Consider the following 144,179-nt stretch of genomic DNA (forward strand, 5'->3'; position numbering starts at 1 on the left):
CGTTTGACGAAAATCTCGACACTTACCTTAGGTGAAGAGACCCGGTTACTAAGCGTTAGGTAAGTATCTTTGGCATTCCCTTTTCCGTTTGACGTGAATCTCGACACTTGACTTAGGTGAAGAGACCCGGTTACTAAGTCTAGGATATCCATTGACCTTTTATCCCCTTTTTCTTTTTTATTTTTGCAACACTTTTCAGGGTAGTCCATTGTTTCTTAACAATTTGAAGAATTTTGTCTAATTTCTCAATCTTTCTCTTCTTATCTTGACAGGGGCAAACTTGGGAGTATTTTTCAATTTCCAAACGGTTTTGATAAATTCAAACAAGACCAATTTTGACTCCTATCACATGCTACTAATTTCTATAGAATTCAATATTCTTTTATCAGTTTCCTTAACTTTCTCTATTTGGGAGTCTCTTTTAATGGAAAATTTTAAAAATTTCAGTGAAATTTTAATTCTCCATCTTTAAAGGCTTATCTTCACAAAATATTTTTTTTTCAATTTTTTTTCTCTCTCTTTTCTCACCCCCAACTTAAATGCCATTGTCCCTAATGGCATGACTAGAATGATGCAAAGAAGATTTGTGCCAAAGGGAACAGCAAGTAGGGTTTTCCTTAGGGGTTCAAGGTATGTCACCAGGTCTTGAATCACGAAACAAAAAACTCTAATCCTAAAAGTAACTAAAAGTTACGTTGGGTTGCCTCCCAACCAACGCTAAGTTTAACGTCTTCAGTCGGACATATTCAAGCACTTTTTCCATCAACACTCTCTGACTCACTTTCATCTTCCGACAGACAGGGCTCAAACTGGGCTAACCAAGGGGTAAACAGGTCATTTAAAAAGTTATCCACTATATCTACTTTGAACTCATCTTCCCCTAGGTTTGAATACTTAGGGGCACTACAAACGTTTAACTGGACTTTCTGCTTCCCTAATGAAATGTTCATTTCTCCTAATTTGCGGTTGATGTCTGTATTGGTCGTTGCTAGAAACGGACATCTTAAGATTATCAGGATATGGTTTAGCTCCTCGATTGGGGTCATGTCTAGGATAAAATCCAATGGGAAGTGTGTAGGTTTGACATGATTGAACTGGTTGAGTCCCATGGTACTCATTGTACTCCCAGTGAGTTTAGGCTCCAGAACACTGAGAGTTCACATTTGGCAGGGGATTTTCTTGGACTTCGGCCCTATAATTGAAGTTGGGCTGATTTTTCCACCCAAGGTTATATGGACTAGAGAATGGGTTAGCATTGGGTTGGAAAAATCTATGGGCCGCATGTACTTTGTTGAGATGATGGGTCGGGCTTGCATAGATGGAACCTGATGGATAGGATGACAAGGTTGGGTATGGGCCACTTTGTTGATGACGTGCAAGGACTTGGTCAAGTCTTTGGGCCATACCATTAATCTTGTCCAGTTGTTGAGACACATGGTTCCAATCTATTTGTGGCTTAGGTTGGAAGTAATTTCTCATTCCACAAACTCTGGCCGTTGAATTCATTTTATTTTAACCCCCTTTTTCTTCTTTTTTTTTGAAATTTGAAATTTAAATTTTGGAGGTGAGGGGCTGAATGGTGAGGATTAGCAGAATAGGTGGCGCCCTAGGGTTTAAAAGCTATAAAGGTGAGCCCTAAAATGAGTGGTTGAGATTAAAAGAGGTGGTGGGTGGAGATTGAACACCTAGGGGCGGCTAGGGTTTGCTAAGAGTGAAAATATTAGGTTAAAAAGGCTCCTTAGGGTTTGCTAAGGAGAGGGGAGCATGGTAATACAATAGGATGGGCGCCAACTGGGTTTAGCAGATAGGAGGCGCCCTCATGTCCTCAATTCTTTACAAAAACACCCCCTCTCTCAATTGGTCTTCACACCAACTTCCCAAAAACTGCACTTCAGCCTAGAAAACTCCCCAGTTTTCTACATAATTTGCACAGAGACCCTCAAAGGTCACATAATTGATTTTAACTGGGAAAATGGTACACTTTGACTACTCTAAGGCCGAAAATACCCCTGAATTAATGCCCTTAAGGCATCAAAATGCAGGGTTATCAAGGTGCGGCATGTGCGGCAATGACATCGCTTCTTTGCTGCTTCACTACTCATGTTGTTCACCTCGATTTGGGCCTGAGTCTCAACCCTAGTGTTTTCCTGATCCCGGACGCTGCCACGAGGAGAAGGAGGAGGAGGCTGATTTCGTGTTACTGACACTCTCATGAACACAGGCTAGATCTTGTTGGCTAGGGTGATAGAATGGGTTTCAAACTGGATCCTCACCCCTCACGTTGAGTTGTCGGTTGCTGACTTACTGGTTGTCTTGACGATGGTGCTGCTAATCATTGCACAATCATTGTTGCACATTGCTTTGGTGGCTGCATTGTAGTTGGTTTCTCTGGTCGATTACCTGTTACAGTGGTGACGAACGCTGACCTGCTGCTACGTCCTGAGGTGGGGTCGGGCCCCAAGAAGGAGTTGGAACTCGAAACAGCTCTGAACCCCAAGGAGGTGACCGACATACACACTGCTGGTTCTGGTTCTAGTTCTGTTGAAATGGAGGAAATTGTTATCGGTACTAGTATTGCTAAATTTGTTGGATCTACTGCATGTGGAGTTGCATTATCCACACTCTGCATAAGCTCATGGAACTACTGCGTTCCGACCCCAGGAGGAACCACGGAGGGCTTTACTACTAGGACAGCAGCGCTCACATGAGGCAGAGGTACACTAGGTAGAGGTACATTGACTGACTGAGTAGGGAATACCGAGTTCTAGGCTATTGTAACACCTGGAAGAGTAAGGGAGATGGTGAACTGACTGATGGTTATTGATGGGGTGTCAGGGTTAAGTGCTGGTTGGGCTTGTCCCCCAGTGACAATCATCTCAACGCTCTTGTCGGTGCTTGATGAGGCCCTTAGTGAAATTTTCCAAAAAAAGTAGGTAATTAAAAGTAAGAACTTAGCTTTTTATCGCATTTCCCACAGACGATGCCAATTGATGGAGCGCGATCTAGAAGCTCCTAGTTGGAGGGCATCTTGGACGTCGGTCTACTTTGCTGGCCGGTTGAACTACAAGAGAAGGAATGCTCAGAGTACCTGAGGTGGGTTACCTGATGTGGTCGCTCTAATGCTTAAGTTAGTATATCGTAGTGCGAGCTAAATGTTTGTATGCTAGTGAGCTAGAGAGCAAATAATCGCATGTACCTTGTGTCATTGGGGTAGATGCCCTTATATAGGTGAGCTGTCGTAGGTCTCACGAAACACCTCCGAGATCCTCGGCGCGTGTTGTTAGGAGCCCATTCCATACCAAGAGGTGGACTTCGTAATAGCTGATAGGGCTTATCGAGTCCGTCCAATCCGGGCGGGATATGTATAAGTCCTACAGACGTGCAGCATGATCCCAAAGAGCTTGGAGACAGCTGGACAGCTTCTAGAAGTAGGCTACGTGTCACTTTGTAAGGTTGGGCCATCACAAGCTACATGGACCTCAGTCTTGGCCGAGGTGCCCAAAATACCCGAGGTGACTTGGACTGCTGAGGTGGTAGGAAGCGTCAAGTCAATGTCCAGTCAGCTGGTCGCATCCACATGTCTTCTCATTAGTAGGTCGGGCCAAATCACCCCTCATCAGAAGGGATTTGCCCAAATATTATATTTCCTTCTAAACATGGAAGGTGTGAAGATAATGAGTTTCATTTTTTTGTCTTGCTTGAGATATTCTAAGGAACTGCAGATTCAGTATGGTTCCATGCCTAACTAGATAAAAGCAATGTACTGATTAAAAAATAGATAGAAGAAGTGCAAGTATGCCTAATCTGGTAGCAACAGAAGATATTTTTATTCTTAGAATCAGTGGTTGTAAAAGGTATAGTTCACTCATTTGTGAATTGTTATTGCAACGAGGATTCTAAGACAATGCCATGGACAACCCAAGTGTTGAGGCGAATGTTACCATCCCACTTGTGAGCTATCCATAGTCGGGAATTTTCATTCATCTATTTATGATGATTAATTGGGAGTTTGTATTATTATCTGATTTATGCTTTATGTGAAGGGCATAACTGGAGGTTGGCAGGCACAATGTAACTTAAAAAGGTTGGTGCAGAGAAACCTACACTCTGGTTTAAAAAGTTGAGATGGATGGATCTATATTTTTGAACCAAAAAGATACAGCTTGTTAACATGTATACCAACAAATTTTGGCACAGTTATTAGTAAACTCAAGGTTGTGTCAAAAACCTTTTAATGGTGGAACCAAAACCCTGAGTTTCCACCCTTCTAGTCAAGTTCATATTACCTTACTTATTACAGCTTACAGGTATTAAATCTGAAAATTGTTGGAAAATAACACACTTTTATGGGTAAACAAGCATTAAAGTTTGTTTAGGTTTCACAATATGGAAGGCAAGTTTATATTGCATACTTGATTAAATTTTCATACATGATTTTATATCTCCAAAAATGAGATTTCTAACTTAATTTCTATTAGTTTTTTATAGGTTGAACATGGTAAAGATACTTCGCACGTGTGGATGGAGACATTTGATCAAATTTTACATGCCAAATTTTTTTTTTTAGGATTGAGTTTCATGTATTCAAGAACCATGAATGTGTAGCATGGATGCTAAAGCTCCTTGATATATTCAGTTTTTTATTGTATAATCTTTTAATGGAATTTTAAATTCAAGTTCCATGTTATATTATGAATTAGTTGGGTTTGTATTCAATACAGGAAAGAAGGCTTTAAAAAATAATAAAAAAAAATTAGGATCTAGGCATTAACAAAAGCATAGTTACAGGTTTATGTTTTTGGTTACAATCAATGTAAACCGTAGCTATAGGTTTATTTTTTCTTATGGGTTGTTCTTCTACTGACAACTTGAATTATAGCTATAGGTTATTTTTTCTAGCTACGACCAATTAATATCCATAGCTATAAATTGATGTTCTTTTGCTACTGGCTTTTAAACCATAGCTATACATTTTTCTTTTCTTATTACAGATAACTTAGATTCATAGCCAGTTCATGTTTTAAGCTACGGATATTTCAACACCGTAGCTATAAATCCAAATTTTGTAGTTACAGACATCGCAAAACCGTAGCTTTAAAGTCAAATTTATAGTTACGAATAACTAAGGTTAGTTTTAGCTACGAATGCATTCAGTCATAGCTATTGCTTATAGCCACTATGACTGTAGCTATTGTTTCTTGTCCACTACAATTTTTTGCATTTATAGCTACGGATAGGTTTATTTTCTTGTAGTGAGGTATGGGTAAAGCTTGGGTATCTTTCCAGGACGCCAATGATTGCCAATCGTTCTACTGAAGGACGTAATAACTCTCATATAGCTCAGATTATAAAAGTTGTTTTAGCTATGGATACGTTCAGCCGTAGCTATTGCGTATAGCCACTGTGATTGTAGCTATTGTTTCTTGACCGTAGTCAGTCCGTAGCTATATACCTATAACTACAATTTTTTACTTTTATCGCTACAGATAGGTCTATCTTCTTATAGTGAGATATGGGTAAAGCTTAAAGCTTAGGCATCTTTCTAGGACGCCAATGATTGCCACTCATCATTCTACAGAAGGACGTAATAACTCTCATATAGCTCAGATTATAAAATCTGTTCCTATCTTTACAATTTGGGAGCATTGGAAGGAATAGTGCCATCCAAAAAATGGACTCATATAGGCCAACAGACTATGTTTTCTCCAGACTTAGAGAAACCAAATGGTCAGTTGGTCACCACCCTCCACAACTTATTCTGTTGAGGAACTACGTATGCTCTCGAGCTGCCAAATGTTCATATCGTTAAGGTATTCATGGCACTACAGGAGGTAACCCAAGATTAAGTGCTGGTGGTGGAGTCCTTTGAAAGTCTAGTGGTAAATTTATTTTGGATTTTGCTCACTTTTATGGAAACAACTCCAATTTCATTTCTAAAGCAAGAGCTATGATGTACTATACTTTGCTAGAGCCTTGGGGCTCAACATCCTAACTGTTGAGAGTGGTTCACTTTTACTTCTTAATATCCTTAATGGTGGTATATACCCCAGTCCCTCTAGAATATTTTTCATCTTCTATACCATGTCTGTAGCTACATTGCAAATTGTCTATTGCGTGTGTATATCTGACAATATTGGTGTTTGATAGTTTGACACATGGTTTTTAAAAATGAACCGGTGATCGAACCGGTCAGGGGTCCAGTTACTGGTTTGAACGGTTCAATAGTTTGACTCAGACGGCCGGTTTGTTCTAACAAAAAAAATAAAAAAATTTAAAAATTTGAAAAACAGTCAAAACCGTTCAAACGATTTGAACAGTTAACCAGCCGGTTCAGCGGTTTACTGACCAAAATCAATGGTTTTAGGGAAAAAGCAGTTTTGGAGAAAAACGGAACCGATTAGATAACCGTTTCTCGGTTTTTTCAGTCTAACCGTCCGGTCCAGTCCGGTTTTGAAAACAATGGTTTGACAAACTTTTCTTGTGATGATCTATGCTACTACACAATTTGATAGGGTTGATTCACTTTCATCTTCTATTAGAAGTTGTCTATTTGATGATTTTATGTATATCCCAAAATTAAGAATTCAATATTGTCATAGTTGGGCTGAGAGTCTTAGCATGTGTTCTTGTATTGGGTTTGAGGCAAAGTGGGATATATCCTCCCATATGTTCCTTATTTTTTTATATTTAATTTGAAATAAAATTTTAAGGTGGCCAGCCACCCCTCACTATAAAAAAGGTACATAGACTGAGAGAAACCTTATTGATGGTCACAATCCATTGGTATATATGATTTGTACTGATGGATGTATATATATATATATGCATTTGTCACTATATGTCTTATCAAATACCGATGGAATGATCAGTTTGTCGCCAAAATCCAATATATACCAACGACAACTTTTAGGGAAAATGACCGATACCCCCAATGTCAGAATTTATAGGTTCAATATACGGTCGGGATAGATGCCAGCTTGGAATAATGTCAATTCATGGGCAGACATGAGTGCAGAGAATGTGAGTATCGATCCATTTAAATATTTATAACCCTGCAGTGTAAATCAGAAATCTGCATTGGACAAATCCATACTTTTCCACAACTTTTACTAATAATCAAAATCCGTTGGTACAGGTGATGTTTACTTATGGATGTTTGCATGCACCATTAATATATTGTAAAGTATTGACGAAAGCATTAGACCGTCACTAAAACCAGTAAATGTAAACGGTTGCTATATGTCTTATATAATACCAACGAATCTTAGTATACTGCTATTGGTTCACACTCTACTGACAAAATATATAATTCATTTCTATAATATATCGACAGTGAAATAATTTGCTGTCAAGTCCTATTTATACCATCAGTATATGTCTTATAAAATACCAATTGTTATTAATTAGCCACTATAGTTCAACAAATTTTTATGGAGCAATTAGTATGTCACTGTATAACTTTAATATATTCTATCAAAATTTTATTTTAGATATATACTATATATTTTTATTATTATTATTATTATTATTATTATTATTATTATTATTATTATTAGATATATATATTATAGGTTTACTTTCTTATTGAGGTGAAAAAGGATGTTTTTGACAAAAATTAAAAAGATCATAAAAACCTTGATTTTATGCATTATATTATATAATGCATAAACAAATTTTATATGCATATTGTATGAGATATAATTAATTAAATATTATATATATATATGTATGTATGTATGTAACTATTTATATATAAAATATATAAGTCCAGAATGCAGCTTGGCTCGATCCATGATCACCCCTAGTCTTTTTTTCTTTCTTTCTTTCTTTCTTTTTTTGAGAAATGGGTGGCTTCAAACCAATGTTTTTAACTTGTTGGCTCAACTAGGGGTGATCATGGGCTGACCTGGGGCGAGCCTAGGTCGGGCTTTGCACTTATATTTAAATATATGTGGTCAGGCTTAAAGTATTAGACCTAGGCCCAACCCTAAAATTTGCAAGCCTGATGCAGGCCTAGGCCCACATCCTAATGTTCTTACCAAAAATTGCATCCTAATGGGAAATGAATTTGGTTGCATTATGACGATCTAAACAAACCCTTAGGTTCTTGATAATCTTGATCTTAGTCCCTGGTTCAGAACTAACGAGTCCAAAAGAGTAGCCAATTTCTCTCTATGAACCTTCACCATCTACTCCAAAAGCAATAGCCAATTTCTCTTTATGAACCTTCACCATCAGATCCTTTTCTTCCTCCTTCACTCACCAATCCAGCATGACTGGAAGCTTGCAAAACTAAAAGCAATGTAACTCCAATAGGGGATATCCCAACATTGAAATTCTTAGAGAAGAGCCTTAGTGCTTCGTTTCCTTGTCCAAGGAATCCAAATGCAGCAATTGTGGTGTTCCAAGTAACAACATTTTTTTTCCTACGTATTATTGAATTTACATTATGCCTCTGATCCCACATTTAGCATACATATCAATCAGAGCTGTTGATACATAAACATTAAATTCAAAATTTCCTAATTATTAACTCATGGACCCATTTCCTTGGGAGAGCTCCAAATTGAGCACAAGCTAAAAGAATGCTTGTAATAGTGATTGAATTTGGGTGGACATTCAACATCTGCATTTGTTGGAAAAGAGAAATTGTCATCTCTGTCAGCATGTTTTGATTTCTACTCTCTAGAGTCTCATCAATTTCCTTTTAGATTCAATTTCATTCATTCTGTTATAAATAGTTGTGAGGGCAATAGAAATAGAAGCATTTAAATTGACACCAGATTTTATAGCAAGTCCATGAATGGAGAGAGTAAGATCAAGATGACCAATGTGAGAGAACACAGGGATCAAACAAAAAAGCGTGAACCAAAGAGTGTCATAATGAGATAATGAGATAAGAACTCCTTGTATTGTTACAATTTAGATCTCCTACCCACACCTACCAATGCCTCGCTACAGCTGTACATTGAGAACATCTTCCGTATTTTCATGTTATCATTCATGGGAAGATGTTCCCAATGTACAACTGTAGTGTCATGTGGATAGATATGGGTAGGATTCGTGTGGGTGTAGGAGATTTGAATTGGTTTTGTTAACACTTCTATCACTAAGCTGATCAATCCCAACTAACATACAACATGAGCCTTTTGGATTGTTTAATATATTTGTGTTTGATTCTAATCTTTTAATAAAAAGTGAAGGCTGCACTTGAAAACGATGCAAATATGTAGAGTGTAAAATGATCCATATAAATTGCAAAGTTGGGTTAGTTTGCACTGACAAATTTACCTTTTTACCAAACAGACTTTTAGCCGTAATGGATGCAAACACAAATTCCAATAAAGCATATGCCTTTTTTTTATCAAAAGCCCACTTGAATGCAAATTTACTTCTTTTTTATTAATTTACTTTTACATCTTATTATCAATGTAAATATGCAATGGAAAATGTGTTTTCTGTCATTTGTCACTGCATAAATGTAATGTTGCCAAACACAAGCAAAAGTGAACCAGAATGCAAATTTACCTTGAACTGGGATTTACACTCCATTTGCATTGTTTCCAAACGCAGACGAAAGTAATACTTTTGCAATTTTCAGGAAACGATGAGGAAAGTCCTTAATGAGTCTATTAGTATAGACAATTCACATTGACATCTTTCTTGGGAAAAAGGATGTGTGCGATGTATGGGAAAGGTCGTCATTTCTACTAAAGAATATGGTGCTACATCATCTCATCTTAATTGATGCAATGTGATGTAGAAGTTGAATTTTTTAAGGACAAAATTCAAGGATAGGAGGAAAATACTTGTTACTACAAAAGTGGTTTCCTGAAGATAATGTTATTGATTTGATAAGTACAACACAACGCATGATCAATGGGGAGGTACATATACTTGTGTAATTTAAAATTCATAATTGTAATCAACAATATGGCAGATGTATCTCTTATAAAATTTCATATTTTTAATAGACTCCTAATTCTAGTAGTACTATACATAACTCTCCAAATGGATGATCACGCTCCTCATATTCAAGTCATTATGTTACCACATAGCAAGATGGTAAGTGATTAAAGCGATTTCTCTAGTTTTTTCATCTTTTCCTTTGTGTCTATATACAAAATTAATTTTAATTTAAACTAACTACTTAAATCTATTAATTTGTATGCAGGTGTGATTTAGGAAGTTGGAAGTTTGAACAACTAAGAGCAAAACCCATCTTTTAAACTTCTTTTTCTCTTATTAGAATACATTGCAACTTAAACTATTTAAACTAGATAATTAAACATGCATTTTTTTTATATTTAGGGTTATGTGTACTTTTGCTTTAATGAAATGAATTTTGCATATATGATTAACAAGATGATGTTTTGCTTAAAATACTTGTTTCTAAAAGAAGAAATAGGGAGAAAAAACCACTAATTAATGGTTTCTAAAAGAAGAAACCATCACTATTGCAATATGTACCAACACTTGCCTCTATTGGTAAAAGCTATACCAATGGTTCTTCTTCTTTCTACTTTTTTTTTTATTTTTTATTTCTTTCTCATTAATTATGTTACTCCCCACAATGGAAAAAAAAAAAAAAAGTATCTTTAATTACTCTTTTCTCTTTATTTTTTCTAAGCACGTAGTGTCTTTCATATTAGGAACCCCAAATGATAAAAAGGAGTTTGCTGGATCTGTTCACCACAAAACATTGCTGGTCACACTCATTTAACCGCATGATGAGAATATCCGTGACCACAACACAACTGATGTTTCATATCATATGTGCGGCTGAGGCTGAGTAAACGTGGCCAATAATGTGTTGTGATTAGTAAATCTGGACTCTATAAAAGTGATACCTTTGCCTTGGACATTGTAAAGCTACTATACTATTAAGTTACAGCAAAAGAGAAAAAGAAAAGTAGGTTTTATAAGGACTTATGCTTAATTTCTTTATATCAAAACTGTGCATTCTCTCTTAAAAGCTAAAAGCACATGCAGTAATTTCAGATTGTTTACTTTTAGGACTGTTGCTTTAGACCCTACCATACGAAGGTTTAAATGATCAACTTTGCCTTATGCCAACTACTTTTCATTTTTCTTTTATTGATAATCACAACCTTTCAATTTCTTTTTTCGGAACTCTCACTTTTCTTAAGAGTCTGTTTGGTTTGTGGGAATAGAAGTCTAGACTCCATTCTGATTCTAGCTGTTTGGTTGGTTAAAATTGGAATCCTATTCTCATTCGTGGTAGAATGGCATTTCTCTATTTGAGTAAATAGCCATTCCCTCCCCTCTCCTAGGAATAACAATCTATTCCAACTAATTCTGATTCTGATTTCAATTCGAGTCTAAAAACTAAATAGATGAGGGAAATAGATCATATCAAGGGATTCTGATTCCGGTTCCAACTCCGATTCTGATTTCAACCAAGAACCAAATGGACCCTTAATATATTATATTAGGTTATGAATAAGTGCCTTTCTAAAACCCTAGTTACATCACTTTTCCCTGCTTTCAAGTCATCAACTAATATCTTTTTTGCAGCAAAAAAAAAAAAAAAGTCATCAATATCTTTTTTTTCTCTATTTTGTTTGTTTTTTTTTTTTTTCTGAAAACCCTAACGCTGATACCATTGCATGAAACTCCAATATTACATAACATCCTCCCTTAGAAGATTACAAATAAATTCTGGAGATCTCGAGCGCATAAAAAAAATCAGTAATCGGCAAAGCATACTTTCAAGTTTCAATATCAAAATCAAGCATAAGACAAATCAAAATAAAACTCTGCCTTTGTGGAAGCGCATTATCAGGTGCGTTGTACATTAAAAAACCGCCAAAAAAAAGCATTAAAAAACCAAAGCACTAAGTCAAATGATATTAGAATAAAACTCTGCCTTCTCATTTTCCTTTCAATGGTTCACAAATCACCCTAAACACTACTTTTCTCTTTGTATATAACTCCAGTGGAATTCTAGCATGGAAAGCTTTACAAAAATATTCACACAACACAAGTGGGCAGTAAGCAGCTTGAGAAGAACTCAAACATCCTTTTCTGCAAAAAAAAAAAAAAGGGACAAATAAATAATGACAAAATATATAAATCACATGGAAACCTGAAAAATAAGAAATAAAACTCAAACCCAATATATTGAACAACAACAACAACAACAAAATTAAAACTAATAATTATAATATATAATAGCAGGAGGAGGAGGAGAGGAGGAAGAAGAAGAATAATGAAAGGGTGGGGGCCGGCAACTTACCCTCTTAGGCTTGCTGTAGAGGAGATCAGGTGATATTCTGTATAAATCTTCGTCAACAGGTTTAGGAGCCCTGGGTGGTGGTGGTAGTGATGATAGCGAGTGAAGATAAGGTGGTTGTTGTTTCAATGGCGTTTCTGTCATGTCATAGACACTACCTTGTTTTTTCTGTTGGTTAACATGCTGTGTATAACGTTCTTCAGTTCCCTTTGTCTGCATTTTACATTAATTCCTCTCAGTCAGTATGATTCCCACCATGATCAGTTGCTTTTTCTTCCATTAACCATACATATATACACAGAAGAGATCTGAGCATTCGTTTATGCTAATTTAAGAATAAGAAATCAAAAACAGCACCCATTTGGAAAGAAATTAAAAAGAAAGTCTATGTTTGAATTTAGCTACCGACCTTGAGAGGAACAACAAGAGATCTGGGTGGCTTCTCTAGATCATCGTGGCCATACAAATCGCCAATAACGTATAGATCTCGTTCATACGAGGCGCTATAGCAAAGCAACCCAGCTTGCCTAGCTGACTGAAAACACTGAGTAACTGGGAGATCATCTGTGTAGTCCCAGTTCCCAAATGCTGGAATGTGGCTTCTTCTGTGTTCCTAAACAAACAAAGAACAATCAAGAAAATAAGAAGATATTGAATAAGAATCAAGAAAATGGAAGAAAACGGGTGGTGGGTAATTCATGGGATTGTTGCTTCTACTTACAAAATCCATTGTTTGTGATGGTGGTTGCAAGAGGAAGTGCAGACGATATTGGCCTGAGTGAAAGTAGTCAAAAGATGGAGGTAGACTTATAGAGCTCAACTCAACACAAAAAGAGAGTGTCTTTTGTTATTTATGGTGGGACGCGGACGTGGGGGAATTTATACAAAAGCGAAGACTTTAAAAGGAGAGATTCTGGGAACCCAAAGAAAATGTAAACTGTACCCAATGAAATACAACAGTAGAGGGGAGTTTAGAATTCTTAGACTCTGCCGAAAGTGAAAGAGGGAAGCGGGGTTGGAGGTCCGTCCTTCCAATCTTCAACAGTTCAACTTTTCACTTTTGCTTTTGATAGTTGCTTTTGCTTTTTGTCTGTCGCCGTGTTGCTGATATGTCTCTCATCTCGATGGTCTCTTGCCGGTAAATAAAGTTTTCTCGCATCTCAAGACTGGAAATAGCCTTTTCTTTTCTTTTTTTTTTCTTTTATCTCTCGTGTATGCTCGTAAGACAAGGTAAAGGTGGGAGTAGAGAGGGGCAAACTGGAATGTCTTTTTTGGTAAGACCGGTTGAACCAGTGAATCTGATTAAAACAAGGTTCAAGGTGTCATTATAGCCAGTTTTCTTTTATTTTTTTTGGCTACACATCTGACATCCCCCAAACCCTCACTCCCCAAGACTGGAAATAGCCTTTTTTTATCTCTCGTGTATGCTCGTAAGATAAAGTAAAGATGGGCAAACTCGAGTGTGTTCGGTTGAACTAGTGTATCTGGTCAACACAAGGTTCATCGTATCATTATAGCCAGTTATTTTTTGACTTGTAATTTGGGCCTAGTGCCATTTTGATCCTAAATGCTTCAGTACTTAACTTTCAAAACATGCCAATCTATTAACAGTCCATTAACGGAAGGTAGGGATGGATTCAAGTTAAGCTAAGCCAGATATTTGATTATTTGAGCTCGGGTTGCTGAAATAGTGTTAGGCTCGAGCTCGACCTCAGTTCGGTTCAAAAGCTTGAAAGGTCGATCTCAGCTTGGTTCAAAATCTTGGAAGTTTGATCTCGGCTTGGCTCGAGCTCGATTGCAAGTCAAGCTTTTTCTAAAAAATAAAAATTATATATGTATATATATATATATTTTACATACAAAAAATAAGAATTATAAAAATGATTTATTATTGTACATAAAAACTAAATATTATTATATATATGCATGTATGTGTATAAGTTATTATTATACATATATAATAAAAATATTATGTATGTATGTATGTACGTATGTATGAAAAATATGATTCAACCTCACACCCATTTGAATGTAGTGGACAAAAGTGGGGCTCGAGAATTGATGTGTACTCGAATCATAGGAGCTAGTAATCGCCGATATGCTCATATTGGTGACGTTATTGTTGTTGTAACCAAAGAAGCAGTGCCTAATATGCCTCTAGAAAAATCTGAAGTGATTAGAGTTGTAATCGTACGTACATGTAAAGAACTCAAACGTGACAATGGTATGATAATACGATATGATGACAATGCAACAATTGTCATTGATCAAGAAGGAAATCTAAAAGGAACTCGAGTTTTTATGCGATCGCTCGGTAATTGAGACAGTTGAATTTTATTAAAATAGTTTCATTAGCCCCTGAGTTGTATGTATGTATGTATGTATGTATGTATGTATGTATGTATGTATGTATGTAATAAAAAAAATTATTTATTTATTATACTAGGCTCAATTAGGTTTGTGAGCCCTTAGAAGCCGAGCTTCACTAGGCTCGAACTCAACTCAGTTAGCAAATAAACCTATATATTGGGCTCAAGGTTGGTCCGAAGCTCGGTTTAAACCGACCTGAGCCAAGCTTTTCACAAGCTGAGCTCAAATAGCTCGTGAGAAGTGCAACTCGTGGCCACCCCAAGGGAAGGTACTACATTGACACGTTTTTAAAACCTGAACTTTCAAGAGTAATTTTGACATTTTCAAAAGTCTTAAATCGCACAACACATAACTGATGGACCATTAACAAAAGGTACTAGATTGACACGTTTTAAAAGTTTGGATACTGAATTGTCGCGTTTTAATGGGGACCAAAGTAGAACTAGGTTCAAAGTACAAGATACTAATCAAGTTTTTTCCTTTTTTTTTTTCATGGGGCTATACATCCCCCAAACCCTAAGGCTATGTTTGTAAAGGTTTCCCTTTCTTTCCCTACATTTTCCTTTAAACCAAACATAGCCTAACTCCCCAACCTCAGATCTGGGATTCAATCTGAAGTCTTCACTACAACCAGTTGAAGACCTTACCAACCAACCGGTTGCAACCTTGCATTATATCTAGAGTATGGCAAAGACAGTTTTACAAGTTGTGCTTGGAAAATGTATTTTTAGGACAGGTAGGACTGATTAGGATTTATATGGACAAACCAGGAAAATTCATATAATTACTCTCATCAATGATACTTCGGATGAAGCCATAAAAACGATATTACTATAAATTGTTATAGAATACGATCATCTCCATGTGAATTTAGCATATATGTACAAGAGATATTCCAGGACGAATTCAAGTCCATGATTGCAATCACTTGTTTGGAAGCACTCAAGATCCAAATTGAAGAATTGGCAAGATTTAGAATTTATCATGAAACAACTTGAAGGAGGATATGTGGTGAGAAGTGTCAATCTTGTACCCTACCATAAAGGGCAAATTACTTAATGTCCCAATTTAGGAGGGTAAATATATATATCTTCCCTGTCTAGGGAGGGGTAATTGCTAAAGTAGACTCACTTACAAGCTTGGCAGTTTCTTTGATTCTCTAATTTGAAAAGATTGTGATTATCATAGTGGGGAATGAATGGTTTATAGCTATTGATTCTACGTATTTTGATGATAACAAATTCATTGAGAGTACTAATGAGTAATGTTAAGTGTGTAGATGTATCAAATTAATCCTATTGAGGTAAAATGTTCGATAAACCACTTTAAGGAATTAAAGATTGGAATGAGATCCGTTGGGCATTTATCAATCATCAAGTGAGTCTCCAAAGAATAAGATTGCTATGAAGAGTTAAAAAGGGAAAGATCATCAAGTCCTAGTGTTCTATGTGTCATAATTTTACCTTTTTAGGACTTAATATAAGGCTGCGTTTGGTTGGAGTGCAAATCTGAATCGTTGCAAATTTGCACTCCGGTTCAGATTTGCATCCGTTTGGTTAGGTTTCAAAAATGCATCGATTTTCGATGCAAATTTGTATATTTTTTTATATTTGCATCGAAAGTAGGACAAAATATTGCTTTTAAAAAGAAAAGAAAATTTTGTTCTTATCGTCGATTCGTCGGTCGAAGTAAATAGGTATTGTGGTTGCATCGGTTTTGATTTTTTTTCTCCAAAACCCTCGAAGAAAAATAGAGACAGAAGAGAACGGCGAGCGACTCTGAACTGCGAGCCAAAGGTAGCTGCGAGCGACTGTGTAGAAACGGTGTAGATAGAGGAGAAACGGAGTAAAAACGGAGTAGAACGACTCTGAACTGCCTTCGTTTTCATAGAGGTAATCCGTTCTACCTTCATTTTCCGATTTCCTTCACTCTACTTTGTTGTTTGTTCAGTTTTCCTCTGAGAGAATCCTAACCTCTTCGTTTTTAGGTCGTGTTCCATCCATTTTTCCATTTGTTGGATTTTCTGTTTTAAGAGAGAGTCCTAACCTCTTTATTTCTGGGTAATGTTCCATCTACCTTGCTATCTACTTCCATTTTTCCATTGACTGCATTCTGCCTTCTACCTCATCTCCTTCTAATTACTAATTAGGATGCCTAGCTTTATGTTTTGACATATTTCAGTCTGTTTTGGATGCAATTGGTTCTATGTTGGTACTGTTTCTTTCAATACGATGGTGTTATCCCTTGCAAATTGAAATTAATCCGACCAATTACAGGCTGAAAAGAATGCTAGAGAGTGAAGAATAAATTCTTGCTTGTCTGTTTTTTTTTTTTTTTTTGGAAGAATGCTAGAGTTATTGCTTGTCTGTTGATTTATTCTTGTTTAGTTTGACTGATAAGTGTGAGGATCATTTTCGTATTCTTTTTGATTGATTAAGTGCATTGGAACGTTGGGTGTTGGAGGGTTTTTCTCACTTTCGAAGGGGCTGGGCTGCTCCTGGGAATTACATTTCCCAAGTCTGGAGCTTTTACTGTCTAGTCTTCCTACAATTACATTTCCAGAACAGAGGATCAGGCCATTCCGGTAAATATCGTTTGGTGTAATAATGCCCCTTCAAAGGTAGCTTCCTTCGTTTGAACTACCTATCTAAACATAATTTTAACCAGGGACAACTTGATCAGGAAGAGTATGTATCTGGAGTCCCCTAATTGCGTTTTATGTGAGTGGTAGGTTGAGTCAGTTAGCCATCTAATGTTACATTGCAGATTTTCCCATGGGACTTGATCAAAGATATGGAAATTATTTGAGGTGAAAACTTGTATTCCAGAATTGGTGGTGGATTTTATACAAAGCTGGAGAGGTCTAACTAAGAGGGGAAAGGTGGTGTGGAAAATTGCTCTTGCAGCAGTTTCTTGGTGTATGGAAGGAGAAATGCAAGGATTTTCAAAAACAAGAGCAGCTCAGTAGACACAGCATACCAGAAAATCTTGGGGAAATTGTTTTCTTGGCTTACTACGAACAAACTATTCAGGGAGAGAAATTTTAATTCCTTTTTTGTATATGATAATCTTTTTGTAAAGCAGGATGTGGGGTTTTAGGATTATATGTATATTGATTGTTTATACCCCTGTATACAGCAACTTGTTGTACATGTTTTTTGTCTGGGAAAATCTATGATGCGGAAAAGATACGGTATAGGAAGAGTTTTGACCAATCAAAACCCACCCATGAGTTTTGATAAGTAACACCTAATTGGCTACCATGTTTATGATTCCGGTTGACTGGTCAGAAGTTTTTCAGATATCATATTTTTCCCATATCATAGTGGAACCCTGATATGGTTGTAATAAGGCTTGGATGATGATGGTGATGAATTATGGATTTCATTAATTAGAGAAGAAATACAATACACATCCAGTTGTCAAGCCATTTTCAATAACGTTTCAGGGAAGTTTGTTATAGGTCTGGATTTTATATTATTCTTATTTACTTCTTTTATTATTTTAACCCACACAATTCATTTGCATTGGATTTCTTATTTTTTAAGCTTTCATGTTCATTTATATTACTGACATTCTCATAGCTTATTCTCTAGTGCTGTTTAGCAATGTTCTTTTGCATAACATTGTTCATTTTGTGAAATTTGGTCCAGTGGGAGGTACTTGTCATAGAAGTTCGGCCAAGCTTGCTGTCTGGGAAAACAGAAAGGTTTCCTCTGGATGATGTCTTCCGGGTATGTCTAACTTCCTCTATTATATATGTGTATATAACCAATAAAAGTATGTTATATGGGAGAAAGATTGGATGTATGTATGAGAAAATGTATTTCTTTGAAGAACCATGTATAATCTGAAGAACAACTAATCTCTTTTTAGGGCATCCATTGCACAGGCATGGAGGTGGCAAAAAAAATTTAGTTTTGAATTCTAGTAATCATTTGTATTCAGAAATGGAATTTTTGTTTGACTTGTTTATACATGCATTGTAATTGGGACCTACTAATTTTGTAGTGGTTCTTACCTGGGGAATTTCCTGCATCAAAATCATAGAGGCTGTTTTGCAATTCTTTTTTAGTAGTTCTTTCGATAGCCCAGCAGGCCAAAAGACATGATGAGCTTTTTGGAGCTTGTCTTTAAAGACTAAGACTGTTTGGTAAGTATCTTGGTCTATTGGGCTGTTAAAAATGAAGTAGAAGAGTATTTTAGGCATGGAAATGTGAAATGGGTCCTATTTTTCATTTTACACTTTGTCAATAAATTTATGCCGATACATATAGATTGACAAATACTTGTAATTGAGTTCCTACTTCAGTATGATGTCTTTGTTTAGATTTTTATGGTTTCAATATGAAGAAGCTAGTTGTGGAAGGCAACCCATCAACCTTGATTGTTGGGTAAGAAGAGTGAAAAACATATTCATATTACCGATTATCCTTGTGGAAGTTCAAATGTTAGTTATCTCCTAGAACACTTGTTGCCTGCATTCTTATGCCCACAGCTAATCTGGTAGAAAATGGTGTTCATATTTATATCATGTCTAGTGTGAAATCATCTTAGAAGCAATGATACATGGTAACTGAAGTTTTTATAACATATTAATGCTTTTGCAGATTGATTTACCGAAGGAAATTGGCTGCATAGATGCTGATCTTGTAATTCAGATCAAGGAACGTGTTGCATGTGAAATGAATTCTGGGGAAGAGTTGATATGCACAAATGTTTGTTTGAGAACCAACTGGATGATCTGGAACCAGATCAAGCTATAGCTCTTATGTCTGCCCTTGTATTTCAACAGAAGAACCAGAAGAAGTTGAGCCTACTCTTACTTTCAAAACTGCACTCAGCAAGAGATTTGCTAGATTCTGTAATTTCAAAAAGAAGTCTCTAACAAAAGGATTTTTGTTATTTTTTATATTTATTTAATGGTCTTATTTTTTATATTTGTTTAATGGTGGGAGTAGCTGGAACACCATTTGGTAGCAAGGAACAATTATATTTGCATTGATGAAAATGCCAAACATCCACAAAAATTGTATTCTTATTTGCATCTCTCAAAACAAATGAACTGAGTGCAAAGTGGATGTGTAAATCTTGAACCACTTTGCATTCACATGAACCAACCATTTTTGTTTTGCATTCTACAAATTTGTATTCGTACTCCAACCAAACACAGCCAAAAGAACATATCTTCCAGACTCTATTCGAATCATTCCAATAATATTTACAAGAAAAACTCCCTAACATGATGATACAACAACTCTCTGAAATGATTCTTCAACTAGGCAAAAGAATAAATGACGGGCGTAAAGAATCTGGTAGAAAATCTAACACGGATGCAATATAGAAATAGAGCCACTATGACCGAAAAAAAGTAAAGTTACCAACAAATAAGAAAAAAAAGGATTCCCTCTTATCATCAACAATAACATCTTGTAAGAGTCTAATAGATATAATCCTGAATAGTATGATTAGATAAGACATCTCAAAACAAGGCATTGGATAAGGAGGAATCTCTCTAAAAGCTTATAACATTAGGGGTCATTAGGGGATGGTGGGGGTCATAGAAAAATTCCTTATAACATTTCCTCTTTGTAAAAACCTATGATTGTCTTCTCCCTCTTGTGGTATCCCTTAACGTTGTAGCTTGTAAGATATCTAAGGCCCCATTCACTTTACGGTAAGTTACTTACCCAGGTAAATACAATTATCTGGATAAGATTTTCTTGTGAAACACTTACACAGGTAAGTGTATTTACCCATGTTATTTTATTACTCAGGTAAATAAGGCAATGACCAGTTTAGCTATAAAAATCCATTATTAAAATAACATTTTTTGTCCCATTCAAGTATTGACAATTTTCCCCCTATGTGGAGAAGTTATTTACCCACCTAGGAGATGGGTATCACTTTCTTGGGTAAGTGATACCCAAGAAAAAAGCTTTCCCTGATCCCCACATAAAGTTGAAAAAAGAACATGGGATTCTTGGTCAATGGGAACCAAAATCCCATTGACCAACTTGCCCCCTCCCCCCCTCTCCAAATCCAGAAAAAAAAACCCCCTAAATGTTAAGTTAAGAAAGTTTGAGTGTAAGTGTCTGAGTTTGAGTTATCCCTATGATTCTAAGTGTTTACAATAGTACTACACTAAAACTCTACAAGTCTCTCAATTAGATCAAATGATATTATAGCCATTTAAAATAATAATAATAATAATAATTATTATTATTATTATTATTATTATTGGTATATGAATTTTTATTTTCAATTTTATTATACTATTTTGTTCCAAGTTTAATGTGATTTTTTCAATTCTATTTTATTTTTTCATATATAAACAATTGTGCACATTAATTCATATGGAATAAAATTTTAAGATTTTTTTTTTAATTTTTTGTCTGTCTTGTTAATTTATTTTAATTTTTCATTATGTTCTTATTTCAATTTTTCTTATAAGTCATGTTGGCCTATGGCTCAACCCAACATGGCATGGATCCACTAAGGCTTGGGCCTTGGGTTGTACCGATCTCCCCTCTTGGGGGATTCATGTTGAGCTTGCTGAGGCTTGCGTGTCAACATGGCATGGCTCGCTACCATGCAAGTAGCCCGCAAAAGTGCACAATGCCAGCCTAGAACGGTGCACACTTCCAAATCTCAGATTCCATCCATTTTCACTTGGCACATCCAAATAATGGATTCATTGTGTTTATATATACTAATTTGTTTTTATTATTTTCATATTTATTAGAGTTTAATCAACACTAGAACCTAAAGCCAAAAAAAAAAATCAACACTTGAACCAATATTTTTTAAACCCTCAAAGACATTAAAACCTGAACCAATAAAAGAACTTGAAATTGTCTAATCGATACAATCTTCTTTCACCATTTCTTTTATTCTTTTCCTATAAGGCTATAACAAACATAGGGCTGAGTTTGAAAGGACTACAAATGCAAATATGTAGAGTGCAAAACCTTATATTTTGTATTATTTTGTATGTATTTATGCTGTACATATTTGCATATATACTCTTTCCAAACTGAGCCTAAGGGTTCTGCCCCTACATTTTTTAAGTTTTTCTTTCTTTTTCTTCTCTTGATTTTCCATACTTCAACACGAGCTTATACTTTTCTTATGAAAAGTATCATCACCTAGGCAACTACACGAAATTGCATCCTCCTGCTGCCTAGCCTCGCCCAGGTGCTTTGAAAACTATAATACTTGGTTGACAAAAGCCTACGGAAGTTAAATGGGGTTCACAAGGAATCCTAAATTATAGTTCATATGTAGGTGAAATGATTCATAAATTACAGGCGACTTAAGGTGTGGCTTTTGGTAAGGTTTCAATAGAAATTACCGGCTGCAGTGTCTTATGAGTACGAGTAGACTCCGGTGGGCAGGAAATCCGATGTGTGGAATTTGCCATTCTAAGAACCAAAAGGCAACTATTTTTTGTATATTTTTCATTTTTATATATTTTTAAATATTAAAAAATCAATTATTTTTGTTTCACAAAACAAAATCCAATGAAAATTCACCATCTTCACCTTAACATTGGCTCAAGTTACTAAATTGTAACACTAATAATCTAAAGCTAGAAAGCTATAATATTCAATTGAATTATGTGCTTCACATGAAACAATTCTCAGAGCTGGACCGGCATACAAAATAACCAATCGTAAAGCAAAAAGCTATACGTATACTTTCTCTTCTTTCTTTTCTTTATTCTCTTTTCCAGGGAAAGGAAGGGGGAAGGACAGCTCACTTGACAAAGAATCAAGAAGCAATTCTCTGTCTCATCCATTTTGTAGCAGACCACTTCTCTCCTGACAACACTTCACATCCTCCATGTATACTATTTGGATCTGACTGTCCATCTAGCCCCTGAAGAAAACAAAAGAGTTCAATAAAATCATATTTTGGAATCAGGGATGCAAGGTGTTCTTGATCCAAATTCGATAAATAGCCATTAGTTTACAGCATAGACTCAACTGAAATGTAGAGATAATTTATCAAAGGGAAAATAACGAAGTTTTATCCTAAAGCTAATAAAAGTTTGATCATGCTAATCTAACAGTTACCTTGAATGCATTGCAAAAGATTCTGAAGAATTTATTTTTATGCAAATAAAAAGAGAATAATTTGCTTTTCTTGTGATTTGGATAACATTGTATATTTAGTGAAAATCATCAGAACGTATCTTCATGTTATTAATAGATATATGCCTCTAGCTTTCCTCCAAAAGGGAAAATCTGATGGTTTGGTAGAAAAATGGTGTTTTCCAGGCAACCAACGGGCTCCTAGACCTTTGTTCATTAAGGCTGTAATTGGGTGTGTGTGTGTGTGTGTATATATATATATATATATATATATATATATATATATATATATATATATATATATATATATATATTCTCTCATATTACATATACTCGGACTCAGATTTTGTCAGATCGATATGGTCAAATCCACATCCAATCAGATTATTAAATAGATGCAGGTTTTAACATCCAGATCCGATCAGATTATTAAAATCATTGACAAGAATTTGATTGCCAATGAGAGTGTTGAAGAGATGAAAAGGATTTGGAAGAAAGGTTTAGTATGTAAACTGGATCTAGAGAAAGCCTATGACATTTTCCAGCCCTCAAAGGATTAAGGCAAGGAGACCCTCTTCTGCCTTTTCTTTTTACTCTAATTGTTGATGTTCTTGGGAGACTAATCATGAAGACTGACTATGGTAGGTTGTGGAAGATACAATTCTCTTCTATGGAGGAGGTGTTCTGAGTTGGGTTAGGAATTTAAAACTGATAATACAAGTCTTTGAGAAGATGTTTAATATGAAAATCAATTTTGAAAAGAGTTGCATTGTGGGATTGAATATGGATGAGAGAGAAATAATAGAAGGGACAGAAGTTTTAGGATGTGTGATTTCTCAGTGGCCCATGAATTACTTATTACTTAGGCTTACCTTTGGGGGATAGTCGAAGAAATAGCAACTTTTTGAATCCATGGTAGAAAGGTTTACTAAGAAATTGGCTTCTTGGAAAAGCAATTATTTATCTTTGGGTGGAAGGATTGCATTGATTAAGTCCACTTTGCCTAATCTTCCCATCTACTTTATGTTAGTGTTTTGAATTCCACAAGGGATCGGAAGATTGGAAAAGTTGATGAGGGACTTTCATGGGAACCAGGGGAGAAGAAAAAGGATCACGGGGTTACTTGGGAGATAGTCAGAAGTAAAGAATATGGTGACCTAGTTGGGAATATTCAAGAAAAGAACATGGCCTTGTTGAAAAATGGTTGTGGAGATTGCCAATTCATAGGTACAAAGTGTGGGCAAAAGTAACCATTAGCGTTCATGGACTTACGGCTGGAGGTTGGGACTCTAGAGTGTAGAATAAGCAACAAGAGCTTCTCCTTGGAAATCCATTCATGACATCCTTCCATCATTTCTACCTTTTATCAGGTATAGTCCTAGCATTGGGAACTATATTAAATTTTAGGAACATGTTTGGTTGGGTAATTCAACCTTGAAGGAACAATTCCATCCTTATTTGCCTTGTCAAACCGTAGGGATGAACAGATATCCTCTTTCTTAACTCATTCCAACTCTAGGTCTAGAATTGATTAGGACTTGGTTTTTAGAAGGGTTCTTCATGAATCGGAAATAAATACTGTTTTGACTCTTCTCCAATGTCCTTAGAAATAAGTCTTAAATCCTCTAAAAAGGGATAGTTGAGTTTGGACACCTTCTGGATCCCTCACAACATGTGTCTCTTTTTTTAGGTCCTTAATACATCCAAGTGATAGCATAGATTACCTTTTCCGGTTATAGATGTTTGGAGTAGACCTATTCCACCTAGAGTTGCTGTTTTTGCTGGAAAGTGTACATAGAAAGAATTAATATCTGTGATTTGCTCCAGCGAAAAAGACCTCATTAGTCATTATCCCCCCACCCCACCCCACTGGTGTTCTCTCTGTAAAGCTGAGGGTGAGACTTCGCTTTCACTTATTAATCTCCTACCCTTTTTGCTCTTTCTCGGAATGGTTTTCTTCTTTGTTTAGACCAAGGTCGAACCCCCCACCTATACAAATCCTATTTCCCCCCAACATGATTAGCTGGCCAAAGAAGAGGGGGAGAACCACTTGGAGGTGTACAAGGGCTGTTCTGTGCTGGATGATTTGCAAAGAAAGGAACAAAAGAATTCTCTCAGGAGTGGAGAGAAGCAGGAGTTCTTTAATTGAAATAATTACTATTAGGGTGGTTCATTGGGTGAAGCCTCTGAATCTCTCAAGGATTTTTCTATTGAGAATTTGATGAGGAAGTGGTTTGAGATTGATTGCTCTTCCTCCTTTAAGGCTTGGGTTAGGTCTTTGTGGTCACCACCTAATGGAGGCTTCATAAAGTTGAACTTTGACGGAAGCAGTGAAGGAAATCCAGGTCCTCCAGGTATAGGTGGAGTATTTAGGGATGAGGGCAGTAGAGTCCTTGCTCTTTTTCTGGGCTCAACTGGGGAGGGTGACTGTTTCAGGGCTGAAATAATGGCTGTGATGGAAGGAGTAAAAAAGGCTAAGGAATTACTTATCAAGAAGCTGGTGATTGAATGAGATTCCAAGTTTGTTATTAATTGGCTGCAAAAAGAGGAGGATATTGGTTAGTGGGGCTACATCTTTGAGAAGTCTAATAGAAAACATGGAGGTAGTAGAAATCACTTATTGCAGTTTTAGATGAATTCCTTGTGAAGAGAAAGAAGAAGAAGATGAAGAGTTTCAACAGTACAGAGAAGAGAGGAGAAGGAAATGAGTGGGATGTCAACCAGAATTAAATTAGTTCTGGCCGCCAACCCCTCTTTGTATTACATACTCAAATCAAAAGAATAAGAGATTACAAGAATGCCCTCAGTAGAGCGGTTACTTAAGCAGCTGAACAATCACAACTTAAAAAACATAAACTAATGGGTCTAAAGCCCAATAACTTCCTAACTTAACAACTTAAAAATAAAAGATAAATAACTGTGCCCAATAACTAGAAATCGGCCCAACTCAACACTCCCCCTCAAGTTGGGAGTAAATGTCACACATTCCCAACTTGCGTAGGTCATGCTCCAGCTTGCTCCTTGCAACACCTTTTGTGAGAACATCAACAAACTACAAATCAGAAGCAATGTATGGGAGACAAACTTCCCCAGAAGCACCCTTTCTCTGAGGAAATGTCTATCCACTTCAATGTGCTTTGTTCGGTCATGCTGAACTGGGTTATGGGCAATGTTAATTGCTGCCTGATTATCACAGTACAACATCATAGGTTTGGCCTTTACACCAATCTCTCCTAACAAGGAACGAATCCAGAGAAGTTCTGAAACTCCATGTGCCATGGCCTTGTATTCAGCTTCTGCACTTGATCTGACCACCATTGTCTGTTTCTTACTTTTCCACGAGACTAGGTTACCCCCAACAAGGGTGCAGACTCCTGAAGTAGACTCCAGAGTAGCTATAGTAGGAGGGGCCGGTATGTCACCAGTGACTGCCATGTGAGCATTTCCCTTCTTTTTTTTGAGTCTATTCGACACAAGATGAGGATGAAGCTTACAACAGGTATCTCTTGTGTGTTTAGGCTTCTTATAGTAGTCACAAATCAAATCCTTTTTGTCTTCCTTCCTGATTTCACTGACACCCCGGTTCTCCACCTTGTTTAGGTTTCACGGTGCTAACCATGGCTGATTGATCAAAACCAGAATTTTTCATCGTCACATTTCTCCTGCTCTCTTCCCCTGATACAAAGGCATATGCCTGGGAGAGAGTAACACTGTCCCTAGAAAGAATATGCTGTCTTGCAATATCATACTCATGATTAAGGCCAACAAGAAATTCAAAAACCCTATACTTCTCTAGGAGTTTCTGATAGGTAGCTGCATCCTTAGTGGTTTCCCAAACAACTGTCTCCAGATGGTCGATCTCCTACCACAAGTTTCAAGGGCTGAAAAGTAAACAACAATAGGTCTATCTCCCTGCCTTGTAGCAATAATTTGATTCCTCAACTGATAGGTCCTAGCAACATTCTCACTCTGTGAGTAGGTTTCTACAACCCCATCCCATATTTCCTTAGCTGTATTTGACTACAAAAAATTCTTACTTATATGGGGCAGCATCGAATTACACAACCAAGTCATCACCATATAATTTTCCTGTACCCACCGGGAGCTGTTAGTTTCGGGTTTCATTTCCTCACTAGTGGTGTACCCTAACTTCCCGCGAGCACTAGTGGCCATCTTTGCAGATTGTTGACCATTCTAAGTAATTTGAACCATCCAACTTAACTATAGTAATGGTCCCAACCTCGGAAAGGTCTCCAACACCTCCTTCCACTAGTCTCTAACTTCCCGCGAGCACTAGTGGCCATCTTTGCAGATTGTTGACCATTCTAAGTAATTTGAACCATCCAACTTAACTATAGTAATGGTCCCAACCTCGGAAAGGTCTCCAACACCTCCTTCCACTGGTCTCATTTCACTCCCGGGTTTGTTTTCAACTCCGTTACCCTCCATAATTCTCAAAAGGGATTAGAAGGTTACTATAAGATGAAAGAATATCAAATAAATCACTTCTAGTACCACCAACACCCTTCTGGTGCCCTAAATGATCCTCTCACAAAAGATTCCTTTTCTGTAGGATGGGAGAAAAAAGATAAGAGGCAGCCTTTCTCTTCAGAGACCTCCAAAACAAGCAGGACTTGAACCGCCCCCTTCAGAAAACTCCAAGGAACCCTAAAAAATTAGGGCACCACTTCCTAGGTCAAAATTGAAGAGTCAAACAGAAACATGACTCTCCCCCTTTCTCTAGTTTTTCCTGAATTTGATGGGAAACCCTAGACCAGCTACAGGGCAAAACAGATCCACCAAAAAATCCAAAAACTAAGCTTACCTAAGATCTTCGATCAGCCTCTCAAATCACCATGCAGTCGGCCGATCTAGGGCTGCATTATAGAACAGCTCAAGGAACCTTCGGCCTGCTCTGATACCAAGTAGAAATCACTGATTACAGTTTTAGATGAATTCCCTGTGAAGAGAAAGAAGAAGAAGATGAAGAGTTTCAGCAATAGAGAGAAGAGAGAAGAGAGAAGAAAAGGAGTGGGATGTCAACCAGAATTGAATTAGTTCTGGCCGCCAACCTCTCTTTGTATTATATACTCAAATCAAAAGAATAAGAGAATACAAGAATGCCTTCAGTAGGGCGGCTACTTGAGTAGCTTAACAGTCACAACTTAAAAAACATAAACTAATGGGCCTAAAGCCCAATAACTTCCTAACTTAACAACTTAAAAATAAAAGATAAATAATTGGGCCCAATAACTAGAAATCGGCCCAACTCAACAAAGGTCATCATATAATGGGTGAAAAGATATGCTAATTCTTTTGTTGACTGTTTGGCTAAACAAGGGGTGGGAAGAAATTAGTTTTTTTTGGGCAACATGGTAATTTTTTTTTTCTGTTTTGGAAGAGTTAAGAGAGTTTATCTCTCCCTTTTCTTCTTCTAGTAAGAGAGTTTATCTCCATTATTTTAATGAAATGCTTCTGTTATTTATCAAAAAATTAATTCTATTGAGTACATTGCCACAACGGCATAATCCAACTATGTCCAAAACCAAAGTCATGTGTCACTCAGTTGTCCCTATAAGAGTGTAAGACAAAAGGACCTAAGAGACTTGGTGTTAACCCAAGCTAATCTTTAAAAAGACCCCAAGGATATTTAGGTACAAGAGAACCAAGTAAACATAGAATGATACTTGGGAATAAAGGCTTCTATATTACTTAAGGAGAGATATACTGAGCTGAGCATGACAACATACTCTATGAGATCATTTCAACCAATGGAACAATTCCTGAATAAGCAACTAGTAAATTAATACAGTGAAAAATCCAAGCTACTAGATCAATTGTTTTCCTCATTAAAGATACTTATTGTCATCTTAGATTAACTTGCAGCATATGCTTAAATTAACTAGTCTACTGGGATACAAAGAAACAGACCATGCTCCAGAATAGCACTGCATTTCCTTTGACTGGTTTTACAGACATCCCTTTTAGAATCTTCCCGCCACATGTGCATTCCCCTGATCCAGCCTGAAACCATTTTAAATTTAAAGCAAATCATATGGTCCATTTATATCAAGCAATACAAAAATACTAATAGAGGGAAGATATAAAGATATCTAGAGAGCATGAAGGGTAGATGAAATGGTTAAATTGTTACTAAGTTGAAAGTTTCACATTATTAGGGGACTCTTTAGGGTCAAAACAGGTTTTCTGGGCAGCACTAAGAGGGGACCATGGAATCATAGATATGAAAATCAGAGAAGCTAAAGAAATAATAAAGAATTTGGGAGGAAGAATACAGTGGTCATCTTGGTCAGCTAATGGGCTAAACGGATGGATTGGAAAGATAGGGGTTAACAGCAAAAAGTGATTGCACAAAGGCGGGGGGGGGGGGGAGGGGGAGATTGAAATTGACTCAAAAAACTTATCACTCTGCTATACACTATATTTCTATTTAAATCAATAAAATATTTTCACTGTTACTGATAAACGAAAAAGGCTTACCATATTAGAAATGGCATTAGTGAGTAATAAGCAATTATTTCCTTCTTTCTTTCTTTTTTTTTTTTTTGAGAAAGATAAGTTATGATATCATTAATATAAGGAAACTGTATAGGGTATGGTCCTCATATTTAGAATTTAGTGAGTGCCTATACATGATCATTACAAATTAATCCCCAAAATATTAAGAAAACCAAACCTCGGATTTTAATATTGAACAGATAGGTGCACCCCTGAAAAGACACCTCACTAAGAGCTAGGAAGCAATACGCCATGCTACCCTCCTTATCAACTCCTCCTGGCTACCAGAGTTATCAAAGATTCCAGAGCTCCTTTTCCCACTAGATGGTCCAAAACATAGCAGCAGTGATGACCTTCCATAATCATCTAAGCCTTATCCCAACTATATGGGGTCAGCTACATGAATCCTGTTTTGCCATTCTGTTCTATTTAATGTCATATCAATTGATAAATTATGAGCACTTAAATCATTTCATACTAGAGGAGGCCACTAACCAGCCACTTGTAATAACCGCCATCCACTTGTAACAACTGCCACCCAATTGGACTGTCAAGACTATTGGAACAGACCAACAAAAGGCAGTTAGTCAGTTACAAGAAGAGGCCACATCAGCAGCCACTTGTCACAACTGCCATCCACTTGTAACAGCTGTAACACTACAAGTAGTAGAGCCAAAAAGGAATAAGGGAGGACTCTTTCAGCATTAAACTCTCTCTCTCTCTCTCTCCTTCCAAGAATTCAGGAGGTTGGCCCCTCGAAGAGCCCTGAGTTGGGCAGGTTCCTAACATAGTACTTCAACTCTACGTGTTGTTCATTTAATAATTTTTTGAAAATAGTTTTTCCATATTTCCTTGATTTCTTCATCTTTTACCAAGTCTGTCTTGATCTTCCTTTATAATGCACCAATCATGGTTTAAATCTCTTCTTTTCCTTTATTTTGTTTATGCTAGTTTATAAATTCATTTTCTCTTTTTAGTGTCTAGTTCACAAAGTTTCTTTAGCACTTCACCATTTCCCTTTTAATTCTCTAAAATGCCCTTTGCTACTTCCATTATATAATTATCCATTTCAAGCTACATATTATTAGTCTTTTCATTCAAATTCCATTTTTCCCTTAATACTAGTCTGTCTCTAAATTGTAGTAGTTTTTCTCATCTAGATTTTCCCACCTAATTCTTGGGCGCATTTTCTTCTCTATTTCTAATGTGCACATTTACCACCACTAATCTATGTTGTTTACTTAAGTTTTTCTTGGAATAACTTTGTAATCCTTAAAGATCATTTATTTTGTTCTCCAAGGAAAAAATCCACTTGACTTATGTTTGGTCCACTTTTAAATGTTATTAAGTGTTCACCATTCCTTTTGAAAAATGTGTTTACTATTGACATATTGAAAGCTATTGCAAATTTTAAAATTGTTACTTCCTACTTCATTCCTCTCCCCAAACCCAATCCTCCATGCATGACACACCATATAATACCCTGTACTTTTTTCCCTGCATGGCCATTTAGGTCTCCTGCTATAAATATCTTCTCTTCATTTGGAAATTCTTGGGTCAATCCTTCTATGTTTCCCAAAATTGTGTTTTATTTCTCTCTTATAAATCTACTTGGATGCATAAACACTAATTATGTTGATGATTTTCTCACCTAAAACAAGTCTATTAAAATTATTCTATCATTAAGTCCTCTAACAATTTTTTATCAGCACCAAGAAAGCAATTTATTAAGTTAAAAGGAAAAAAAGAAGATACAACCTTTTGGATAGCCTCAGCTACCCCATTAAGCTTAACTAAAAACTAACAAAAACAGAAATACCAAGAACTTAGAACCTACTGGATGGACAGCTGTTAACCCCTTGCTTTGCTAGCTGATCTGCCAAGCTATTAGCCGACCTTGGAACCAGCTGCATATTTCTTGACAGTCTTCTAAACTTTTTGATCTCATTCTTGAAGTAGCATGGAGCCTTTTCAATCTGTTTCAGCCAACTTAAGACTACTTTTGAATCTCCTTCAGTTGTTAACTTTCTCACTCCTAGTTCTGAAGCTTTTGCACCCCAAACATTACTGTAGTTCAGCTGTTGTGGAATCCCCAAAGCCAAGAGGACCTGAATATAATTCCAATATTATTCCATTTTCATTCTTATCACCCCTCCTATACCAGAGGAACCCAGATTGCCAAAGCTGTTTCCATCAAAGTTTAATTTAAGGAAGCCATTCTAAGGTGTATCCCAAGATTTTAATAGTTTCTTCTTTGAAGAAGATGAAGCTTCAATTATCCCCCATTTTCAGACAACATCAAAGGTAAAGTCTGACAATAGACTCAAAGCCTTAACCCAATGTGCCATCCTTACCATAATCCCTTCTATCAAAGCTTCCCTGGCTTCTTTTCTTCTCCTCATAAATTCTAAGATTTCTTTTTGGCCATCCAAAAGTGGAAGGATCAAACAACCTGTCCAAACCATCTGGGGTGTTCCACCTGCTACAACCAAAGAGAGAAACCAATCCCAAATACAAGAAGTAAATGAGCAGGAGACAAGAATATGATAAGCTGTTTCAACATTAGAGTCACACAAATAAATACCAGTTTGGGGACGGGTATATTAATAGCACCATGGAACACTCTGCAACACCCTGGAACACCTTCCAACAAAAAAACGCCCACCTTTGGAGGGATCAGGCTACACCAAATTTCTTTAACTGGGAAAGGTGAAGGAGAACGAACAGAAGAGGACAAGGACTGAAAAAAGAAGCACAACTGAAACTGCTCGATCCCTTATGCACCATATGAATGCACCCAAACATTTTTGGAGTGATACTGTGCTTACATCTTGCTTCCTGATTAACTGGATGCCCACGCCCATCCTTGAAGGTCATTCCCCTTTTACCATTTCGTTTCCTACCTTGTCTCCATTCCCACTTACTCCTAGGATTTTCGGGTGTGTACAGTGATTTAAAAGGTGCGCCTGAGGCGTGCCTAGGTGCACAGGCAAGGCACAATTCAGGGTATGCGCCTCGCCTAGGTCCTAGGCGCAGCCCTTTCAAAAGGTGCATGCCTGGTGTGCCTAGGCATGCACCTGATGCGCCTTACGCCTCAGCCCAGGCGTGCGCCTTTTGAAAATTTGGCACTTTTTTGCTGTTTTTTGAACATAACAGCTGGGCTGGGGGCTCCGTCCCCAAACCCCCATGCCACACCCCTCAAGTGAAAAAAGAGATTAGTGGTTTTACATGCTTGAAAATGTTTTATATGTTTGATTTTATTTTTAAATTCTCATTTGAATATGCTTTACATCTCATGTTTATATATTTTAATTTTAGATAACAGGTTTTTTAAAACATTATTTTAAAATTTAACTTTATATTTTTTAGTAGTATTATGTTTAATATTTTTATTTTTTGGGGCATTTGTTTTGAATTTTCTGACATTTTTTTTTTTATTTTTTAGCCCTTTTTTGTATTTTTGCACCTTGCTTCAAAAAGGCGCGCGCGCCTTGCACCTCAGGTGCAAATTGACCCCCGCGCCTTGCGCTTTTAAAACACTGGGTGTGTATGCTTTGTAGTGATACAGTGGACCAGACCTGATATTTTTTATGTGTGGTCCCATAAGTTCAGCCTTTTATTTCTTATTTTTGGCTTTATGCTTGTTTTCTTGTACTGTTATAGGTAGCAGGGCATTTTTGTCCTTTTACCTAATGTTATGTTAAACATATAAATAATACTGCCTTGGGCAGTAGTAAGTGATTTTTGCCCATTCCTCTCTTGTTCGTCTTCTATTCTCTTTTCTCTTCTTCTCCCTTCTTTTCTCTTCTCTTCTTCTCCCTTCTCTTCTTCCTATTGATTTATGTTTTTCTCTTCTACCCAGAAATTCTGCTAACAACAGTAACTTCATGTTGGCATTAGAGCAGGTTTAGTTCTGCTCGAGAATCTCATGTAGGCTCTTCCCAACCGGCTACATGAGATTTTAATAGGGCTGGAGTTTTAGTTCTGTTTGTGGCCTAATTCTTGGAGATTAGTGGAGTTCGAAACCTTGCCCAGGACGTTTCTGTTCTTGGAGTTTCCCAGCAGTCAGGAAGAATCAGAGAAAACTCTTTTTGAGGTGAGATTTAGGGTTTAAATCTCGGATTAAAGGTTTCGCCCAAAAGTTTTTGGGTTGTTTTTTTTCAACTCTCCAGAAGTTTATAACTGAAAGTAGGTTTTTCTAAAACCTGAGAGGTGCGGCTACTTTTTGGAATTTACTGGACCGAGTAGGGTTTTTGAAATCTCTGAGGGTTGCGGCTATTTTTTTCCTGAAATTTTTTGGACTGGGTAGTTGCTTCTCCTCTGTTCTCTCATCGTTTTTTATTCAAAAAGGGAGCCGAGTGTGTTCTTGTACTTCTTTGTGTTGGACTCAGCATGGAGTTCTTTGGGAGTGAACAAAAACCTGCAGGAGAGGGTGCTGCTAAGGGGGCTGTTAGTATGACTGATAACAACCCTTTTCAGGTTACCATAATCAAGTTTGATGGTTCTAACTATTTGGAGTGGGCTCAATCTGCTATGATGGCAATTGGAGGAAGGGGAAAGTTAGGCTATGTGATTGAAGACACTAAGGAACCAGCTAAGGATGACTCTTTCTATGCCAAATGGGTTCAAGAAAATTATCTTATGATGACATGGTTGTGCAACTCGATGCAGCACCATATTAGCAGAAATTACCTTTGGGCAAAAACAACCAAGGATATTTGGGACAATATGAAAGAGACTTATTCACAGCCACTTGATGTGGCTAGAGGGCTTCTGAGTTGAAAATTTAAGTAAATAATCTGAAGCAGGGGGAGAAACCCGTATCAATTTATTACTCTACTCTGAAATCCTTATGGCACGAGATAGATCATCTTGAAACAATTGAGTGGGAGAGTAATAAGGATGCAGCAACCTATAACAAGTTGGTTGAGAGAAATAGAGTTTTTGAATTTCTTGTGGGTCTGAATTCTGATTTTGACATTGTTAGACAACAACTTCTCACTAGGGAAAATGTTACCTTGTCTCAAGCCTACTCCCTAGTACATAGTGAAGAGAGTAGGAGGAAGGTTATGCTACAAAATTCTCAAATGGAAGTGGCATTAGCAGATGCAAGACAAAAGACACCTATTGAGATGAAGAATGAAGGAAAGAAAGGTGTGTTTTGTGAATATTGCAAAAGACCTAGGCACACAAAAGACACCTGTTGGAAGCTTCACCCAAATCTTGTACCAGAAAGACTCAGGAATAAGAAGGGAAATGCAAATGCAACTATTACATCAGATAGTTCTTCCCTTCAGGGGCCTCGATCTACTTCTTTGGAGGCCATAGCTGCAGTCAAAGCAACATTGACTTAGTTGGAGAATGAAGCTGGGCTTGTAGGATCATCTCAGTCTGTCTCTACTACTACTGCACCACCATCCTCCACATCAACCTTTGCCCACTCAAGTACAAGAGCCACTGCATTTCATGCCTCTACTCTAGGTAACACTAACCCTACTTGGATCATAGACTCTGGTGCATCAGATCACATGACAAGCTTGTCTTCATTATTTACTTCATACAACTTGTCTTTAGGCAGAGATAAAGTATCCATAGTTGATGGCTCCCTTGTTCCCATTTCTAAAAGGGAAACATCAAAATCTCTGATGCCATTACCTTGTTCCCATTTCAGTCAGTAGCCTTACAAAAAGCCAAAATTGCTCAATAACCTTCTTTCATGACCATTGTATTTTCCAGGATCTGGTGACAAGGAAGGTGATTGGGACTGGCCATGAGATGAATGGAATCTACTTGTTTGAGCACCCACCTAGAAGTGATAAAGGAGTTGCGAAGTCTTTTGTTTCTCAGTCTGTGAATCAGATTATGCTTTGGCATAATCGTTTAGATCATTTGTCTTTTGGGTCTTTAAGAAACTTGTTTCCTACTTTGTTTAAGTCAATTCAAATGTCTTTTTTAAAGTGTGAGAGTTGTGAACTTGCAAAACATTGTAGAACCTCCTATTTTTTTAGTAATAAAAGAAGCAACACTCCTTTTGAAATTGTGTATACTGATGTATGGGGGGCCATATCATATTCCTGCTATGGGGGGGGGGGGGGGGGGTACAAGTACTTCCTATTGTTTGTTGATAATTACTCTCATTTCTCATGGGTTTATCTTATGCGTTCTCGAGATGAGGTTCCCACCTTAACCTGTGCTTTTCATCAAATGGTTCTCACTCAATTTGATGTTAGAATCAAAATTTTCAAATCTGATAATGCCAAAAAATATTTCACTAAACATCTGAATTCATATTTTCTTGAGTATGGGATTGTTCATCAGAGTACTTGTCCCCATACACCTTAGCAAAATGGGGTAGCCAAGAGAAAAAAATAGGCATATCCTGGAAGTTGCAAGAAGTATTATGTTGAATTCTCATGTTCCCATTCATTTTTGGGGGGATGCTATTAATACAGCTGTGTACCTCATCAACCGAATCCCTATCCGTGTTCTAGATATGAAAACTCCTTTTTTGTTATTGCATCCTAAGAAAGATTTGTACATCATCCCTCTTAAAGTTTTTGGGTGCACTTGTTTTGTTCAAATCCTAGAACCCCATCATTCTAAGTTTGATCCTAAAGCTGCTAAATGTATATTCCTTGGTTATGCACAAAATCAATAGGGATATTGCTGCTATGATCTTAGTTCTGGCTCTCGTTTTGTGTTCATGGATGTTACCTTTTTTGAGGATGCCCCTTATAACCTAGGTGTTTCTTCTTAGGGGGAGAATAATGAGAAGAATAGTCCTTGTCCTGAATTTCCTCTACCTATTCCTATTCTTGAAGGAGAGTTGTGTAATGAGGGTTCTTGTCAAAGGTGTAGGGAGTTGAGAGTTTACCGCAGGATGTGGAGGCAGGTTGATTTTGGTGCTCATAACCAGTCCAAGCCAGTTCCTCTCTCCTCTGTAGTTCCATATTCAGGTACTTTCTCCCTCCTTGCTTGTTGATACATCACCCTCATCATTGATCCTCTACCCCCTCCGAATGATCTTGCTCTTCCCATTGCAATCTGCAAAGGAAAGATCAAGATCATCTGGAGGGGACTATTATGTCCCTACTTAAGTATGGGACACATCACTAAACATAAATAGAAAGACTAAATTACCCCTATACAGTCAACACTAACACTCCCCCTCAAGCTGGTGAGTATATATCATATAGTCCCAGCTTGTTACATATGTAGTCCACTCCTCCCCAACTAAACCCTTGGGTGAACCGGTCTGCCCATTGACTCCCTGTGTTAACATATGCAGTATCTATCACTCCATAAGCACCTTCTCTCTCACAAAGTAATTGTCAACTTCTATATGCTTTGTTCTCTCATGAAACACTGGATTAGAAGAGAATGTAGACTGCAGCTTGCTTGTCACAATAAAGCTTCATTGGAGTGTCAATCGAATATCCCATCTCCTGTAGAAGATTTCTCAGCCACACTAACTCACAAGTGGTATGTGCCATGGCTCTATATTCAACTTCTACACTGCTTCTTGCCACAACTGTCTGCTTCTTACTTTTCCATGTCACCAGATTACCCAGATACAGAACCAGCCCAATCAACATCGGTGTATCCCTCTATTTCAAGATTTACTCCACTCTTATATATCAAGCCACGACCAAAAGCTCCCTTTAAATACCTTACAATCCTTAGAACTGCATCCCAATGTGGAACCCAAGGTTTCTGCATAAACTTTAACTGACTCACCACACTAACTACAAATGAAATGTCTGGCCGAGTAATGGTTAGGTAGTTTAGCTTACCCACCAACTGCTTGTACCTTCCAGGATCTTCAAACTCCTCACCCATATCACTGCTCAACTTGGTATTTGGTTCCATAGGTGTTTCAATTGGTTTGGCGCTTAGCAATCCTGTTTCTTCCAACAAATCAAGAACATACTTCCTCTGGCTCAAATTAATACCATGCTTAGGCCTTTCTACTTCTATCCTCAAGAAGTATTTTAATTTACCAAAGTCCTTTGTTTGAAACTTGAAAGTGCTCTCACAGGAAGGTCTTCATCCTATCAATCCCCAATCTATCACTGCCAGTAATGACAATATCATCTACATATACCACCAGTAAGATCTTCCCAGCATGCAAATCATGACCAAATACTGAGTGATCAACCTGACACTGTTTCATACCAAACTTCTTTTATCACTTCACTGAATCTAACAAACCACGCATGGGGAGACTATTTAAGTTCATAAATGGCCTTCTTTAGTCTGCACACCTTACCATCCTCCCCCTAAGCAACAAACCCCGATGGTTTCTCCATATAGACCTCCTCAAGGATAGCAACTTGATGTCAAGCTGAAATAGAGGCCAGTCATACATAGCAGCTAGAGATATCACACCACGGGCTGAACCAATTTTAGCAACAGGAGAGAAGGTCTCCGTGTAGTCAATACCATATGTTTGGGAATACCCTTTGGCAACCAGTCTAGCTTTCAACCGCTCTACACTACCATCTGGTAAATACTTAACAGACACCCACTTACAACCAATAGCCTACTTACCAGGAGGGAGTGTGGTGAGATCCCACGTATGATTATGAGCTAAGGCAGAGAGTTCTTCTTCCATTGCATGGTGCCACCCTAGAGAGGCAAGGGCTTCCTTGGACATCCATAGGAACAAAAATAGAAGACAATAGAGAAATAAACTGGCGATGGGAAGTAGAAAGGTGAGTGACGGAAACATAATTAGAAAATGGGTGAAGTGTGCAACTACGTTTACCTTTCTGCAAGGCAATAGGAAGATAAAGGTCAGAAACCGGGGTTGTGGCTGGTGTGGGAACAGCTGTCGGATCTGTTGACGGTGACGAAGCTAGTACATGTTGTCGATGCGTATACACTTGACAGATGGGTGGCCGTTCAACAGTAAGTTGCACCAAAGGCAAAGACTTAGTCACAACTGGAAGAAGAGGAGGTGAGAAAGAAGAGACATCACCTGACCTCGAAAAAAATGGAATAGACTCAAAGAAAGTAACACTGCACACACAAAGGAACGTCGAGAACTAGGGTTATAACACTTATACCCTTTCTAGGTCTGGGAATAGCCAAGGAAGATACACTTAGTGGATCGTGCATCCAATTTGTCCTTTCCTGGTCCAAGATTATGAACAAAGCAACTTGAAATTACTGTTGTTAGCAGAACTTCTGGGTATAAGAGAAAAACAGAAATCAATAGGAAGAAGAAGAGAGAAGAGAAGAGAGAATAGAAGAAGAACAAGAGAGGAATGGGCAAAAATCACTTACTACCACCCAAGGCAATACTATTTATATGTTTAACATAACATTAGGTAAAAGGACAAAATTGCCCTACAACCTATAGCAGTACAAGAAAACAAGCATAAAGCCAAGTATTATGCTGAGTTCTCATGTTCTTATGTCAGGTTTGAGAGGATCCAGACAAGAAGACTCAAGTGATAACAACAGTTCTGATACACAACCAAAATCCCAATTTAAGTCCAAAGGAGAAGCTGGGAAGGAAATAAAATTTTAAACCGACTCTTTCTTATATAGGGAAAGAGAGTAGAGAGAGGGAAACAAGTCTTTAAGAGGTTGGTTGCCCACCCAAATGTTTTCCCAAAAAAGAACATGAGCAATGTTGATGGCCGTGTTGTTGTCACAATACAAAGACATTGGATCTGAGTGTTATTCCCAACTCTGTAAGGAGATTCATTAATCACAAAAGTTCAACTACTCCTTAAGACATGGCTATATACTCTGCATTTGTGCTTGAATTTCCTACAACAATTTGTTTTTTACTCTTCCACGAAAACAAATTGCTCCCCACAAAATTACAATAACCATTGATGGACCTTTTATCATCAAAAGAACTAGCCCAGTCAGCATCAATGTAAACCTCCACTTTATATGACTTTATTTGGTGAAGAGAAGACCCCCCTACCAGGGTGTCTCTTTAAATAAGCAAGAACTCTCTTTGCAGCCTTAAAATGAGAGATTTTGGGTGAATGCATATTTTGACTTAAAACACTAACTGCAAATGCCATATCTGATCAAGTCATAGAGAGGTACAGAAGCCTCCCAAAGAACCTTTGATACTACTGAATATCTGAAGGAGTCCCTCTCACAACTTCCAAGCTTATGATTAAGGTCCACTTTGAAATTCCTTTTGTAGTGGTGTTAAATCATAGTTTTTGTCTTTGTCATAGATTATTTCGAAAATCTATCAGAATTAATTGTGCTTTCTATCAGTATAAGTTTTACTCGAGCTTACTTTGTTATAGTTTTAATTCTTAAAGTCTACAAGACCACTTTATAGAGTATTATTTTGTCTATTAACCCTAGTTTCATGATTTAGTTATGGCATTTTAAACCTTGAGAAAAGAAGTATAGTGCAATGTTGGGAGTCATTCCTAGTCAAGCTAGTGATTTTCATAAGACCCATTAATATAATGCAAATACGATCAAGTTGATGATTTTGTCACTGCATCAATTGTTAAGCATGGAATTTGAAAATATAATCACCATGGGAAAATATGTCTCTCCACCCTCAACATTATCACTCAAATACATGAGCATCGTTGCTACTCGTTGGCCTCCACGCTTCACATTAAACTGTATTAGAAAGAATGTGTATACTTTTAGATGCATGTTATTAAAGGACTTAAGCAGGTTCAACTGGAACAGATACAAACGATGAAACTTAAATGTTGCACATCTTTAAGCAGATACTAGAACCTGACTTACAGTATCAGAGAAGTAGTCATGATGTGGCTTGTAAAACTGATTCTTTTCATACCTGTGCTTCTGCAGACGTTAGACTTGATAATTGAAAAAATTAGTCATCATGTTCATATGAAGTAATTCACAATAAAAGATGATCAAAAATCCACCTCAAAACTTGAATGAGTTCTCCATTTTCAATTGGTACTTGTGAATAGACAGAAATTCGTTTTTCGATGGCCTAAGCATATGGAAAGCAAAAAAGAAGACATTCAGAGTACTGTTAATTAAATAATGTCATCTATTAAATAGCTTAACAGAACCTCAAAAAACAATGCCATGCTCCCCAACAACTTAAAATCAAGACTGAATAAAATGGAGAATGTTGGAAAGTTGAAATTTTAATTAACATGCCATTTTTGTTTACAAATATAAAGCATTCACGCATGACACACCTCAAATTCAATAGCCAATCATAGAAAAGATGTATATAGACCTATGGTTAAATCCTTAACATGGATTTAAAAGGAAAGTATGCTTGATATGCAGATGAATAGGTAATAAAAAGGTAGGAAGTAAAAATACAGCCCAAGACATCCAGAGTACACAATTTTGACTGCATGCATGCCTCTATATGTTAATTTCAATTGAAATATCAACTAGGCTAGTAGTAAAATAAAACAGCAATAAACATTGCTATTTAATCAAGATCTTAAGCTGGAAGTAGAAGAAAAGAGATTGTAGCTGTCTCCAATCCCTCTCTCAAGATAATATTCAATCTTGAGACTTTAGAATAGTTTCCCAATTTCCTGCACATCATCCATGTTAACAACTATATCCTCAACATAAATGATAAGAGTAGTCACAAAAGTATCTCTCCTATTCATAAAAAGAGTGTAATTTGACTGGGTTTTACATAACCAACTCCAACCAAACATTATAGAATCTCTCAAACCAAATTCTTGGAGATTGATAGAGCTCCTACAACGATTTCTGTAGCCTACATACCTTGCCCTATATCTCCTTACCATACATACTGGAAGGATGAGATACATAAACTTTTTCATGAAGGTCCCCATTAAAAAGGCATTATTCACATCAAACAGATGTAAGGAACTTGAAAACGTGGCAACTAAGGATAAGAGAATATGCACTGAATTCATCTTGGCTATTGGTGCGAAGGTCTCCAAGTAATCAATACATAAGTCTAGCCTTATATTGTTTAATAGTCCTGTCTAAATGATACTTTATTTACACACCCACCTACAACCAATTAGTTCCTTACCATCAGGTAAATCAATAGTCTCCAACCTATTTAAGGGAAAATTACAAGGAACTACCTATTCTTTGGGTGTCTTGACACTTAAGGGCCTGAACTTTCTCAATAATTGTTAGAGCTGTGAAGGATTCTTTGGGGCAACATGGGGCCTTAGGTAAGGTGATCTGCACACTCAATAGTTGTCAAGACATCACTTAGGCAACTAGTCACCCTTGACTGGGCACCTCGCCCAAACACCTTGACTTATAGCAACTACGCACCCTTCTAGATGACTAGGCGCCCACCAAGGCAACTAGGTGCCCACCTAGGCGACTAAGCGTCCACCTAGGTGACAAAAATGACAAGGTGGGGTGCCTTATATAATATCATTTATATTGTTGTATCTTATTAATGTGTGTTAATACATTTACTCTCTCTAATTAAACAAAACAAAAACGCCATCCTTGTTATTTCTATTTTACTTCCCATCTTGAATATTTATGATATAAAGTTAATAACCTTCTTTACCTGCTAATTGATATGAAAATTGCTCTATTAAATACTTATTATAGTAGTATTACTTTTGAAAATAATGAAATTAGTATATGTAAAAGATTTTTATCATTTACATTTTATGATTTGCCACACTTTTAGAGGAAATTTAATGTTCATAATAAAGATTGCTATTTTTCAATTAATATACACGCTAAATGGTATATAAAATTAGGGATCTAGCCAAAAGTTGGTTATTTATATTATAAAATTTGTATCACCTAGGTGATTAAGCGACTAGGTGCCCCAATGTCGCCCAGAATTGCCTAGACACCTTGAAAACTATGGCTCTCTCCTTTTCTCTTTACCTTGGATATGGATGTAATGAGTAGACTGATATCAAGAGCTAAAAGATTATTTGTTCAAGGGTTGGACTGTAGGTAGGGGTGCTCATCAAAAACTAAAAACCGAAACCAAACCAAACCAAAAATTCTGATCAGTCAAACCAGTCGATTCAGTTTTAGTCAACCAATATGAAAACCCAACGGTGAACCAAAATATATATATATATATATATATTATAAATAAATATATATGCATTATATATACAAATATATTTATAATATATAATTTATAATAATATTATCTTATATGTATTTTTAGTATTTATAATATATATTATAAATATCAAAAACATCGAAAAACTGAAGAACTGAAGAACTGAACTGATCAAAAACCAAATTGATCAACTAGCTAAGCAATTGTTTTTATTCAGTTTCAGTTCACAGTTATCCAAAATCTAGTGGTACTGATTTGGTTTGGAAAATAGGCCCACGGTTCAGTTAACCGAACCGTGTGCACCCATAACTGTAGGGAGAAATAGGGTTTTGGTAATTCATTTACAAAGAAATGACATTATGAATTTTTTTTTTTTTTTGTGAAGAGAAGCAAAGTCAATGGTTTGACAACTTGAAGCTATTAGTGAGATTGTTTGAAAGACTGTCTAATTTAAAGGTTAATTTGGTGAATAATCTAGTAGTAGGAATAAATCTAGATCAAGAAGTTTTGAGCTCTTTTTGGAGACTTAGGTTGTGAGTGTGGGGATTGGCCTTTAAAGTATCTAGGTTTACCATTATGTGCTAATCCTAGATCAACTAGCTTTTGGACTACAGTGGTAGAAAAGATAGAGAGGAGTTTAGCTATTTAGAAGAGAAACTACATTTCTTTGGGAGGCAAGTTAACCCTAATTATGTCCACTTTAGCAAATCTTCCAATTTATTACATGTCGGTGTTTAGGATGCCTCAATTGATTGTGATAAGATAATGTGGGATTTTTTGTGGAAGGAGGGTAGAAGAAGAAGTTTCATTTGGTGAAAGGGGAAAAGGTGAGGAGAAGGTAGGAGAGTGATTTGGGAACAAAAGCTTCAACATAAGGTTGTAAGTAGCATTCATGGGCTCTTACAAAATGATTGGGATGTTGGTCTGTTGCATATAGCAAAACATGGTCCTTTCGGTTTTTCTCTATCATATAAGGTATGACTTGTCCTCTAGTAATAAGGTTAAATTTTGGGAAGATATTTGGCTCGGGGAGTCTCCTTAGAAAAGACTTGTTTCCTACACCATATGCTCTTTCCAACTTCAAAAGAAGACATGTCTTTGATTTTATCAACTCTTCTGCTTCTTCATCTGGGCTGACTTGGAACCTAGGATTAAGGAGGAATCTTAGAGATTCTGATATTTTCCTTGTGTCTAACCTTCTAAAACTTTTGGACGGGGTGGTACTCGATAAATCAATTGAGATGGCCAGGAGTGGCCTCCTAATCTTATTGGTAGTTTTTCTTCTAAGTCCTTTAATTCTCATGGCTCTTTCTTCTTAGTCATTTCCTGTTAAGGAAGTTTAGTGTTCTCTATTCCCCAAAAAATTAGTGCTTTTTGTTGGGAAGTTTTCCATGGAAGCATCAATAGTTGCGACTTGTTACAAAGAAAAAGACCCTATTGGCTTTTGTCCCCTAGCTGGCATATCATGTGCAGGTTGATCTACTCAAGGTACAAAGAAAAAAATCTTCAGAATCCTTCAAAGCAGCTCCAAATAGGTGTAAAATGTAAGACTAAAATCATCTTAAATGATTGATCTACTCAAGGTACAAAACCTTCAATTAGAAACAGGCCAAGAGTGTCTGCTTTGATACCATGATAACAGTAACAGAGCAAGGAAATCACATTTTGATTAAAGTGTATTAGGTTTACATGCCCAAAAGAATAGCTTATATATTAGTGATGTAAAAAATGTGAGAAAGGACCATTGAACCCTAGCAAAGAAAGAGGATATACAATACAATCTGTGAAAAAAGAAAACTATAAAAGCTGTGATATAGTACATCTGATATGCAATACAATGGTACTACAAATGGAGAAATAAAGAGAAAATAAGAATCAACCCATGGTTTTACAGGGGATGTTTGATTTGTCAAAGACCTTTTCCAGCAGCATGGATTTTCCCAATATAGATAGATAGGTAATCGCATAATTGAAATATTCAAGATGAATAGTATGATAGTTGAATATATGTAATCAATGATAAATAGCCAAACCTAGAAAGCTTTCTTAATGTGAAATAAATTTCTTCCCTAGCAAAGAAAGAGGAGAAACAAGTAAGTTAACAATAAAATAAACCTGTATGATTGGATACTTCTTCTCCTCAGGACTCAAAAACATACCAGAACTTGTTCTAACATCACTCTTAATTCCCTGAAAGTTTATATGCAGCAATCAGTAACAAAAAAAAACATGAAGCATATATGAGGATATGGATTAATGTGCAACATGAAAGACATATTTTGCCACCAAAAATATTATTCAACAGTACAATACTAGAGTATTAAAGATTAAATGATAGTATGCAAGGTGCAAGCAAATGTTTTTGCGATAAACCTGTCCCATTCTTTGTAATCTGAACCCATAGTTACATGGTCATAACTAGTAGATCAGCTGGGCAAGTTTTATGAATGACAATGTTTTGTTGGAATCCATTCAATAGTGGGTCATGACACCTGAAATGTGGGACAGGTACCAGGTTAAAGGGTCCCCATAACCATCTATGGTCCTGTGTCCCCAGACCAGGGACTAGAATGTTTGGTCATTCCTAGAGGTTAACACAATAGATGTATGAAAACAAGGTGCTTGTTCATTAAGCTCTAGGACCTAAAGCAACCTAATTCTAGAGATAATAGCAAAGAAAGGAAAAATAGATAGAAAAGGAAAATAAAATGACCAACTGGAAGCAAATAATTGGCATCTAGACATCACACATCATGCTAACGGATCCAACAATTACCCTAATTAGATGACTATTTCGCTAGGGGAGCAGGAAGGGGAGAAATGTATTATGCATTTGCACTTCTGGGCTAGCTTCTAGGTGCATTTCTTAAGGCTGTTAGGATCAGCCTGTGATGACCATGGTTCGCAATCTCGACATCAATGGACATTTCACCATGCAGAGATTGGGAAATTTTGGGGATATTTTGCTAATTTCACTAAGATATTTGGAAAATCTAAAAAGTCAAGGAAATTTTTTATTTGCTGGAACACAGCAGCCGAAGAAGAAGAAGAAGAAGAAGAAGAAGAAGAAGAAGAAGAGAAGAAGTTTTGAGAAAGGCAGCATACTCACTTCAGCCGGCCCTACAATCTTATATAGATGATTATAAAATAATGTTACATGAATGGACTAGAATGCCCCTGATTAGTGATGGGACACCTAGACAAATAAAACAAATAAAACATTAAACAAGTTTAGGCCCAATAACTAAGAACTTAAGACACAAATATGACTAACATAAACACTAAAAACAGCCGAACCGACACTCCCCCTCAAGCTAAGCATGGATGTCAGTCATGTTTAGCTTGCCAAGTAAGTCTAAGAACTTCGTTGAAGCTAGTCCTTTAGTTAACACATCTGCAATCTGCATCTCGGAAGGAGTATAAGTAATGTAGAGTTCTCCTGAAACGATTCTTTCTCTAACGAAGTGTCGGTCAATCTCAATGTGCTTCGTCCTATCATGTTGCACTGGGTTATTTGCAATGTTGATGGCAGCCTTGTTGTCACAGTACAGCCGGAGTGGACACTCAACCTTTACCCCGAGCTCAACAAGAAGGGTCCTAAGCCACAGTAGTTCAGCAACACCATGAGCCATAGCTCGATATTCAGCCTCTGCACTTGATCTAGCAACCACATTCTGCTTTTTACTTCGCCATGTAACCAGATTTCCTCCAACATATGTGCAATACCCAGAAGTAGACTTCCTATCGCCAACAGAGCCAGCCCAATTTGCATCAGTATATGCTTCAATTTCAATTTTATTGTGTTTTTTGAACAGAATTCCTTTTCCTGGGCAAGTCTTCAAGTACCTAAGAATTCTTTCCACTGCTCTCATATGAGGAATCTTTGGAGAGTGCATGAACTGGCTGACAACATGTACAGCATAAGCAATATATGGTCGAGTGAGAGACAGATATATCAACTTCCCTACCAGTTTTTGGTATCTTTCTTTATCAAGGTAGTCCTCTCCAACTGATTCCTGTAGACCATGGTTCTGTTCTATTGGAGTATCTGTTGGTCTACACCCCATCATACCTGTCTCCCCTAGAAGGTTAAGGACATACTTCCGCTGACATATATAGATGCCCTCTTGTGACCTAGCAACTTCAATTCCAAGGAAGTATCTCAGATGGCCCAAGTCTTTGATTTCAAACTCAGAAGCCAAGAACTCCTTTAATCTTTTTATCTCTTCCAGATCATTCCCTGTAATCACCATATCATCCACATAGACGATGAGTACCGTAAGTCGGTTATTCTGTTTCCTTATGAACAAAGTATGATCTGCACCACTTTGAGTGTATCCCACACTCTTCATGGCCCCACAAAGTCTCTCAAACCAAGCCCGAGGAGACTACTTTAGGCCATATAATGCTTCCTTAGTTTACATACTTTCCCATCAAAGCCATAACCTAGTGGAGGATCCATGAATACCTCTTCACGTAGATCACCATTTAGAAAGGCGTTCTTCACATCCAACTGATGTAGCTCCCATGAGAAATTTGTAGCTAATGACAATAAGACCTGGATTGTGTTGAGATTTGCGACTGGAGCAAAGGTCTCTTTGTAGTCAATCCCTTCCTTTTGAGTAAACCCCTTTGCCACAAGTCTGGCCTTGTATCTTTCAATGGACCCGTCCTCCCTATGCTTTACAGTGAACACCCACTTGCATCCCACAGTGCTCTTCCCTTCTGGTAGATCCACTAATTCCCAAGCCCTTGCTTTCATTAAGGCTTTCATTTCTTCATTCATAGCCTCTTTCCATCTTAGATCAGATACTGCCTCTGAGTACCTAGTAGGAACATGCACAGAGGAGAGAGCAGACACAAGGAATAATAACGAGGAGATAAATGTGAGTAAGAAACAAATTCAGCAATGGGGTGTCGGACAGTACAAGAATGGGTAGACTTACGAAGAGCAATAGGGAGATCCAAATCAGAAGTATGAGTGATAGGATTACCTGGAGCTGCTGAGGCAGATTGATCCAAGTCCGATTGATTGCTGCCATGAGTTAGAGGGTCTTTTTTCCTTCTGTTGTAGGTGATTCTTATATCTTTTTGTTGCTTACTGGTGTCCTCAGTTACATTTGTAGCATCAAGAGTGGTAATAGGTGCAATGGGAGCCTCACTAGGTTCACCCGGGATGCTACAACTAGGAGGGGATCAGGAGGAGAAGATGGAAGGCCTGAGGCAGAAAGAGGCACAAAACGGGAGAGGAAAGAAGAATCTTCTTCCATCCCACTAGTCTCCCCCTAAAGAGGATTCTGGGAAGAATGAAAATAGGAGTGAGACTCAAAAAGTACCACATCTTTTGTGACGTATTTCTTCTTGGTGACGGGATCATAATACTTGTAACCTTTCTGTGTAGGAGAGTACCCAAGAAAGATTCCTTTCGTAGCCCTAGGGTCCAACTTGGTCTTCTTTGGATTCTTTACATGTATAAAACATACACAACCAAAAGACTCTAGGTGGAAGAGGCAAGTCAGGAAGATTAGGGCAAAGGACAGAGAAAGGAGTTTTCATACCCAACACCTTGGATGGCATCCGATTTATCAGATATGATGCGGTAAGGACTGCTTGAGTCCAGTAGTGCTTGGGAACCTTGTGCTGAAATAATAAAGCTCGAGCGGTCTCCAATAAGTGTCTATTTTTGCACTCAGCAACCCCATTCTGTTGAGGGTACTAGCACAAGATGACTGATGTAGCATGCCAACATCTTCCATGAACAGGTTCAAGGATCTTTCAAAATATTCAGCAGCATTGTCTGAACGGAATTGCTTAATCTTCTTGTCAAATTGAGTTTCAATCATTTTACAAAATGCCATGGTTATCCGTGGCACTTCATCACATCCTTTTAACAAGTAGACCCATGTGCATTGTGAGTAGTGATCAATAAAACTGATAAAGTAACGAAAGCCATCCACAGAAACAAGGGGTGAAGGGCCCCAAGCATCATAATGGACCAAATCAAAAGGAGCATTATTAGAAATTGGATAAAGAGTTCTACATTGTTTTGACAACTAACACTTCACAAACTAAACTTTGACTCGAAATACCCTTGAATAATTCAGAAAACAGCCCTTGCAATGATGAAAAAGGTAAATGACCTAGCCTAGCATGCCACAAGTGTAACCTAGCTATTGACTCCTCATTATTCTGACTACCGGTAGCAGATGATTATAAAGCCGAACTTATGTCTGCATCAAAATAGTAGAGACCTCCATACTCATGACCGCTCCCAATCGTTCTCTTCGTCAATCTGTCCTGAAAGACACAATGAGTAGGAAAGAAAGTTACGCTACAGTTTAAATTCTTGGTAAGCTTCGAAACAGATAAGAGATTGGAAGTAAGGTTTGGAACATGTAGAAAAAATTTAAGAGAGGTTCTTGCTTAGGTCAACCCCCCCCCCCCCCCCCCTTCCCAGAGATGGTGGAGGGAACCATCAACAACTCTCATCTTATCTTGGCCAGACATCAATTGGTAAGAAGAAAATAAAAGGACGTGTGTCATGTGGTCAGTTGCACCGGAATCAATAATCCAAGAAGGAGAGTCTATAGAACTAGTTGTGCTATAAGCAGAGACAATACCTGACTTGGCAAGAGAGGTGGAAGCAAGGGAATTAGTCCTTAGACGGGTTAGGGCCCGGCTAAGGACCTCTACCTCATTAGCAGTGAAACCCAAGGACCCAGATGTGGAGGAATTAGCAGTCTGTCCCATGGGAGAAGATGCAACTGCAGATGTGTTCTTCGAGTTATCACCACTGTGACTAGTAACATGGTTTCCAATTGTTGTTTGATTCTTCTGGGGCTTCTTGTCTTTCCTTAACGCAGCTGGTTTCAGATGAGGATAAAGAACCCAACAAGTCTCTTTTACATGCCTTTCACCACCACAATGAGAGCACTTAAGATGCCTCTTGTCTGAATGCTTGCTCCCCTTTTGGTTTGAAGAAATCAGGGCTGAATGTTCAACAGACTATTCAGCTAGTTGTATTTGAGTGTCAACTTGCATCTCTTTTCAGAATTTGAGACCTTATGCTCTCATACATTGGGTCTAAACCAGCCAAGAACTTAAAGGCTCTACGCTCTTCAATTTGTTTGTCATGCCTCTCCTTGTCTTTTGCATTCTCCCAATCAAGAATAAGATGATGATCAAGTTCTTCCCATAGTCCTTCTAGGGTTGCAAAAAACGTTGCAACTGTCATAACTCCTTGTCTCAATGCAGCAATGTCTTGGTTCAGCCTATAAATTCTAACATTGTTCTTTCTCTGTCCATAAGTTTTAGAGACTTTCTCCCAAATCTTGGCAGCAGTAGGAAAGTGTTGAACAGTCCTGGCCACTCTTGGAGTCATCGAAGCAAGCAGCCAGGACAAAACAGTAGCATTTTCCTTACGCCATACTGCATACTCCGCACTACCCACTACAAGTTCATTCTTCTGTCCATCTAAATAACCCGTAAGTTCCCGAGAAGTAATGAAGAGCATGGCTGAAACAGACCATTCTCTGAAGTTATATTCATCCAACAATACACTGGTGATCTACAAGCTGTGCAGATTTGGATTTTCTAGATTAGGAGACCTCCCACCAGTTCTATTATCCCTAAAAGACACTTCTCCCGATATTGAAGACATCTCCTTCCTCTTACAGTGATCACAATTGAAAACTCAGTACAAAGAACACTATTTCAGACTTACCAAAGCTGTTGCAGGTCTAAGAACCCCATGTAACAGGTCTGAAACCAAGAACAATCCGCCTCTGTACTGTGCTGAACTCTTCTGGACTAGACTGGGCTTTGATTTCTGCTGTCGTAGACTGGGATCACCCTTACGATCTGTACTAGGACTGTCGAAGTCAGTCCTTCCACCTAGATCTGTTCCACACAGATCTCTCTTAGCGGCCGAATGGCTACCACCTGCTGCAAGGTGTCTAATAGGGCATCGGTTTCTGGAACAAACTCCCCTTGGACCCTACAACCAAGGGAAACCCTAGATACAGACCTTGCTGTGTTCTACGGTCAGCCCTAGGGTTTCTTCACAGCGACCAAGATAAGAGAGAGAAAGGAAAAAAGGAATAGAGAAGAGCAGAGAAAGGTGGTGGCTGTAACCAGACAGACGTATTAGTGCTCTGATACCATGTTTGCTGGAACATAGCAGCCGAAGAAGATGAAGAAGAAAAAGAAGAGAAGAAGTTTTGAGAAAGGCGGCATACTCACTTCAGCCGGCCCTACAATCTTATATAGATGATTATAAAATAATGTTACATGAATGAACTAGAATGCCCCTGATTAGTGATGGGACACCTAGACAAATAAAACAAATAAAACATTAAACAAGTTTAGGCCCAATAACTAAGAACTTAAGACACAAATATGATTAACATAAACACTAAAAACAGTCGAACCAACATTTTTAAAATCATGGAATTAGTTAATTAAACCTTAAAGGAATCATTAGAAGAAGTATAATTGCACTTTAAGGCTAAAAAATCATAGCAAACAGTTGTATGAACAAAATAGAGAAGATCAAAAGACTTAAATAACTATCACTTTCTGTCTTCCCTTTAATCTTTTATCTATCTTATCTTTATTATGTATGTTATAATTTCCATCAACTTTTGTGGGTGTTTTTTTTCCTTCTTTTGTTACTATATGTTTTGATTTGTTTGAGAATCTTCTTTTGTAGTTGTGTGATTTTTTTTCGAATTATACTCAGTAAGGAGGTCCATCAAAATAGTAAACCAATCATTCAATCACCCAATCCCATTTGTTCTTTTAACAACAAAGTTAAAAAATCATAATGATTTTAAGGAAATATTGGAAAGTTTATGATAATATTCTAAAAGTCTAAACCTTAAATATACAGTATTAATAAAACCTCAAATATTGTTGACATATCAACAATACATCAATGATATTTAGGAAAAGAAATTCTTGGATAATTTTATATTGTCCCCTTGCAAAAAATGGGAAATTTCAGATAATTTTCACCAAATATCATCGATTTTGCAAACCACAAGAACACCCACTCTGTTACCATACTTACATAGGACTTGAATGATAAAGGACAAGTTTAAGAAGTTATGATGGATTTAGAGGAAAAGTATTGGTTATAAAAGGTCCAAGGATTTAATTGAAGAGATTGTAAGTCCATCCCAAAATGATGAAAAACTCCAAAATAGGGAAAATAGGTCTACAAAAAAAATTCTTTATTGAAATTTCATAGGTAGGATTAGAATGGATAATTTTAGAGAGTGAAAAGATTAGTCAGGTACAACGTATGTTTTGCACAAAAAGACAAATTCTAGGATAGGGGGAAAACTTGACAACTAAGGAATCTAGGTTCTAGGTGGAAATTAGGGATTATAATTGGAGTGATGAAAAGATGTAAGTAGAGCTGTCAATGGGATTATATTGGTTCTGGTTCTAAGTTTTGTGCCCCAATTATAATTGGGTTAGGTCTGGTTTTTCTCTTCTGAACTGATTAAGACTTGAACCAATTATGTAATTAATAATATATTAAGATCTCCTGGCTTTGTAAATTTTGTAATATGTAATATCTATAAGGGTAAATTTCATAAACTATATATACGATAATTTAGTTAGAAAAAAAAAACTTGTTTTATCAACATATAATGATATAAACAGTTTACTCTTTACTTTCATTTTTATTAAGGTTATATTATCAAAAAATGTTGTTCCAAATTGTTATATCATAGGTAATTATAGATGAGTATAATTGAGTGTAATCGGGTAAGACCTGAATACCCCAAATAAATTGGTTCAGTTCTGGGTCAAATTTACAAAATTGATTAATAATTGGTTTGAGACTGGTCCACCCTATCACAAACTAGATCAATTCTAGTCCTTTGAGAATGTTTAATGAACATCTTTGATGAATTTGTGGTCATTGATGGCTGTAATCACCTCTTGAAAGATTGAAAAAGATAAGCATTCTAGGGCATGGGAAACAATCACAACAAATAGCATACATTGTAAGATCTAGAATAAACTCTAGGGTATGGGATGCACACACCTAGAGGAATGCCTCTGAGCAAGATGATCCAAAAATGCATGCAGGCATACTAGGGAAGTATGGAAAAATGAGGCATATGCCTCTTGTATAAAGGCATGAACAGAGACATATGCCTCGTAGGAGGTGCAAACCTCTATAACATTTTACATAGGAGTCATATGTGTCACATGCCTCTTACATTGAAATAAGTTCTTTGGAAACTCTTCTTGCTTTTAAGTTGTAATTGGTGTGAACCAATTATATTGTGGTCCTTCCTATATGTTATCATATTTTTTAAGTTGTAGAGGAAAAAATAATCCATTCAATTTCATGCAAGCCTCAAACTTCAAAGTTCATCTTGCAACCTGTTATTCTCTTGATCAAGCTGGCTATACAAGCCTCTAACTTTTTTTGTATGATCAGTAATAGAATGCAATAAATTCATTGATTAATCAAAATAAGTAGAACAAGAGGTCGTGGAGTTACAATTGAAAGTATTTTGTAATAATTGCCCCTCTCATCCCATACCAATACAACTGTTGCCCTCTAGCCCATCAGCCAAGCTATTCTCTGATCTATGTATGCATTAAACTTTTAATTGCATATCTCTAGAAAAACATTTAAAACGTCTGATTTCATTTTTGTAGCTCTATTCAGTATGTTGCTTGATGATAGCCAGCTAATAATACTTTAGAGTCACCCACAATAATCGATCTCTCAATACCCATTTCCCTAGCCTTTTGATTGATAACGATAGCTCTGCCCTAATGGAATCTCCTTCCCTATTGGACCTGTGTATATTGCAAGTAAATTCCAATTCCCATCCCTTATTACCGACACCCCCCCAAATTCCAAATGATCCTGATTTCCCCACACTACTTCCACCAAAATTCAGCTTCAACCATCCCCTGGTTGGTGCTGTCCACTCCTTAACTTTTGGTTTTCCTGATGAATAAACCAGCAATTGCACCCCAATTTTTAAGTCATCCATTGAAATATGAAACAGAGCCAAAATCTTCAACGAATGTGCTACCCTTATAGTGAAGCTTTAAACAATTGCCTCCTTGCTTCTTTCTTCCCCCTCAAACATCCCTTTGTTCCTTTCCTCCCTCAGTCCATAACACCAATACTCTCGTGCACCTCCACATGATTCTACCTCTTCTTTGTGGGCCTCTTGACTGTTGTCGTGAGAAACATGTCCAAGCTAGCAGGGTGCTCCAAATGCACCCAAAACAATCACAAAACCATTCCCAAATACAACAAACAAAAGGATAAGAAATTAGCAAGTGATAAGCAGTCTCAGCATTGGATTTGCACAAGAAGCACCAGATAGGAAAAAACATCAGTTGGGTCTCTTCCCTTGCAAAAGATCATAGGTATTAATACTTCCATGGAAAACTTCCCAAGAGAATACAGCTTAGGAAGAATAGGAGCACATCACTTCACAAGGAAAGACAAGGGAGGAGGATTAGGCGACACTAAAGATTTTATTACCCGAAAGAGAGAAGGAAAAAATCTAAAAGGAGATTCACCAACCCAAAGATCCTCCCAAGATTTAATTTTATTACCCAAGAAAAGATCATACCTGATATGAGATAGAAACGAAGGAAGGATATCGTGGATGGCTTTCCAAGGTGAAGAAAGGGTAGTGCATCAGCCCAACATCCCACCCATTGTCCTTAATCCCATGAATACTTGTCACAACCCTTTGCCACAATGTCTCATTTTCCATCGAGAAATTCCATAACCATTTACCAAGGAGTGCCTTCTAACTCTGATTGCCTATTCCCAAGCCACCTTCTACCTCCCACACACTACCTCCCAATTAACTAAATGATATTTCTTCCCCAACCCAGGTTCCCAAAGGAAGTCTCCCACTATCTTCTCAATCCTAATTATAATTGCTTGAAACATCCTAAAAATTGAGAGATAGTACATACAAAGATTGGCTAAAGTGGTCTTAATCAAAGTAATTCTTCCCCCAAGGGAGATGTAGTTCTTTTTCCAAACTGCCAACTTCTCAAATTTCTCTACCAATGGATTCCAAAAGTTGCTCACTCTAGGGTTGGCACCCAATGGAAGACCTAGATAATTCATTGGCCATTCATAAATTTGACCCTGCTACCATACTCTTAACCTATTTAACCTTCAAATTTGGCATTCTCTCAAATAGCCTCAACACTAGTTTCAAACATTCAAACTAATAATTATTCTACCCATCACAAGAAATGATAATATCATTAGCAAATTGTAAATTACTCATCACAACCCCTCCTCTCCACACATTCCAACCTGTAATCAACTGCATCCTATCAATTCGTGAAATAAGTTAAATAAAAACATCAACAATGAGGGAAAAGGGAAAAGTGGATCACCTTGCCTCAATCCCCTATTACCCCTAAAGAACTCCACAAAACCATTCACAATGATTGAAAAATGACAAGTTTGCAAGCATCCCCTTACCCATTTACACCTTCTCTCCCCAAATCTATACTCCCTCATGACATCTATAGAAAGTCCCAATCTACAAGATCATAAGCTTTCTCTAGGTCCAGCTTGATTATTGCTCCCTTCCTTCCCAATCTTCTTAATTCCTCTAAAAATTCATTTTCAATAAAAATCTGATCAGTAATTGTCTCTCTTGAACAAAAATCCCTTGATAATGAGTGATAATATAAGGTAGGACTTTCTTGATTCTCAAGGAGAGCACTTTAAGAATGATTTTGTACAAGCTAGTAATCAAACTAATAGGCTCTCTCTCTCTCCACACCATAAGTATCTCAATCTCTTCCTGGAAACCCTAGCCCTAGATCCATGGACTCTTCCATTGTCGGCTCAAGGTGTCTTTGTCGCTTCATGAGTTCATCTCTTCCCCCAACCTCACTGTCTCCTTCGCCTTTTTCCCAACCAGATGCTGAAAGCTTGAAGGGGACTCTTGAGGCAAGTTGGAGGAAGAGAGGGGATTGGAAAGAAGAAGAGTGGAGGAGACTGGTAGAATCTGGAATCTGATTTGGGGTGAATTCGAGAGTTCAATGAAGAAGGATATGGAAAAAGAAGAAAGGGGTAAGCCGAGTCTATCAGGACAGAAGAAAGAAAAGGAGATAGGGATCCAGGGTAGTGAAGTTTTAGAGCCAGGGATCATCCAGGAAGAAGATGGGCCAGATAAGGTAAGGGTTTATCACACTCTATTGCAGGAAAAATGAAGAGAGAAGGAAAAAAGAAGGAAGTCAGAATGGAAAGATTGAGGTCGGATGTTGAAGGTGATATTGAGTTTAGTGGAAGGGGTGAAAGAAGGAGAAAGCCAAACTGGTGGAAGGGGTGTAAAAGGGCTTGAGACTGATCTATAAAAAAAAAAGGGCTTGAGACTGCGAGGAAAGGGAGAGCTATCAAAGATTTACTTAGAAAGGAAAAGCCAGACATTGCGATGATTCAAGAAAAAAAAATTGATGGAGAATGATGGGAAATGGATAAGAAGCATTTGAAGTTCAATAGGTATTAGGAGGTCTTTCGGTCCTTCTTGCGGGGCCTCGGTAGGAATGGTGACAATGTGGAAGGACGATGTGGTTGAGTCAACAAAGGAATTAATAGGGAGATTCTCGATATCAATGAAATTCAAAAATATCAAGGATGGTTTTATATGGGTACTCACCAATGTTTATGGTCCAAATAGATACCGGGAAAGAAATGAAATGTAGGAGGAATTTTATGCTATTAGGGGTTTATGGGATGAGTCGTGGTGTGTGGCAGGTGATTTTAATGTTGTGAGATTCTCGAAAGAAACAAAGAACAACCAACAAGTCACCACTACTATGAGGAGATTCAATGATTTTATAGACTTGTAAGCTGATAGAAATCCCCCCTATCGCAAGCCCGATTCACTTGGTTGAATTTTCAAGAATTACCCCATTGCTCAAAATTAGACAAATTCCTCTTTAATGAACTTTGGGAATCCCATGTAGGAAACCTGAAACCTGGTGTCAAGAGCTCTACCTAGAGTCACCTCAGATCACTGACCTATTAAGTTAGGTTGAGAAAACTTTGCAAAAGGCCCTACCCCATTGATGGGGATCAGTCCATGCATTATAAGACCTATTCTCGTAAGAAGAAGTCCAACAAACAGGTTCTGATTTGGCATGGAGAAGACTCTTGGGACTTGGACTGATCTGGTCAGGGGTATTTTCGTCATTTTGACCAGCCCAAATGTGGACTTGGGCTATAGCATCTTGTTCCTATAGCTTAGTAGTGCTTGTCTTCAATTTTCAGATTATTTGCATTAGTAGATAGAAAGTTATTGTTTTTCTTGATGCACAAGACAAAGAGTGGCACTTTTTGTAATTATGGTGAACAGTGTTCCGGGCCACACAAGTCACTCTATAAATAGATGTATTCTCTTCTTTTTGAGGCTAATGAATGAATGAAGATTTCTTAAGAGGTCTCTTGCTGTATGGAGTGATTCCTACAAACCCTAGAGTGATTCTAGGACCCCTTGGAGTGATTCCTTGGGATTTCTCTCTCTTTTCTCTTTCTCTACCCTTTCTCCTCTCTCTTTCTGTCTTGTGTTAGTTTTTTCCAGCCCTACTGCATCAGTTTGGTATCAGAGCGTCAAGTTTCAAATGGCTCATTACCATGGTAGAAACATGAGAGGAAGATTAAGTGAACAAACTAAAGAAGAGTTGTTGCTTGCACTTATTAATCGAGTGGACATCCTAGAAGCTCAAGTCAAAGTGTTGATGGAAGAACAAGAAGAGAAAAACAGCACTGGTGTTCCACATGGAGGAGATGAAGCAGAGGGTTCTAACACCAATAACCCTACTGGTCCACATGCGAACCACCCTAAGGTCTCGAACTCTACAAACTCAAGGTACTTTAAATGATTTATATGATGAGTTGGTGGAGCATTCTAAGACTAATATAGATGACTATCAGGATGACATTACTAGTAAAGTGAAGATAGAAGTTCCTAGTTTTAGAGGTGATATCAATCCACGAGTTTTCTCCAATTGATTGGCAGAACTAGAAGAATACTTTGATTGGTTTGATATGTCAGATGAAAGACGGGTTAGATTTGCTAAACTTAAACTTGCAGACCATGCAAAAGTATGGTGGAGTGTGGAGCATAGATTACAGAATATGGGTAAGCGTCCTATCACCCGTTTTGGAAGATATGAAGCATTACTTGGAGGAGAAATATTTGCCTAATGACTTCCAAGATGCTCTTCAAGATAAGATGATGACATTGAGACAAGGCAGCTTATCTGTGTCTGAGTACATGAAGAAGTTTGATGAAGTACATGCAGAAGTTTGATGAGTTTACTATTAGATGTCAGTCTACAGAAAGTGAGAAGCAAAAATTAGCCCGATTTCGGAATGGTTTAAGGGCTGATATTCGAAGAAATGATGGCTGCACGAGTTTATGATGTAGATGATGCTTTTCAGATGGCTCTTAAAATAGAGAAGAGCTTGAAGCAAGTGAATAGTAGGAGGTTTGGTATTCAAGTAATGTGGTTTCAATAAGGTCTAATGGTTCCAAGTATCAGGAAGCAGATAACAAGGGGAAGAACATCATGATTGATGCTAATAAAAGGGGAACAACAGAAAATACTTGTTTCAAGTGTGGTCGAAAGGGCCACTATGCATTTCAATGCCCTAATAAAAATCTACACATATGGTGTGAGAAGGAAGGACAAGTGAAAGATGATGAAGGAGGCCTTGGTGAAGAGGAGTACACTGGGTCTGAACATGAAGAAGAAGATGACAGCAATCTTGTTGGAGTTGTTAGACGCATTTTAGCATCCTCTAAAGAAGAAAAGAAAGAAGATTGGCTTCGTACAGCGATCTTCCTCACCTTTGTCAAGAGCGGAAACAAACTTTGCAAGCTAATAATTGATGGTGGTAGCAGCATGAATGTGGTTTCTGCAGCAACTATTGAAAGGCTCAATCTAGTTGCACAACCTCATCATCAACCATACAAGATTGCTTGGTTAAACAAGATGACACTTCAGGTAGAACAAGGAACTCTAGTTTCTATTTCCTATGGGTCTTATGTTGATGATATATGGTGTGATGTTATTCCTATGAATGTTACACATATTCTATAGGTCGACCATGGCTTTACGATAGGGATGTATACTATTGTGGGAAAGAGAATACATATTACTTTCTATTTAATGGAAAGAGAATTGTTATGAAACCTATGTCACCTGATGAGATCAAGAAGCGAACTAAGGCCCCTCAAAAGGCAGCTCCAGCCCAGAAACAAGTAGTTGAACAAAAGAAGCAACCTCTCTTGCTGTCCAATAAGCAATTTGGGGAGGAAAGCAAAGAATCAGACCTTATTTATGCCCTAATAGTGAAAGAAGTGAATAAACCAGCACATGCCCCTATTTCAAAGGTGCCGAAAGAGGTTAAAGACTCGTTGGCTGATTTTTCAGATTTGATCCCAGAAGAGTTGCCTGATGAATTACCACCTCTACGTGATGTCCAACATACAATAGACTTGATTCCCGAGTCTCAACTACCTAATTTGCCTACACACCGGATGAATCCCATAGAATATGCTGAGTTGAAGAGGCAAGTGGATGATCTACTGAAGAAGGGCTTCATTAGAGAGAGTCTCAACGCATGTGTTGTACCGACTCGACTCACTCCCAAGAAGGATGGCTCATGGAGGATGTGCGTTGATAGCAGAGAAATCAACAAGATTACAATCAAGTACCGGTTCCCTATTCCACGCTTAGATGACATCCTCGATATGATGAGCGGAGCTACAATTTTCTCCAAAATTGATCTTAGAAGCGGATATCACCAAATTAGGATTCGACTTGGAGATGAAGGCCAACAAACAAGTTCTGATTTGGCATGGAGAAGACTCTTGGGACTTGGACTGATCTGGTCAGGGGTATTTTCGTCATTTTGACCAACCCAAATGTGGACTTTGGACTATAGCATCTTGTTCCTATAGCTTAGTAGTGCTTGTCGTTCAATTTTTAGATTAATTGCATTAGTAGATAGAAAGTTATCGTGTTTCTTGATGCACAAGACAAAGAGTGGCACTTTTTGTAATTATGGTGAACAGTATTCCGGGCCACACAAGTCACTCTATAAATAGATGTATTCTCTTCCTTTTGAGGCTAATGAATGAATGAGGATTTCTTAAGAGCACTCTTGCTGTATGGAGTGATTCCTACAAACCCTAGAGTGATTCTAGGACCCCTTGGATTTCTACCCTTTCTCCTCTCTTTCTATCTTGTGTTAGTTTGTTCCAGCCCTACTGCATCACCCATTTAGGTTTGAAAACATGTGGCTTACACATCCAAACTTTGTGAGAAATGTGGAGACGTGATGGAAGGAGGAGTTAAGATGAGTGGAATGAAAGGAATGTGATGTATTTAGCAAAATGATCTTAAAGGTTAGAAAGTTGGAAGAGAGAGGGTCCCAATCACCCATCTACAGTTTGTTGATGATATTACACTTTCTGTGAGGGTGGAAAGCAAATTTTGGTAAGGAATTTGAAGAATTTGGTGAAGAAGTTTGAGCTTACCTCTAGTCTGAAAATCAACCTTGAAAAGAGTTGCATAACAAGAATTAACATAGAGGAAGAGGAACTGAACTTTGTTGCAGATATTATAGAGTGTCCTATTGCTAGTTGGCCTCTGACCTACCTAAGACTTCCTCTAGGTGCAAACCCTAAGGAGAGCAAATTCTGGAACTCCATAGTGGAGAGATGTGCAAAGAAACTAGCAACTTGGAAGAGGAATTATGCATCTTTGGGAGGAAGGATTACTCTGATTAAATCCATGCTTGCTAAACTTCCAATCTATTTCCTATCAGTTTTTAGAATCCCCCAGAAAGAAGCAAAACAAAAAAATTGAGAAGATTATAAGGGATTTTTTGGGGGAGCCAAGCGATGGAAAGAAGGATCATCTGGTTAAGTGGGAGGTTGTGTGTTGGAAAGGGACAAATTGTGGCATGAACTAATAGCTAGCATAAATGGAAGGTTGGAAAATGGTTAGGATGCAGGTGTATCTACTAGAGCTACTCTAGCCTCGCCTTGTAAAGCGGTTCACAGCATTCTACCTCACTTTCTTCATTTCGTCAGGTATGATGTTTGCTTTGGGGCTTCTATTACATTCTGGGGTGATACTTGGGTTGGTTCTTGTCCGTTAATGAAGCTCTTCCCCTCCTTATACTCGGTTTCTTTGTACAAAAATGAGTGTGTCAAGATTTTTTGCTCCTCCAATACATCCTATGGGACTTAATTGGGGCTTTGATTTCCATAGATGGCTTAGGGATAACAAACTTTATGATTGTACCAATCTTCTACAACTCCTTCAGGATGTTTGCTTGGATCCTGGTAAACCTTGCTAAACAGTGTATGCCTTAGCTCCAATCAGATTGATGTACATTATAACATTTATTGTAAATGAATAAAGTACATATTTGATTCATGTTATTGTGGTGTGTTTCTGTGTAATACCCTTAAACTGAACACTTATGAGACTCGTGCTAGTTTAGAATGTTCACAGCCGTTGAATAAGTCCGGGGAGATTTATCCTGCTAAGGCTGACACTGATGTGCCGCCAAATGTTGGGGTGGCCTGTCTCAACTGCTAGGGTGAGACGAGGTACATGCAGTGTAGGTTTACTTGAAACCCTGAACCGGACCAGATTTCTAGTATTGCCCTAGACCTTGGAGATTGATGGGTAAAACTGAAAAGTTACACCTGACCCTTAGACTCGATTATGATACTACACTAGGTGTCGGATTGGGATATACCAATCAGTGAGATCCTTAGAGGGGGTCAAAATCTGAGTATGTTGGGACAGTCTGAAAATTCATCTGAGTGGGTGATCATAGTGACAGGATCAGCCCCTTTGTCGGACAAAGGTAATGATCGGGGATGCACTCTCTCTGATGGAAACCAAGACTGCCGGCAACCAATTTCAATCGTTGAAATTTGTTTTGCAAAATATATTTATATACGGATATACATATATATATTATGGTTTCAAAATGTTTGCAAAAGGTTTTAATTCCCAGAATCCATGTGAGTAGAGAGTGCAGCACTGTTCCTTGCAGCCGAGGGAGAGGTCCTCTCTTGTCGAGCAGTGTTTGATCATTATGGGCTGAGAGGTTAAGTGTAAGACCATTGAAGGTAATACCTGATGGGCTAATCTTGCATTTGCCGACAGTCCCTGGGTTTTTATAAGGTGGCTTGCCCAGGGACCACTTAGTGTAAGTGTTGGGCCCATTAAGAGCCCGTGAGATGGGCTCAGGGGGTTAACTATCCATAACAGTGTATTCGGCCAAGCCTTGTAACAGAGGCTGGGCTGAACCCATGTGGCTGATGTGTAGATCAATGTTTGGTTCCCACGCCATACAAAGAAGCCCAGCTGGGCAGCAGTTTGGAAAGCCACTGAGCACATAAGACTTACTGGGCCTAAAGCCCATTTCAAACTAGTTTAGTGAGACTAATTAAAGAGGAGCGGATCTGGGATTTGGATTAACAGATAGGATAGGGTCTTACCCTATCCACTCAGAGAGTCTAGATCCAAATAGAGATTTGGATCTGGAAACCTCCTAATTAGATTAGGAGAGACTTGATCTAATCTGTAGATAACATAAGGATTCATCCTTGTCACTTAAAGAGAGTCTAGATTCAAATAAGGATTTGAATTAGGAAACTCCTAATAGGATTAGGAGCTGATCTTTTTAAATCTATAAAAGGAGGAGGGGGCGAACCATTCAGTTCATTCAAAAACATCTCATCCCAGAGATCAGATCTCAGATCACACAGAGAGAAGACAGCAACAGTGTGACTGCGCCATCTTCTCCCTGTGTTCTCCTCCAGTTGCCGCCACCTGCCAGTTCGATCTCCTGTTTTGTAGGAGCGATCAAGAATAGTTCTTGATATCAGCCTTTGGAGAAAGGTTGATCTGAAGTCGTGCTCACAGCCTCCATCGAATCCTTACTGAAAGGTTCGGTTCTTGGGAAGAACACTGTTGATTCTGCTCCACCCTACACTGTGTCATCTTCAGTGGGAGCAGTCTTTGGAGATTTTCTTTGGGCGTGAACACCTTCATTAGAGGATATTGTTTCTTCGTATCAGGTATCACCCTCTCCTACCTTTTGGTTTCAGATCTGGTTCGGTTCTTGGTTCAAGATTGATCCTTAAAAATGCAGATTTTCTAAAACAGGGAATGTGATTCCCAAATGGAGAGAAATTTTTGAAATTTTGCCCAACCTACCTGCAGGGTTCGGCCATCCATATGATGGATCTCTCATCCCTTCAGTGGTATCAGAGCCATGGTTCAAATCTTGAACCGAAATAGACTAGATCTGAACCTTCACAAATGGGCAGAAGGCATTCTACCCGATTTGCACAGATTATGGTTTTTCTGGGAAATCGGTTCCCAGTTAAAGGGCGAATGATCTGAAATTAATTTTTTATAAATCTAGAATTTATTTAGAATTGTTCTTTATGATTTCCTTGATTTATGGGCTGTTCATACAAAGGAAATCGAAATCTTTAATGGCGTAGGAAATCTGCGATTTCGCAACTCTATTCATTCTGACCTGTAATTAATTTTTTTTTTATTTTTTATACTGAATGTACAAGTATTCGATCTGATGTAATATTAATAAAAAATTAGGGTTTTTCTATTTTATTTAATTCAAGATCGAAGCTACATGCGCTGGAGAAGGAAAATTCACAGATGGGAAAATCGCTATCTGCGGTTTGCAGTTTATGAAACTGCAAACTGTGATCTGACATTTGTTTTGCAGGTTTGAGATGTGCGAACAACCCTATTACTGATTTCTGATTGTCTTTTATCAGTAATTAATTTCAGATCGTTTTCTTGAATTAATTCTTGAATTGAAAATCAAACCCTAGACCCATTTGAACCAAATTGGACCAAACTGGTCGGACCGAATCTGTGGTTCGATGGGGGCTGTTCTCAGCCCTAATTTCCCACTTTTGGGTCAAGGGTTTGATATTTAATTGAGGGATTTAATTCGGCCCACACCTATAAGGCCCAATTTTAAGAGTTAAAACTGATAAAAGCCCACTAATTGCAGATGAGTTATATGGGCCAAATTGCTTAACCCTATTCGGCCCATATACCTAGATAATTTTAATTAATAATACTATGGATTAAAATAGGGCTTTAATAATGGGCTTTACAGATATTAATTGATTGGATCAATTTTATCCCTGCATGTGATGTATGGACGTGTGATGTGTGACGTTCATGGGCCATAAGTACTTGGCCCATGCAGATACGATAGTGGCTCTTGCACACACCATGGCTGAATGCACATCATTGCCATGGTGTCTGTAAAGATCATTCGATGATCTCCCTCAGTGGTGGGCCCCACACCCCTGAAAAAGGATACGTGCAGAACCCTAAACGTTTAGGGCCCACCAAAAATCTGGCTTTATAAAAGTCAGTGAGAACCACTTTGGTTTGACCTAAATTAAACTAGGGCGTAACTTTTGTTCCCTCCTACAATATGAGTGCATGTGATAGGGAGATTCATATGATGAACTCTCTAAAGGCATTCCATCATTAGCATGAAGATGGGTCCTTCAGTAATGAGGAAACGCACCATAAAATTGGGCTATCCATTTGTTGCTGGATTTGTCGGAATGTTTCATAAGATGATAGGGGCGTCATAGACCGATGTGGGAGGGGCCTTACCAGAAAATGGATGACTCTCTCACGGTACCTTGGCGTTCACGAATATGATGGGTGAGCACTCACTGGACAGAAAGGTTTAACCTAAAATGGCAATGAACCTTGTCTGACAGAGGCCAAAGGGAAAGCTCATATGATGAGTGGATATGATCCTTCATAGAAAGGTGGTGTGGTTATGCAGCTGAAACAGTTGGCTCCATGCACCCTATGTGATTTCCCACATTTTCAGAGACAATTCGCAGTCTCCGTCACTGAGATGGGAGGAAAATCTCAAAGATGAACAAATGGAAATGGAACATAGATTAAAAGCCATATCTATGTAGATAACATGAATCAAGTTAGGTTGTGGACTAATGTTTGCTCTTTTATCAGAAAATGGCAAACGAACAATTTGCAAAGCTTTTGGACGACAATAAGCTTAAGGGCCCAAACTATGCCAACTGGTATCGTAACCTAATGCTGATCTTGACCTCTGAAAAATTGGATAAGGTGGCTAAGAATCCTGCCCCGGAGCGTCCGGGAGATAGGGCTTCTGAGGCCTCGAGAAAGGACTATAAAGAATGGGAGGAGAAAAACTCCCTCGCCCGGTGCTATATCATTGCCTCCTTGGACAATCCGATACAGAAGCAGTTTGATCAGATCGAACTTGCCAAGGACATATTGGATAGTTTAAGGACAATGTACGAAGAGCATAATCGTTCTACTCGGCAAAAGGTCTTGAAACAGTTCATGACCGCACAGATGTCCAAGGGCCAGCAAGTTCATGACCATTGTCTTCGTATGATGGGTTATATCAGTGAGCTTGAGGCTCTTGGGTCCGGGCTGGATCATGTGACCCAGATAGACGTCATTCTCAACTCTTTGCCTCCGTCCTTCAATCCGTTCATCATGAACTATAACATGAATAAGCTGAATGTCAGCATTCAAGAACTCAGCAATATGTTGCAGAGGGCCGAAAAACTGATCAAGAAGGATGAGCCCCTACCCATGCTTGTTGAAGCTGGAAAGCAGGGCAAGAAAAGGAGGGCAAAGAGAAAGCCCCAGAAAAAGGCCACCAAACCCAAAAAACAGAGGAAAGACAAGGCATCAGATGCCTGTCATTTTTGTAACCAGACCGACCACTGGAAGAGGAACTGTCCTCAACACCTGGAATCCAAGAAAGGTAATTTCGAATCCTGTGTCATAGAAACCAATCTGTTGGTTACTTCTGCGTCCTGGTGTATTGACTCTGGGGCTTCAACTCATGCGTGTAACTCACTGCAGGGGTTCAAGGTAAGCAGAAGGCTGAGTGACGGAGAAATAACTCTTTACTTGGGACTTCTACAAGTGTTGCAGTTGTGGCCATAGGAACCGTAGAGCTATTTTTCAGAGAAGGAATAATTGTACTTAAACATTGTCTTTATGTACAGAATTTGAGAAGAAATTTGATTTCTGTTTCAAAATTGTGTGCGGATGGACATTCTATTCTTTTTGATAATACGATTACTGTTGATAAATAACAAATTCATCGCATACGGAGAACTTGAGAATGGTCTCTATGTTTTCCATCCTTCTCTAGAAACTAACATAGCTGAAACTACATCGGTTGATATCCCCAAGAAAAGAAACCATGATACAATTAATCCCACGTGCCTGTGGCATTACCGACTTGGTCATATCAACATTGGTCGTATCACAAGGTTGGTAAAGGATGGTCCTTTGGATTTTCTAACTGTAGAAGATCTTTCCACTTGTGAGCCTTGCCTTCAGGGTAAGATGACGAAACGGCCATTTAACGGTAAGCCTAAAAGATGTATAGGCATGATTTAACTTATACATACTGATGTATGTGGTCCCCTGAGTGTTAGGACCCGTAACCAGCACGTGTGTTTCATTACATTCAACGATGACAATTCTCAGTACGGTTACGTGTACCTAATGAGACACAAGTCCAAATCCTTTGAAAAGTTCAAGGAGTTCAGACAAGAGGTCGAGAAACAATTAGGGAGAGAAATTAAGACCCTTCGATCGGATCGAGGTGGCAAGTATCTCTCTGACAAATTCAGGGACTACTTGAAGGTCAACGGGATAGTAACACAGTTAGCTCCTCCTGCTACACCACAGCTTAACGGTGTTTCAGAGAGGAGGAATAGGACCTTATTGGATATGGTCCAGTCACTTCTCGTGCACTCAGAGTTACCCACATCCTTTTGGGGTTTCGCATTAGAGACTGCGATATACGTGCTGAATCGGGTTCCAACCAAATCGGTTCCGAATACTCCATATGAACTTTGGGTCGGAAATAAACCAAGTGTCAGACACTTGAAGATTTGGGGTTGTCCAGCGCACGTCAAAAGAACGAGTGCGAACAAATTGGAATCCAAGACCAGTCGTTGCCTATTCGTAGGCTACCCCAAGGGCTCTGTGGGTTACCTATTCTATGACATAGGAGAACAGAAGGTGTTCTGTAGTCGGAATGCCCATTTCTTGGGGGATAATTACATCCTGAGCAATCATCGTCAGGAAGTTGTTCTTGATGAGGAAAAGTCAGGGTCAGTGGGAGATGTCCCACAAGTTCCAGGTAGTGACCAACCTAGAAGATCTACCCGGGGGTATCCAGGCCTCCGGTCCGTTTTGGCTATGACCAGGATAGTTACCTGGTGGAAGCTATGACTTGTGAGGAGGATCCTGTGATTTATGCGGAAGCTATGTTGGACATAGATTCCTTGAAGTGGGTAGATGCCATGAGGGCTGAGATGGACTCAATGGAGACAAATGGAGTCTGGACTCTAGTAGATCCGCCCCCCGGGGTAAAAGCAATTGGTTGCAAATGGATCTATAAGAAGAAGAAGGGCCCCGATGGTAAGGTTGAGACCTACAAAGCTCGTCTGGGGGCGAAAGGGTATACTCAGAAAGAGTGCATCGATTATGAGGAAACCTTTTCGCCTGTGGCCATGCTTAAATCCATAAGGATCCTGCTAGCTGTAGCAGCATACCATTACTACGAGATTTGGAAAATGGATGTCAAAACTGCGTTCCTGAATGGAGATCTTACTGAAGATATCTATATGCAGCAACCGCAAGGTTTCATACCTGCGGGTCAAGAACACATGGTATGTAAATTAAATAGATCTATATATGGACTTATGCAAACTTCTAGGAGTTGGAACATTCGGTTTGACTCTACTGTCAAAAAGTTTGACTTTGAGCAGAATCCGAAAGAGCCCTGTGTTTACAGGAAGTCCAGTGGAGATAAGGTTACGTTTCTGGTTCTATATGTAAACGACATTCTAATCATTGGGAATGATGTAGGAATGTTGACTAGGGTGAAAGTATGGCTTTCACAACAATTTTCCATGAAAGATCTTGGAGAAGCCTCCTATATACTTGGTATTCGACTCTATAGAGATAGATCGAAGCGGATAATAAGATTATCCCAATCTGCTTACATTGACAAAATAGTCAAGAGATACAGCATGGAGAACTCCAAGAAAGGAAATGTTCCTTTCAGGCACGGTGTCACTCTCTCCAAGAAGATGTCTCCCAAGACTTCTGAGGAGATTGAGGGCATGAAAAACGTTCCCTATGCCTCAGCCGTAGGGAGCATCATGTATGCCATGTTGTGCACTCGTCCTGACATTGCTCAGGCAGTGAGTGTGGTAAGCAGATTCCAGGCCAACCTAGGGCAGGAGCATTGGACTGCTGAGAAAAATATACTTAAGTACCTTCGAAGGACAAAAGAGTTTTGTCTGGTATTCGATGGTAGCTCACTACAGATCCAGGGGTATACTGATGCCGATTTCCAGTCGGATCCAGATGATAGAAGGTCTACATCTGGGTACGTTTTCACGATAGGATCGTGTGCTGTTTGCGGGAAAAGCAGCAAACAGGGGTCCACGGCAGATTCCACAACCGAAACCGAATACATTGCCGCAAGTGAAGCTGCCAAAGAAGCTATGTATGAAAAAGTTCATTCACGAATTGGGAGTAGTTCTGTCCAGTACATCACCCATCCCGTTGTGTGACAACAATGGAGCTATCACTCAGGCAAAGGAGCCATGAGCCCACTCGAAGTCGAAGCACATCGAGAGGAAGTACCACGTAATGCGGAAGATTACTAGTAGAGGGGACGTCCTGATTAAGAAGGTAGCATCAGCAGAGAATGTAGCAGACCCAATTATCCTGCTTAGGCTGACACTGGATGTGCCGCCAAATGTTGGGGTGGCCTGTCTCAACTGCCAAGGTGAGACCCGAGGTACATGCAGTGTAGGTTTACTTGAAACCCTGAACCGGACCAGATTTCCAGTATTGCCCTGGACCTTGGAGATTGATGGGCAAAACTGAAAAGTTACACCTGACCCCTAGACTCGATTATGATATTGCACTAGGTGTCGGATTGGGTTTTCTTTGATATGCTAATCAGTGAGATCCTTAGAAAGGGTCAAAACCTGAGTATGTTGGGACAATCTGAGAATTCATCTGAGTGGGTGATCATAGCGACAGGATCAGCCCCTTTGTCGGACAAAGGTAATGATCGGGGATGCACTCTCTAATGGAAACCAAGACTGCCGGCAGCCAATTTCAATCGTTGAAATTTGTTTTGCAAAATATATTTATATACGGATATACATATATATATTATGGTTTCGAAATGCTTGCAAAAGGTTTTAATTCCCAGAATCCATGTGAGTAGAGAGTGCAGCACTGTTCCTTGCAGCCGAGGGAGAGGTCCTCTCTTGTCGAGCAGTGTTTGATCATTATGGGCTGAGAGGTTAAGTGTAAGACCATTGAAGGTAATACCTGATGGGCTAATCTTGCATCTGCCGACAGTCCCTGGGTTTTTATAAGGTGGCTTGGCTCAGGGACCACTTAGTGTAAGTGTTGGGCCCATTAAGAGCCCATGAGATGGGCTCAGAGGGTTAACTATCCATAACAATGTATTCGGCCAAACCTTGTAACAGAGGCTGGGCTGAACCCATGTGGCTGATGTGTAGATCAAGGTTTGGTTCCCACGCCATACAAAGAAGCCCAGCTGGGCAGCAGTTTGGAAAGCCACTGAGCACATAAGACTTATTGGGCCTAAAGCCCATTTCGAACTGGTTTAGTGAGACTAATTAAAGAGGGGCGGATCTGGGATTTGGATTAACAGATAGGATAGGGTCTTACCCTATCCACTCAGAGAGTCTAGATCCAAATAGAGATTTGGATCTGGAAACCTCCAAATAAGATTAGGAGAGAGTTGATCTAATCTGCAGATAACATAAGGATTCATCCTTATCACTTAAAGAGAGTCTAGATTCAAATAAGGGTTTGAATCAGGAAACCCCTAATAGGATTAGGAGCTGATCTCTTTAAATCTATAAAAGGAGGAGGGGGCGAACCCTTCAGTTCATTCAAAAACATCTCATCCCAGAGATCAGATCTCAGATCACACAGAGAGAAGACAGCAACAGTGTGACTGCGCCATCTTCTCCCTGCGTTCTCCTCCAGTTTCCGCCACCTGCTAGTTCGATCTCCTGTTTTGTAGAAGCGATCAAGAATAGTTCTTGATATCAACCTTTGGAGAAAGGCTAATCTGAAGTCGTGCTCACAGCCTCCATCGAATCCTTGCTGAAGGGTTCGGTTCTTGGGAAGAACACTGTTGATTCTGCTCCACCCTACACTGTGTCATCTTCAATGGGAGCAGTCTTTGGAGATTTTCTTTGGGCGTGAATACCTTCATTGGAGGATATTGTTTCTTCATATCAGGTATCACCCTCTCCTACCTTTTGGTTTCAGATCTGGTTCGGTTCTTAGTTCAAGATTGATCCTTGAAAATGCAGATTTTCTAAAACAGGGAAAGTGATTCCCAGATGGGAGAGAGAAATTTTTGAAATTTCGCCCAACCTACCTGCAGGGTTCGGCCATCCATATGATGGATCTCTCATTCCATCACCTAACAAGCATATTTGGGCCCCCAACCCTAAGGATTTGTTTACTTGTGCTTCTTTGTCCAAGACCTTTTGTGACTCCTTAGTTTCTTCCTTTCCCTTAAAAGAGTTTTGATGTAGACCCATCCCACCTAGAGTAAGAGCCTTTTGTTGGGAAGTAATTCACGGGAAGAAAAATACTATGGACTTGCTAAAAAATAGAAGACCTAAGTCCTATCTTTTTCTTAATTGGTGTCTTGTGCAAATCTAGTAATGAGAGTTGATATTTGGCTTTGGTTTATTTCTTTGATTGGATGCAGGTGAACTTTACCAACAGAGGTTAATATGTTATTTGATCACGCCTTGCTTACTTGGCCAAAGAAGAGGAGGATAATGTGGAGATGTGTTAAAGCAGCCTTGATTTGGACCATCTAGGAAGAGAGGAATGCAAGATTTCTAAGAGAAGGAGAGAAGCAAGGAAGAAATCAGGACTTGTGTGATGGTTAGGGTGATCCATTGGATCAAGACTCTGGAGGTGTTTTCCCCGTTTTCTTTTGATGATATTTGGAGGAATTGGGAAGTAGTTGCTAAAATCTCTAAGAGAAAGGACAGAGTGGAAATGGAGGTTGTCTGGGTACCACCATTTGAAGGATTTGTTAAACTGAACTTTGATGGGAAAAACCAAGGTAAGCCAGGCACTTCCAGAATAGGAAGGGTATTGTGAGATGGAGAAGGTAAACTTATAGCACTATTTTTTGGCCCTGCAGGTATGGGTGACTCGCTCAAAGCGGAACTGCTTGTTGCAATTCAAGGGGTGCAGATAGTTAGTGAGCTAAACTTGGCAAATGTGGTGATTTAAGGGGATTCAAAAATGGTGGTAGAAAGGCTAAAGAATCCAAAGTCTATAATCTGGTGCTATCGGAATGAAGTGAAAAAATTTACATGGCTAACCAGGAATATTAACATCAGGATGGGTGAGGAGGATCAGAAAATGGGATGGCAGATGCCAGATGCTTTGGCTAAGCAAGGGGTGAACAGGTCTATTCTATTCAGGGCACACTTGTATGTCTTTCTTTTTGTATGAGAGGTAGCAACTCGTGCCTCTCTATGGGATGCTTGCTTGTAAAGATATGACATAAAGTTTAATAATAAAATTCAAGTTATTTATAAAAAAAAAAATGATGATTCAATAACTGGCTTACTATTTTTATACTATTCACTAAGTTACTATAATTCAAAAGAAAAACTAAAATGCATATAACTACAAAAGAATATTCTCAAATTAATCAAAACATATAGAAACAAAAAACAAAAGTCAAAATGACAAGTAATTGACATATTTAATGAAGAGAAGATGGCCAAAAGACTAAAATAGAGAGAAAGAGAAAGAAACCAGTATAGTCTCTCAATTTTCTACTATTTGATTTATGCAGTTCTTTGATATGGTCTTTCAAGTCTTAAATGCGCAGTTATTTTTATTCTAATGATTCCTTGAAGGTTTAATAATTAATTCCATATTTCTAGAAAGTTTTCCTGATTTTTTAGATTTTCTAAATATCTAGTGATATTAGCAAAATATCTCTAAAACTTCGCCATCTCTACATGCGGGAATATCCATCAATATCAAAATTGCGAACCATGGTTGGTGGAACTTGTGTTGTATCAGCTTGCAATTCTTGAATCAACTCATAAAATTAAAAGAGAAAAAGAATCTCGAATTGAACTTGTAAAGTTATGGTTTATTTCTTTTTTTTTTTCATTGAAAAATAGTTATGGTTTATTTCCTTGCTAAGATTTTCTGCTATACCAACACATTTGTACCTTACACCTGAATTTCTTCAATTTGTTACACCACTATATCTTCTTGATCATTGACCCAACCTCAAATTGATTATTAATCCTGGAACCTTCTTCAACAATTTCCATCTGTTCTAGGTAGTAGCCAATTCTTTCTTGATTGCAGCCCTTAGCCCATTCTTGAGAGGAGTTAAATTTCTTCTATCACTCTCTTTAGTGTTGCATCTAATAGTTACTTCATCAAACTATATATTGAACTATAGATCATGCTTCTTGCTTGAGATTAGTTAACTCATATTGATCATCCTGAATGTCCAGTTGAATGTACTTTTCTTGCAAATGCCTCTTCCTCTCTTCCCATGTAGTAATAGGATCATCACCTCTATTCTCCAGACATTGCTCAAGTGTTCTGCACCATTCTTTAAGCATGTCCTGTGAGCCTTGCACTTGCAAATCTAAAACTCTTTTTATCAAATATATTGTCAATCAAAATATTCCTCCAATTCTGAAACCCAATCAAAGAATACCCGTGAGTCATTATCTCCCTCGAAATCTGGTATGCCCCTTTCTCTTTAAACATTCTTGAAAACTTTACCCCTGTAGTCAACATTATTAGATCTATTTTCTTCCACCACCTTCTCAAACTCAACTAGAGAGCTTAGATATACAGTTCAATAAACTGATTATTATTGATTAGAGACATAACATTGTTTAGAAGACACCCTAAAACTATAGACTCAGTCACTCTGAAAACATAGTGAATAACTATTAGTTCTCATACCAAAATGATGTAGGACCAATAGCTCTGACACTAACTAATAGGACCATCCACTCTAACACCAAATTGATATACGACTTAAATGGTCAAAGGATGAGTTTAGGTGGTTAGGATGGGTTTAGGGGTGTGATTTAGGAAAGAAAACACATAAAACTTATGTTAGAAAAGGTCTAGGGGTTTAATCACAAGGGTTAAAAACTTCAAAATAGGGAAAATAGGTCTAAGATAGGAATTTTTTAATGAAATTCCATTGGTAGGCTCAGAATTGATAGCTTTAGCAGGTAACAAGCTGCCAGATTCAGAGTACATTAGCCACAAAAGGATGAAAATTTGAAAACTAATATAGGGTTCTAGGAGGTTTTTTTTTTTTTTTTCGAAACATTAACATCAAAACTTCTTCAAAAATGTTTCTTTAATTAGTTCTTTCTACAGATCCAACAACCTTGAAACTGTAGCCCGTTTTAATACAAACAGTTGTAACAAGGACTAAACAGAGATTTTCGTAACTACAAACTATGAGGAGCATATCACCGCACATGGGTTCTAGGAGGAATTTTGGGATGATATTTGGAGGAAAAAAAAAAGGATGTAAGGGGGGGATCAGAGATCGTTTGGCACAAAAAAAGGCTAGACTGGGAATTTTTAGGTTTTTGATGAAAATAGTAGAAAAACTCGCTTAGCTCAATTTTAATATTCTAAGAATGTTCAATGAATGCCCTTGATGAAGAATTTGTGGCTGTTGGCAGATGTAATGGCTTCTTAAAATAAAGGAGAGAAACCCCATATCCACTAAACATGGTACCTAGAATCAATTTAGGTCATGGAAATCAATAATCATAAATAGCATAAGCTTTAACTCATTTAAGATCTCAAATGAACTTCACCTATTCAACATACCCACGTTTTTGCACATTACATGTATATATAGACACCATTGGGGTGACAAATCCTATAAGAACTAGAAGAAAAAAAAAACAAAAACTTACAGAATTGCCAGTATCATAACAAAACAAAATTAATAAACCAAAGACTGAAATTTTAAACACAAGTAGAATATAACTAAACAAATCAAACTACTAGGCCAGACCTCATAGATAAAATGCAAAATGACCAACCCTCAATGTCTAAAATATAAAAATAGACACAAATTTCAAAAAACTCCAGTTTTGTTTCTTTCATTCATGGATCGTTTTTATACTGCTGTTTCTGCTGATTTTCCCAATTATTTAATCCCTTTTAACCTCATTAGCTATGAAGATAACAGGATACATGCCTTCCCAGTTTTTGTGTCCACCACAGTTGAAATATGAAGGCGGGGAAGGGCAATTCCTCTGAGATAATCACATTCCTGCAAGGATCATAACATTATTCTGTGAGACTACGCCTTTTGAAGAAGAGAACAGCACCTGAGAAGCATGTCTTTGCATTTTGAACAGCAAAATAATATCTGAAATGTATTATCCATTTCAAGGATACAGTAAAAGGAACCCATAAATCTAGCACTCCTTAATTGTTTTATATTTTGTAACAAAAGTAAAAGAGAGAATTCATGAAAAGAAAAGGCTTTACAAATAGTAAAAGAGGACACCCTTAGAAAAAATTTAAAATTTCTACAAAAAGAGAACATACAAAAAAAAACACAAAAAGAAACTAAACAACCTCTACATCTGAACCAAGTTTAGTTTGAAAATTCAATCAATACTTTTGTTTTTTATCAAAGGTAAAGTAAGAGATTTTATTGATAATAGAGGAAAATATTACAACAGCTTCCCGGTGCACCAGGAAAAAGGACAGCTTACAAATCCCATATAGATTGAGAGCAAAGCAGCAATACATTCTGATGCTTAAACTCTGGGTTTACAGATAGCCAAGAAACAAGTTTATTCACTATAAGCTGTATTAGGTCCTCTGGATTTCTCACTTCGTTACAGAAAATTTGATTATTTCTCTCTGACCAAAAAGACACTAATACAGCTGCAGGAATTGTTTTCCAGATCAGTTTCCCCTTTTTCTTCAGTCCAGGCAGTTTCCAGCAGCAAAAAAAATCCTTCATCAGGCGGAACCCAGTTTATACCAGCAGCCTTGAGGAAAAGTTCCCAAATTCTAGCAGAGATAGAACAGTGAATACTAACTAAGATGGTCCACTGTCTCAGGCAGGAGCCCACACAAGCCACAGTTCATACCTGAACTCTGTATTCCATCACTATCCAAGTTGATTCTTTTAACATCCTCAAATTCTTGGCATAGTTGTCAAGGCGATGCCTAGGTGACAAGGTGCCCTTTGAGGCTCGCCAAGCAGTTTTGTACTATGTATTATAAAATACTTTTTTATTCTTTATTTTTTGACATTATTATAATTCGGCCTGCCCTTGAGTTCTGTTAGTCTGATAACAGCCAAGAAGAGAGGAGAAGAAAGAAGAAAGAAAGAGAGAGAGAGAGAGAAAAGGAGAAGAAAAGTCTGGTTCGAATGAGAGAAAAAATTACCTCTCCCATTCGGCCAGATATGTTTTATATTACTAACACAATGGAAAAGACACATGTGCCCCTACTTAAGTGAAGAACACTAGTTCTAACATAATATTGCACATCAGCAACCTCAACATTAAGTATAAAGACAGAAATACTCCTACATACTCAACACTAACAATAATTATAAAATAGGCACTATTAAACTAAAATATTCATTTTGTGTGTTTATATACTAATTTTTTTTATTATTTTCTTATTTCTTAGGGTTTAATCAATACATACATTGCTAAATGCGGTATTGAACCATCAAAGACTTTAAAACCTGAACCAAGGAAGAACTTAAAATTTTGTCTAATCAACACATTTTCTACTACTACTTTTTTTTCTTCTATTCCTATAACAAAAATAAGGGTTCAGCCCTTATATTTTTTTAATGTTCTTTTCCTTCTTTTTCTTCTTCTCATTAATATGTTGATTTTCTTTACTTTAACATCAACTCTATACTTTTCTTATGAAAATTATGAATAAATATTAAGGAAATATGATTATGGTACCTAGAGAACTACCCTAGGATCTATGTCTTCTACATAAAAAAATTCATCGACGCCTAGGCGACTAGGCTACTAGGTGCCCCCCTATCGCCTAGCCTCGCCTTGGTACCTTGAAAACTATGATTCTTGGTAAGCCATCACCCAATCCAACAAGCAAGAAAATAAGTGGATATCTAAAGTCCATCAAATATGTGGATACCTCTTCCACATTTTAGTAGAACATGTGTTTGAAAAACACAAGAAACCCATCAAATATGACTAAACACATCAAGAATAACTAAAAGCACAGAAATTGCTCATACCTCCATACTCAAAAAATTGTGAAGAACAATTATTCGTGGTGACCAACTGATTACTTCAGGTTTGACCTACAACAACAAAAAAAGGTACAAACAAGATAAGTGGATATCTAAAGTCAAAAAAGGAATCATATAAAGAAGTGCATATGCCAAATTCATAGCATCTTGATGATCACCAAAGCCGAAATCTACAGATGATTCAGCATCTACCACTCTTAAATAATACAATAGAAGAAAGGAAATATTCCCTTGCACATAGCTCTAAAAGCATCCTATTCATCTCTTCTGAACCCCTGCATATAGGATCATTTCATTGCCTTCTTTGCAGGTGGACGATTCCTTCTAGTGTGTCAAATCATTTTGCACCTTCAGTTTTCAGCTGGCTAAAGAAGAGGGGGAGGATTATGTGGAAAAGTACTAGCATTGCAACAATTTGGATAATATGGGAGGAAAGAAATGCTCGAATCATCAACAAGGAAGAAAGAATCTTAGAAGCAATAATTGAATGCATCCCCATTACAGTGTCTCATTGGACTAAATCTTTGGAAAGCTTCTCAACCATTTTGGTAGATGGCATCATAACAAAATGGAGAGAAGTGGTGGGGACTATAAAAAAAATACATTGATTTGCAAAAGCTACACTCCCCCAATTGAAAGGTTTATCAAGCTCAACTTTGATGGCAGAAATAGGGGAAATCCAGGCCCTTCAGGGATTGGAGGCATCTTTAGGTATGAAAGAGGGACTTATGGTGGCACTATTTTCAGGACCGATTGGAGTGGGGTATTCTCTAAGGGCAGAGTTCATGGATGTTATGGAAGGGGTACAAAGGGCAAGAAGGATGAATGTCAACAAACTAATTATTGAGGGGGATTCAAAGCTAGTGATGGAGTGGCTACAAAATGAGGAAGCATCTCTTTGGCAGTATAGAAACAAGGTAAAAAAGTCTTTATGACTAAAGAAATGGAAGTCAGATTCCAATGGGTTCAGAGGACAGCTAACAGTATGTGTTAGGAACCTACCTAACTTAGGGCACTTCGAGGGAGCCAACCTCCTGAATTCATTGGAAGGAGAGAGAGAGAGAGAGAGAGAGAGAGAGAGAGAGAGAGAGAGATTATGCCGAAAGAATTATTGTCTTATTTCTCTTTGTGCTTCACTACTTATACTGTTAACAATCTTTGATTTCTTTCTGTTACAGCTGTTGCAAGTGGACAATTAGTTGTGCTGATGTGGCCTCCTCTTGTAAAACTAATTAACTGCTTTCTGTTGGTCTGTTTCAGTAGTCTTTACAATCCCCCCCTCCTTTAGAGCAACCTTGCCCTCAAGGTCTAATGTGGGAAAATTTGATTGCAGATCTAAGTAGGATTCCCAGGTTGCATCCTCTTCTGGGAGTTTAAACCAAACAACTAATGCTTCTGGTATGACTCTTCCACCCCGGCGCACCCATCTGAAATCAATGATGCGGGCTGGCTCAGTCTGCACTTGTCCTTCTGAAAATGTGGGAAGGGTCGCACTTGTAATGACTCCTGGCTTCGGCCCTTTCTTCAGTAAGGAGATATGGAATACAGGGTGCAGTTTTGATGTTGTCGGAAGGTCCACCTTGTAGGCCGCTGACCCTATTCTCTCAAGGATTTTAAATGGTCCAAAATAGCGCGGGCTGAGTTTGTTCCACTGTCGGCTTGCAACTAAAATCTGTCTGAAAGGTTGTAATTTGAGAAACACCCAATCACCGACTTCATATTGGACATTCTTGTGATGTTTATCATAGGTGTGCTTCATCCATTGTTGTGCCGGTAAGAGATGATGTCTCAGTTCCTTTAACACCTCATCTAGTTGCGTCAGCTGTTCTTCTAAGGCCGCTACTATGGTGGTCCCTTTTTCATAAGGAAGTAGAGGGGGAGGCTCCCGACCATATAGAGCTCTAAAGGGTGTCATCCCAGCGGCGCTATGGAAAGTGGTGTTGTACCACCATTCAGCCCAGTGGATCCACTTCACCCATTGTCTTGGTCGGTCTCCCGCGAAGCACCTCAGATATGTTTCGAGACTCTTGTTAACCGCCTCTGTCTATCCATCAGATTGGGGGTGGTAGATAGTTGACTTGAAGAGTTTAACCTCGTGGAGGCAAAAAAGCTCAGCCCAGAAACGACTCATAAAAATAGGGTCCCTGTCTGATACAATTGAGCTGGGGAGCCCGTGTAGGCGCACAATTTCCCGGAGTTCATCAAGCAACTCATCAATGACCGGTATTGGAAATCGGTCTTTAATGGTGATATTGTTAAGGGCTCTGTAATCAATACAAAATCACCACGTCCCATCCTTCTTTTTGACTAATAATACTGGTGAAGAGAATGGGCTATGATTGGGCTGTATTATCCCTTGCTTAAGCATATCTTGAACTTGCTTCTCAATTTCAAATTTTTGAAAGTAAGGGTATTGGTAGGGTCTTACATTGGTTGGGGCAGCTCCCGGCATGAGGGGGATGCGGTGGTCATGCTCCCGACGTGGTGGAAGTTCTTGGGGTTCTTCAAACATGCTGCCATATTGCTGAAGAAGTTGTTGCAGGCGGCTTTGGAAGTCTCTAGGCCCATTTGGGCTGCTGTTAGCTAAAGATGGGCTGGTCCAATTTGAGTCCATGTGCATGAATATGGGCTGATCCGGATCTTCTATTTGCTTTGTTAATGTTGCAAGACTGATGGGCCTTGGACCCTTGCATGTTTGCCCTTGTAGATGGACTGTAGAGTTCCCTGATGTGAAGTCCATGGTGAGACAGGCCCAATCATAGATCACGGGCCCTAGCTATCTTAACCATTGAATGCCTAGCACCACGTCCGCTCCACTGAGATGAAGAGGATATAGGTCCACCGCAAATTGGTGATCCTGAACCTTTAGTGGTAAGCCCATGCAAATGCTATTGCAAGATAGGCTATTATCGTTGGCCACATGAACTGTAAAATCCGTTGTTGGTTGAACTGGGAGTCCCATTTTATCCACCAAGACTTGAGTTATGAAGTTAAGGGAACTACCATTGTCTATGAGGATTGACACTTGTCGTCCCTGGATTAGCCCTGCAACTCTCATTGTTTGAGGGGACGCAAGTCCTATAAGGGCTTGTAGAGATATTTCAGGTGTGCCATTGGGTTGTATTTCCCACCCTAGGTTAGATTCCCTGCAACCGGTGAGGTCGTCTTCCTCTTCGGATTCTGTTTGGAGGAGAAATGCTTGTTGTTTCTTGCATCGATGGCCCGGCCCGAATTTCTCTTCGCAATTGTAATAGAGTCCTTTATCTCTGTGAGCTTGCATCTTTGCCCAGGTCAGCCGTTTGAAAGGAACCAATGGGCCTGGGCCCAGTATTCCTTCCTCCTTGTCTGGTGTTGTCGTCCTAGTTCCTGGACCCCATGGCCGTTGCACCTTTCTTGCTCAAGCGAACTTATCCTCGTACAATCTTGCTAGTGTTGCTGCATTTATGACCGAAGTGGGCGGCATCGCCTTCACTTCCAGTCGCAGATCTTCTTTTAGGCCGCCAACGAAGATTCCCACCAACGCCTTCTCCGTCCACCCTTGGACTCTCACGGCCAGCTTTTCGAACTCCATCTGGTAATCTTTAACTGATCCCACCTGTCGTAGCTTTGCCAAACTCTCATCATGATCTTCGAACCCAAACGATCCAAAACGGATAGTCATGGCATCAGTGAAGTCAGCCCAAGTTTGACGAGGGTGCCCCCGTCGATACCATTGAAACCAGAGGATAGCTTCCCCTTCAAGATGCGCAGAAGCCAGAGCTACTCTGTCTTGCCCAAGTGTCTCATGGTAATCGAAGTACCATTCGGCTCTGAGAATCCAGGGAGTTGGGTCGCCGCCTGAGAAGATGGGGAAATCGATTTTGGCTGCTCTCGTTTCCGTCGGCCCTGTTCTGCGGTTGTTTTCATTGTTGCGCTCTTCTTGGCTTCCTCTGTCGTTGTTCGTTGCCACCTACTCCAGCCGATTGAGGAGAGTAGTGAAACCTTCCTTCATTTCTTTGAGATCTGAAGACATTCGATGGATCTCTACCTCCATCTGATCCACTCGGGTGTCTACTGACGTGTTTCTTGTGTTGGTCATGCTAGCTCTGATACCAACTTGTTAGGAACCTGCCTAACTCAGGGCTCTTCGAGGGAGCCAACCTCCTGAATTCGTTGGAAGGAGAGAGAGAGAGAGAGAGAAAGAGAGTAATGCCAAAAGAATTACTGTCTTATTTCTCTTTGTGCTTCACTACTTATACTGTTTACAGTCTTTGAATTCTTTTTGTTACAGCTGTTGCAAGTGGACGATTAGTTGTGCTAATGTGGCCTCCTCTTGTAAAACTGATTAACTGCTTTCTGTTGGTCTGTTCTAATAGTCTTTACAGTATGGTAGATGTATTAGCCATGCAAGAGGTGGGGAGGGATGTAACTTATACATTTTCATTTGCTTTAATAAAATCATTGGTTATTAAAAAAAAAGTGATAGTGACTTTTCCTTATTCCTTTGTCATTGTAACAGTGGCCTCACCTTATTCCTTATTCTGATCACTGAAAGAGCCAACAAACTACCAAAATGAAGCACCTAAGTCTTCAAAAAACAATCTTCCAAATAACAAACTTCACAAAAACCAACCCCACTTCAAGAAAAAACAAAGAGAGAAATTCTCAACTTATGCCAAATACCCAGCAACCTGAGGGGGAAACAGCCAAGAACAAAAAGAAAAGAAAAAAAAAACAAAAACACTACTTCCTTTATCACTTTGGAACATGCTGAACCTGGGACCTCTCCTCTACCATTATTGTCCTTACTTCCACCCTTTTCCCTGTTTCAGGATCTTTATGACCATTCCTCCTGCCTTCCTTATCTTCCAGAACATCCTAATCTAGCTTCTTCTTCATTAACTTGAACCACACCGAATTCAGTTTCAAACCCACTACTACTGTTTGTTAATCTAATTCCAATTTCTTCAATTGTAAACAAATCAATTTCCTTCAATTTTTCTCACTCACTTTTTCTTTTTTTTTTATAACAGAAATTCATTAGCTTCATAAAAAATTAGATACAGCAATCCAGAGAGAGCTAAAATGGCTTAACTCTTTGATCCCTTCCTATCCCCTACTTTGCCAAAGCATCTGCAAACACATTTTCTGTTCTTTTCCCCCACTGAAATTGGATGTCCAGCCCCCTAGTTAGCCATTTGATTTCCCTTCTTTCATTAGCAAAATTCCAAAGTCTGCTTTCCTTCTCTAACCAGCTTAACACCAACTTTGAGTCCCCTTGAAACAATTAACTCCGGTATATTCAGTTCCTAACTCTTTCTAATACCCTCCAGTACAGCATAGATCTCAGCTTTAAGAGAGTCCCCAACCCCAATGGAACCTGAATACATTGCAATCACCTTCCCGTCCTCATCTCTGAAGACACCTCCTACACCTGAAGGACCTAGACTGCCCTCACTACTTCCATCAAAATTTAGCTTTATAAATCCACTGCCAAGTGGTGACCACACGGGAGAAACAGAAAATCGAGCATGAGCAAAATTAGCCACCTCCGCCCAGCTGTTCAGCAACTTATCCGTAGAAACATCACCAAACAGCTCCAACTGCTCCGCAAATTTTAGCTAGTGCACCAATCTAACTTTTTTTACTTCAATAATACATTATTCACTTCTTTCCTTTTCAGAATTCCTTTCCTCCCATAGAGTCCAGCAAATAGCAGCCCTTACACATCTCCGCGTAATCCTTCCCCTTTTCTTTGGCCATCTAAGGAACGAAGAGCTAAACAAGCTTTGAATGTTTGACGGAGGAGTCCACCTGCAACCAAATAGAGAAAGAAACCTGTCCCAAATTACAGAAGCAAAAGGGCAAGAAATTAATAAATGGTAGGAGCTTCCACCATTAGACATGCAAAGAATGCACCAACTCAGAGACAAGCACCAAAAAAGACCTTTTTCTTTGGAGTAAGTCACTGGTGTTGCATCTTTCAAAGGTTTCCCAACAGAAAGCTCCAATCCTCAGAGGAATCAGCTCACCCAAAACTTTACTAGAAAATTTTGTGCAAGGTTACTAATTGCATGCAAGAGGGACTTAAAGAAGGAAGCACAAGAGAATGTCCAGGAGGGAGCTAGAGTCCATAGTCTCTTATCCCTCTCAGAGTGATCCAACACCACCCCATTTAAGATCTGAATCAGATTCATTACATTTTCAGCTTCCAAATCCCTTAGGCCTCTCCTAAGCCCCAGATCCCAATCAAACCCAAAGTTAGACTGAGAAGGAACCAGAAAACTAGACACAACCTTGCCTTTATACCGGGAAAGTGAAAATAGGGAAGGAAATTGGTTTGTTGAAGGTAAATCACCCACCTAAATGTGCTCCCAAAATTTTACATGATTCCCAGAGCAAAGGTCATATACCTGATGTGTTGCACAAAAGAAGGTAGAATGGCATGTATGGATTTCCAAGAAGATGCTCCAATTGACCTTAACAAAGACCTGGTGTCCCAGCCATCCTCTGCCCAACCATGAATACTCAAAATTACCCTAGTCCACAACTTCCCCCTCACCTTCCAACCTCCATAGTCATTTTCCTAACAAAGCTTCATCTTTCTTTCGAATGTTACCTAATCCTAACCCTCCACCAGCCCTACTTTTAGAAACCAATTCCCAGTTAACCCTATGATCCTTCCTCTCCTCCCCTGGTTCCCACAAGAAGTGCTTCATCAACTTTTCCAAAATTCTACTTTTCACAGAATTCTAAAAACTGATAAGTAATACACAGGCAAACTAGCCAATGTGGACTTAACCAATGTGATTCTACCACCCAGAGATAAGTAATTCTTCTTCCAAGAGGCTAACTTCTTTTGAAATCTATCAATTACAAGGCACCAAAAACTCTCTTTCCTCGGGCTATCCCCTAGGGGCATCCCCAAATAATTCATAGACCATTGAAACACCACATACCCCAAACCATCAGCCCTTTCCCTTATAGTTCTCTCTTCCATATTAATCCCCACCACACAACTCTTATCAAAATTCACCTTCATATTTGACATTTGCTCAAACACTTGGATCACCAATTTCAAATTTCTAGCCCATCTCACATCCTCCCCCTCACAAAACAAAATTGTATCATCAGCAAACTGTAAGTGGGTAACAGGTATACTATCTTTTCCAACCCTCCACCCCCTCACAAGACTTCTAGATTTTGCTCTCTCAATTAACCTCTCCAACACTTCTGCAATCAAGGTAAAAAGAAAAGGAGAGAGGGGGTCCCCTTGTCTAATTCTCCTAATAGTTGAAAAATGATCCACTATAGTTCCACTCACTAGGATGGAATAATGACAAGTCTCAATACAACCTAGTATCCATTTGCACCATTTCTCCTAGAGCCAAAGCAATCCAACACTTACATCAGAAAAGACCAATCAACCATGTCATAGGCCGTCTCTAGGTCCAACTTGCACACAATCCCTTTCTTCCTTGTTCTCCTCAAATCCTCCACACATTCATTGGTAATTAAAATTTGATCCACAACCAAAATCTATCTATTTCCCACAAAAGCTCCTTGATTCTATGAAATTAGATCCAGAAGCACCTCTCTGATTCTTCTTGACAGGACCTTAGCAATTATCTTATACAAGCTATTAACCAAACTGATGGGCCTAAAGTCTCTTGGTTAACTTGCTCCCACATTCTTTGGGACCAAAGCAATAAAGGTTGAGTTCATCCCCAAATTTATCACCCCCTATGGAAAAATTCATTGAAGACTTTAATCATATCTTGCTTTAGTATCTCCTAGCAATCCTAGTAAAAAGCCATGGTGAATCCATCAAGTCTTGGTGCTTTAGATCTATCCATTGAAAAGATTGCTACCCTAATTTCCTCCATCTCAAACTTTCTTTCAAGCCACCTCTTATTCTCCTCAGACAATTTCGGCCAATCCAAACCTCTCCAGATTCTCACCCACTTTTTCAACTTCACTTTCTGTTAATGTTCTTTCTAACTTTACATCATTTTATCTAAGCCCCTCAATCTAAGTTTAGTAGTTAGTACTTACGAGTTCCTAGACTATCATTTCTCCTAGCACCAAACTCAAAAAGTTATTCTTTTGAAGTAAACAAACTCACCTCTATGGTTGGTAATAGAAATTATCGATCAAGAGTTATAATTTTCTAAAATGTCTTCAAGTAGTTCCATCTCCACTCCAATGTCTTTAAGCCCAACCCTGTTTAGTGTCACTTCTCAATTAACTCCATCCAAAGCACCTATGGTATCTCCAACTCTATTAGACATGATCGTTTTTCTTGCCTCTTTTCTTTGGTTGATAACTTTATTCACCTTCTTGTTTCTTGCTTCCTTGTTCAATTCATGATCTTTGTAGTTGCATTTTGTGATGTACAAATGAAATTCCCCCTACCTCTCACTTCTATGCTTTTGCTTTCCAAAACCCCAACAGTAGATTTTTCCAATTGTTTCCTTGCATTCAATGTGTCCTTCTAATCTTTAGTTCCTACCTTTTTCTTGGTGGTTCCAGACATCGCCACCAATACCAGCTTATCATTTTCGATCACCTCTCAATATCATCTTCTTACAACTTCTCAGCTGACCCCTTTTCTAACCCATAAATCTTACCTGTTTCAAATTTAGTTGAAGTCAAAATAGGTTAACCCAAGCCCAACTTCAAAACCAAGAACCGGCTCAGCCCCATATAAATTAAAGACCCGGGGTCCAGAAACTCGGATCTTTTTGATTCCTAGGAGATAAAACCAGTCCCCACACGTTCATCAATTCAGCCACTGTTCTCATCCTTAAAATAATGTTTATCTCCCAAAATACCCTTGTCTTCAACCTCTGAAACTCCACCCCCTGACCTTTCAACTTCCTCCCTAACACCTCTTGATTGTTCATTTACCACCGATTTCCAACCTCTACAGCTGCAAAATTTGTGAGCCACTACAAAGGGAAGCAACCCTCAACCGCTATTCTTAGATCGAAACATTCTCCCACGACATCATGATTGAGTGAATCTCATCGACTTCAACCAGTATCCATGCCATTATCAGATTTTTCCACCTGTTTGTGCAAGGGTCAGTTTTTCTAAATCTCCCACACGCATGCCCCACATCATGGAATGTCTACAAATACCATATATGAAGAGGGATACAAAAAACATTAATCCATACAAGACCTCTAGCCCTAAACTCCCAAATCACACCAACTAGTACACCTGCCCAACCTCAACTTTGGTGATCTCACTTGATTGATTTCCCAGTTCAAAACTTCATTGGCCTTCTCCAAGCTGCTCAAAATAAAGAGTAAGAAACCTGTATTGAGTTTCCTAACCTTAATTTTTTTCCCTTTGTTTGCCACCCAGAAGCAACCCACTTCAACACCTCCTCCTCCTTCTCTAGGTCAGAATTAACAAAATAGCCTACCAAACTTGTTTCTAAAAGCCTTAAATAATAAGACATATTGCCCACTGTCTTCATGAAAGCTTCCTTCATTTCAGAGATAAGAGATGTGAACTAGTATTGCAGAAAAATCTGGAAAGACATTCTGTCTCACTCTTCCCATGAACACTTTGTGAATGAACGAAAATATACATTGGATCTGATTTGACTTGCTCATGTTAATGGCACCAAACAAGTCAATACTCCTATGGACTTAAATATTAATATCCCCCTTATGATAATGAACCACTGCAGGATCCCTCTCTATATTGCCAACTTGTTGGCTGTTTTATTTACCTTAGGATGACTCATGCTGTCCAAGTCAATCAGTCTGTGTCTGCTGTGTCCAATGTTTTTTTTTTTTTTTGACAATTGAAAAATAATTCATTAATCAAAGGATTGATCTATTACAAATAAACCCAGAGAGAGGCTCAAGGTACAGCATCACTCTTAAGAAAATAACAGAACTACATGAAAATACAAGTAACCCACTAGAAGAGAGATTATACACAATTACAAAGCTGCCCAGAACAGAGAATGCCTGTTAACCCCTTATTTTGCAAGAGAATCAGCCATCTCATTTGACAATCTTCTTACCCATTGGATCTTCACTATCACATTCCTTGTTAACCAAACCACCTTCTTAAGATCTCTTAAACCCCAGACAGTTGAATCCAGATCCACCAACCATCCCATAACAACCTGGGAATCTCCTCCAATTATTAGCCTTTCTATACCAAGTTGACTGGCTAGCTGAATCCCTTGTACAGCAGCTAGTTGCTCTGCTTTGGTAAAGTCTCCTAAACCAACTGGGCCTGAGAATAATGCTAAAACATTTTTTTTTGGATCAATAACAAAAACTTTATTAATTATGTAAAGATTTGTGAAGCTTTAGATACAAAAGGGGGAGATAAAATGTCTTAGCTCCCCATCAACAAAATACAATGAAAGGAAATTAAAAATTAGCCCAAAAGATAGACTCCCTATTCACCCCTTGCTTGGCCAACCCATCTGCAAATGAATTAGTGGTCCTCTTCACCCAGCTGTATTGTATCTCAATGTCCCTACACAGCCATAAGAATTTTTTTCTTTTCATTGTTATAGCTCCACAAACCACTATCCTCTTTCTTCAACCAACTAATCACCACCTTTGAATCACCTTCCAGGATCAAACAACTGATATTTAGTTCCGTTGCTCTTTGAATTCCTTCCAGAGCTGCAAGGATCTCAGCCCTAAGTGAGTCTCCTTCTCCAACAGGGCCTGAGAACAAAGCAATAACAATCCCTTCCTCATTCCTGAATACTCCCCCAATCCCAGAGGGACCTGGATTCCTTAAACTACTACCATCAAAATTCAATTTTATAAATCCAGAGGGAGGAGGGGACCACGAGGAACTAAGAGTCTTCTTACACAGAGTAGAGGTAGCTATCTCTTTCCAGTTTCTTAACAGGTCAGCCATAGGAAAGTCTGTAAACAATTCCATAGATTTTAGCCAGTGGGCAGCCCTTAAAAGTATTAGGTCTAATAAGTCTTCCAGAGTTCTTTCCTTATCTAAAAAAAAATCGTGAATTTCTTTCTTCCCACAGTGATGCTAAAACATTGCGGTCCTTATCTCTCAAGACTCCTATACCAAAGGGGCCAAGGTTACCTTGGCTGCTCCCATCAAAGTTTAGTTTAATAAAATCCTCAGGAGGGACCTAAACTGCAACATAACTCTGTTTTGAGGATGAAGTGCTGGCCACTGTTGACCAGTTCCTCCAGAAGTCATCAAAGGAAAAAAGTTGGGATAAGTTTGTTGTTCTCAACCAGTGTATTGCCCTTATCAATATGCAGTCCTTCAACTCAGAAAGGCTTCTCTCCTTATTGTGGAAGATTCTAGTGTTCTTTTCCTCCAAAATAGTCCATAAAGAAGCTGCCCTAATGCACCTCCACATTAATCTTCCTCTTTAATTGCCGACCAAGGATTGAGGGTTCAAACAACTGAGAGACTTCTGCTGGCAGCAACCACCTGCAACTAAAAAGGGCAAATATCCAAAACCAAATAGTTGTAGCAACAAAGCAAGATAAAAACAGGTGGAAGCAATCCTCACCATTGGATTTGCAGAAGGAACAACAGTCTGCTTTGTGCAATTTTCATCTATCTACGGTCCATGGGATCACTCATTACCTTCATGGCACTGTTGAGAGAGCTTTGTTCTTTCCCCTTTTCTCCCTAGTTCATCTTTAAACCTATTTTGATTCTAAATGAACCGGGTGTCTTAACACCCATCAATCTACAATTGGATATTTTTCTTGGGGATTCCCTCATCTAATGTAAATGCAAGAAACAATCCATTGTAACCAAATCCTCCACAAAAGTCAAGTTTTGTCCTACCTTCTTTATGCAGAATTGCAGATAAGAGACAATATTTCCAGAAAAAAAATAGAGATAATGGATTGGAAAAAGGATTTAGGCAAGAAAACCAATAAAGGAAATAGAGGCCAAAATCAATAGTCAAACATGGTGGATTATGGTTGACCTCATTCAAAGTGCCAAAGGTAAAAGCAATCAAACAATATCATCAATCTTCAGACCTAGGAGGGGCAAAATCAGGTTAAGGTTTGAATAGAATATTAGATACTTCAGCCTCAATGAAATCATCACCCAAAAAATCAGACCACAAACTAAATGAATACCCATTACCAAGACATGTCTAACAAGGGAGAAAATGAAAAGGATGGGATACATGTTTCTAAGGATCAACAATGAAGACCTATAGATTTGTTTGTAATTTCTATCAAAAATTAATCCACAAAACTTCTTCTATAAGCAAATAGATTATATCCAATTACTTGTGAAAAAACCAATACTTATTCAGAGCTAATAGATTTTATCATTAAATACATAATAGAAGAAACAAATATCGAATTAGCTATTTTAGTCAAGCAGAAAATTGGAAACTTTTTACCACATTTACAGTGCAATATAATAGTTTCTCAATCAGGAGATGCTCAATGACAGACAGGAATGAATGGTAGGTAGATAAAAACCATAGGAACCAAGGGCTATTGGTAGATAAGAACCATAGGAACCAACAGCTATGTATACACGCAGAACACGAGTTCTGGATAAGAACTAGAACATACAAATCCAAGACGTAAAACTTCTGCATCTTTGTCATCCACCCAATGTGATATGCCTGAAACTGAAAGTCAATGAGGATTCAGAGTTCAAACAAATAAAAGTCAATCAAATTCCAAATTAACTGAATATATTGGATGTTAACCTCCAATTCTTCAGAAATAGCTTTTGGAATAATACTGTTGCATGTTTATGTAAATATTTAAGCATCCATAGACATCTATGAATAGAAAAGGATTGTTCTGATCATGGATCACTTAAAACAAAGTACACAGTAAAGCAAATAAAACAAAATCAAAATTGCTTTTTAGAAATAATTTTTCAAAGTTTTAGACTGCTATACAAAATTATGATGTCAAAATATGTTAAACAAACAAAAAAGAAAAAAGTAGTAATAATAATAATAATAAAAAAATAATAAATAGATAGAAGAATGTATTTACATACTTCAAGATAGAACAAATGAAAAACAACAAGAGCCCTCCATAAAGGCTATATAGATTCCACCAGTGAAACTTGGGTCTCTCAAATAATACCTACATTATAGAGTGCACTGTAAAAACATGTCTACATTTAAGCTAACAAGGTGAAGAATTTTCCATATAAAATTCAATTTTGTCCACATGAATAATAGTTCAAAATACTTAAAATCTAAGCAATAATAAGAATCAGACCAACCTCTAGACAATCGAAGATAGCCATTAATTTGACTCACATGCACTCTACCAGACAAAGGAAACTTGATTCCTAGACATAAAGGATGGGTTCTTATGAATATAATTTAGCCTAAGTAACTAGGCGTCTGTTTGGCATCGATGCCGTTGCTCCAGAAAACGGTGGCACATCAGTGCCATGTTGGAAAAAACGGTGCTCCAAAAAGCGTCAATATGTTTGGAACCGTTTTTCCATAAAAAACGGTGCTCCAAGCCATGCCTTGGAAATCGAGAAGGCATGGTTCAGAGCAACGCCGAATTCGACATTTTCTTAGATTGGAGCTCGTTGCTGCCAACGAGGACATGATGTGTCAGTGACGTAGACTTCCTATAATGGGTACTAGTGCTGAAAACAGATATGGAGCACTGGTACCAGACAGGTGTTGCTGTTGCTCCAGGAAACGTCCTACCTGGCAGCAACGTTTCCAAACAAAAAAAAAACACTGTTTTCTCAGAAAACGGTGCTTCCAACCCATACATCAGCAGTATCTGCAGCATCGATGCCAAACATATACTAGATGAATGTAATAAATATGAAACATGTTAGTATGCCAAAGGGAGACAAATAATTATATTGTAAATGACACTGATGTATTCATATTAACAGAATGTTACCTGAACCAGCAATCTCAGACAGGGAAGGTTGCTGGTTCGACCATTAAAACAGGGGGGCGTGACTCTTTAAGTGGTCACGTGGGACGAAAAGAAGGGCCCAATCGAGTGGACCCCTATTATGGTGGGCCGGAGAAGGCTTTTCAAATAAAGGACTTAAAGTTGGGCTCCTATAGTCTTGAGCCCAAGGCCCATTATAAGACAGATGGGCCGAGGGACTTGTTAAGTAAGCACGTGACTGGGAGGAGGGATGAGTTGATAGACGAGATAAAGCGTCTATCTTCTTCAACCCCGAACCCTTCCTCTCGACCGAACAGTTCAGGCGCAAAAAAGTCTCAAGACTCGCAGTCTCGAGGCTCTCTACAGTGGGTCCCATCCAACCTGGCGAACCGTCTCTCACCAGATAGGCGCAACCCGAGATACATGAAGCCTAGGATGAGAACAGAACAGGGCTTGAAGATTGGTTGAGTGAACAAAACAGTAACGACGATTCTGATAGAGACGAAACGCTAAGTCTGGGAAGTTTGTCTCCGAAAAGCAACAATGATCTTCTTGAAACAGAAAGTTTGCATACAGAGTTGTTCTTAGAGGAAGAGACTGAAGAGGCAGGTGGCGGGAAGACTAGGAAAAGTTTGTCTCCGAAAAGCAACAATGATCTTCTTGAAACAGAAAGTTTGCATACAGAGTTGTTCTTAGAGGAAGAGACTGAAGAGGCAGGTGGCGGGAAGACTAGGAATGGTGAAGAAATTGGTTCTAAAGCTGTGAAAACTCCTCCTCCCTTCGTCGAGGGAGCTGACCCTGAGTCTAATGAATTATAGGATGTTGGTGGAGAGGGACAAGAATCGGCCGTGAGGATGGACGCGGGTATTCCAGTGTCGGAAACACAGAGAAAGGTTTTCCAAGTGGGTAGGTCGTCAAGAAGTGATTCTTTCACCATGTCTACTTCCCAACCTTGTCCAAAAAGGGGAAAGGCCTTAAAACCATGTGCCGCCTATCAGCAAGTCATTTTCAGTGATTCTAGTCCTACCCTCGTTCTATCAGGTATGGGTGTCAATTTTGTTTTAGGTAATGACTTGTTTGCTATGCCTGTAACAGATATCCCAGCTTCCCATCCAGGAGTTTTTGATGCAAGAGAGAGGGTGATAGTGGAAGGAGGAGAGAGGGTGTTGGAAGAAAGTAGTAAGGGGGAGGCGGATAGAATTTGGGAGTTGATCTGTACAATGATGGAGGAACAAAATAAAAAGGAAGGACTCGTAGAAAGATGTTGTAGCAAAAATAAGTGTGAGAAGGGTAAAATTCTTTCTCAAACATTGGCTGGAAAGGATGGAGAAATTGGGAAGGGGGGGAAAGAGGAACAAATAAGAAAAAAAGATCTGAAGTGGAAAGGCTAATCTCAGACATTGAGGGGGATTTAGAATTCAGTGGTAGAGGGGATAGGAGGAAGGGCCTAAAATGACGAGAATATGGCCTCTTACTGGGTCCTTTGCTATTTTCTATCGATGAAAATTATTAGCTGGAATGTAAGAGGGTTAGGGAGTGCAAGGAAGAGAAGGGCGATCAAAGACCTACTCCGAAGGGAAAAACCTGATATTGTGTTGTTACAAGAATCCAAACTGATGGAATTAGATGGGAGATGGGTGAGGAGTTTTTGGAGGTCTAGAGGTTTAGGTTGGAGCTCGTCTCCTTCTTGGGGAGCCTCGGGGGGGATTGTAACACTATGGAGGGAGGATGTGGTGGAAGTAGTGGAAGAATTGATAGGCAGATTCTCAGTTTCCATTAAGTGCAAGAATGTAGAAAATGGGTGTGTATGGGTCTTAACCAATGTTTATGGCCCTAATTCCTATAGAGAGAGGAATGAGATGTGGGAGGAACTATATGCAATTAAGGGGCTATGGGATGATCCTTGGTGCCTGGGCGGGGATTTTAACGTCATTAGATTCTCTGATGAAACCAGTAATCCCCAACAGGTAATCTCAACAAGCATGAGGAAATTTAATGGTTTTATTGAAGATTGTGAACTGAAGGAAATACCTCTGCTGCAAGCCAGTTACACTTGGTTCAACCTTCAGGAAACCCCTTTGTGCTCGAAGTTGGATAGATTCCTTTTTAACCTTGCCTGGGAAAATAGTTTGGAAAACTTGGTTGCTAGGGCATTACCCAGGGTCACCTCCGATCACTGTCCTATCCAAATAGGAACTGAGTCTTTTCCTATAGGACCCAAACCTTTTAGATTCAAAAATATGTGGCTTACCCATCCAAATTTTGTGAAAAAAGTGAAGGAGTGGTGGGGTGAGGAGGAGAGGGGGGTAAGATGGAAGGAGATCAAGTTCCACAAGAAATTAAAAAGGTTGAGAGCCAAAATAAAAGAGTGGAATAGAGATCAGTTTGGTAGAATTGAGGAGCAAAAATTGGGCCTAATCTCTCGAATAGAGAATTTGGATGTAAAGGAATCTCACAATGGGCTGACCGAGGAGGACAGAGTGTTAAGGAGACAATTAAAAAAGGAGTTGGAAGAAGTGTTATTGAGGGAAGAAATCAGTTGGAGACAAAAATCTAGACACAAGTGGATTAAGGAAGGCGATGGGAACACTAGATTCTTCCATGATTTGGCCAATGGGAGACGAAGAAAGAATTTTGTGACCAAGCTATAGATAGGAGAGGAGGTGATTACCAACCAGGATGACATAGAATTTGTGGACCACTTCAAATCGATTTAAAGAAGGCCTTTGAGTGAGAGAACAGTTATGGAAAGGGTGGATTGGCCAATGATTGATGAAGGAGTGGCAAGGTGAAGGGATTTCGAGGAAGAAGAGATTAAGAAAGTTGTCTTTCTAATGGATAGATCCAAGGCTCCGGGTCCAGATGGCTTTACAATGGGTTTTTATCAAGACTGTTGGGAGGTGTTGAAAGAGGATCTAGCTGAAGTCTTTAAGGAATTTGCAGACAATCACACTATAAGCCCTGGAATTAATGCCACATTTTTTGCCTTGATACCTAAGAAGAATGATGCCAACCACCCAAAAGATTATAGGCCTATTAGTCTGGTGACAAGCATCTATAAAATTCTGGCTAAAGTGCTCTCATTGAGAATCAAAACAGTCCTCCCTACCATCATTAGTGAAACTTAGGGGGCTTTCATTCAAGGGCGACAAATAACAGATCAGATCTTAATTGCGAATGAGTGTGTGGAGGAAATGAAAAGGTCTAGTAGGAAAGGATTCATTTGTAAATTGAATCTTGAAAAGGCCTATGATTTGGTGGACTGGGAGTTTCTTTTAGAGGTTATGCGGAATGGTGGTTTTGGGGACAAGTGATGTAGTTGGATCTTTGGGTGTATCAGTACTTGTCACTACATGCATGAGACCAATGTATGTGTTAAGTTTTTATTCTTGTGATTGACCCAACTTAGTACATGCATGAGAAAAAGGGGAGCTGAATATGTCTTTCAGCATGACTAGCCCTAACTACTTCCATGTGTATGAAAGCTCTTGATTGTATCATTAATGGTCAGTCGAGCTAGGTCACATCTGAATTGCTGATGCATGAGATTCAACAAATGCAAAAGGGACAAAGCCCAAATTGACTCCGCTATTCTAAGGTAAATAGTAAAACTAGCAGCTTAAAACATGAGTCTTGCTATCTGCCTCAAGCTTGTGACCAGTGTGAGATGGAGCATAAAATGCACTCACACCAAATTCAAAAAAAAAAAAGAGAGAGAGGAGAGAAGTGTGAGATGGAACATAAAATGCACTCACACTAAAAGCGGGAGAAAAGGGTGAGATGGAGCATAAAATGCACTCACTCCTAGAAAAAATGACAAAGAAAATGTAGTGACAGCTGAGGTTCAAAAGGGCAAAATGAAGTTGAACTCTCAATGAGGTGTAGTTACAGATTTGAAATGTAGTTTAAAGTGATTATTAATTTTGACAATCAAGGAGTTGATCAATATATTGAATAGGAATGAAAGCTGGAACTTGGAGAAACTCATATTCTTCTTTTCCTTGGCTCTTATGCATGTGTTAAATGGTAGTTTATAAGAATAGGAGCTGAACACTTACAAAAGTTTCCAAACCACTCAATGCATTTTCCTCCTAAAAATTCACCCGGTAAATAGTGAAAAGGGGGAATGTTCAGTTTATTACTGATGTCTTTGCTTGAGGACAAGCAAAAGCTTAAGTGTGGGGGTATTTGATGAGCACGTAATTTACCTATAATTTATGAGGTTTTTGCATGGAGTTTTATGTTGGTTTAATTGAATTTCACCCTATTTTAGCTTGATTACAAGAAAGATTTCAGGGACAACCAACTCAAGAAAAAGAAGGCAAAAAGCAAGAAAAGAAAGCCCAATTTTAATCAAATTCAGCCCGGCCCATCCATAAGAGCAAAGGAGTATCATTCGGCCCAAGTAGTGCAAGGTACACTCTTTGGGAAAAACCCAAAGAAAGAGCCTAACAAGAAGGAAAATTCGGCCCAGCAAAGAAGAGGCCCATTTCAGCCCAAGAACAGCCTAGAGTGCAGCCAAAATATGCTCAAAACTAAGCTAAGTTGCAGCCCAAAGGGAGCTAGGGGCGGTAACTTCTTGAGGATTCTTGAAGAGAATGAGGGAGCACTGTAGAAGGCTCAAGAGGGGTGTAATGCACCCAATTCTAAGGGCTTCAAGAAGAGGCTAGAGCTTCCTTGAAAGCCTATATAAGGAGGTCTCTAGAGGGGGGAGAGGTGTTCATTTTGCCCAAGTTCAAGGCTCTCCATTCCTTTGGGGTTCGAATTCCTTGAAGGGAAGAAGAGAGAAGAAGGAGCTAGGCGCAAGAAGAAGAAGGGCTGAAGAGATTCAAGCAAGGAAGAAGAGAAGAAGGTGAGTTCGAATTTGGGGAAATTTTGATTGAGAGATCATTTGTTCTATTTCTACAGTCTTTATTTTCTTGAGTTCGAATTCTGCTTCTATTTATTTAATTTTCTCTTCCTCTCTTTCATTCTTTGTTGTTGTAATCAATGCTGTAAAATTTCAGATTGTGTAATCAAATTTCTTTATCATTCGAATAGACCATATCTCTTCTTATTGTTTCTTGAATAGGGTGTGAATTCTAGATCAGATTGGCCGATTTTATCTCTCACAAACTTAGATCTGAAATCTCAATTCTGAGATTTGTAAGATCTGAATTGCTTGAGAAAGAATTCAGACCTTCAATTTTCAGGTTGGCCGATTTGATCTAATGCTTGGAATTTCTAGAGTGTTTGAGAGACTCTAGGAATTCAGATCTACTATTCGAGAACTGAATTGCATGCAAGGTTAGAGATAACTTGCACAATTCAGTTGGTGATCAATTCAGATTTGAATTGATGCCCTTGATGTGTTTGAATTAATGCATGCATGAATGATTAGATCCTTGATAGAGATATAAGGATCACCATTCATGCATAAGATGAACATGCTCTTGAAAAAGGTTGTTCATGACCTTGGGGTTTCACCAAATCAAGGTTGAATCATGGCCTATTCGAAAGAGTTGAGTAGTTTGTTTGCTGAATCATGAAATTAGATTTTCTTGTTTACTCTTTTAACTTGAATAGAAGGTATTTGAGCCAATGCTTTTTAGTTAGATTTTAGCTTAGGATTTTAATTTTTGAATAGAGTTATGATGTGTTGTTAATCAGATAAGAATTGGCCAATTTAGTATTAGTAGTTGTTTCCTAAATCCTCGTGGGAATGATACTCTATTCACCTCTTTACTACTTGAACGGCTAGTGCACTTGCTAGTGTCACAATGAGCCACATCACTCCTCTTCTAACCAGGTTCTGTTTTGAGAGGCTTTTATCCAGCACTATAGCCTAAACCAAGGCATTTACTTTTGAGGGGGAAACGGATTCCAGATCTTATCAGCGGGAACCTCAGCTCTGTCTCCTACTATTAAGCTTCTAGCAAAAGAGCTAACTGAGAACCCATCTACAAACCAGTTCCAGGTCCAAGTATCTTCTTTCCACTGGTTAGATAGCAGCTAAAACAGCTCAACCACTTGGTCTATTTCCCAATCTTGGAATTGTCTTCTGAAGTAGGGGGTCCAAGCAAGGATGTTATTTCTCAGTTCATAGCATTCAGCCACCAATACATCCTGATTTTCTGCAAGCTGGTACAACTAAGGAAAACACTCAGCTAAAGGCCTGCTACTACACCAACTATCCTTCCAGAATTTCAGCCTGATGAATAACACCAAAGGCATCAAAGTAGAATGATGAAAGATTCTTCTCAAAATATTCCTTAGCATTATCAAATCAAAATATTTTGATCTGAATGTTAAATTGGGTAAAAATAAGTTCATGAAACTTTTGCACAATAGTTGGTACTTCATCCTGAGATCTCATAAGGTAAATCCATGTATAGCGAGAGAAATCATCAATAAAAAAAAATAAAATACTTGTGACCCCCCATAGTAGATAAATGAATGGCCCCTACACATCAAAGTGCACAATATGGAAAAGAGAAACAGATATTTTATTATTCACTGAATAAGGATGTCTACAATGTTTCGCAAGTTCACATGACTCACAATGAAGACACGATTGAGATATTCCCTTAAACATGTCGGGAAACAAATGACTCAAAGCAAAAAAAGGTAAATGACCAAAACGTAAACGGCATAACATGACTCTATCAATAGACTCTGATAAAACAAATTCCAAAGCTACTCCATTAGGTGGTCCAAGACTTCTATCAGGTGTATCCAGCGAGTATATTCGATTCACCTCACGGCCACTCCCAATCATCCTCTAAGATTTCAAGTCCTAAAAAATACAATGAGTAGGAAAGAAAGTTATGCTACAAATCATGGATTTAGTCAAGATACGAACAAATAAAACATTGGTATCAAGGTTGGGGACATAAAAAGCAGAGGATAAAACAAGGGTGTCAAAGGCTTTGAAATCTCCTTTTCCAGAGATGGGAGCAAGAGACCCATCAAAAAGGGATATCTTCTCTCTACCAGAGAGGAGCTAATATGAACAAAAGAGGTTAGATATGTTGGTCATATGTTCGATGCACCAGAATCAATAGTCCAAGGGATGTTATGATTACCTGAAACAATATCATGATTTGCATAAGCACGAATACCCGAGTGAGCAAATGTAGATGACGAGGTGTTGCCTAAAGGGTTGGATATTGTAACAGTGAGCCTAACAAGGTCAATCCAATACCTCAATGTTCAAAATCTAGGGTTTCACTACACCCAACTGCCTAGGAGAAAGAAGTAGCCACTCCTACCAGAGCTTTCCAAACTTCTTCAAACCTCAACTGCCCACTTTCGGAGATCAAAAGGAACCCCCCCAAGCACTGAGCGCCACACCCAACCCTTCTCCTTAACCTATAACTTGAAATCTCTCTAGTCGGCTAGGGTTTTGGGCAGAAAAACAACAGCTTCACTTCTTGGCAATTTACAACCAGATACTAACTCTCCAAACCCACTACCAACTAGGAAAACAGTCATCTAATTAATCAGAAACTTATGTCTCCATACACTCTTCCAATCGAAGGGAGTATGGGAAAAGAAAGAAAAACAAAAAAAGGAGGAAGAACTGCTTTGATGCCAAGTAAATCTGTCCTTCAAGTCTAATGATTAAATTCTGATTACAGCAATAAAAAAGGAAGAAAAGGATGATTACAGCAGAAAAGAAGAAGATGGATAAGAAGAGAAAGGAGAAGAGAGTTCGATAATCTTCTCCCCTCTCTCAATAAACTTTATTTAATCTAACTTAACTAAGATCAATTACAACTTTGCCCTTAAGTGGGCGGCCAGCTCATCAATCACTTAAAAGATACAAAAAAGAAGTTAACAGGCCCATTAACAAATAAAACATAAAGAAAACATTACTTAATAAAAGAAAAGTGCTAGGGCCAATTCGGCCTAGTCTCTCTACACATTATAATCTCTTGACACACCTCCAATACCTGAGGCCCTGGGATTACCCAAACTGCAACAAAGCTTAGTTTGTACCTTTGTGTTGAGGCATCCAAGGAAAAAAATGTCCCTTGGTTTCTAAGACTAAGTTCTTCCTAAGTTCCTCTCCTATTATTATTAAATTTCATTGAATATATTCTTAGTCCTTATTTTAAAACCTCTTGTTTTTAAAGTATTTGTCCGTATATCTAATTTTGCATTTAATCCTTCTTTGGTTTCACCACTTAACATTACATCATTAGTCAATTCATATATAACGGGTGCAAACAATCATGCGTGGGATAAATTATGTGCTCAAAAACACCAAATTATGTGAATTAAATTGTGCTTAAGATGAATCTTTTAAACACCATAAAAGTTATAGTTACCAAGATATCAAACTAACAAGATTTTCCCTATGGTTTTACATGTATTGGTTCATGATTAAAAAGAAAGGAAGATTTACCAGATGCCTCTTCCAACCGTCGTATAAAAGCCAATTGAAACAAAGCACCTACAAATTCAAAACCCAATTTATTGAGTCATAATAATACTTCAGTGTGTATGTTAAAAGATAATTAGATGTAAAAAAAAAAAAGATATCAAATCAATAGATTCAACACAAATATGGATTTACTAGAAAGATGTTGATATTCTTTTCTTCTTTTTGGTGATTAATTAAATAAAATTACATTAGTAAGGTTAAAGAGAAATATGAGATATCTACAAGGGCAATGTAGGGGAAAAAGAATCTTTTTTTTTAATCTTTTCTTTATTTTTCTAATATTAGAAAATAGTAAGAGAACTTTGGTCATTTTAGATGTTTGTGGAATCATTGCTTGGTCTAATAGTAAAGCTTCAAGCTGACAAGCATGACAATGCCAAAGGTAAGGTCAGTCAAAATTTGGTAGCAACAAGGCACCTGTCTAGATGATCCAAGGTTTTAAACCTAAGCTATTTAATCCATGACTGATATTTCAATTAATACATTCTATATTATATATATATATATATATATATATATATATATATATATTTGTTTTAAAGCTTTACTATTGAAATTATTAAAAAGAGGCAAGGGTTTCGAGATGAGAAAAAGAGAGAAAGAATAGAAGTATACAGAAGCTTCCTTTTTTTTTGTTTTCTTATTTTCTCTTATAACAAACAAAATAACAGCTTCATGCTTGTTCTTTTTCACTTTTATCTACTCTCCATCTTAAATTTTTATCACATAAAACTATAGCCTTCTTTAGTGGCGAATTCAATATAAAATTGCTCTATTAAATACTTGTTATATTTGAAAATATTGAAATTAATATATTTAAAATGATATTGTCGTAGATACGATGATTTTCCATATCTTGAGAGGAAATTTGTTAAGAATACTGCTATTTTTTCAATTAATATGCATCCTGAATGGTATATAAAACAAGAGAACTAACCAAATTTTAGTTTTTTATTTTGTAAAATTCTTGTCACCTAGGTGACTAGGCACCCTATTTTCAACCAAAATCACCTAGATGCCTTGACTACAATGGTCTTAGCTTCAAGTTTTAAAACATTGTTAGAACTTATGAGTTACTTTTTTAGTTTTCTGTTGGAATGAATGGGAATATCATAATTTTGAGTTTTCTTGGTGTAGGAAGGAGTTTGACAGACCCTAAAGAGCCTATATTATGCCTATGGTTCTAGATGCCCTTTTTTTGGATGTTATTCTAGGTGTCTGTTGAGTGATTATGGGTTTCTCCTGTTTATCTTCTTTCTAATTTTGCAAACAGCATGTATGGCCATCAAAAACCATCAAATTCTTAATCAAAGAAGTTCATCCAACATGGCAACATCCCTAAAGGACTGAAATTGATCCAGGTCATTTCAGTTTACCTTTTTTTCTTTTGAGAAAAAGTAAAGTACTGTATTGATTGTATAATTTGGGATGTTGTTCATGGGATGAAGCTTCCCCAAAAAAATCTGTAAAAACTGAAAAGATAATTACAAAAAAAGGGCATCAGTTGAAACATTTGATGTTTTTGCCCAAGAGAAATTTGCTAGCATGGTGTTTATTACTTCATCTATTTGAGAGGATTTGCAATCAAAAATTTCCATAATTTGCTTTTTCTTAAAAAAAATGTAAACCCATAATACATCAGACAGGAGGCCCCATAGAAATTAGGACCATTTTCAGTTAATACTAAACCTAATAATTTCCTATTCCAACAATTTTCATCCTTTTTTTTGATAAATGAATAGATTTTACTGACCAGAGATTAAAGAAGTTACAAGTTCCCCTTGGGGGGCACGAGATGCAGCCACACCCTTGAGCCCAAAAAACTGAAAGTTGAAACTGAAAAATTAAGTATCACAACTCAGCCACAAACAGAAACTCCCTAACAGCCACTTGTTTAGCCAAGACATCAGCCATAGCATTGGCTAACCTACTCACCCATTGCATTCTGATTGTCATATCCCTTTTGGTTTTGTTGCCAGGAAAATAATATCAATATTGGAATCTTTCCTTTCATCAAGAGTGGCTTGTGTAGAAAATCTGGTTTCAACCCTCAAGATTTCCCCAATAATAGTATCCAAATCTGGGAGAGCTCCTTCATTCAGGATATTAGATCTGACAACTTCAAATTCAGGTCTGAGATGCATTAGGAAATGCATAATCTTCCTTCTATCAAAGTGCTCCTTCATATACTTCACACAACAATCTGATAGATCCTTTCCCATATGTACTAGCTCATACTCTATCCAGAGACTAACAATCCCTACATAGTATCCCTGGACTTTCCTTTCTCCCTAATAGTACAAAAAGATATCAACTTCTATTTGGTATTGTCTAGAGATGTTTGATTGTTGGTATACTTTCTCAAGATACTAATACATCTCATAGGTAGCCCTGTATCCTCTCATAGGGATTGCGATGTTAGTTTCATCTTATCCTAGAACCCACGATGCAATTTTTGCATTATCAAGCTTCCAAAACCACAAATCCATTCAAATACCCCCAAAGTCCCTTTGCCTCAACATGGAATTGAAAATTAAACTTCCATAATGCATAGTTCGTACCATTGAACTTAATAGGGAGAACATCCATCCTTTCTGACGCCATTGAAGAACAAGGAACAGCAATGCACACTTCCAAACAAAGGATAGAATTCAGATCAGAAGGTAGAGAGAAGTACCTTTCAATCGATGTCCAGAAAAGGAAACTGTAATGGTCTGTCGAACTCAGAAGTAGATCAAAACCGTTCTAAATAAAGCCAATCCAAACCAAAAGGAATCAATAGATCTGCTATGGGCGACACCAAATCTAAATTTTCAGACTGATCTGGTATCTCTACAAAGAGATCCAATGAGAAAAAGAAATCTGATGGCGTAATAGTCCAGAAAACTGGTCTGTAAAGTTCTGATCAAAAGCAACCCTAGAAAAGAAGATTCAAGGGCACTCGAGAGCTTCCCAAATACTGTTAGGGAGTCCTCAAGAAAACAGTAAAAGAAAGAATTGAAAAGAGACTGAATGCATATCAAATCGTGACCTGCTCTGATACCATGTCAGAATCAAATCGAAAAGGACAAAGAGAGAAAGAAAAGAGAGAACACAACAGTTTGGTGGGTGTGTTGCCTGGTGACAATCAATGCCCTAAGATAAATATTTATATTAAAGAAAGTAAAAGGACAAATCTGCCCTTAGTGTACAAAAGATAGTGTACAGATAAAATAAATGTACAAAAAAAGAAGTAAAAGTACAAAAATAGCCCTGCAGCTAGTTCTTCTCATTGTCTCTACATTAGAAAATTTCTAATTCATAAGTTATTAATGCTAAAATGCATGGGAAGTTCTACATGAAATCATAATTCTTCAAATTTCTAGATGCCATAGCTAGAGTTTTTTTTTAAGCAATGCCATAGCTACATAATACTTCCACAAGATAGCCATAAGAATACATGTTCCACTATAGTGAGCTCTAATGAACCATGAATTCTGGTAGACCCCTACCTTAAGTTCAAGAAAATATTTTTGAATTTCTATGAACAGCATGAAAATATTATTACATTGAAATAGATAATATAAAAAGCAACTCATTTGTTGGTCTATGGAAGTACCTTCCACGACTCAGGTAAGCCTCTACAACTAACTAATGGAATCATTTTCCCCACATTGTCAGAGATTTAACATAGCCAACCCCATATAGTTGGGACTTGGGATGATGATCTGTAGAGATTTTAATCTATGTAAAATTGGTATCCAGAATCAACAATCCAAGGAAATTGGTTACTACGGGAAAGCCAAGATAACCTAATTAAGCACTTCCATCATGCTTCAGCTAAACCTTTTAATTCCTGTTGAACGGCTTAGAGTTGAAGAACCTAAAGAAGCAATGACGAATTATGCCTTATTTTCACAGTATTTAAAAGATAGGAGCAATGGAATCTTCAAATTTTATAAAATAATGAGCTCTATCTCTTCTTCACAATAGATGAGAACCAACATTTAGTATACACTCCTCATCAATTCTCAATTGTAGGTTCAATCCTTAGCCCATTCTGCATTACATAAGGACCACCTCAGCAACCCTTAATAAATGAAGATTTCCCCCTAGAAATTACTTAAAATTTTCAGCTAATATCGAGGTCCATGTTCTGTACCTTGGAATTCCCAATATAGAGTCAAGAATAAGGTAGAACTAATAAACCTTAACTGTTACACTAGTCAGAAACTAGCTCCATGAACCAATTACAGACATAAAAACAGATTCATACAAATTTTAGGTTGCCAAGCTACCAAAGATACTAAAGGTAACTACCAAGGAGGCAGCCTTTCAATCAAAACAAAAAACAATCAAGAACAACCAAAATAAGTAAATATAAGAACCATGCCCTTCCAACCATCCCAGCAGTAAAGACAACGGAAATACTAAAACAACGGAATCGCGCCCCAGATCGAAAAACCACGAGTGAAATAAATGGGTTGAAAGATACCAATTATCATTCCAATAGTGACGAGGGTGAGAAGACCGAAGACGATTCTCATTCCAGACATGGTCACAAAACGGAGAAAGAGACTATCCAATTCAGACCTAAAAGGCTGAGCTCATCGGAGAATTAACCAGTAGAGTCTGCAGCGAAGATCCAAAAACACGGGACGGGGGGAAAGGTTACAGATTCTGAGATTATTTAAGAAGAAATTAATTAAATGTTTCGAGGGAAACCGCTTTCAACGCCCATTGCTTTCGTGTTTCCCCTTCACATTTTCCTCTATTTTCTTCCTGACCAAATTTTCACGTATGTGGCTCTTTTCTTCCCTGCGTTGCGTATGCGTAAATAATTTCTTTCCCTCCTACTGTCAAATGTGGAATGTAAATACTTTTTTCTTTTCACTAAAGGCTCAGTCTGGACAGAGTACAATTCAAATTTCAAATATATACAGTATAAATACATATAAAAAATACAAAATTATTTGTATTTATACTCTTTTCAAACTGAGCCAAAGGGTAAAATATAAAAACCTCCTTCGATCCTAATAAAAACCTCCTCTAAGTCCTAACTTTTGAAAAAAAGCTACAAATACCTCCCTTTCCACCCCAACATGAACTTTAAAGTTACTAAATTACCCTTTTATGTTAAATTACCCCCTTTTTCTTTTATTTACCTAATTTTCCCATTTTCTTCTTTCCCTATCTCTCTTCTTCCGTGGCACTCGCAAGTCACAAGTACATTTGGTTCACAGTCAAAATTGGAATCACTATGGGAATTGAAATCCTTTGAAATTAGAATGATCTATTCCCATTATCTGTTTGGTCCAAATGGGAACCAAAATAGAGATTGGAATCAAATGAAATGGGATTTCATTCCCAAGGGAGGGGGAATGGCCATTCCCTCATATGAAGAACACCATTCAACTGGTAATTGGATTCTAATTCCATATAACCAAACAATTGGAATCAAAATGATTCATTCTAATTCCAATTCCAAACCCCTATTCCCATGAACCAAATGGGACCTAAATAGAAAGGATCAAATTTTTGATACAATATGCCCCGTATATAGCTTAGTAGGGCATCTATACAACTAAAATCCATCCATTCAATTAGAAAATGAAAGAAAGATGCAAAGGGGTTGTAAGGCAATCTCTTATGGAGACATCACAATATTCTCTTAGGAGAGCAATAGCTCTCCATAAGTGTGGTTACTATTATAAGACTTACCTACATGTTTGATGTCAAACTTGAGGAGTTGTACACCCTCTCATAGGGCACAGAAATCCCCTATGCTTGAAAAAAATAAGGTGCCATTTGGCAAGTCTTTATAAAAAGATCTTCCAGTGGCCTAGATAGCTAAAAGACATATTAAGCTTTTGGGGTCTTGTCTTTAAAGACAAAGACTGTTTGGTAAGTTGTTCGTCTACTGAGCTTTTAAAAAAGTGTTTAAAGGCTATTTATCACACAGAAAGAGAAGAAAACTTCATTTGAAATTTCTTGAAATTCGGTGTTTTCAGTCTTTTCAGGTCTTTCCACGCATGTTCTTCTCATCTTTCCGATTTTTTATTACCGAACGAAAAAAGACTGATAGTCGAGAAGACAGCATGAAAAGACTTGCCAAGAACTGTTGCTTTTATCATTGCCAAGTGGAATTTGATAATACATAAAAACACAATTTTGCCTCATGTCGTATTTGAAAAGTTCAGCCCATTGGACGAGGAAGGTCTTTTGTACTCCCTCCCCATCCATAATTCAAGGCGTGAAGGTAGTTCTTAAAACCTTAGTAATGGCACTAAAGTTGCTTTTTGTTCTTGTCCAACAACGGAGGATAAAAAAAACATTTAAAGGAAAAATGGAGTTGCAAGAGCTGCATTGTTCCTTCAAAACAGATATTATAAAATGCAAAAAGGGTTTTCCTTTACTCAGTTTTGGAGATAAGGAAAGTATTGCATATGAGCTATTGTACAATCTAATTTCATAATGTTTCTTCCTATGAGGTCTTGGTGTGAATTCCGAGAAGCTCATGGCCGGCTCAAAGAGATGGAGTCACTCCCCATTTTTTAGAGGAAATGGGCCCTCATTTTCAGATTTAAAAAACTCGATTTAAGTCTTTGGTAGTAATATTGTTTTCCATGGAAAGGCATACAACCAAGAGATTTCGGGTCCCAAGGATTGGGAGAGGGAAGGTGTTAGGCACCCCTCTCTCCAAGCCGCTATTGCAACCCAATACGGGAGTTGCTCAAGCTTAGTTTCTTTATGAGAAAAACAAAAATAGTTGCTAGAATTTCTTAAATCTGGAGGAACATGCTTTCAACTCCTCCTAAAACCGATTTTGAGGTGATGTTATCAGGTCTTAGGTACTGATTTCCCTAAGACCCTCACCTCTCTGCCTCTATTCTTAGTCAAGAAGAAGTTGAAAATGATGGTTCTCCAACATTTCAAAACTACAAGCAATTTAGAAAATCTAAAAGACTCACATTTCTTATGTACCTTTACGGGAGCTTTCCAGCAATGAAAGCAAGTTTGAAGAAGTTTGAATGAGATACTGGGATGGATGGTGTGCATTTTGGTTTCAAATTGTGTAGCCGAAAATAGATGGGCAGATTTGAAGTTTGATCTTCAAAGACTTTGGAATTACAGAGGTTGGGAATATGCTATTTTCTCCTCCTCTTCTCCTTTAGGTTTCTCCCTTTCTCTTTTCCTCTCTCTTTGGGGCCTCTCTTAGGTTTCCTTTCCTCCCCCCTGAGCTCGAATTAGATCAATATTTATAGAAAATAGGATGGGGTCAAATCTAAATTCGCTCAGTTATAGTGCCTGGGATTCCACATAGATTTTTTCTACAAATAAGCAAAGATTCTTCAAAAAAATAGATGCCCGGTCAAGCTTTTCTGTTTGGTGAAACTTTTCTTCAATATTGGGGTGTTTTCACGGGTTTTGTGTGTCCAATGGGAGCTTAGGGCATGTCTGTGATGGCAGTCTTGTGTTTGGGGTTGTTAGTGGTAGAAAATGTAAATTTGATGAACTTTTAAATGTTATTTTGTTTTTTCTTGGTTTTAAGTAGGGGTTTGTTTGGTATTTAGAGCTTTTTAAGCCTATTAGGCTCTATTTCATTAGTACAGGTGTTCTAATGGGTCAAGAATGGGTCTGACATTATCCATCATCCTTTTGAGGCTTCAGGTTGGGGCAAATGATGTGGCAATTTAATCTAGTGCATCGAAATGGTATCTTTCTAGTTTAATGGTCAAATAAATGAATTGGGATATAAAATTTGGTGTGCTGGGGTTTTTTTGGTCTCTTAACATAGTGATAATATCTAATTAGTCAAATAGGGTAGAGATGATTGAGATCTATGGGTGATAAGTTTGGATAAATGAGATTTGCTAAAATGGAATCTTTGTTTGATGGAGGGTCAAATGTGGGAATTTTGGGATGCAACTTGGTGGGTTAGAAATTTTCAATGTCCTGAATCTAATGGAAGTTATGGATCTTTGGTCAAAGGTGTGGATTAACAGTTTTAGTTCAAATCATGGTCTTAACTTATGGTTTTCCAATCAACGAGAGTGTCCAAAATGAAATCTTACTTTTTCAATGATCAAGTGGAGGTGTTTGGTCATGAAACTTGACGTGCTAGGGTTTTTTTGGATCTCCGAACACAATGATAAGGTCTGATTGATCATATGAAGTTGGGATGACAGATGGTAAGCTCTAATTAATGAGATTTGTTAAGATTTGATCTAGGCTTGATGGCGGGTCAAATGGGGGAATTTTGAGCTACAATTTGGTGGGTGGGCATGGATTGAAGAGATGAGTCAAGTGGATGAGAAGGATAAGATCAACATTGGCAATCACTCAAGGCCATCGGAATGAGATCTTGATGCTTTTGCGGTTGATCATTGTATATTCATGTTGGGATTCGTTGGCTTTCATAGTGATCTTAAGGTGATGGGTGTATTGGATTTGATTTTAAAGAGTTGGAGTTTGAATGTTTTATAGATCGAGGCCGTTAGAAAGGGGTTGACATGATGAACGGTGGATCTTTATAGTTTAGTCATGAAAATTGATGTGTAACTAAGTTATAGTTTTTTCCAAGTCTAGGAAAAGTGTCTGATCAGACGTTGATGTTGATCTTAAGGTTGTTATTTGTCTTGTGGATTGTTTCAAAGGAGTGCATTCGGGTTTTAGAAAGTCTCAAGTTGATCTGATTATGTTTCTAAGTATTTGGGGTCTAAGAGGAGCGCACAAGGAAGTAGGGTGAAGGAACCGAGCAAAAATTGGGTGCTAACAGTTGCCCCTCTTTGTCGGAGGTAGCAAGCTGCCGAACAATAAAGAAAAATAAGTACACAAAGATTTTTGTGAGGGCAAGGAGTTTGGAGGAGGAGATTTTACTACTGGAATTTCAATCAAGGTTGAAGTTAATGTAGTGCAAAACCTTGCTTGGAAGGTGTTGTACCATCCCAAGCCTTGAAAGGCGATTATAATTGTCAAACAAGCACAAGAAAAAACATAGTGGCGCCATCCCAAAAATAGTTAGCATTAGTTGATGTTTGATTTTTGATGCATGCATTGGTGATTGATGACTTGATAGTTTTTAGTACGGGATGAAGCTTGTAAGTTTTTTTTTTAATTATTATTTTTATGGATTTCAAATTTGTTATTTGCTGGATGCCTATAGATTGGGTTTGATTTTTAAGTTCGATTGTGTGAATTGATGAATGCTTATAAATTTTAATTTGAAAGATTGTTGATTTTTATGGATATAGGTTTTTTGATAGTCAATGTTATGAAGTTTGAATTTGTTATTCGACAGAAGCTTTTAAGTTAAGTTTGGTAATTTGATGAGAGCCTATAAATTTTGATTTGATTTTTTACGGATTTAAGTTTTTGATGATTGGCGTTGAAGATTGAATTTACTATTTGTTTGGTGAAACTTTACTAAGTTAATACGGATTTGGGTTTTTCATTCGAGTTTTTTATAGGTCTTGATTTTGATTTAGATATTTGATGGATTTTGAATTTTGATTTGAATTTTCACGGGTTTTGATTTTTAAAATTATTTTTTTGATTTAAATGTTGGAATTTTTGTAGGTTTTAGTTATTTAATTTAAACATTTGACAGACCTTGGCTTTTGATTTAATTTAAGGGTTTGATTTTTGAAATTGGTAATTTGATTTGAATATTTGATGGTTCTTAACTTTTGATTTAAATTTTTACGGGTTTTGATTTTTGAAATTGGTTATTTGATTTGAATATCTGATGGTTTTTGACTTTTGATTTGAATTTTTATGGGTTTTGATTTTTGAAATTGGTTATTGGATATTTGATGGATTTTGTCTTTTGATTTGAGTTTGGGAATTGATTTATGGATTTTGATTTTTGTCCTAAGTTTTTAATTTTTGAAAATATTTGATGGATTTTGATTTTTGTTTTGGGTTTTGATGGATTTTGATTTTTGAAAATATTTTATGGGTTTTAATTTTTTGAAAGGATTTTGATTTTGATTTTGGGTTTTTTTATGAGTTTTGATTTTTGAAATCAGTTATTTGATTTTGATTTTTTTATTGTTTTTTTTTTCAGGTTTTGGTTTTTGAAAATATTTGATGGGTTTTGATTTTTTTTTGTTTTTTACGGGTTTTGATTTTTGAAATCAGTTATTTGATTTTGATTTTTGTTATTTGAGTTTTTATAGGTTTTGATTTTTGAAAATATTTGATGGAAGTTTAATATGGATTTTGATTTTGGTTTTTTACGGGTTTTGATTTTTTATGTTTGATGTTGAAATCATTTTAGGAAACCATTTTGAAAACTTGATAAAGGTCATGTGATTGCTATAGCGCATGTTGTCATTCTAAGAGGTAATAAGATCCCTTCTGGTAGGAGTTATTTGTGCATTAAAACTTCGACAAAAATTGTGTGGTGCAAAGTGTACAATGTTAAAGTATGTCTAATGCCCCAAGTAATGGTTTAAATTTTATAAGGGTGGATTGAGGATAAGAAGGTTTGGTCACAAGTCCTCAAGCTTTCCATGTTTCTGGACATACTACCACACATCGGGGGCAAAAGATTTGTGAACTCTACAATTGATTTTATGAACGCTGTGAAAGTTTTTCTTTTACAAGTGATTTGTCCGAAAGTAAATCACACGAGATTTTTTGGGTTATGCCAAGTGAGTGACTCTAAGAAAGTGATAGATTTTGATGGATTCCGATATGTACTCAATTATGCCCAAAGGCGGATTGCATAAAGTGAGAAAATTTTGATGATTTTCGATGGGTATTTGATTAAGCCCGAAGGCGGATTGCACAAAGTGAAAATTTTCGATGATTTTTTATGGGTATTCAATTATGCCTAGAGATGGATCGGACAAAGCGAGAAATTTTGATGATTTTCGATGGGTATTTGATTATGCTAGAAAGCAGATCACACAAAGTGAAAGATTTTGATGATTTTCGATGGGTATTTGGTTGTGCCCGATGGTGGAATGCATAAAGCAACAAATTTTGGATGATTTTTGTTGGGTGTTTGATTATGCCCGAATGTAGATCACACAAAACGAGAGATTTTGATGAATTTGGATGGGTATTCGATTATGCCTGGAAGCGGATTGCACAAAGTGAGAAATTTTGATGATTTTCAATGGGTATTTGATTATGCCTGAAGGCGGATCACACAAATTGAGAGATTTCGATGGGTATTCGATTATGCTCGAAGGCGGATCGAACAAAGTGAGAAATTTTGATGATTTTCGATGGGTATTTGATTATGCTTGAAGGCGGATCACACAAAGTGAGATATATCGATGAATTTGGAGGGTATTCGGTTATGCCCAAAGGTAGATTGCACAAAGCGAGAAGTTTTGATGATTTTCGATGGATATTTGATTATGCCCGAAGGCAGATCGCACAAAGCGAGAAATTTTGATGATTTTCGATGGGTATTCGATTATGCCGAGAGGCAGATCACACAAAGTAAGAAATTTCAATGGATATTTGATTATGCCCAAATGTGGATCACACAAGGTGAGAAATTTTGATGATTTTCGATGGGTATTCAATTATGCCCGGATGCGGATTGCACGAAGCGAGAGATTTTAATGATTTTTGATGGATTTCATGAATTTTGGATGAAATAAAGTTGGATGATTACCGACTTTTGGATCTAAATAACTTAAATGAAAGCAACTTGCACAGAAGGATTATGAAAAAGATTTTCAGGTGACTTTGGATTCAGATAGATGATGCGATGAACTTTGGATTAGGTGCATGCCAAAATTTTGGATTTGATGAAAGACTTTTGCATAATGAAGGAGATTTGTATGAAAATTCTTAAATGGTTGGGATTAAAGACTTTTGAATGATTTTGTATTTTTTGGAAAAACTTTTGGATGATTTGCATATAGATTTTTGGATGCTTTAGATGCAAGAAAAAAGGATGTTATTGTGTTTTTTGTTGTGCGATGATGCAATACAATTTTTTTTTCCACAAGAGACTTTGATGCCGCAAGGGACTTTCATGCTATGAGGAACTTTCATGCCGCGAGGGATTTTAGTGCCATGAGGGAAATTGATGCCACGAGGGACTTTAGTGCCACAAAGGACTTTAATGCCACGAGGGACTTTGTTGCCACGGAAGACTTTGATGCCACAAGGGACTTTGGTGCCACGAGGGACTTTAAAATAAATTTGATGATCAAACATTGATTTCTCTTCCATAGTTTAGGAATTGATATGACTATCTAGAAGCTTGATAATTTAAAAAGCATGGTAAATGGGTGATGACCCTTTTCTTCTTTTATTGTGATGATGATAATGTGTATGATGCTGAATAGAAAGATGATGTGTAGATTGGAATTATCTAGGGTGGGGTCGAAATGACAAGAGCTTGGCAAGGATTAGATGGATATTCATGACTTACTTTCGACAAAACAATGACACTTAAAGAGCCTGCTTTCCCTTAATGTAGTGTGAGATTTGATGATAACAGCACTATTGGTTTTAGAGATATGTGTCTTAGAAATTTTAGATGCCAATTGGAAATTCACTTCGAGAAAATGTTCGAACAAGAGGTAGTTGCTCCTTCGCACAGAGATTGAATTTTAATAACTTTGCTGAATTGAAGTACTTGTGCTTTGATATGCTTGCCCCAAGTTTGGAATGTATCATTCTTTTTCTGTTGTTTTTTTTTGTTTTTTCTTGCCCTTTTCCCTTAGTTTAGTGTTTCCATGTCTGACTTCTTTTTTCTTATTCTTCTTTTTTTTTTCTCATCTAAGGTGCCTACACATGATTCCATCATTATCAGTGGAAAAAATGTGTGTCCAAGGTCATCTCACTAATCTCTCAAAAGATTGAGGAGGTCTTATTAGATGGGATGAAACATGGCTTAGGAAATGGTTCATAATCGAAAGATAGGAGGCTCAAATATTCTTTTGACATAGGTTTCACATACTTGAATTGACAAATGGGGCCTTTAGCATATTTTTTTTTTGCTTTTGTTCTTCCCCTCCCCCCCCCCCCCCCCCCCCCCTTTTTATTCCCATTGGATGAGAAATGCTTTTCATGTCTTTCAATGCCATGAGCCATACATTTTTCTTGATTCAGGATGACTTTTTGTTAGAGTGAAGAATAAGGTGGGGTTAGGATGAAATCGGAAATAGATGTTTAGTAAGCTGCCCCAATTTTTTCCCTTTTTTTGATGTTGTACTTTTCTGATTTAATTTTTCCTTTTGACTTTATTCCATTTTTATTGTAAGGGCATTCGAACATTTGACATCCGTCTCTTGAGATTGGGGTTTAAGGAAGAGATTTAGAGGATAGGCTAGTGGATGATCGATAAATGGCCTCCCTTCTTCTCTTAATTGTTTGCATGACTTATGAAATGAAATACATGTTAAACATATCCCCAATTGATCCTTCAAGGGAGAAGTATTACTTTTTGACAATGTTGGGGCCTTTAGTGAACTTGCCCTTAGTTCTTTTTGCCTTTTTTTTCATTCTCTTTTCATGCTTGTTCCTTTTTTCCTCTTTTTTTGCCATTTGATTTTCCCTTTTGATTCAAGCATCTTTGGAAACTTGTCGGTTTTTTCAAAGAATGGTTTATATGAAAACCTCAAATGGGATAACTATCGTCTGAATGAATGATTAGGGACTGAGGAAAATGATCGACTGGAAATGGCCTCCAGTCCTTTTTTTGATCGATGAGCAATTGATATTGGTTTTAATGCCCTTATGCTGACTTAGGAGTAGTTGTTGTAAGTTGACTCCATTGCCATTATGCCTTTAGAGCTTGTTCTACCCAAGGTTGTCCCCTTCTCTGAAAATTTCATTTTTTGAATTTCCACTCAGTAACCAACTTTTCTTAAGAACATATCGATGAGACAATCATCACATTTGGATACATTGGAATGATAAATTAGGCTCAGTTGAATTTGTTGCTTTATCGGGAGTAAGCAATAGGACACAAACATAGATTGATAAAAGCACGATTTTATTAATTAAAAACTGAGTATACTGAGCTTTAAGGCACAAAGAAAACATAGTTCAGTGCAAATGTGTTTTAGGTGGTAGCATGTCCATAAGGTTGAGTTCAGGGTTGTATTAACCATCATCAATGAGGCGTTGGATAGCATACTTCAATGCCAACATTTATTAGTCTCATGTCCTGGTCCTTGATGGTAAGCACGTTAAGCCTTTTGGTTGAAATTCTTTGGATCTGTAGGAGGCTTCCAAGGAAATAAATGAATGCATCCCTTCATGACCAAAATGGGCAAAAGTTGGGAAGGTTGGCAAGGTAACGGGCTGAACTTTTTTACTTCTTTCTTGGGTGGTTGAGGCGGTGGCGTAGTATTCGAAACAAAAACTAATGGTGTTTCTCCTGTGCGAGATATTAGCTAATCAACTTTAAAGGTTAATAGGTTCATTGCTTTTCGAAGTTCTTCGATCTCTTGTTGGATTTTGACTTGATCTTTGGTAGGAGAAGTCATCTTTCCTGGTAAGAGTATTAGACTTTAGATGGAGTGTAGATATGCGAGGAATGAATACAAAGATGATGCAAGCAATGCCTAGACTATTTGGGTTGGTACCTAGAGGGTGTCTGGGTGGATAACCAAGGGTTTTAGGTGTAGATGCTAAAAGGTGTTTATTTGAGAGGCCTAAAGTTTTGTTTTTGTTTGATTACTCGGGTCGCACCCAAGCGCCACTACCTAGGTTGCCTACATACCCCTTGTGAGGGATCATAACAGTTGTAGCTCTTGAAAAGGTTACCAATTTGATTACATATTTTAGTTATGTTTTTAGGGATATTCTCTGGTATTGATTAGATCTTGAATGTTGACTTTGAGAACTATGCAATTATTTATCAATTGCCCCTGTCCTTGGTGATAAGAGCAATACTCACCCAACTTGAAGCTCTTTGGTAGGGGATTGGGAATTGGTTTAGGTGACAAAGGTGTCCAATATTCATTCTTGATCAATTGAGGAAACAATTGAGACTATAGAGGAAGAGGAGTTAATCGTCTCTTGACTTTACTTTTAAAGGGATCAGTTAAAGTTCAACATTTCTGTGTTAAAGAGGAAGGTTGATGTATGGTGACAACTACAATAGGTTCTTTGATCTCAATTTGCAGGTTTGTGGATGCTAAGTCCATTTTCTTGTCCTCAAATCCTCATTCGATGCATGCACCAGGCTTTTGCAATTGATGAAAGTTTTGGAAAGCTTGTCCTGTCTTCCTAAGGTGTTCTATATCATCAAAATTATTGATAAAATGTTCACCAATTTGCTCCATGTCTTCCAAGTGTTTAGGTCGAGTTGGGTATACCAATCCAAAGAGACTCCTTTTTGGCTCTTAGAAAATAGTTGGACTAATAATATTTCATTAGATCCAAGCTGAAACATGTCCATGCAATAAAGAAGGATGTGAGTTCTGGGACAACTAGATTTATCATACTTGTGGAATTTTGGGATTTTAAACTTTTCAGGAAGGTTTAAATTAGGATGAGGGCACTCGATTAATTTTTTTTTGCTAGGATACTCGTATATCGACAATTCTTGCTCGGTGGGAGGTTGATGAGAGGCTTGCTCCATGACGATCCTGAAAGGACTCTTTTAGTTCAAGGGGGATTTTAACTTCTTTTTTATTTGTGTTGTGTCCTTTCGTTTTACTCTATTGGAGCTAGGCTATGTAGAAGTTTTAAAGTTGGTTGTCTAAAGGGCCTATGTTGTTGGTTTTATGAAGGTATCAATCTAAGTTGTAGGCATATCATAGGCGAGAACAATCTAGTGCAAACTAACAACTAGTTCTAGTGGTGCAAAATATGATGACATGCGATATGCTCATGCAAATGATGAAGTGCAAGCAAAAACAACAGAAAACCACAACAAAGCTAGTTTGCCCCTAATATGCACCTAGAACTATCGAGGTTGCTATGACTTGGCTAATTAGATCTTGGATCCTAAGCAAGAATGGGTCGAGGTTAAACTTGAATCATCTACACAAGTGTTGGTCAAAAGGGAGGGATTGATCATATTCTATGGTCGCCTAGCTATTGATTGGTGGGCTCCTAAGAAGGATAGCTTTGTAGGTAATGGCTTATTTGGAGTTGGATAAGGGGACCTAGCAAAGATGTGCGGTGATCTACGGGCAAGTAGATTAGGTCATGCAAGGAGAATGTCTTAAATTAGTGGACCTCTATCAAAATTGGGCAAAACATTTAGAAGGTGAAAACAAAGGTCAAACTTGAATTTAGAAAACAAATCCATCGTTCGAAGAAACTTTGAAAAACCTTTTGGGGGTTTGAGCAAAGTTGATTAACTTTGTCGGTTTTGATAAGATTTGAAAAAGTATGATTTTGGTATATCCTCAAGTTTATGGACTATTGATTTTTTCAATTATGTGAGTTAGTATTTGATAAAGAGACTTTATTTGACAATAATTGATGGTTTGATAGTTTTATCTCTCTTCAATTTATGAGTTGTTCATTTATTATGTTTTTGTTGACTTGATGAATTTCTATGTTGGATGATTCTAAAAATATATTTTTATTATGAATTAGGTATTGAGATTTGATGCTATTTTTTACATTTGTTCTTTGGGATTTAGGGAACTAGTGTTGTAATTAGGATCAATACTCTTGGGTTTTGGAAAGGGTTAACACTTGAAGGAAATGCCGAGAGTAATTAGTAACAACCTTTTTGATGTTGCTCCCCAAGAGCAACACATTGGATCAAACAACTACTCAGTTTAGAGAAGATCAAGAAAGATATTTAAGCTTGAATGTTTATAAAGGATCATGAGAATATCTTTTTGATACTAACTAAGGGAATATCAATCCTTACACCGTATATATACCTAGTTGACATCCTAGAGTTTTGAAGGTATGAAGGTTTAAGTGGCCCATTGATGTTATTTTCTCAAGAGTAATTCATAGAACCAAACATCTACTTGGCCTAAGTTCGGTTAAGGGAATGAAGTATCTTTTGATACTGGTTAAGGGGGGATTTAGACCCTTCACCATATATATATATATATATATATATACTAGTTGCTCCCAGAGTGGGTTAAGGTGGCGTTTTGATGCTACTTCTCAAGAACTGAATTCATAGAGTCATGCATTTACTTAGCCAAGAGATAGACACAGGATAAATAATGAAAGGGGTCAAAATGTCCATTTGATGCTACCTCTCAAGAGCTGAGCTCATAGAGTCATGCATCTACTTTGCCAAGATAGGGACATGGGACAAATAATGAAAGGGTTCAAAATGGTCAATCACTGAGCTCATAGAGTCATGCATATACTTACCAAGATAGAGAATGGAAACCTGGAATCGGAGGATGGTCATTTAAGAGTTTCAGATTCTAATAATTGTAGTTTTGATTTTGATCTTAACTCTTAGATTTCTAATCCTTAATTTTTTTTTGTTATTGTAGTTTAATCTTAGATGATACTTATAGATTTGATTTTTCTTATATTATTATCATTATTTGACTTTTAGACTTGGATAACATTTGGAAATTTGGGCCTAGGTGTTGCCTTTGGTGACTTTTTAGGGTGTTTTTGTGTCTTTTAAGTTTTAATGGAAGATCAAATCTTTATCATATTTCTAAAGATGGCAACCACATAGTGCAACATTCATAGTGTCTTAGTCCTAATTACACTATAGTTTCTTTATCCTACTTTCATCTAAGGCTTCTATGTATGAATATTCTAGGTGCGATGCATGGAGTCGTTGGATGGGTTCTAGACTCTAAGGTTCCAACAAGGTTACTGCCTTCAAACCTCTACCCATGGACAAATGGGCTTCTCCAGTTGGTAGCTACCTTGATGGTTTTGGTGGAGCTTTTGAGGACCAACGTCCAGAGGCACACACCTACTATCCTTCCCCTAATAGGTAAAGCGGTATTCTAATTCTATTTACATGAGAGTGTGTGAATTGTGAGTGTTCAAGTGTGCAAGAAAATTGAATAGGAAAGCAACATTGAACAAGGGGAGTGCAGTCACATGTTCAAGTTTACAAGCAATCTTATAAGTTCCCAAGTGGCAACATTTGGGGATGTAATAGAAGCTAAGTTCCCTTGATGCATTTTTAACTAAAATAAAGAAAAGGAAAGAGAAGAACAAGGAACAAAAGGGCTTGTTAAGGGGCCTGCCAGACACTTAGTGCGCTATAAGAATGTGTGATTTGGATTTCTAGGTTGCAATGAGGATGAAAAGAGGGTGTGATTTTGATGTTCTGGGCTGCGATGAGGCTCTAAGAATGTGCAATTTGGATTTCTAGGTTGCGATGATGTTGAAAGGAATGTGTGATTTTGGGATGGGAATGGCTTTGGGTGATTGCGCTGAGAAGGTTTATCATGCCCAACCTTCTTGTGGTGCGATTTTGAATCGCAATCTAGCAAGTCTTAAACTTAACAACACAAAACAAAAGGAATGAAACTAAGTTTGAACAACACCCAGTAAAGGTTCTAGTTTCCACAGCGGAATTGCCAGTTGTGAGCACCGGGAAGCTCATGGTCGGCTCAAAGAGATGGAGGAATTTTGAAATAAGATCTAGGCTTGATGGCGGGTTAAATGGGGGAATTTTGAGCTACAATTTGGTTTGGTGGGTAGGCATGGATTAAATAGAGGAGTCAAGTGGATGAGAAGGATAAGGTCGATCTTGGCAATCACTCAGGGCCATCGGAATGGGATCTTGATATTTTTGTGGTTGATCGTTGTAGATTCGTGTTGGGATTTGTTGGCTAATTGTTTCCTAGTGATCTTAAGGTGATGGGTATGTTGGATTTGATTTTAAGGAGTTAGAGTTTGAATGTTGTATAGATCGGGGCCGTTAAAAAGGGGTTGACATAATGAACGGTGGATCTTTAGAGTTTTTCCATGAAAATTGATATGTAACTAAGTTATAGTTTTTCAAGTCTGAAAAAGGTGTCTGATTGGACGTTGATGTTGATCTTAAGGTTGTTATTTGTCCTATGGATTGTGTCAAATGAGAGCATTTTGGGTTTTATAAAGTCTTAAGTTGATCTGGTTGTGTTTCTAAGTATTTGAGGTCTAAGAGAAGAGTACAAGGAGGTAGGGTGAATGGACTAAGCAAAAATTGGGTGCTAACATCTTGGGATTGTGCATGAGCTGTTTTTTAATTTAATCACTAGAGTTTTGGGAATAGAAATTTCAACGAAATATGCCAAGCTAATCAGTTAATATGGGATGTAAATGAGGCAATTCTCATATATATGCCTTTGTAAGAAATTTGACATGAGAAACCAACATCCAAACCCAAACCAATTTCTTCTTCTTCTTCTAGTTCCTTGTTTTTTCATATGCTTCCTATCAAAATAGGCTAGTATGCTACAATTGATTAAAATAGACAATCAATTCAGATCTCCTACCCACATGGAATTATAGTTGTACATTGGGAATATCTCCCCATGAATGGTAACATGCAAATATGGGAGATGTTCTCAATGTACAACTATAGTGAGGCATAGGTAGGTGTAGGTAGGGTTCTTTTGAGTTTCCTTGTCATTGAGACAAAGTTCCCTAATTTGAACACTAGTCGATAACCTCTATATATGGGACTTGATCATATGCCAACCACTGCTCCAAAGGTCAAAATATGACATGTTATGTCACATGATGGTGTGCTTTAGTTGCCAATCGCCACTACTCTTGTTTCTACGAAAACCTCATCAAGGGTATATATGGTACTAGTGGGGCCCATGCGATGGATAGGAAAACAAACACAATATGATGATATAAAGGATTTAAAAAGTAAATGTAAACTTTACGTCATTTGCTCCAAGAAAAAAGACAATGGAAAATAATATTTATTTTATGTAATAAAAGAAGAAAATGTTAATTAACATTTTATGTCTACTTATAGTTTTGTTGTAAGTAATAAAATAGTTATTCATCACTAACGTAAATAACTATTAATAAGTTGATAATTTATTAATATTATCTAATTTATAAAATAATATTTATTTTTATTTAACTAATGTTATTTTAATATTTAGTAAATAGATAATAAATTAATAACATTTTAATAAATTATTATTATTATTATTATTATTATTAAAACAAAGTTATTTAGGAAAAACTTATGATGCTAGAAAGACACGATACACACCCCTTGTGAATTTTGATAAAAACCTACTTGATTGGTTACCACTTTTATGATGCCAGCTGGCATCATAGTTGAATTATTTAATGCTGTTTAATAATGTTATAGCCTTTTATTTTTATTGGCTATGGTTTTCATATAGTTATTTAGTATTTAATATTTTTAAATTATGTTATTTAAAATTTTATCTCTACTTATGATTTTTGTTGTATGTAATAAAATAATTGTTCATTACTAACATAAATGATAATTAATAGATCCAAATTTCAAAATACTTAATCATGTTTTGATTATTAATAAATTAAAATAGTTTTGAATTTTAAAAAAATGGATGAGTCATGTTTCTTTTTTGTTGGAAAACATTGAAGAGTGATATTTATTAGTGAAGATACGGTTATTATTGTCAAATAGCAGACAATTCATAGTTGTTATTGTCAAATATCCGTAATGAGGTTGTTGGTATGAATATATCGAAATTATCTTTTATCATCATTATAACATAATAATTATTTTTTATAAGTATATATAAAAATAATTATTGTTCCTAAGACATCCAAATTGAATAAATGTCCATACATGATAAATGCAACAATAAATACAATGGAAGCACATCAAGTAGTGTTGTTGATTTATCATCGTTTGAAAGTTGGGGTTGTTTCTATCCCCTATTCCAAAGGTGTTCTCCCTCCTTGTTTGTCCTACTCTATAATTTAAGGTTTGGTTTTAGTTCACAACTAATTGAACTCTTGGATTTTCATGGCGGTGAAAAGTAACACCAAGTCGTTTGCGGGTTTAACCACTTTTGGTGTGTCTACTATCATGGTGGAATGAGTGGAGTTTGATCTAAATTTTTCCATGGATGTTCTTACTCTAAGTGGACTTAACTACCTAGAGTGGTCTAAAGGGATTAAACTTTACATAACTGCAAGAGGAAAGATAATTTACATTAATGGAAAAATTAAGGAGCCGAGGATTGGTAGTGAAGAACATGATAAGGGGAACTAAGAAAACAATATGGTGATGTCATGGCTTTTAGTTTCTATGCTGTCACATGTGAGTAAACTTTTATGTGGGTAGAGACAACCTATGAAATTTGGGATCAAGCTAAATCCACATACTCTGAGTAGAGGAACTATGGAAAAATCTATCAATTGCAAGATAAATCCTCTACTTGTAGACAAAGGAGAGGAGTCTCTCAGTCTATTACTCTGATTTGACCTCTATCTGGAGGGAGTTGGATAATTATATGAATATGGATTGGAAGTGTGATGAGGATGCAAAAGCCTATAAGTCTCTTGTTTCACAATAGTGAGTCTTTTCCTTCTTTTTGGGGTTGAATCCTATATATGAATCTATTAGGTGCAAATTTTGGAATGCAAAGATCTTCCTCTCATGCAGGAGGTATATGCCATAATACAGTTAGAAGAGAGTTGGAAGAATGTGATGAACAGAAAGGCAGTTGCTTTGGCAGTTAGGGGAGGTGCAAGTGTAAGTGGTGGAAGTTCCTTTAAGAAGGATGATCCTTAGAAAAATGTGGATGACAAAAATAAACTTTGGTGTACTCATTGCCAATAATCCAGGTGGGCTCAAGAATTAAGTAAGAATTCAGTAAGCCAAGTGGGCTCAAGAATTAAGTAAGAAATCGTCTCAAGAACAAAACAAGAAGCGTAGTCAACAAGGTTAGAAGAAGTACAATTCAATAAACATGGTCTCATAGTAACATTAGACTTCAGGTTCCACTATGAATCAAGATCTTCCTTCTAGTTCTAATCCAAAGGAAGATAATCATCAACTCATTCTGCAACCATCTTGACGGAAGCATGAAAATGTATATCTAAAGTGTACTCAACAATTGACATTTGTAAAATAAAGAGCTTAAAAGTAATATTTTTACATAATAATTTTATAAATGTCAATTTTATTATTTGTGCAATTTTTATGCTGCAATAATTAATAATTGATTGGAGGAAAGCCCAAACATAGGTCCAAGAAACCCAAACCCAAGTTCAATGACCCAAGTATGAGTGTTGATTCGTTTCCCACTTTACTCTGAACAAGATCCTATATTTTGGGAATATCTTTCTCTACAAATGTCAAAAGTCAATGATTCTTGAGGCTATGGATAGATAAGAGATAGAGCTATAATTTATCTGTTGACAACTTTCTCTAAATCAATCTCTGTCTAAGCAAATATTGGGGGATAAGACATGGATCTGGGCTGAACAGATTGAGGAGCCTAGCATTACAATAAAAGGGAAAAATCTAACATAAAAGGGGAACAACTTTCAGAGGTTATTTGGCATTATTTTCTCAGTCTTTCATAGAGGAGAAGAGGGGAGAATGACATCCAAGTGCGGCTAAAGCTTCAACAAGGCCAGGGAGGATCTTGATCAATGAATTTTACTTGTTATTTTACTTTGATTCTTTGAGAGATTTCAATGTTTAATTTTGTTCTTGAGAGATTTCTTTTATTATTTTGATAAACTTTGAAGTTATATTCTTCAATTTCCATATAAGATTAGTCATGCTCTTTTTATGTTCAATTTGTTGGAAAATAATTGATTGGGTAGATTTATTTTATGAGTTGATCTTTGATTGCAATACTATCAATCTGATATGTTGTTGTTCTTGGGTAGTTTGTAAGAATAGATCATTCTGTTCTTCATTGAAAATTAATTCTCTAAGAACAAAAGCTTTTGTTCTTGTCGTTGGTTTCAAATTTATATTTTCCGATTGTTTTTTTGGGATGTAAAATTTGCAATTGAGTAATAAATAAAAATCAAAGTCGAGACCAGTTAAGCAAATCGATCAAGTGAATCTCAAAGCCTTGTTCATCATAATACTACTTTTCATCCTTTAACCATTGTTACTTTTTTTCAAATATTTTTGCTATTCTTTTTATTTCTAAAAAATCATTTTTATAGGTTATTCACTCTTAGTGATAACTCCTTTTGTTGGTTTAATCAGCTTCTATGTGGATTCGACACCTAAAGCCATGCTTCAACGACCGCTTAGCCATGGGTAATAATTTTGGGCGAGACACATCTTAAGCTGCATGGTAGGACAATTCACTACTCCCTCTACTTCTTTTGCATCTACATTAGGTAGCTTTTTTATAACCTTCCATGTAACTTCTCATGCCTCAAAGCTTCCTTGGATTATTGATTCTAGATCCTTAAACCAATTGACAAGTAAGTCCCATTTATTTCAGTCCTATAACTTGTTTTCTATGAGAGATAAGGTGAGACTAGATGAAGATTCATTATCCATCATAGTTGGTTTAGGAACCGTTTCCCTCCCACTTGGCTTTACACTTTCAAATGTATTGCATGTACATAAGCTTACCATAAACTTGTTTTTCATAAGTAGCATTACAAACTCCTTGAACTACTCAGTGACATTTTTCCTGGTCTTGTGCTATACAGGATTTGATCTTGTGGAAGTTGATTAATAAAGGGAGTATGGTTGATGGTCTCTATGTATTGTAGAATAAAACTAGTCTTGAGGCCATAGAGTTTGGTTTTGCATCTACAAAGTCTATGAGTCAGTCCAGTATGGGTCAGCTTTATTTATGACATAGTTGTCTTGGTCATTTGTCTTTTAAGTCATTGAAAAATTTGTTCCCAAATTTGTTTTAAGTCAATGTCCATGTTTGAATTGAAGTGTCAAACTTGTCAATTAGTAAACATTGTAGAAATACTTTTCCTTCAAAGAATAATAAAGTTAAATTTCCTTTCTGTATTATTCACTCTGATGTTTGAGGCCCTATTACTTTACCTTCTTAGACCGGTTATAAGTACTTTATTATGGTTATTAATGATCATTCCAAATATGTATGGATGTATCTAATGTGGTCAAGAGATGAAGTTGTAAAAAGTGTGAAAGACTTTTAATGTATAACATTCACCTAGGTTCAGATTGAAATTTAAATCCTTTAGTTTAATTCCAAAGAGTACTTCCACTTTGACATTACTAAGTTTTTCACCTCACATGCATCTTTTCACCGTAGTTCATGTGCTAGAATATGTTAGGTATAAATTTTCCAGTGGATTTACCCTACCTAACATGGAGTGCTGTTTTAAGAACCTTGTTGCCCTCTTTGAATTTCATGGGCTTTACAGCTTAATTAGCTTATTGAAGTTTGAAGCCATGATTTGTTTGTATTTGATTTGTTTTTGCAATGACTTCTCTCTTCCCTCTTCTATGCATTCTAGCTTGTCATTGAGCAAGTGGTCCATATCCTTTGTTCGAAACTGTTTTTCCATTACATAGGCTGCTTTGGTGGACACTGTCTGTATCTTCATTGGTAGAACAACTTCCTGGTTGTATACCAATGAGTATGGTGTTGCCTTTGTGCTTTTTCTAATTGTTGTGCGGTAAGCCCAAAAGTGTTTTAGACAACTTTTCTGACCAGTCTTTTTGGTTTTCTCCTACCATCTTACTCAACATCTTCAACATGGTTTTATTGGTTGCATCTGCTTGCCCATTCCCTTGTGGGTAATAGGTTGTAGATGTGCTTAGTCTTGCCCCATACTGCCCCAATAGGTCCCAAACCTCCTAATTCTTTATGGATAAACCATTATTTGTCAAAATCCTCATGGGGACCCCGAATTGGGGGACTATATGTTGCCTAAGGAAGTTTGTGAAGTTTTTTGCACATTCTTCTTTGGGGTATGGCCTCTGCCCATTTTGTGAAATGATCTATAGCCACTATGATGAAATAGTATCCTAGGGAAAGTGAATGTATTTTGCTTATTAGGTCTACACCCTAGGTGTGGAAAGGCCATGGTGTAATGATGGGGTGGAGATCATTGGTTTGTTGGTATATCCTTTTGGCATGTACTTGGCATTTGTGGCACCTTCTCACATGCTTTTGGGTGTTCTCCAACACTGTGGGCTAGTAAAAGCCTAAATGCAAGATGTGGTTATGTAAGGCTAGCTGTCCCTGGTGTAGGGCTGGTCTGGAGCTGTGGGCTACATCTAATGCTTCTTCTATTTCTTCCCTGGCTAGGCATCACAGAGGTTTCCCAGTGTAAGGTTTTCTGTATAGCACTCCATCGTGAAGGTAGAACCTTTTGGCTTTTGCTAAGAGTTTTATCTTAATAATTGGGTCGACATCTGTAGTGTTGTTCTCGATGTATTCTATGTACATGAATCTCTAGTTTGCTTCACCAACTGTATGGCATTCATTTTTGTCCGCTTCCGGGATGCACTTCTCGTAGTCATTCTAAATCCTGGCCGCATCTATTTTCATCTCTGGCCAATAGTACCCTAACCTTTGCAATCTTTTGTACAGTGTGTTGGTTATATATCTACAATAGGTTTTGTGGGTCTCGTTCAAGACCACTTTTGCCTCTTTGGGCCCTAAGCATCTTGTCCTAACTCCATCTGCCAATCTGTGGTGTAGTACCCCACACACTAGTTGGAACCTTAATAGTGTATTTCCGTCTTGCATTACCTCTGTTGGGTTGTTCAACTTCTGTATAACACCACCTCTCCAATCCTCTGTTGTTATGTGATCTTTCATTTCTACCCAATGTCCCAATCTTTCAGTTGATGGTTCACAGTGCATTTGGATGGTAAGGTTGATTGGGATTTCACTCGGCTGTATTTTTTATCCCAAAGTGGCTAATGCATCGACGTACCTATTTTTCGCTATGTTCTGGTGTTCGTAGGTTACTTCTAGGTCCCTAATTAACCTTTGGATTAGGGTCCTATATGGCAAGATCATCAATTCCTCAATTGTGGTGTTGCCATCCATCTACCCAATCACCAATTTTGAATCTCCTATTACTTTAACCTTCTTGGCTCCAGAGTCCTTGGCTATTGTCAGTCCCAATACTAATGCTTCGTACTTAGCTATGTTGTGTGAACAAGGGTAGTGCAATTTGAAGGAATAGGCTGGGGTATCCCAGGTAGGCGAAGTTAATGTGACTTCGACTCCGACTGGGGTGCTAGTACTGCTTTCGTCGAAGGTCAGGGTCCATTCCCCTTCTTCCACTATTGTGATGATGGGTAGTTTTTCGGGTACTTCTTTAGAGATGGGGAAACTGTCATTGGTGGGAAAGGAGGCTAAGAGGTCTGCAAGCACTTAACACTTAATGGCTTTTGGTTGGGTGTACTCAATGCTGTACTCATTTAACTGCATCATCCACTTGACTAATCTTCCTAAGAGAGGAGGTTTGTCTATAAAGTACTTGATGGGATAGCTCCTTGTGATCAACTTTACTTTTTGGCCTAGAATGTAATGTCTGAACTTCTGCATCACGAACACTAATGCCAAACATTGTTGCTCGATGTGGGAATAATTCTTTTCAGTTGTTTTCAAGGTTCTACTAGCATACTATATTGGACACTCGATGCCCTCGTCATTGTCCTAGGCTAATAGGCATTCTACGGCCTCTAAGTTTGATGTGATGTACACATTGAAATCTCGACCACTCTTAGGTGGTGACATGGTTAAGGCCTTAGCCAAAGTCTTTTTCAACTAGTTGAAGGCATCTTGGTGCTCCGTTGACCACTTGTACTCTGTAGACTTCTTAATCAATTTCAGTAGCGACATCACTACATGTGCTAGGTCGGGAATTAACCTTTCCTATGAAGGTCTTCAGTTGAGACTCAATGTTTGGAGGGAGAAGGTCTAGAACCACTTTCACCTTGACCTCATCTAGATGGATCCCGGTCTTATATACTCTATAACCTAGGAACTTTCCAAACTGTACTCGAAAGGTGCATTTTAAAGGGTTGAGTCTTAGGTTGAATGCTTTGCATCTGTCGAAGACTTTTCTAAGTATTTCAGAATGATCTTCCCTTTTCTTTTCCTTCACCACTATGTCATCAATGTAGTATTCTATCTCCTTGTGCATCATGTCATGAAATACGCTCGTCATCGCGCTTTGGTACGTGGCTCCGGTGTTCTTCAGGCGAAAGGGTTTCATTTTGTAATATAAATTCCCAATTGACATTCGGAATGCCATATGTGGTGCATCTACAGGGTCCATGAAGATCTGATTGTATCCATTGCAAGCATCTAAGAAGGAGAACATTTGATTTCTTGCCATTGAGTCTATTAGGATATCCATGTTTGGTAGAGGGAACTCATCTTTGGGGTAGGCTCTATTCAAGTCTCTGAAATCAACACAACACCTAGGGTAGGGGTGGGGGAAGTTAGTGTACTAATCTTGTTATGATAATTGAAAGCTAGTGTTCTAGAGCTTGAATACTAACCTGAGTTGTCCATTCTTTTTTTTTTAACTGAAACCACGTTGGTTAACCTTTGTGGATGTGCGGTGGGCTTGATGAAACCTACTTTCAGAAGTTGTTCGACCTCCTCCTTTATTTTCAGAGCTATTTTTGGCTTGAAGATCCTTTGTGGCTGCTTCACCAGTTTGAATTTCGGATCTATGCACAGAGAATGCTTGACAAGGGCTAAATCCAATGCCGACATTTGGTCGTACGACCAAGCAAAGACATCCTCATGGTTTTCAAAACTGGACCGGACCGGACTATCAGACCAGAAAAACCGATAATCGTTCAGCCCCCCACGTCTAGTTATACTATAAACCATTACTTATTAAAAAACGTTGAAAAAGTAAAAAAAAATCACTGATCTGGGTGGTCAAACTGCTAAACTATTCAACCTGGGCAGCGGTTCGCGGGTATCAAAATTCATTTTCATTCATTTTAAGACCAACAAAAAATACCATTCATGTTCCCCGATTCCAGCCTTACGAGTTTGGGTTAGAATGAAAAATTTTCATTTTCGTTCTAACCCTTCCATGTTCCATCCTTCCTTTCTCTCACCACATACTTCGATGGCGCTACCGATGACCTACAACAGCCACGACCAACATCGACCGACGATGAATCACGATGACCAGCGACTACGACGGATTTTCTTTCTCAAAAGGGCTTTGACGGTGAACAACAAGGAGAAGCGGAGGATTTCCTTCCTCTTTAATTAGCAGCAATAAGGAGCAACAAGGAGCAACGACAGTCGACGATTTTGTAGCGGCGAATTTCCTTCCTCTTTTGATTAGCAGCAACATGGAGCAACAAGGAGTAGCGACGGTCGGTGATTTTGCAGTGGCGGCCGACCTTCCTCTTGTAATCACTAGCCACAAGGAGTAGTGGTGATTGGCGATTTTGCAGCGGTTGCCGATGGTCAGCTTTGAACTTTTTGCTTAATTTTTATTGCAAAAATATGATAAAAATTTATCACATGTATGAGTATGACTAAACATATCCTAATTTATCTTTACTTTTTTGTATTTTTTAGAATGCTTCTGTACTTTTTTTGTATTTTCTATTTGTTATGTACTTTGTTATTTTTGTACTTAGAAAGTTTTATTTTTTTGTATTTTTTGTGTATTTTTTGTATTTTTTGTATTTTATTTTTATATTTTCTATGTGTTTTGTACTGTATTATTTTTGTATTTAGATAGTTTTATTTTCTATATTTTCTCTGTTTTTATTTAATTTTATGCTATTTTTTATTTTTTACAAATATATTTTTTATTTTTAATTTATTTATGACATCAAGAGTCGAACTGTTCGACCCGGACGGTTGAACCACTTAATCGGAAATCAGTCCCTGACCGGTTCTATTTTTGGTTCATTTTTAAAAACCTTGTTGTCGAAACTCTATGAAAGAGAACACAGATAAGTTTTGTTTCTAACAAAAGCCTAATGTTTGTGATGAGGAAAGGATTCTGTACCTTTCAGTAGGTCGAGTAATTTCCGTTTCTCCTCGAATCATAGCTTGGTCGAGATATATAATGGCCTTTTCTTTGCTCCTTCAGCAGCCATGTTTATTTCCTCTAGTGGCTCTTCCACGACATCAATGGAATGTTGCATTTGTTTGGGAGGCATGTGGACCTCACCGTAGTATTCTATGGTTTCTTTTTTCTGTCCCTATTATTTTGAGTAAATTTTAGTATCTTTGGTTTTGTTATTAGTCGTATGTATTTATTTGGTACCCCGTACCATTGATTCTGATGGATTTTGTTTCGATTGTTCACTTCTTTCTACGATGAGGTCATCATGATGTCCATTTGTGGGGATGGTATGGCAAAATAGTTCTGGTTGAAACACCATTCGAAATGACTGCATTCATGGAGGCATATACATATTGAAGAGTGTAGTAACCATTCTCACTCAAGCAGTAAATGTGCACATGACATATATTTGATTTAGTAGAAGATGCATGCATACAATGATAGAAATGTGTATGCACAATGATAATTTGATTCAAGTAATAAGTGTATGGTGATTATTTGATTTCAGGAAATGGTGCATGTATAGTGGTTGATTTTGAACTTGGTGATAGAAGTATCACAAGGATTTGATGATGTACATATAACAAATATTGAAGTCATACCTTAGGGATGGCTTTGTTGGAGGCTGGCGCACTGTCGTCCTCGTATTCCTCCACGATAGTGTAGTAGCTTCTGCTATTGTCGCTTGTAACTTGGACACACCTCATCCTCTTCTTCCTTTCCGACATAGTAGGGGGTTCATTCACAGGGTTCGGTAGCTGCACGCCTTCTACCCTGGCCACTCTCATCTAACCTTCATTAGCTAGCTCAGTATAGTAAATTGCGTCCTGTGTAGGCGAGTCTCTGTCTTGTCGAAAGGGACACTAGTCGCTAGGATTCTCACTACGCGCCCTTTGTACTTTGCTTTTATGCACAGATGACACGTTGATGGGACTAAAGCCAAATCGTGTATCAGAGGACGCCCCCCAACAAGGCGTGGTATGCAGTTCTACCTGAGATCACCTAAAACTCCTACGTGATGGTAAACGGTCCTATTACAACCGATAACTCGATGGACCCGTCTGTGGTAGACGCATTGCCATTGAAGTCCGTGACCTCCATCAGTAACCCTTTGACTATCTCCTTCTGAATGTTCATTAGCTTTAGGGTATGGTCTGAGATCAGATTCACGGAACTCCCTTGGTAGATCATGGATCGCCTCATCTCAAAGCCCCCTATTTTTGTCGTGATGTATAGGGGTTAGTGGACAACATGTTGTCATGAGTGAACTCTACATTTGTCTTATTAGACCAGTGGGCTCTAGCGGTCTCCTGAATGCCTCTGTCAGTGCCCTGATGGCGAGCCTCCTTGTTGAGGCGTTGGCCCCCTGCTTGCTGAAGAACTGTTGTAGTTCGACACTCTGTTCGAACCTTTGTATCAGCATGTCTGGGTGATCTTGGCCCATCGGTCCAACTACATTGATAGTCCCTCCTTGGGTGTGTGCGAGGAGGGGGTTCGTGTCTACCTGGGCTGGCTTTCTCTTAACCAAATTGTCGAGCTTCACCTTCTAGTCACCATAGTGAAAAACAGTCCATCAGGTCGTGGTGTGGCGATTGGTGAAAATTGCACCACCTTCCTTCGTGCCTTTCCTTCTTTGGGTCAATCCCTGCTGGTAGTGGCAACAAGTTGATGACACGATCTTCTACAAGCTTGTTCATGATCATGATTATTTCCTCTTTGGTGCAGGCAAAAGGAGGAGGGAATGGTGAACCATTTCTTCTGCCTTGGTTGCTGTTGCGATAATAGGGCCCCTGCCTAGGCCCTCCAGTGTTGTGAGGCTTCCTATCGACAGTATAAGCCTCATTCTTCCCATACTAACACGTGATTAATGTAGACTGGGACGCGGTACTTTTGACAGTGCACGCCTTCCTCTCCGTGCACTTCCACAGTTGGTTGAAGGTTTCAACCTTCACATTCTCTATGCCTATCCTGTAGGCGGATTGCATGCCTTGCACATATTGTTCGACGAAGCTTTTCTTAATGACATGTTCGTCGAAGATTGAGTGGGTCAGCTTCTAAAACCTCATCACATAGGCTAAGAGGTCTTCCCCTGCACATTGCTCTGTGTTGCGTAGGTTTGCCATTGTTAGTCTCCACACCATGGTGAACCACTTGGACATAAATCTCTTCGCCAACTCTCCCCATGAGTCAATTCTTCCCGTAGTTAGATTGACGAACCAGGTGTAGGCTGGTCCAATCAAAGATTTGGAGAACTCTTTGTCTTTTAGATCTCTATCAAGAGAAAAAGACCCCAAAATGTCCTCAAACTTATCCATGTGCTCTTGCGGGCTTCCCTTCTGCCCGTCGTATTATGGCCGTTGTTGGGGAGGGACGTAACTAGTAGGGTAAGGTTTGTAATGGATCCAGTTAGAGTTGGGTTTCTGCAAGATGAGGGAGGCTAGGGCCCTTTTATGATTTTCCACCATCAGCCCCTGAACGTATTCCTTCAGTTCATCGTTGGGTGGGTTTGAGGGGTAACCCGAGGCTGTTCAATGGTGGGTTGGTTAGTTTGTGTAGGTGTAGGGTTTGTTTTGGCTGGTTGCTCGGGTATGGTAAGGTTTTGGTTGGCGAACTGGTGGCTCATGGGGATGGATGTAGAAGGAGCGGCTAGAGTAAAAGGGGATCGTTGGGTCCCGGTCGACTACTGGAGGAGAAGCTGGAAAGTGTCTCTCATCTCTTGTTTCATATGCTCTATGTGATTGAAACGAGACTCGAACTTGTAGACTTTGTTTGAGAGTATCTTGATGCCAACCTACTCGGTCGACTCCATACCAAACTGATCTCTAGCCTTTGGGTTGATGTTCTCTTGGTTGTTTTTGTGTTCTTCTAGGATAGGGGAAAGGTTGATCCTGCGTGTGGCCATCCTTTATGATCAAGGAAGAACCAGAGATTCTAATGTGAGTGAAGTGGTTAGGCTACGTGCGGTGGTCTCCTTGAAGGACAAAGGAAAGCCGAGAGTAGGAGGTAGGCTGAAGGCTAGGGCGAATGGAGTGATAGAATGATTCTCTCGTTATGAGTCGGACCCCCATTTATAGGGAGAGATCCAGAGGTCCTGAAAGGAAGGAGCCAAAAGTGTTTGATTCCCATTAGGAAAGGGAATCTTAAATTTCGATGTCAATTGTCAGGAAACACTGCTAAGGTTTCGCCACATGTCTTATGAGATATCTCAAGGGTGAACTTTCCTTTCATTTGAGGGTTCTCATAATACCCGTGTGTTACTTCCTTTTGTGACCCTTTTAAGCCAACGTGGCACAGGTGATGTTACCACTTAGCTCACGTGTCCTCGTTAGGCTGACACGACGCCCTGTCACGCGCGTTATTAATGACACACTTGTTTTCGCGTTATTAATGACACACTTGTTTTCTTTCTTTTATTTCTATCTGCGCGGGTCTAAATCTCATCATGACATGTTCTGTGTCAAAAGTTCATCGCAGATGTGCGATGAGCTATGGACTTATCTCAGGTGTGCGATTAGTTGTGGGCTCATCGCAGATGTGCAATGAGTTGTGGACTCATCGTAGGCATTCGCGTACTATTGATTTGACACCTTCTGTGTGCTGATGGCCTGAGTGACCATCATGTACCTACTCACAATAGAATAACATTACAAAAAGAAAAAAAATCATCTCCTTGAAGTTGTTCATGGGTTGTTGCTTCATATGAATGTCCCTAAACATTTTTGGATGGATTTTGTTTTATCTTCTACTTATCTCATTAACTATATGCCATATTAGGCATTAGAGTACAAGGCCCCGCATTAGCTCTTGTTTCCCAATGCTCCATTGTTCTCTATCCCCATGCATGTATTTGTTTGTTGTTGCTTTGTTCTTTACCTATCTCCCTCTTATGGTAAACTAGACCCTTATGCTATTCCATGTATTTTTTTGGGTTACCCCTAGGGGTGAGCATTCGGTTTGTTTGGTTAAAAACCAAACTAAATAAACTGAATTTTCAAAAACCGATATACCCGTAGGTAGGGTAAAGGCTTGGTTGGGGGGAGCGGTCTCTTTGAAAGATAGAGAAAGACCGAGATTTAGGGGGATTGGATCTCATGCTAGGGCATCAAGCTCAGGTGGTAGAGATGGGAGTCGATGGAAAGGGTACTTGATTGCTGAATGAATTCCATTACGAGGAGGATCTCTATTTATGGGAGGAGATCCCAAGATCCTAAAAGGAAGGAGTTAGAGGTGCTTGTTTCCTATTAAGAAGGGAATATTGGATTTGCTATCAATCATTAAGGGCATTGATGGGGTTTCGCTACGTGTCCCTATAGGGATCTTTCTGGGGATTGGCTTTCCTTTCACTCGGTGATCCTTATGGCCCATGTGTGCTACTTCCCTTCGTGTGCTTTTATTAACTGTCATGGTGTTAATGGCATCGCTGTCTAGCGAATGGCGTCTTTCTAGACATCTGTGGCACTTTATTACTTTCGTTCCTTCGAGGTTACGTGTACAGGTGACGTCTGGGCCCAGTTCTTGGTGAACCAGGGTGCTGTAGCGCCTGAGAGTTTATCGTAGGGCCGGGTGGACGTGAACCTTTTCGCAAGTTTGACTCGGGCTTGCTTTGATTTGAGCTTAAGAATAGGTTCATCGCAAGCGTGCGCTGTCCCCTAAGTTTATCGTAGTCTTGTGATACGCTACGAGTTCATCGCAAGCTTGCGATGATCTGAGGGTTCATCGTAGGCCTGCAATGATCTGAAGGTTCATCACAGGGGCAGATTGGTTGTAGACTGATCGCAAGCGTCCATGTGGTATCAATGCGGTGTTTACTATACTCTGAGGGTCTAGGCGAGCACTATATAATTGCAATACCTATTTGGGAAACCGAACCGAAACTGAACTTTGCAAAAATCGAACAAACCGAACCAAAATTTTTTGTGGTTACTTCGGTTGATTCGGTTAAAACCGAATATGCTTGCTACTCTTAATCTTTCCTATGCATTTTCACAGTCCAGATTCGGTGGCTAACAAAAATACTAGGAAGAACTGAAGATTAAAAGGGAAAAATAGAAAAAAAATACTTGTACTTAGAGATTCAAATGGCAAAGAAGAAAATAGGGATGGAACTAAAATGAACTAAAAAACTATAGATTAAAGAAGACCAACCAGATTCTATCACTTGCTACAACCCACCAGAAAAGTTAGTTTGCTGGATGTTGAACGTTGAAGTAGTGGAACTGGAACTCATAGTTTGCTACTTTTTTGCTCAAACGCTCACTGTTGCAAGGGACTTACTGACTTAGGGCTTTTGTCTTAAGAGGTTAGAGGAAGATGAAAGTTGATGGTTAAAGGGACAAAGGCTAATGGGTTTTGGCCTGTGGGTAAACCTTTGGGTTTTTCACTATATTTGTATATTTACGAAGTTACCCCTAAAAGTTTAGTTTTTTGGGTTTTGACCAAAGGCTAATAACCTTTGGGCTTTTCATTATATTTGCATATTTACTGATTTATCCCCTGGAAGTTTGTTTTTTTTTTGGTTAGCCAAACTATTAAATCTCACAATTGAAACCAAAAACCGAAGTTTGGCAAACCGAAACCGAACTGATTGTTTGAAATAACCGAACGGAAAACACCAAAACCAAATTTTTAGTTCAGTTATTCGGTTTTAACCGAATTATGTTCACCTATTTACCCCTGCTCTGAAAAGGGTTATCCGTGCTTTAATCTTGTCTCTAGGAAATTTTATGTATCTATGGATGCGTCCTTCTTTGAGAGTGACCCATTTTTCCCCTTTTCTCCTCAATGGAAGAGTAGGGTTGAGGAGAAACGCATATTAGTTCAACTTCCTCTGTTTCTTGATCCTCGTCCATTCCATGTGTTTCTTCGTTGTCAAAAGGGCTAACCAATTGGCCAAGTGCTAAAGCTGCAAAGCAACTTGAAGTCAAAATCTCCAAGGGTAGATCCTTCTCTACCAGGTACTAGTATCCCTATTGATATGCTTAAACTCATTGATATAGATACTTCTATTGTTGATGATTTTATCATTCTTATTGCTAAGAGAAAGGGTGTTAGGTCTTGTTTTACCAAGTATCCCATTTTCCATTTTGTTTCCTATGAGAACATCCCACTTCATTTCCATGCATTTTTTTCTTCCAATAAAAGTGTTCCTATCTCTAATATCCCTATGAATGTGGCAAATGCTCTATTAATTTTTGAATGGACAAATGCAATGAAAGAGGAAATAAGCACTCTACATAAAAATGATACATGGGAGTTGGTGGACCTTCTTGATGGAAAGGAACTAATAGGGTGCAAGTGGGTATTTATGGTGAAACATGGGGTTGGTGGCAGAGTGGAAAGATAGAAAGCTAGGTTGGTAGCAAGGGGATTACACAAGTGCATGAAGTAGATTATGTTGAGACCTTTGCCCAAGTTGCCAAGATGAACTCTATTAGAGTTCTCTTCTCTCTTCAACCAATTTTGACTGGGATTTTCATCAACTAGATACCAAGAATGCCTTATTGAATGGTGATTTAGAAGAAGTATAAATGATTCAACCTCTTGGTTTCTATGCTAAAGGCAATGAATAGAAAGTGTGCAAACCGAAGAAATTTTTGTATAGACTAAGAAAATCGTTAATGGATTGGTTTAGCAGGTTCCATTTAGCCATGCAACAGATTCATTTCAAGCAGTGCCAATTTGAAAATACACTATTTGTGAAGAGGAAGAAGGTAAACTTGCAGCAGTATGGTGTATGTTGATGACATAGTAGTCATTGGGATTGGACAAGTGAGATTTAGAAGCTTAAGAAGTTTTCAGCCACTCAATTTGAGGGGAAGGATCCGGGACCCTTGAGCTATTTTCCTGGAACTGAAGCTACCTGCTCCAAAAGAGAGATCTTCATTCTCAAAGGAAATACATCCTAGATCTTTTATAGGATACAAGTAAACTGAAAGCAAAACTAGTGATTCTCCAATTGACCCTAATTACAAGTTGGGTAATTGTGATAGTGAGACAATAAATGATGTAAAATAGTTCAAGAGACTTGTAAGGAGTCTTCTATTTCTGCCTGTGACTAGGCTTGGCATTGAATAGCCGTGGGTGTCCTCAATTAGTTCATGCAGGCCCTTAAGGCATTCCACATAGAGGTTGCTGAGAGGATTCTCAAGAAGTATCTAGGGGCTGGTTTGTTAATGCAGAAGCATGGGCATTTAAAGGTGAAAGTGTATACAATTGTTGATTGGGCTGGATTTGTAGCTGAAAGGAAACCTACTAGTGGATATTATACCTTTGTGGGATAAAATCTTGTCACATTGAGGAGTGAGAAATAGAGTGTGGTGGCTAGGTCTAGTGCGGAGGCAAAATACAAAGCTATTGTCCCGTGATGTTGTTGGAACCTTGTAGATAAGAAATATATTAAGTGAGTTAGGATTCACCGTTGATAGTCCTATGTTATTATATTGTGACAACAAGACAACTATCAATATTGTTGCCAATCTAGTTCTTAATGATAGGACTAAACATACTGAAGTGGGCAAATGTTTAATCAAGGAAAAAATTATGAATGGCAAAGTATGTACCTCTTAAGTTAGTTCTGAAGTGCAAATTGTAGATACCTTCAGAAGGGGCTTACATCACTTGTGACACAATGACTTATGTGACAACTTGGGCATGATTGACATCTATGTCACAACTTGAGGGGGAGTGTTAATGGATGGATGGAGTTGCCACCTTAACTTTTGGGAAATGGGAAATTTAGGAAAACTCAGAAATTTTCAAGAAAAATAAAAGTTTTCTTGGTGATTCATTACTCAATGGAATTAGAGATTCTTAGGGTCCGGGGACCAAGGTACGGTGTGGAAAGGTGTTAGGCACCCCACACATGCCTGGTTAAACCAGCCTCTACTTCACCAATGTCCAAGAAAAATTTAACAATTTTGGGCTTTAAATTTTAATTAACTCATACACATAAATTTGTTAAGACAAGAGAAATGGAATTTACCAAAAGAATGCTAGCAATGAAACAAATTAAATTATGGATGGAGAGGCTAAGCTAAAGTGAACAAATTCAAACATATAAATGAAATAGCACATGATGGAGAATTGGGATGGAACAATACATTCTAAAATATGAACTAACTCTACTAAGGGGTAATGCCAAAACAACAGATTAAGTAATTAGATTGAGTAAACTTGCCACAAATTATTAAATTAAGCAAACGACTAGCTAATTAGAGGAGGTTGAGATTAAGAGAGACCTAGGAGAAGAGTGAAACAAAATATTCTTATCACAAGTAGAAATAAGAAAGGAAATGACTCGTTGGAGAGTGTTGTATTTCTTTGAAATTAACTTGATAAATGACACTAAGTGATTAAGGAAGCTATGCAGGGTTAGTGTTGACTAAATTATTGATGATGAAACTAGCTAATAAGGTATGCAAAAAAGAATTTACCAGTAAGGCTTAGTTTGGATAGTGTACAAATACAAATATGTACAGTGTAAATAGATACAAAATACCAGGTTTTGTACTCTACATAATTGTATTTGTACTCCTTCCGAATTGAGCCTAAAGAAATAATCTACTAATGCAATTATCTAGAAGTTAAATATTATAGATGGATGAAAATCCTACACAAATTCCAAGAAAAAAAGACATGGTATTAAAATTGATCACTAGCACTCTCTTGAAATTGGTGGCTTATCGACTAAAGAGACAAAAGAAAAAAAAAAAGATGGGGCTGGCTTTGCAAAATGCTACAAAACGGTGAAATTAAATAAATTGGAAAGAGTACAAATGCAAATATGTATAATGTAAATACAAACAAAATGATACAAAATATAAGATTTTGTGCTCAACATATTTGCATTTGTTTGTACTGTACATATTTGTATTTGTACTCCTCCCAAATTGAATTTAATTATTAAGGCTCAGTTTAGAAAGAGTACAAATGCAAATATATACAACGTAAATACATACAAAATATATGGTTTTGTTTTCTACATATTTGCATTTATTTGCACTTTACATATTTATAATTGTACTCCCAAATTGAGCATAAGTGCCAAATGATTGCTGAACTAAACTGAGAGGGGACGACATATTTGATGATGCTACAAATATGTTGGTTTTAATAAAAAATTAATCCTATCCTACGCAACTTATTATTGAAAGTGAAAGGGTGACGCTACTTCAAGGTGGCAAACGACTAAATCTGATCATTGGGTGAAATAAATTGCTTGTAAATCAACACCAAAAAAGAGAACGATAATGCAAGGATAGAATTCTTCATGGTCCATTTCAACAATATTTGGTCCCCATAACCACTCTAGTTCCTCACTTGGATTTAATGCAAGGATGGAATTCGCTCTTTTTGTTCAACCTTCGAAAGATCTGGAGTCATTTTAGAGTGATGGGATGTTGCCCAAGTGATGAGGAACATATTGGATGGCCGGAATTTTTCTGCTACGCTGTCGTTATTTCAAGAATGTTTCATGCTTCACTTCATGAACATAAATACAACTTAGGGGGTTCTTTGATTGTAATACTAGTATGGGGGAATACTAGGGATGTTAGAGAGTGAGTGGGGAAGTCCTTGGACGTGAGTGGATGAAGGATGGAGCTGCTTGGGAAGTGAAGGGGGTATTGTCTAGGCTAAGGGGGTAGAACTCTCTCCCTTAGGAGACAAGGGAGATCAATGGATGATGTTTAAAGGGTTTTTTGTGGGAGTTGATTGAGAGAATGGGCTGTCAAGATTAGGAATGACAGCGGGGTGGGGCAGGGACGGGGAGCCTCTCCCCAACCCCATTCCCACGAGGATTCCCATTCCCTGTGATTTTTTATAATGTTGACCATTTTGTTTTTGTTTTTTATTTTATTTAAAAAATAAAAATAAAATAATTAAAATTTACAATCCTATTAGAAAAGATTAAAACATATTCAACCATATTTTTAAAATATTAATATATAAATGTATGTGTACATACATACATACTGATGAGGGCGGATTTGGTCCTCCAGTGAAATTGTGACACTTGGCACCTCATGCCAACCAAGTGCAGCTTCTTGACAACTGGGCAGCCCGGCAGAGTTTGCCACAGGCAGCTTGCCACTTATAGACAGCTCGGCATAGCTCGCCACAGGCAGCTCGGCAGAGCTTGCCACAGGCAGCTTGCTACTTACAGACAACTCGGCATAGCTCGCCACAGGCAGCTCGGCATAGCTCACCACAGGCAGCTCGGCAGAGCTCGCCACAAGCATCTCGGCATAGCTCAGCACAGACAACTCGGTAGAGCTCGCCACAAGTAACTCAGTATAGCTCTCCCCCGGGCAGCTCGCCACTTGCAGGGTAGCTCGGTATAGGGTAGCTCACGGAAGAGCAGTTCGGCATATCCCAGGAAGATCTCCTGTTTGACAACCGTACCTGACAAATCCGAAGACCTGTGCCCACATCTCTCGACGGGTGGCGCCGTGCCTACTAGCCCTGAGAGCTGTCCCTTGCATTGCAGACCCGTACTCTGCAACAGCTGCCTGCACCCGCCACCTCAGCTCTGGCAGTAACGGATACGACAGAGAGACAGAGGCGGCTATGCCTGACTTGACAGAGGCGATTATGCCTGATTTGACAGGACATCGCTATATAAGGACTCTGACCCCCAAAGACAAAAGAGAAAGAAAAAATGGAGGTAATCCCTGCTCTCTAGCTCTCGCTCATTTCTCTAATCTCATCTTCAAGCTCTCCACAATCAGAGTGCTAACTTAAGCATCGGAGAGTCCCCGCTGTGTAAATACCCCCGGGTCCCCTGATTTAGTTCTCGCAGGTCCCTCAGCTCCCGCTGCCTATGAAGAGGAGGAAAAGATGGAGTTCTTTCAGGTCCCTCAGCTTCCGCCGCCTACAAAAGAGAGAAGATCACCTCATGCAGAGGGCAGTCGAGTTACGCTACACCAGGGAGCTCCAACATTCTCTGAGTCACAGGCCGCCTAGGAGCAGGGCAAATGACGAGTCCACCAAGGTAGCTCACCACAGGGAGCTCGGCATAGCTCTCCCCTAGGCAGTTTTACATCAGGGAGCTCGACATTGCTCTCCCCTAGGCAGTTCGCCATCAAGGAACTCGGCATAACTCTCCCCCAGGCAGTTCACCATCAGGGAGTTCGGCATAGCTCTCCCCAGGCAGTTCGCCATCAGGGAGTTTGGCATAGCTCTCCCCCAGGCAGTGTGTCATCAGGGAGCTTGGCACAGCTCTCCCTCAGGTAGTTCACCATCAGGGAGCTCGACATATCTCTCCCCCAGGCAGTTCACCATCAGGGAGCTCGACATAGCTCTCCCCCAAGCAGTTCGCCATCAGGGAGCTCGTCATAGCTCTTCCCCAGGCAGTTCGCCATCAGGGAGCTCGGCATAGCTCTCCCCCAGGTAGTGCGCCATCAGGGAGCTCGACATAGCTCTCCCCCGAGCAGTTCTCCATCAGGGAGCTCGGCATAGCTCTCTCCCAGGCAGTTCGCCACCAGGGAGTAGGTCAAATGACGAAGTACTTAGCAAAAAATAAAACAAAATTGGTTTGTCACCAGGACCGGTTACATCAATTGGCGCCATCTGTGGGAACACGCTACAAAAACCTAAGTTCTCATCCTACAAAAGCTAAGTCCTCTTCTCTCAGAAAGCTAAGTCCTCACTTTTTAGAAATCGAAGCTCTTGCTTTATAGTTTACATTTTTTATGAACTCAAAGACTATATAGGGAGCCAACAAACTAAGCAGCTCTACCAACTTTACTTTCAATTCAGATGAAACCTCATAAGTCCTCTCCGCAAGGTCCCCTCTACAAAGATGAGCTCTTCGTGGCTTCTGCGGGAGTTGGCGGCCAACAGACTACATAGATAGGTAGCCTTGCTGGTCGAGCCTTCCAAGGCTCCCGTGTGAGCTGGTGACCTAAAGTTAGTAGTGCTGCCCCCGAAGGTCGAGCTCCTAGTACCTTCTTGTAGGAGTGGGTGACCGGCATTATGAGGCTGACGCAGTGCAATCACAGGTAGCTCGACACCTGGTCAGCTCGGCACCTCACAGGCAGCTCGACACCTGGTCAGCTTGGCACCTCACAGGTAGTTCGGCACCTCACAGGTAGCTTGGCACCTCACAAGCAGCTCGGCACTTGGTCAGCTCGACACCTCACAGGTAGCTCGCCACCTGGTCAGCCCGACACCTCCTAGGTAGCTCGACACCTGGTCAACTCGGCACCTCACAGGCAAAGCCTACGGGCCACATTACTGCTTAAGACCAAGTCGCCTCTTCGGCACGGGCAAAGTCAAGAAGAGTGGACTATGAGTCGCTCTCAAAGCCTACGGGCCACATTACTGCTTAAGACCCAGTCGCCTCTTCGGCATGGGCAAAGACAAGAAGAGTGGACTACGAGTCACTCCCAAAGCCTACGGGCCACATTATTGCTAAAACCAGTCGCTTTCTCAGCATGGGAAAAATTAGCAAAAGTGAACTATAAGTTGTCCTCAGAGCCTAAGGGCTACAATACTGAACTGGCGGAGACCTCCTCACCTTATAGGCAGCTTGCCACTTGTAGGCAGCTCACCACTTGCAGGCAGCTTGCCAGATACAAGCAGCTCCCAAAACCTAAGGAATTGGAGCAGCACTTACTAGCTCGTCGACTTACGGGCCAAAAGAAGAAATCTTCTCCCTTTGTTGAGTTACTCTCAGCTTGAGAGTGGGGGGCAAATGATGAGGGCGGATTTGGCCCTTTGGTGAAATTGTGACACCTGGCACCTCATGCCAACCAAGTGCAGCCTCTTGACAATTGGGCAGCCCGACAGAGCTTGCCACAGGCAGCTTGCCACTTACAAACAGCTCGGCGTAGCTTGCCACAAGAAGCTTGGCAGAGCTTGCCACAGGCAGCTTGCCACTTACAGATAGCTCAGCATAGCTCACCACAGGCAGCTCGGCAGGGCTTGCCACAGCTCGCCACAGGCAGCTCGGCATAGCTCACCACAGGCAGCTCGGTAGAGCTCGCCACAAGCAGCTCGACATAGCTCACCATAGGCAGTTCGGCAGAGCTCGCCACAAGTAGCTCGGTATAGCTCTTCCCCAGGCAGCTCGCCACTTGCAGGGTAGCTCGGTACAGGGTAGCTTGTGGAAGAGTAGTTCGGCATATCGCAGGAAGATCTCCTGCCTGACAACCGTACCTGACAGATCCGGAGACCTGTGCCCACGTCTCTCGACAGGCGGCGCCATGCCTTGCAGCCCTGAGAGCTGTCCCTTGCCTGGCAGAGCCGTACTCTGCAACAGCTGCTTGCACCCGCCACCTCAGCTCTGGTAGTAACGGCTGCGGTAAAGAGACAAAGGCGGTTATGCCTGACTTGACAGAGACGGTTACGCCTGATTTGACAGGACACCGCTATATAAGGACTCCGACCCCCAAAGGCAAAAGAGGAAGAAAAAATGGAGGTAATCCCTACTCTCTAGCTCTCGCTCATTTCTCTAATATCATCTTCAAGCTCTCCACAATCAGAGTGCTAACTTAACAATCGGAGAGTCCCCACCGGGTAAATACCCCCGGGTCCCCAGATTCAGTTCTCGCAGGTCCCTCAGCTTCCGCCGTCTACGAAGAGGAGGAAAAGATGGAGTTCTCGCAGGTCCCTCAGCTCCCACTGCCTACAAAGGAGAGAAGATCACCTCATGCAGAGGGCAGTCGGGTTGCGCTACTCTAGGGAGCTCCACCATTCTTTGAGTCACAGGCCACCTAGGAGCAGGGCAAATGACGAGTCCACCAAGGTAGCTCACCACAGGGAGCTCGGCATAGCTCTCCCCCAAGCAGTTCACCATCAGGGAGCTCGGCATAGCTCTCCCCCAGGCAGTGCGCCATTAGGGAGCTCGACATAGCTCTCCCCCAGGCAGTTCACCATCAGGGAGCTCGGCATAGCTCTCCCCCAAGCAGTTTGCCACCAGGGAGTTGGTCAAATGATGAAGTACTTAGCAAAAAATAAAAAAAATTGGTACGTCACTAGGACCGGTTACATCACATACATATATATATATATATATATATATATATATATATATATATATATATATGGGGATCCCATGAGGTGGGGATTGCTCTCCCTGTCCCCGTTAATGGGGATGAAAAATTTCCCATCCACATCCCTATGGGGGAAAAATCATCCTCATCCTCCACCCAATCGGGGTAGATCCCCACAGGGATTGGGGAAATGGGAAAAATTGCCATCCCTAGTCAATACGGTTTTGGGAAAAGGTTTGGTCATGGGATGCCTTAGGTTCGAAGTTATTGTGAAGAGGATTCCAAATGGAAGGCCCGGATCGAGTCTAGCTTCGGGTTTCAAGATTAAGAGGTTAATGGTGTCAGAATTGGACGATCTTGGTATCGTTGGACTTGGAATTTTGAGCTCTATCCATCTACACGGTTGGATTTCAGATTTCATATGGAATAGGGTTCAGGATAAAAAATGATCTAAATCGGACGATCGAAATTGGTTCTGGCTTCTGGTCTTGAGACGAAGGGGTAAGCGAATTTGGATGGTCTTTGTGTCATCGGATTTGGACTTTTGGGTTCTATGTCCCTATAGTTTTGGATTTCTGATTTGATATGAAATGAGGTCTAGGATCAAAATGACCCCAATCGGACGATCGGAATTGGCTCCATCTTTGGGTGTTAAGATGAAGGGGTAAATGGTGTTGGATTTGGGTGATCTTGGTGTCGTCGGATTTAGATTTTTGGGATCTACGTACCTATGTTCTTGGGTTTTTGATTTGATGTGAAATGAGGTTCATGATCAAAATGACTCCGATCGGATGATTGAAACAATGTCTTGATTAGGGTTGCAGGTTGAAGCAGTAGGTGTGTTATCGGTCATTCAAGAGTCTTGGGGGTCTCAAAGGACAATGAGGATGGCCCTGTTTGTACTTCTCTCTCCATTTTTATAGGGAAGATCCCAAGGCTATTAAAAGAAGGATCTATAGAGGAGATCTTTCCTACTAGGAAAGGGAATTTTTGTCTTTTACATCAATTACTATAGGACTACCACTAGGGTTTTGCCATGTTCCCAGCGAGATCCTCTAGAATAAAGTTTCCTTTCTTTTGAGGATTCACTTTCCGTGCTCATCACAGTGCATGAGCTCTCTATTGTTTCAGGAGAATGTTTCTGTGTTATTGTAGGGGTGTCCCGACTTGGATTTGCCCACATGGTTTTCCTTTGCTATCTTCACTATAATCGTAGTGATATTGAACCACATGTACTTACAATTAACCTCCTTACTTATCGATAAGAGTATTCTTATCGGCATGCTTCATGGTTTTGCTCGTTATCTGGTTTTATGATCATGTTGAGTGAAGCTGAGTTTGGTAATTTGTGCGTTATGAAGAATGCAATGTTTCAGTTGTTTATTCGGAAAAAAATGGACGCCACGTGGTGATAGGGTCCTGTTCCTGTATGCTCATGGTGACAGGAATATCAAGTCGATTGGATTTTGGGTTCTTGCTGACGGGTAGGACTTGGAAAAAAATTTGGCTTAAATGGCATGGAGAGAAGCATTTTGTGTGGTGGCTATCACTAGTGCCTTTGTTCGGTGGTGCGTTATGTACCGATGTGTCTTCTCTCGTAACCCCCTGTTTCTTGATAGGAAGCATGCAAGAAACAAATAGAGCGACTAAGCCATGATGGTAATTTTCAGCCCCTTATGTCTTCATAGAATGCTTTTTATCTACAAACATTACTTATGAGTTTGTACAACCCCCCTGTGCTGTTGGGGCTCGCCTAGCTCCCTTGTGGTTGAGGTTGGTTGGCGACCGTTTGACGTCACGAGGGAAAGGCGATGAACGTTGGTGGGGGGGGGGGGGGGGTTGTGCTTTGTAATGGTTGGGGATTACTGCTGCGCGGTGGCCCTTTTAGGGGTATTTCGGTAAATTTGTGATGCTTTGTATCCCTTGTAGTGGTTAGAAATGGCCAGATATTTATGTCAATTATATGCGCGGTGCCATTTCCATTCGTGGCACATGCGTATGCCCTATTTATAAGGGCAGGTGAAAGGGGGTGTTCCTTCCTCACTAAGGTATGTGTTTGCGCTAGGCATTCTGCTTGCTTGAGAGGTCTAACAGGTTCTTGCTTCTAGCTCTGTCGATCTCTTTACTATGTTTTTGTAGAGCTTATTCATCTGACTCGCAAGCAAAAGAAAACCATTCGTGAAGTCTCTCTGTTTGTTAATTTTGTGTGGGAAGTCAACATGACAGAGCTGTTGTATGATTATGAAGCGACCAAGGTGTCTGATTTCGGCAAGAGTTTTTAGCCTCCCATGCCTGTGTCTATGGGGAAGGACGACACATTCAACGCAGTGGAGGGAAATGAGATTTTATGCCTGTATGGTCGGCAAAAACGCAGTATTGCCTATAGGTGCCCGAAGCCGGAGACCGATGGTTCCTAGTTTACTATCAATTTTTCTTCATGGGTGCTTTACATTCTTGAAAATCTCATGTATTGTAGGTTGTTGCATAGCGCCGAACTCCTAAAGCTTGTGGACTGCACTGCTTGAAGAGATGGTGTAAATTTTATGGAGCCTTTTCTGTTGCATTGGTGCTGCCGTACCCATACATTTGTTGGTGCTTTTGGCGAGATTAGGGTTACAGTGGTGGATGTTACTTGCGCTCCCTTTGGTTGGGGCGGTTTCGACTCATCATTTGCAGTATGCTGAGTCTCTGCTCGGTGATCTTTCCAGGAGTTGATAAAGTAAGTGGACCATTTCAAGGCCAAGGTGGATGTGACATCAGCTTGTGGGAAGTGGCTCTTGATGGATGGATTAAGTACTATTTGAGCACAAGAGCGCAACAGACTTCATGGTCAGGAAAGCTGACAATCAGTGTCACCTGGCTGCATTTGTGTTGTATGTTGTGTCGTGATTTTTATTTCTTGGTAGTCCCAATTACGGCCTCCAGATGGTGCTTGCCCCATTCACCGTTTTAGCAGCTAGTAGGGACCAACTTCCTTTAGCAGCAATGTTTTTGGGGTACTTATACGACCAAATGGATGAGGCAGCTCATTAGGTGATGGACCCCCATTGTAAGTGATGATCCTCTTATGTGTTTACACCATTTCTTTTGATGTTCATTTGTGAACATTTTGACTTGGATATTGTACCTCAGAAACCCTCGTCCTTGATTGTTTTCATGGCTGAGTTGGATGGTTCCGGTGTGTAGAGTGTTACCCTAGACGTGTGTCAGG

General features: G+C 38.5%; 2 protein-coding genes and 1 long non-coding RNA gene across 7 annotated transcripts; 1 reads left to right on the plus strand and 2 right to left on the minus strand.

Annotated features, from left to right (window-relative positions):
- Positions 1 to 11,765: 11,765 nt before the first annotated feature.
- Positions 11,766 to 13,133, minus strand: LOC104586969 (uncharacterized). Its single transcript, XM_010244381.2, has 4 exons — positions 12,978 to 13,133; positions 12,666 to 12,869; positions 12,260 to 12,469; positions 11,766 to 12,048 (listed from the first exon to the last, which is right to left on the minus strand). The coding sequence occupies exons 1-4, from the start codon at positions 12,984 to 12,986 to the stop codon at positions 11,995 to 11,997; spliced, it is 477 nt and encodes a 158-aa protein (XP_010242683.1). The 5' UTR covers positions 12,987 to 13,133; the 3' UTR covers positions 11,766 to 11,994.
- A 3,150-nt stretch (positions 13,134 to 16,283) lies between these two features.
- LOC104586968 (uncharacterized) lies at positions 16,284 to 19,667 on the plus strand. The gene is made up of 4 exons (XR_733532.3): positions 16,284 to 16,518; positions 16,614 to 16,686; positions 18,280 to 18,360; positions 19,237 to 19,667. It is a non-coding gene; the product is annotated as an uncharacterized LOC104586968 (long non-coding RNA).
- Positions 19,668 to 22,150: 2,483 nt separating this feature from the next.
- LOC104586967 (prolyl 4-hydroxylase 1) lies at positions 22,151 to 102,931 on the minus strand. Of its 5 annotated transcripts, XM_010244375.2 has the most exons (11): positions 102,586 to 102,927; positions 98,073 to 98,120; positions 88,364 to 88,422; positions 75,795 to 75,860; positions 73,746 to 73,820; positions 44,387 to 44,461; positions 40,134 to 40,204; positions 39,988 to 40,039; positions 39,766 to 39,855; positions 28,654 to 28,746; positions 22,151 to 22,507 (listed from the first exon to the last, which is right to left on the minus strand). In XM_010244375.2, exons 1-11 carry the CDS (start codon positions 102,644 to 102,646, stop codon positions 22,400 to 22,402), a joined length of 798 nt encoding a protein of 265 aa, XP_010242677.1. In that variant the 5' UTR covers positions 102,647 to 102,927; the 3' UTR covers positions 22,151 to 22,399. The 5 variants fall into 5 exon arrangements, with proteins under 5 accessions (XP_010242677.1, XP_010242679.1, XP_010242680.1 ...); XM_010244377.2 differs by lacking the exon at positions 75,795 to 75,860 and having other exon boundaries at positions 102,586 to 102,930; XM_010244378.2 differs by lacking the exon at positions 39,766 to 39,855 and having other exon boundaries at positions 102,586 to 102,930.
- Between the last annotated feature and the right edge of the window lie 41,248 nt (positions 102,932 to 144,179).

This window comes from Nelumbo nucifera, chromosome 5 (assembly GCF_055504915.1).
Source record: "Nelumbo nucifera cultivar China Antique chromosome 5, China Antique-T2T, whole genome shotgun sequence".
Taxonomy (NCBI): Eukaryota; Viridiplantae; Streptophyta; class Magnoliopsida; order Proteales; family Nelumbonaceae; genus Nelumbo; species Nelumbo nucifera.

Bases quoted from the DNA above. Each gene is read 5' to 3' on its own strand.
- LOC104586969 (XM_010244381.2), bottom strand. The intron at 12,470-12,665 runs GTCGGTAGCTAA...TGTAAAATGCAG, and splicing joins CTCTTGTTGTTCCTCTCAAG to ACAAAGGGAACTGAAGAACG. The intron at 12,049-12,259 runs GTAAGTTGCCGG...TTTTTTTTGCAG, and splicing joins TCTACAGCAAGCCTAAGAGG to AAAAGGATGTTTGAGTTCTT.
- LOC104586967 (XM_010244375.2), bottom strand. From the start codon at position 102,646: ATGTCTGGAATGAGAATCGTCTTCGGTCTTCTCACCCTCGTCACTATT. The intron at 88,423-98,072 runs GTAAATCTTCCT...ATTGACTTTCAG, and splicing joins ACGGTTGGAAGAGGCATCTG to TTTCAGGCATATCACATTGG. The intron at 28,747-39,765 runs GTGATTATATTT...AAATGGTTTCAG, and splicing joins GAGAGACATATTTTCCCATG to GCTGGATCAGGGGAATGCAC.